At 42.3% G+C, this 114934-nt stretch overlaps 8 protein-coding genes and 1 long non-coding RNA gene across 15 annotated transcripts; 5 read left to right on the top strand and 4 right to left on the bottom strand.

Moving 5' to 3' along the window:
* The first annotated feature begins 2866 nt into the window (after positions 1-2866).
* On the top strand, positions 2867-11493 carry LOC121707702 (methyl-CpG-binding protein 2-like). The gene is made up of 3 exons (XM_042090433.1): positions 2867-2898; positions 5137-5508; positions 7036-11493. Exons 1-3 carry the CDS (start codon positions 2867-2869, stop codon positions 8240-8242), a joined length of 1611 nt encoding a protein of 536 aa, XP_041946367.1. The 3' UTR covers positions 8243-11493.
* Positions 11494-23811: 12318 nt separating this feature from the next.
* On the top strand, positions 23812-26897 carry LOC121706994. Its single transcript, XM_042089189.1, has 3 exons — positions 23812-24025; positions 24215-25461; positions 26196-26897. The coding sequence occupies exons 2-3, from the start codon at positions 24463-24465 to the stop codon at positions 26895-26897; spliced, it is 1701 nt and encodes a 566-aa protein (XP_041945123.1). The 5' UTR covers positions 23812-24025; positions 24215-24462.
* Positions 26898-42760: 15863 nt separating this feature from the next.
* Positions 42761-61843, top strand: hcfc1a (host cell factor C1a). 5 transcript variants are annotated; one of them, XM_042088539.1, is made up of 28 exons: positions 42761-43130; positions 44431-44631; positions 46188-46336; positions 46718-46878; positions 48293-48501; positions 48634-48718; positions 48840-48946; positions 49089-49268; positions 49498-49845; positions 49947-50098; positions 50289-50471; positions 51341-51565; positions 52396-52497; positions 53073-53283; positions 53508-53650; positions 53782-53920; positions 54221-54435; positions 54690-55695; positions 55899-56032; positions 56276-56449; positions 56768-57101; positions 57467-57739; positions 58170-58267; positions 58482-58619; positions 58844-59029; positions 59211-59508; positions 60609-60669; positions 60842-61843. In XM_042088539.1, exons 2-28 carry the CDS (start codon positions 44436-44438, stop codon positions 60876-60878), a joined length of 5544 nt encoding a protein of 1847 aa, XP_041944473.1. In that variant the 5' UTR covers positions 42761-43130; positions 44431-44435; the 3' UTR covers positions 60879-61843. The 5 variants fall into 5 exon arrangements, with proteins under 5 accessions (XP_041944473.1, XP_041944475.1, XP_041944471.1 ...); XM_042088541.1 differs by lacking the exon at positions 42761-43130 and adding an exon at positions 43206-43305; XM_042088537.1 differs by lacking the exon at positions 42761-43130 and adding an exon at positions 43351-43745.
* Positions 61844-63255: 1412 nt separating this feature from the next.
* Positions 63256-74083, bottom strand: si:dkey-13a21.4 (uncharacterized protein LOC494576 homolog). 2 transcript variants are annotated; one of them, XM_042088545.1, is made up of 5 exons: positions 73659-74074; positions 73134-73260; positions 64177-64398; positions 63959-64084; positions 63256-63370 (listed from the first exon to the last, which is right to left on the bottom strand). In XM_042088545.1, exons 1-5 carry the CDS (start codon positions 73712-73714, stop codon positions 63278-63280), a joined length of 624 nt encoding a protein of 207 aa, XP_041944479.1. In that variant the 5' UTR covers positions 73715-74074; the 3' UTR covers positions 63256-63277. The 2 variants fall into 2 exon arrangements, with proteins under 2 accessions (XP_041944479.1, XP_041944480.1); XM_042088546.1 differs by having other exon boundaries at positions 63281-63370; positions 63963-64084; positions 73659-74083.
* Positions 74084-77330: 3247 nt separating this feature from the next.
* On the bottom strand, positions 77331-79266 carry LOC121706638. The gene is made up of 3 exons (XR_006031089.1): positions 79186-79266; positions 77831-79087; positions 77331-77556 (listed from the first exon to the last, which is right to left on the bottom strand). It is a non-coding gene; the product is annotated as an uncharacterized LOC121706638 (long non-coding RNA).
* Positions 79267-79467: 201 nt separating this feature from the next.
* On the top strand, positions 79468-86711 carry gata1a (GATA binding protein 1a). Of its 2 annotated transcripts, XM_042088544.1 has the most exons (7): positions 79468-79543; positions 81378-81469; positions 83577-83822; positions 84241-84768; positions 85018-85163; positions 85470-85595; positions 85847-86711. In XM_042088544.1, exons 3-7 carry the CDS (start codon positions 83609-83611, stop codon positions 86132-86134), a joined length of 1302 nt encoding a protein of 433 aa, XP_041944478.1. In that variant the 5' UTR covers positions 79468-79543; positions 81378-81469; positions 83577-83608; the 3' UTR covers positions 86135-86711. The 2 variants fall into 2 exon arrangements, with proteins under 2 accessions (XP_041944478.1, XP_041944477.1); XM_042088543.1 differs by lacking the exon at positions 79468-79543 and having other exon boundaries at positions 81286-81469.
* Positions 86712-93081: 6370 nt separating this feature from the next.
* adnpa (activity-dependent neuroprotector homeobox a) lies at positions 93082-99591 on the bottom strand. The gene is made up of 4 exons (XM_042089506.1): positions 99045-99591; positions 97967-98085; positions 97643-97729; positions 93082-97401 (listed from the first exon to the last, which is right to left on the bottom strand). Exons 2-4 carry the CDS (start codon positions 98072-98074, stop codon positions 94768-94770), a joined length of 2829 nt encoding a protein of 942 aa, XP_041945440.1. The 5' UTR covers positions 98075-98085; positions 99045-99591; the 3' UTR covers positions 93082-94767.
* A 100-nt stretch (positions 99592-99691) lies between these two features.
* On the bottom strand, positions 99692-107219 carry si:dkeyp-97e7.9 (DEP domain-containing mTOR-interacting protein). Its single transcript, XM_042089507.1, has 9 exons — positions 107046-107219; positions 104717-104895; positions 104354-104477; positions 103590-103768; positions 102393-102599; positions 100692-100823; positions 100504-100574; positions 100271-100375; positions 99692-100192 (listed from the first exon to the last, which is right to left on the bottom strand). Exons 1-9 carry the CDS (start codon positions 107168-107170, stop codon positions 100067-100069), a joined length of 1248 nt encoding a protein of 415 aa, XP_041945441.1. The 5' UTR covers positions 107171-107219; the 3' UTR covers positions 99692-100066.
* A 3276-nt stretch (positions 107220-110495) lies between these two features.
* Positions 110496-112712, top strand: mafbb (v-maf avian musculoaponeurotic fibrosarcoma oncogene homolog Bb). Its single transcript, XM_042090365.1, has one exon. It carries the CDS (start codon positions 110770-110772, stop codon positions 111784-111786), a length of 1017 nt encoding a protein of 338 aa, XP_041946299.1. The 5' UTR covers positions 110496-110769; the 3' UTR covers positions 111787-112712.
* The last annotated feature ends 2222 nt before the right edge of the window (positions 112713-114934 follow it).

Raw genomic sequence — 114934 nt, 5'->3', positions numbered from 1 at the left:
CATGGACTTGACCTTTGACCTTCAACATCAACTCACTTAATCTTTGAGTCCATACAAACACTTGTACCAAATTTGAAGCATATGCGTCAAGCCGTTCTGGAGATATAATGCGCTAAGAATGAGATATGGCTGTGACTTTTATTTTGACAGACGGGAAACACTTGAACAGGATCTGTAGTTTTAGAGAGCGCCAGATTGTATGCATTAGAAGCTGATTCACAGGTGACACCTGCCAAACGCAGCTGGCTTTAGGCCATTATGACATCACAGCCATACAAGTCTATGGGGGGAAATTAGCTTTTTGTCATTTTTAATCCCCTATTTCTCAAAAAGTATAAACTTTTAAGAAAATCTGAAAAAATACCTCTCTTGTCCAGCTTCAGACCTACACAACGGTTATTTCAACATGTCTGTACGTTAAGCGGTTAGAGTCGCATTCATTCTTGAAAAGGTAAAAAGAAAAAAGGTTATAATAACTAGAAAAGCATTTCCTGAAGGAAATACAGTGCATGAAAATGCAAAAATATGATGTAAAATATCATAGAGTAAAAACAAACTATATTGGTTGCTAGGTAGATGAGGTTTAATCTAGTTGGAATGACTGAACAGGTAAATAGGTGGATAGTTTAAATGGTTAAATTATTTAGGTAGATAGTTGATGATAACTGACAGTTGGAATGGCTCTAATGTTTGCTAGCAGTTATGCTAACTATGTTAACAAAGATAATAATGCTAACCAAGTTACTTAGCTGACTTAGCTAATGTTTTTTAATAATGCTTATAATTATACTAACAATGCTAACTATATTAACCATGTGACTAATCATTTTTAGTAGTTATGCTAACAATGTTAATGGTGTTAACATGCTAACAATGTTAATTATGCTAACCATGTGACTTAGCTAACTTAGCTAATCATTTTTAGCAGTTATGCTAACGATGTTATCAATGCTAACATGCTAACTATGCTAACCATGTTACTTAGCTAACTTAGCTAATCATTTTTAGCAGTTTTATTAAAAATGCTAACATGCTAACATGCTAATTATGTTAACCATGTGACTCAGCTAACTAAGCTAATCATTTTTAGCAGTTATGCTAAAATGCTAACTATAATAATAATAATAATAATAATAACTTGGTTTTATATAGCGCCTTTCAAGTAACCCAAGGTCGCTTTACAAAAGGAGATAGGGCAGGGGAATAGAGGGGAGAAGAGAGGAGGGGGTAGAAGTGGGGTTGGGGGGCAGGGTGGTTAAGGACCATAGGCCTCAGTGAATAAATGTGATTTTAGGTGCTTTTTGAACGTAGCCAGTGTGGGGGCTTGGCCGATATGGATATGGATTTAACTATGTTAACAATGTGAACATGCTAACTATGCTAACCATGTTACTTAGCTAACTTAGCTAATCATTTTTAGCAGTTTTAACAATGTTAGCAATGCTAAATGCTAACTATGCTAACCATGCTAACTAGCTACAGTGGGTAGGAGTCATAGTTGATGACAAGTAACATTTACAATGGCTGAACAGTTAAAAAGTTCAGTAGTTTAATTGTTAAATTGTTTAACAGTGAAATATTGTAGTGAGGAGTTTTATTTTGAAACAGTTTTTGGCAGAGGAAGCAGTTGAACAGGATGTGTAGTCTTAATAGGGCCAGTTTGTATGCTTAAAGCCTGAGACTGGCAGTTGAGCCAGGTGGCCTGACCACCTGGCATAGGATTCTAATTGCTTAACGGCTCTATTGTGATGTCATCAGCCCAATGTTAAGTCTATGGGGACATTTTGAGTAGTTTTTAATTAATAGTTTAAAAAGTATAAAAGTATAAAAGATGAAAAATACAAAGCCCGGGTGTCACAAGTAAGACCTACGTAAACAAAGTTTGAATGAAGTTTCTACGTTAAACGGTTGAAGCTGCATTAACTGCGTTAGAAGGAAAAATAAGAAGCCTATAGGAAGAACAGTACCGTGCATTTTCATGCACTGTAATAATAATAAGAAGAAGCCAGGAGATTTCAAGATAGTGGATTCCATCTTGATGCAAACTATTCAGATCTATACACAGGGGCGCTGATAATTTGGGCCCTAATAACAGACAATAATTCTGGGCCCCACTCCCCCCCAGCGACACCCCTGTCTATACATGCAAAAATGGGAGAGCAGACACTAGCCTATACAAATGGTATAGCAAGTAGGCTATATTTTGTGATCAGCATGGTCAAATGGCTACAGTGGACAGAGACATTTCCCCATTTCCTTGTATAGCAACACGCTTAATAGATGACATGGCCCTGATTAAATTTCAATTGTAAAATGTGGCTTTGACCGACAGAGCTATAGCTATTTTAGGTATATTTCCCCCTTTTAGTTTTATGCACTTGATTAGTTTGCATGAGGCTAGCACTCAGTTGAAGCCACTTTGAGGTAAGCAAAGGCCATCAGGGCTTCACCGCCCCCTGGTGTGTGTCTTGCGATATACACCAGTTGCAGGGTCTTCATGTCATGAAGTGTCCTCATTTCTATCAATAATGAGAGATTTCCACAGCATGTGAGTGTATTTATTTCCTAGGATACATTTGCAAACATATCAGCTTGATGGCATAGTCAAGTGAAGGAGGATACAATAAATTATATAGGCTAAGGTAAGTGTGAACACAAACTATGCCACGGATAGACCTTTAGTGGTAAAGGCACATACTGCAATGATAAAGTCATCATCAGGCAAGATATTTGCTCTCAGATTTAAAATCCACATTTCTCGCGGGAATAACGTGCAAATCTCGTACAGCACCAAAAACACACAGTACAGGTGGGCGGGGCACACTGTGTGAATTCAATATTATTTATATAAATAGTGATTGAAAAAATGGCCGCCGCGGACAGCGGAGGGAGAAGGCTGTAAGTGTGTATTTAAAACATTGGCCTTGACATGTATCACTCTAATTTGACTGTCAGTGTGGAATTATGTCATGTACAAACTGTCTATTGCTGTTCTCTGAAAGGCGGATAGGATATAGGCTACGTCATAAGCAGTGTGTTTTGCGGTTCATTTGCAAGCGCGCTGGAAATGACTTGTGCGCTCAGCTGAGGAGAGAGGTGCGTGCGAGTTTGTGTGCATGTCAGTTTCACGAGGGTCGTATCAGTAGTCACATTAGTTGCTTTACTCAGTGCACGAAAGTAGCCTAAACGAGGTACAAATAACCTACTTCGGTTGACTTGACTGGAGGACGCTAACTCTGTTGGCGTCAAGGAAGCCCATCCTCTCGCCTTGCAGATACAACATTTGCTAACCCCATCAGTAAATGACCAACATATTTAGATACAAACATCTCGCTCTAAGGGTGTCCTAAGTATGCCCTAGCCTATGAGATACATATGCTTTCATTTGTGTGAAGGTTTAACCTGCTATTTTGAATAGCTGTTTTATTTCCAGGTGCGTTTTGTAAATTAGCTTATTAGAGCTGCATCTCATATTGTTGGAGACTAACGCAGTAATCGTTGGTCCCTGAGATGCAATGTTCACGTGATTTTATTTGCACCATTTGCATGGTGTTTATTATTTTGTCCTGAAAACTCAACTGTAGCCTATGGCGTTTACACTGTAAGGGCGCAAAGAACATGTGCTTTTCCAAAACGTGTTACGTTAAACAAAATTGTCCTTGAGTGAACATCACGAATATAGTGCATCGTCCGTGCAGTGAAGCAGCAGCTCCAAACAGTCCTTAGCAGTAAACACACTTTCGACAAGATGACTGCACCTCTGTATTGGTAAATTACCCCGCGCTATACGCTACCAACTCTGCCCAATCATGCCGTTCTTCAGGTACGCCACTGATAGAATAGCATGCTTTTGGTCGTAGGGGGCTAGGGCTATGCACGGTTAACTAAACTAATATAGGTGACTCTTAGATCTGGAATAAGCCTAACTCTGACTATCTGTAGGGGTACTGATCAGGCTATGGTAGAATCAATGTGACCTCATTTTGAAACTAAATTGATAGGCTACTGGTTTTGGTAAAGCTGCCATGCCAGACCAGGCAGCTAAATCAGGGATGTTTGTTTCTTATCAGACGTTTTGTCCGACTTACAATGACATCAACGACCTAAACCTAATTTTAAAGTAAAGTCCCATAGTCTAAATCAATACTACTATATTAGTAATTATTATTACAATTATAATAATAAAACACAAATATTAGTAATATACTAAATTCAATTTACCAGAATAATAACATACAGATAAAACCCAAAACTCTTTAAGAATTAGTTAGATACATAAATGAGTCTTTCAATGCTTGAGTTTGGGCTATAAGGGATATAAGAAACTAGTCGTTGTGTGTCTGAAGAGTGCCTATCCCTTTTTCAATCATACAATTACGTCTGTGTAGCCCATGCCCCTGACGTCATTAGAACAGCGACAATTTGACTCTGTAGTTTGAATAAATTGACTGAAGCCTAGGTTAAAACCTCTCTGCTTTACTAGGTTTGTTGTGTTAAATGTATTAAAAATGTATTAAAATAGTTCATTGCAAAATGTTGGATGTGGCCATGGCTTTATGATGTGTTTCTAGAAGATGGATGTTGTGGTCAGCATGTTCCATCCCTATTTCTTAAAAAAAAAGGTTGGGAAAAAAAACCCTTCTGTTTTCCCTGTAGAAGAACCCTTTTAGATTTCTTCCATTTGGTCTGTATACAAATATGTCCAATTCCAATCTATATTTCCCCCATGCTACACATCCAATTCAGTTCCTCTCAGAAGAGAAAAATAGCTTCTGGTCACAATTACCATATAAATGACCCAAATAAATGAGCACATTACAGAATATGTTGGAGGATATCTTATAAAACGAATCAATTGAAAAAAAATAAATGATTAAATAATTCTGTGAGAACATCAGCTGTTTTTTTACCTATTTGTATAGAATACATGCAAGTCAATGGACGAGTGTAGGGAGTGGATGGATATAATGATTTATTGAGACTCCTCAAACTCAAAGTACAAGGCATCAAAAACTGTTAATGCTTGTACAGAATCAACACTGATGCATACATGTTTATATCATCTGTGTTTTTATGAATCTGCAGATATACATCTAATTGTAATAACAGTCAACCTCATCTGTTGTGTCTTTACAGAGAGAAAAAGAGGCTATATCTGGATCAGCAGGGTCAAAAGATCAGTGTTCCTCCACTGAAGGAGAAACTCAGCTTGGACCATTGGGATGATGGGCAACTAAAGTCAGCCTTGTCCTCGCAGCGACCGCCACACATCACACAGTCATGGGCCGGCCAGGATGACCCCGGTGGGCCTTGGAGGGTCAAGGATTCAGAGGACGCTGAACACTCCTCTCAGGAGATCTGTTCAGTCTCCCCAAAGCAGAGTGAGAATGCCACAAGAGATCGGGGGCCCCTCTATGATGACCCAACACTTCCACTGGGCTGGACACGCAAACTGAAGCAGCGCAAGACAGGTAGATCAGCGGGCAAGTACGACGTCTACCTGATCAAGTGAGTTGATGAGATGCGTCTCATATGAACATGCCACGAGGAAATCAGAGAATAAACTCTAGCTGGTGGTTCTTGTTGTTAACTTTACTGTGTGTGCTTTGTTCAACAATCTAAAAATAGATCTGTCAATTTGTTGTCTCACTGGATGAAATTTAAAACTCATCAAACTGTTTTTATGTCCTTGTTGTATGATGATGTCAGATAAATTCTTTACAAATCCACAACCACATTATCGTAAACGTGCTAATTACCAACCATTTCGTTCGAAAATTCAAAACAACAATGTTTTTTAATACTTTAAAATAACATTTGCTAAATTAACCTTACATTTTTCAGTAGCCATAGGTGTGTAGATTTGAACAAAATCTAGTTTGGTTCTTACCGGGGCTTTTACTGCCTGAAATTTTTGTTTACCACGATTTTGTTTACCACGCTCGGAGTTTAGTGCTGGGCTGGTGGGTGCTTATTCCCAACCTTTCTCACAGCACATCAACGGTTAGCCCGAGAATTCTCGTCAGCAATTCAACATTCCGCTGGAGCTCCAAGCGGATTTGTACACGCAGCCTTACAACACTGTTTACAGCTCTTCGAGTCACGATAAAATGTGATTTTTGGTACATAGCTAATTTAGATAAACGTATGGTGTGGGTGCTTGTGTTTCTTTAGGAATCCGCCGTCTTGGTTTGTATAGAAAATGAATATTAAGTGACACATACACGTAAGAGGTTGGACATACGTGACGGTTGGTAATATGTCACGTTCCTATAATAATTTTTCATTATCTCTTCAAGATAGTAAATTTGATCCTATCGACACAGATCTTTGCATGTAATAGGAGGGTACCAGTAAAGTCAGTTAAGGCTGTATGCACTGACCATTTTCACGGATGTCAAACAGATATTTGGTGGAGAGGTCACCTGCTCTTTATTTTATAGGGGGAAAAAATCCTCTGTTTATTCTATTTTAAGCATCATTTTCTTATAGATTATGGCCTTGAAAAATACAGAATGCCTCCACAGGAGCTGTCAGGTTCCATAGTTCTCCATTTTACTAATTTGTGTATCTTTTGTGAACTATATTACTCCCATGGTTTGGTGTGATATAATTAGGCAGGAAAATAATTTGTTCTGTCATTCCATTAACATGGCAGATTATGTTGTACTCAGAGGCTATTAATTGTTCTCGCCTAATGACTTCTTTGTCTGTGACATTCAGACAATCACACTGCCCAGACAGAGGAAAAGTGAAGTCTTGGTCACACTGGCTGCCTGCCTTAAAATATATATGACACATAATAACTCAAGCTAACATTTCTTATCAGAAGTACATTGTTATTATGCTAAATTAGCACTATTAACACTATATGTAATAACTGCTGCAGCAACCAACATGCTGGGGTAATGTTTGTCTTATTTCCAGCATCTGGTTAGGCTGACATCACAAGTATGTGGTCACTTGGACTTATTCATGCATCCAAGAAGACTTGTGGTTTACAACCTAAAGTAGCCTCCCCTCTCTATTTTTCAGCTCGGAGGGAAAAGCATTTCGTTCCAAAGTTGAGCTCATTGCCTACTTCCAGAAGATTGGAGACACGAACACTGACCCAAATGACTTTGACTTCACCGTGACGGGCCGGGGTTGCCCCTCACGGAGAGAGAAAAGGCTTGTGAAAAAGCCCAAAGTGATGAAACCCGTTGGCAGGAGGCGAGGGCGTCCAAAAGGGAGCGGCAAGCGTAGGCACATCGATGGCGTGGCAGTGAAGCGTGTGGTAGAGCAAAGCCCTGGGAAGCTGTTAGTCAAAATGCCATTAAACGCTATGCGAGCTGAAGTAGATGGACCTGCTGAGCTCGCCAAAGTGCCCGTTGCCAAAAAGCGCCGTGGACGCAAAAGGAAGACGGAGCAAGACATGCACACGGCCCCAAAGAAAAGGGGACGAAAGCCCAAAGGAACCACACCGTCAGGGAAAATCACTAGTCCCAGTATCAATGTGACGCTCCCAGTGACTGTACACATTGCAGATGTAAGGCTGAAAGCAGTCAGGGGAAGTTCAGCCAAGTCCCTCCAGGAGACAGCTCTGCCCATTAAAAAGCGCAAAATTATGGAGGATCAGACAAACTCCTCAGGACCTGTGTTCTCAGAGAGCAAAAGGAGCGACCAGCTGGCTGTAGGCACAGAGGTCAATATGAATGTACTAACCGAGGAACAAAAGGTTTTACACACCGACACCCCAACGGAGAAACCAAAATCTTCCATGTCCATGGCAGGTAGGGGATACGCCGCTTCTGCTGATACTCCTTCCAATAAATTAAGTGAAAACCACCAAACAGCCCAGCTGCATAAACACCAATATCAACACTCTTCCCACAACCAACGCCACTGTCCTTCCACCACCATACCCCCTCTCTCTCTTCACCCAGCCCACGCTCAGCGGGCTGTCACCACCTGTGAACCCCAAGACTTGAGCAGGCAGAGGCCCTACCAGCCCCAGCTGCAGCCGCTGGCAAATAGGCAGGCGGTGATCAGACAGGCCCATACGGCCCACCGCTTGTTGAGTTTGAAGAGTGGTGCAGCGGCCGCGGTGGCCACAGAGCCCAAAACCAAGCACAGGAGTGGAGGGAGGGTTGAGGAAGAGGAGGAGGAGATGAAGAATGCAGTCGTCGCTTCGGCAGTGCCCCGTCCAAACCAGGAAGAGACAGTAGAGTCCAGGACCTCAGTCACTGAGCGACTGTGCTGACTTTGACAGTCAAGAAGAGAGAAGCATAGAGGACAATGCAGAGGCATTGGAGCAAATTGTACATGGTAGATACATGTGTGTATATGTGTATGTATATCTGTATAGATAGGATCAACAGGCAGCTTTCCCCCCGTGGTTTAGGCTGGTATAACCATGAGTTGTAAGACACTTTTTATGTTTATTATTATATTATTATATATCCCAATGTATTGGCTTTATTGATGTTTTGCGCTTTTAAATCAATAATATTCATAACCCTTGACCATTTTAAAGTGCTTTTAAACCCCCTCTCTTGATCACATTTTCATAGGGGCTGAAAACCTCAAGTGACTTAAGTATGAAATTATTCACTCGTCCTCAAAAGAAAATCGAGCATTTATTTATTTGGAGACTTCCTTGGAGCTCTTTTTCATAATTCTCCGTAAAAAAACAGCCAAACCCATGTGGCTGCCTCTAGCTTAGAAGATGGGTGTAGCTACTGATGTTACCAAAATATTGCTGGTCACAGATATATGCCATCAAACTTGCTTTTGATACAAGTGCCTGCTGTATGAAGGGAAACCTGCACAGAATACAAACATAATAATGTATTTATCAATGATTGCATGGATATACATTGCCATGGCCATGTCAGTTTTGACTAAACAGAGGGGCTATCTGGCATATTGGGGTGGGGGGTGGGGTCAGGTATCAATTAATTAGCACCATGTCAAATAGGCGTGTCATACCAACACTGACCATTTTCTTACCCTAGATGACACTCCAGTGTCTTTTACATGTGTTTCCAGATTCCAGAAAACAAAATAGCTGTTTATTGTATGATGTTTAACAAAGCAGGGTACTGAAATATTTGTGGATATCTTTGCAAATCATTATTTAATTCACAAAATACTTAGTTTGCAAAATACTAGAGACAGCAAGGGATGTAACGATATGAAAATTTAACCTCACGGTTATAGTGACCAAAATTATCACGGTTTTCGGTATTATCGCAATATTTTTAAAAGTGTGTTCAATATGTTCAGAAAGGACTAATAGGCTGAAATAGTTTCAAAAAGTGTGACAGCATTTACTATTACAAAATATAGGCAAAACCTTGTCAAAAGTGAACCATTTAACCAGGGACGCTGGAACTCATTTTCATCTGGGGGTGCTCATAGAGGGGGTGCTGAGGGAGGGTAAAAAATTGTTACTGAGTAGATTCTTTTATTCTGGTGCATTTTAAGGTGGCCTATTGCTACTAGAGAAGGGCATATTTTCATTCACATTCATAGGCCTACATCCTGACTGCACAAACAAACCTGGCTGAGCTGAGCATTCTTAATTCATAGCATAACGTTACCGTGACATTGTGTGTTGTCCCGTTCACTTTTTCCTTGGTCATGTATAATTGGCTTTGTGCCACAATTAAATCCATCAAGTAGATAACAGAATCAATAGGGTACCAGTTTTGTTTAATTGTACCAGGCCTACTGTATGTCAAAAGCAGGCTCGGATGAAGCTGGGAAGGATTAAACACACGGTTTCCACACCGTGGTAATCATCCGTGATAATCATGATATTTGAAATGAAAACGGTAATTGTTATCGTCAACATTTTTATTGCGTTTTACCATTATACCGGTAATCGTTACATCCCTAGAGACAGCACATCCATCTTCAAAACAAAAGTATACAAGCAAATATGATACACACGTCATTGAACGAAAAATACTGTTAACTGCAGCCTATGTTCTCTTGTCAGAAGCTGGATGTGGCCTAGCACTTTTGTGCAGTGTACTGAAAGGGGTTGAAGGATCTGTCAATACAATCTGTCCATTAAAACTGGTGAGATGAGGATATATCTAGAAAAATCATCTTGAAGAAAATAAAGTGCAGACAGACTGTCCCATGCAAATGCATGATGTGTTCTCAATATACAATCAGTGCAGTGACTGCAGACATAATGCATTATTGATTGAGTATAATGTGGCACTGAGAACAGAGCAATCCTAATAAAACACTATTATCAGTTAGTTTCCTATATCACCGTTTTTGGGAAAGAGAGGCTTTGGCTACACTGTCAGATGAGCAATACCCGCCACCTGACATTTCCTTTCTTGCAGCACAGTCTCTTACTGATTCTACAGCTGTCAGGAATTGTATTAATATTGAACTGCATAACAATATACATTAGAGGAATTTAGCCAAGCAGCCAAACTCTGGAAGATACAGGTGTGTATAACTGACCAGGTAAAATACCTGACTATGTTTGAAGGGAGTAGGGTGAGTGAAGCTGTTTGCTCAACCTTACACCTACTGTTGATGATAAACTTTTCATGATGGTATCCGTCACCACAGCACCCTCCTAAAATCCTTTAAATATTAAATCTATGTTGAGTGCAAAATCTCCAAACAAATTAATATAGTCCGTTGGCCTGGAGTACACATAAGTAATCAGTGAATGTAGCATGGTTTCTTGTGGAGGAATTAGCCTATACTTTAGGAGGATATTTTAGACAATAACAAACTGTTCAAGCCCAGCTTTCTATAATCATTGCCTAGACTATTATTGAAGCCACCTTTAAAACTTAAACAACCATAATTATACATGTTGTGCCTTGATGTTATGAACAATTCCTTTAATTGAAAAAATATATTTTCATTTATTTTAGACCTAAAATCATTGAACTGTCGTATTGTAGCCCTTAAAACATAAAGCAAATGCCAATGCACCGTGAAAGCTGATACATCTGGGGAAATTGAAGATCTGCATTAACTGCATGTTGGGCTTGCCTCCTTTACTATATGATATTACATATTATACACAGATAGACTTATTATTGCATACTGATTGCACCTTATCAAGTATTCAGTAACAGGAACCCATTATCTATTTTGTATATTTCTTTGTGTTTCTCTAGAGATGTGTTATTTTTATAGAGTCCATTTTGTAACCGTGTAAATAATGGGTTTGATTGTTCTGCTATTTGCTTTTTTTGACTATTTCATTTCAGTGGTGTTCTGTTGTTTCAAACGTGTCAATTTAAATATGGCCTATCTTATTAACCTGCTCACTTGGAAAGGGGGGTCCATTGTGATGTGATCAACAAAATAACATCACGTCTTGTTTACATAGAACAAATAAATGCATGCTGATGTTGTCAAGCTCATAATTAAGTGCACTGACCTAAGAATTGTAGCTCTTGACGATGTGTTATTACATGTGCATGTAACATAGGCTAGATTTGAATAGAAATCAGTATTTTTTAATCTGTCTTGAAGTCCTTCTTTCGCTGAATATCAAACATCAGTAACTGGTGCACACATTTAGGTCTGTGATGCAGGCTAGTAGGCCTAGCTGAATCATTAAAGTTTAGGCTACAAGATTCTGCTTTGCATGTTTTTTGGAGAAAGCAGACCTAGCCAGGGGGCAAAAGGATTTTTATAGATTATGTTGTAAAAGTTAGTGATCCAGAAATCATGTGGCTGTCAAGGATCGCACAACCTGGTCAACAAAACTACTGGAAACCAGAGGTGGACGAAGTACACAATTCCAGATTTTTACTTAAGTTGAAGTACAGAAGTACTTGCTTTTAAAAATACTTAAGTATTTAGAAGCAGCAATGCATGGGGTTAGTTTGTAATGCCAATATGGCAGTTGTCTACACATATCCCGCCCCTTCCACTGCAAAAAAGTCAACATGTGAATACATTGTGCCAATCATGTGATGTGTTGTGAATACATCGTACCAATCTTGTGTTGTGATTTCACCGCTGGAACAAGGTTGGTGTCATGAAGCCTTGCGCACGCGCATTTCTGCCGAAATAGATGGCCAATAAATGTCCAAAAAGCGTTACAATATGGCCGCTGAGTGGAGGGACTTGCCTAAAAGGACTTTGGTATAGCCTGACAGCACCCTCACAAAAGTAATTACCTCGCCATACCTCTAGGGTGCACTACAAAAGGGACATTTACATTTTGGGTCATATCTCAGGTTCTGTGTGGAATTTAAAAACAATTCTGTCTACAAGGAGGCGCTACATGTCAATAGGATCATATAATGTAAAAATGTCAGATTTGGTACACTTATGCCTGATCTTATTTGGCCACATTTGATCAATCAAATTTCAACAGTCATATGTGCAAGTATAAATGGTAGGTATTCATGAAACTTTACAGGCTAATTTATAACAGCACTTAAGCTAATTATCAAATACAGGGTTCCCATCCTTGACCATGACTTTTCAATGATCTTGAATGAAATTTCAATGACTTTTCACGGCCTACAAGTACAAATTCCTGGATGAACTGAAAGATTTCACTCGCTTATTTCTGTATGAAGATATGTGTATAGCCTAAACTATTTTGCACATTAGAATTTTAACCATGCACACACAGGTGGAATAGTTATGATGATACTGCAATAACTTTACAACCACAAAGCATGGTTGATGAGTTTCACATTCAGAAATGGTCAAACAAAGAGCACATATTTCAGCACTCCCTTAAAATTATGTCGAAGTGGTTCCCTGTGTTCAACTAGGTATTTGATAAATTCTGTGTAGATCAGGTCTACTCTAGACTCTATTTGCACTAACATAAGCCTATCTTTGAATTTGGACACGTGTGTCTCTGCTTAAATTTTGCATTGCTCCTTTGATTTCTGTTGACATTACGGATTTGACAACATTCCTTTCTTTTTCCGTTATTATCTAAATACAATGTTGCTGCTAAATACAGGAACTAGTTGAACTTGAGATTGTACTGGAGCACAGTAGTTCAGTACTGGGGCACGGTCCCCGGTAAAGGGGGTCTAGCGAAGCCTTTGCGTCCTAGGTATGACAAAATGAAATGTCATGATTTTTTCAAAACTTTCAATGAATTTACTAAATTCAATTTCTCCAGGCATGGAAAATATTTTACAATTCCATGACTTTTCCAGGCTTTCCATGGCCGTGGCAACCCTGCAAATATGACACAAATTGGCCATCTCTAGTATTGATTTACAATAATAATAGAGAATGTAATTCCAGGGAATTACCAGTGCATGAAAATGCAAAACATATGATGTAAAATATCATAGAGTAAACACAGATAATGCAGAGATAGTTACAATGGTGTTGCTAGGGTAATCATGTTGGTTGCTATGGTGTTTGCTAGGTTGACACTGTAGTGGTGGTTGCTAGGTTGTTAGGGTAAATCATATAGTTGCTAGGGTGTTGCTAAGGTACTTATGGTGGTTTCTATGCAAAATAAAGCGGTTGCTATGGTGGTTGCTAAGGTTATCATGTTGGTTGCTATGGTGGTTGCTAGGTTGACATAGTGGTGGTTGCTAGGTTGTTGCTAGGATAATTCAGATGGTTGCTAAGGTGGTTGCTAGGTAGACATTATAGTGGTTGTTGCAAGGTTGTTGCTAGGGTCCCCTCTCTAGGGTAACACTCCCCTCAATGTCAACACTTATTTCTTTGCATTGATGTGCGACTATAGAGTTGATGAATTCCGGTGATATGCAAATTCCTTGCCGCAGACATTCCAGAGGACTTTATTTTCCAACACTTTATTTTTTATCAACACCATCAGGCCGTTTTTCAAAAGTAAATGTTCCAATCAATGATCCAGGCAGCACGTTTTCTTCTCTCTCCTTCATTTTACAGTCTAATTTTTACTGACTTGAACGGCTCGGGGGCAAAGGTCATACGGAATCGATTAATCTGCACTAATTTTTTTAATCAGTTATTTTTTCTCAAATTAATTAATCGAAATTAATCAGTTATTTTGACAGCCCTAGTTTGAAACAATTATATTTTTCAAATGTTTAAAGTTGAAAAGGCACCGATTAAAGAAGAAGAAGAAGCACAGTACAGTGCATTTTCATGCACTGTAAATAATAATGTTCCTCTGATTGCCTTGAAGCTCCCAAGTCCAGCGCACCCGGCAGCCAGGCCCATTTCCGCATGCCAGAAATCTCTTCCACTTATCATTATTGACTTAATATCACTTGTCATTATTGACTAATATCTCGAATTTCGAAACTAATAAAATTCACTAAGTACTAGGCCTATCTACAACCCCAAAACAGAAAAAGTTGGGACATTGGGTAAAATCCAAATAAAAACAGAATGTCATAATATACATGAAAATGAAAATTTGGACTATTTCATGGAAAGTATATATTAATTTTGTATTTGATGCCAGCAACATGTTTCAAAAAAAGTTGGGACGGGAGCATGTTTACCACTGTGCTGCTTCACCTCTTCATAGAACTGAGGAGACCATTTGCTACAGTTTTGATAATGAAATGTTGTCCTATCACTCCCCGATAGAGGATTTCAGTTGCTCAACAGTATGGGAAGTCATGCTTTTCATTCCATTATGCACCTAATTTGCACAAATCTGGACTGCAGACAGGCCATCTTAGCACCTGGACTTCCTCTATGGAGAAATACTATTTAAATATGTGCAGAATTAATTTTTGCACTGTTTTCCTGAAATATTCAAGGTCGTCCCTGAAAAACATTGCCTGGATGGCAGTATATGTTGCTCAAAACCTGTATACATCATTCAGAATTGATTGTGCTTTGCCAAATGTGCAAGATGCCCATGCTGTAGGCATTAATGCTCCTCCACACCGTCATAGATGTTGGGTTTCGAACTGAGCACTAAAACAAGTTGGGTTGAATACTTAGATAGGCTTCTCCTCTTTAGCCCAGATGAGTCCATGATTTCCAAAAAGAATGGCAAACTTTGATTGGTCTTACCACAGGACCTTTTTCCACGTTACCTCAGTCAATTTTAAACAAGCTCAGGCCCAGATAAGAGGGTGGTATTTTCTGTATGTCTCAATACAATTTTAGCTGTTACAATTTTGGCTGTAGTTTTTGAATTGAGCATCAAACTGGGCACATAGACAATGGTTATCAGAGGTTTTCCTGAGCCACAATGACAGGTCTGGAGACAGGTCTGGTGTTGATGCAATGCCATCTGAGGTCCAAAAGACCACGGCCATCCAATTTGTTTTTCAGTTATTTCCCCTGTTTGCAAAGATTTCTCTGGATTCTCTGAATGTTTTAATAATATTAAGTCCTGTAGATGATGAACTCCCTACACAATTTCATGTTAAGAAGCATTAAAATGACATTGTTTCATCATTTGTGCACACAGGTTTACAGAGTGATGAATACCCCTACATCTTTACTTAAAGGACCAGTATGTAGGAAATAATGGAAAATAAACTGTAACCATTCCAAAAATGATCACCATATGTTGACAGAGTGTAAGGTTGTCACTGTGTGCTTATATGTTAGGCTAACAGGCTATCTCTTATTAGGCTATCAGGTGTGAGGTTCCAAATAGTCAGACCAATGTTGCGGTTCTCAAGTTTTGAGCTCAGCTTGGAGTGAGATTAAAAAAAAAAAAAAGTTTTACTATTTACTAAAAGGAGTGCACATATGGACGGATTCTATCGATTTAGTAAAACTTGCGCACTAGTAAAAGGAGTGCACATATGGACGGATTATAGGGAGTGTGTGCCTGGGCAAAGAAGTAAACATCTTCTTTGGGCATCCCCCAGAAGACAATTTTGAAAAAATAACCCCTTAAATAATGACTTCTGGCGAGTTTGAAAGAAACATTAATTACTCTGCGAGAGATCTGCCCCTGCCACGACCAAGGAACTGCTGCTGACCTGCGAGCTGTCATGCTAGCAGCCTGCCCTGCAGTATGGATTGAGTAGCCTAGCTAACGTTGAAGAACTCTCACGAAACAACAAACTGTCGCTGTCAAAGTCCACCGAGCTGCTGATCTGCAGGATCAAGAAACATTAATCCTTTGAGACCTAGGCAGTGTAATTTGTCATTATGAGGGCCATCCTATAACTTGTTTGTTGTATTTTTCAGGACAGTCATGGATTTTTCATGGATCCTATAACTTGTTATTGTATTTTTCAGGACAGTCATGGATTTTTACCCATCTGGGAAAGTTTAATGTAATAATACTTGCATAGCCTCTTATAACAGCCTTTTTATAATGTGTAATAATAAAAAAAATGATTTGTGTTTTTGCATTAGTGTCACAGGAAGCATGCTAGAATCGTGATGGTGGGATATTCATTAGCAATTTACAACAATATATGTAGGCTAGTGAGTGACATACCCAGACAGCATTTACATCTGTGCCAGATCCGTTTTTGAATCAGCAGATACGCGCAGCAGTCGCACTCACTATGCAGATCTGCACCAACTTTGCGCCAGACTTGTCTGTAGCTTCTAACTTTGACAGTCTATCCAGCGGGTGCGGCGCCTATCCGGGGCAGCTTCGCAGACCAGACGCGCCACAACTGAATTGAGTCCGCCCGGCGGGTGTGGGCCGGATCCGCAGGAGCTGCGCAGACCTGACGCGCCACAACTAACGGAACGCTTTTCCCCCACATAAACCTGAAACTACGTTATCTGATTATGCAGAGTGGAAGACTGCTGGCTGCACCGTCTTTGTGATTATTGGTAAGTGCATTATACAAGTATCATTTTAAAAGTAAACTGGTGTTGATGTCATCTTAGTCTGTTAAATATTTAGGCCTGTATTAAACATAAAAGTTTACAAACTTAGTTTACTCTGAAATTCTGACAACCTGAAACGTGCCAGACAAGCTAGGTAGCTACGGTTAGCTGGTAGTCTAGGTTCTTTTAAACATGCATCCACAACTAATGTGAACATACTTTTAGGCTGAATTGGTGTGATTATTCACCAAAATCGCTCAATATCGTGTCCATTGTGTGTTAGCTGCACATTCGTAACCATGTTAGCGCTACCCACTTTGTCTGTAGCCTTGCTGCTAGTAGCACTGCAGGTATTGCATAGCCGGCCGGGCAGCGTTTTTTTAAGCCTGTTTAAAATGGATTTAGAGTGGAAAACCTTGGCAGTAAACAATATAGGCTTTTTATCGAAGGTCCACAAGAATTGTCGCTGTCCTCCAGTTTATCCGGTTAAGTTGATGAGACCTGTTCAAGCAGGGGTTTTTTTTGCGATTGCCTACCAAAAGATGCAATGCTACCAAGGATGCAATGCGTTGGCATACTATTCTACTTTTATAAAATAAATAATCTTTGGATGTTGAATCTAATGTTTACTCTTTGTTTCTTTGCTTTTTGTACATCTCACAGGAGCAGTGAGGAAGAATCGCAGGTTGATGCCTAACGTTAACGTTAGTCCATTGGGCTAGTTTTTGCCCTGGTCCTCTGACATCCATCCGTGAACGGCGCTGCAATTCACCGTCTGCTCGAAAATATTTCTCAGGACAGCTACTAGCCTACTCTGCGAGAGATCTGCCCCTGCCACGACCAAGGAACTGCTGCTGACCTGCGAGCTGTCATGCTAGCAGCCTGCCCTGCAGTATGGATTGAGTAGCCTAGCTAACATTGAAGAACTCTCACGAAACAACAAACTGTCGCTGTCAAAGTCCACCGAGCTGCTGATCTGCAGGATCGCCCAACTGTTCTGTGCTTTCAGTGCTCCCCAGACTGCCAGTAATCTTACATCCTCCGACACAGCTGAGCGCCGTCGTCATCATCATCATTGGACATCAGCCGGTTACGGTGTGTTTCCACACACCGAAATTTCGCGTCACTCTCATTGAGGTTGAATGGAGACGAAATTCGCCCTGGTTGGGCGAAATGAAAGCGAATCGCCGAGGCAGGCAAAACAAAGTTGGCCAAAGTTTAACTTTATTTAAATGAGGACCATTCAAGAACCAATCAGGTCCGCGTCTTTGTGTTTGGAGGCGGGAGTTACAAGTCTCCACACAAACTTAGTCAGAGCACATACACCACTAAATAGACTACTATATATGTTAGTTTAAGCACTCGATCTTTTTAGCTAGCTGACAGGCGAAATGCTAGTATTTTAGGACATTGGATTGCATTGTAAACCTAGCTAGACAGTATGAAATATATTATGTCTTATTGACCTTGTTGTTTCTATGAACATGAATTGTTGTTTATAGGCAACATCAACTTAGTCGGTGCATAAAGACCCCTGGATATCTTCATTAAGTACTTAAACGTTTGAACTAGCTGATTAGCCTAATTAGCTCGCTTTCCACCACTGGCTAGACACTACAGTCAAAAGGTTAGCGTTTTCGCCGTCACGCCCCCGAGGCGAAATTTCGCTGGCCGAAAATCGCGAGGTGTTTCGCTGTGTGGAAACCCACCGTTAGATGCAACAGACTATGTTAACATGACATTTTCTTTCAGTGCGTTTGGCGGAGTTTGTTTATCAACATACGCCAATGAAAATGGTTGCAAAAATTCAAAAAGACACATTACGCTTACATTTCACATATTGGTTATGTTGTAGGCCTAAAGTTAGGCTAGCGGACACACTGTTCTCTTTTGCCTTTTTAAAATAAAAAACTATTTTGAAAATTAGGCTACAAATTGTGTGGGTCTTAATTGTCTGATAGCTTAAAGCAGTGTTTCTCAAAGTGTGGTCCGGGGACCACTGGTGGTCCGCAAGCTATCCCAAGTGGTCCGCGAGCAGACATGGTAAAATATAATATAGATGAGTTGTTTGCAATATTGAACCAACTTGTATGTAAATCCAAACAGTTCTGCACTATAAGATATGCCAGTTTAAAGGTTAACACAATAAGCAAAGTGCAAAGACAATAAGCAAGGTGGTTCAGTGAGTAGGCCTATTGTCTAATATACAGTTGAAGTAGGTCTAATCTTTTTTTTTAGCTAGGTGGTCCATGTGTTTCTTTTTTATTGGTTGAGTGGTCCTTCGTCTGAAAAAGTTTGAGAAACACTGGCTTAAAGGGACACCAGGCAAGCCTGATGCTTTTTCTCTACGAAACTCCCCCTCGCTCGGTCTGAAGCGCTTTTCCTTTTTTTTGCGTCTTCCGTCAAGGGTTTTCTCTGCTTTTTCGCCGGCTCTGCCATTATACACACGTTTGCAACAATCTCTAGCGTTTCGTTAGCCTGCCTCTGTGCTGTAAACTGATCCTGCTTCAGTCGGCGGGTAGGATACACCGAACTTGCAAGTGGTATATTCTTTCTACAGGCAGTAGGGGCGGGCGAGAGAGCCTTCATTCGCCCCGTAATGAGTCATTTAACCATATACCGACTTACGAAGATGATTAATTAACACGAAAACGTTGCCTGGTGTCCCTTTAAATATGAATCACAGGCCAGGGCCAGATGAGCCCCAGATGTAGAATATGAGTCTGGGCCAGATCCGCACCAAATGCCATTGCAACTGTACTGGGCCATTTCTGGCCCAGATCTGTCTCTGATCCATAATTCCAACCTGTTCCGGTATTGGCCCGTTGGAAGAAATGACCCCGGGGCAGGTCCGTTTAGTGGATCTGCGCCAAATGCTAATGCAGATCTGGACCAAATCTGGCCCAAATATATTTTGCTGTCTAGGTCTGCTGTTTATTGTGAACCATATTGTTATATGGTTTGTCATATGTTCAGCCAAGAGTTCGTGGGATATCCCACCGAGAAGAGTGTGGAGATGAACGCAGATATGGCCTATGCACGAATTTGGTTATGCCTATATTCCCTATCAGTCTCCCTATATATTCCCTATCAGTTCTCGTTTTCATTTTGATCAATATCGTTCAGAAAATATAACATCAAAAAATGAACAAACTGAAGAGGTTACCGCATTCATCCGATCTGGCCAGGGCCGTAGTCACCATAGACTTTGGGGGGGACTATTCAGATGTGACCAAAATGTCCCCCCCAATATTCGGACATAGAAAAATAAATAAAGAAAAAAACGCTATAGGCTACTACAGGAAACCAACAAGTCCCACCACCAGAAATGCAATCAAACGTAAATAATGCAAAAATTAGTGACCTATTGATGGTTTCAGAGAGAGTAGCCTACACTGTGAGTGGTTTTTCCTGGAGGTTTTGCGTTTATCGTTTGAGGCGTGCGCTATCAAAAGCTTCCTGCACGTACCCTACTGCGGTGCGGCCTGCCAACAATATCGCAAAAGATACCGGTACAATTCAGACTCAAAGGGAACTTTGAAGCATTTTCCATATTGTAGCCTATTTTCTCGCAATGATAGCGAAAGTGAAACATAGTGTCCTTTTATTTGAATTTGTGCGTGTCTGTGTCATTCATTTCTTTCACCTGTCTGACAACATAAATAATGCATTCATATGCTAGTAGTAATGTCAGAAATGAACCGGTTTATAAGCCTCAGAAATGGTTGTTGCATCTTGCATTTTACATTTAGAGGCAAAACGTACCACTCAATTGTGGCGACGGCACAAAAGTTGAAAAAAACTTTTACAATGGCGGTGATAGCCTACAGTTAATGTGAATCGCGGACAATAACCAAAGAAAGGAATTTCCACCTCCATTCACCAAATAAAGGCTGTGTTTCTACATGTTAACACAAAACATTTCTGTCAGAAACCAGCCTATAATGCATAGGGTAACTTGAGGTGAGTCAGACAGAAGAGGGACCTGTCTTAGTAGCCTATCTTGACTCCAATCCCTTTCAAACTAGGCTACCTTAAAATAGTGTGATTAGCCGCCAGAATAATAAAATCAAAATACAAAATATGATTGGGCTATAGGTCCAAACCTATGAGTAAGCATTCAGTGTAGTGTAATATAGAGGTTAGCAAAGATACTCTAGTTTGTATTTTCTTTTAAAATATACATTTTGGAGACAAATGGAGTCATACCACAAGTCTATATCCAGGGATGGATTATTGAATGGACCTACTGGGCCCAAGAGCTCAGGGGGCCCTGAAGCCTAAGGCTGTGTGAAGTTGCTTCTCCGCCCTTCTCTTCTATTTCCACAAAACTCACAAGTCGCCATAATATAAAGGGTCTTTTTTTTTTTTAAGTCTTCCGGGGAAGTATGCCCCTGGGCCTCCCTCAGGAGAGGGTTTTTTTGCTTCTATGCCCAGGGGTTCATAATCCATCCGTGCCTATGTCCGTCAAAAGTTTGGTATATCCTAATTGACTGACTTAACTAATGACTTGTTTGTGATTTTAATAATATTTTTGCATGGCAGGAAATGTATTGAAATTCACACCGCACCACAGATTTGGTGCCCCGCAATGTTGAAATCATGGCTACGGCCTTGGATCTGGCTATTTTACTTTCAACTTGACTGCACTCCTGGTGTTTGCGCATGGATAGGCTTGAATTTCCCCTGGGGATCAATAAAGTATCTATCTATCTACGCATAAGGTTGCAGGGGATCACCTATTTTGGAATTTTACCCGGATACAACGAATGCTATTTTTTGATTGGATGTCGCGTGACTATTTATTGTTTGATTGGCTGGTGAGTTACTTCTGAACCCTGCGAGAAATTCTCTCGTAGGCCTATGCCTGCGCCTCTTCCATTAATTATGCGGATACCTTGACATAGTATTTTTTCGGCGTGAGAAATGTAATGTGTGAGCGTGTGAACTTGTTGAATTTGCGTGTCTCTCACGCCGGGGAGGAAAAGTAATCTCATCGCCACCTAGTGGTTGCGTTCCTAGAGTTTAGCGGAGTGGATGGGATTTTTTTTTTAGAACAAATATATCTCGGTGCACATTGGGATCTTAATTTAAGTCTAATCTTAAGTTAGGCACTGGGGTCACCTCTATTGCTTCTAGTGGTCATACCGTATTTTTAGGATCAGTTGAATTGTTTTAAGTTTTGTCGTAACATGGTGATAACAAACTACAGTTGCGTGTGACGTCACATGTTTGGGTTCTTAATCTCTAACTGATCAATACGGCAATTTGCTTAACTGGCTTATGTTTTTGTAATAACGTGATGTAAACCGCGTGGTGATTACCTTTATGTCTGGATAACTGGTGTTGTGCTTCTACTCACATGAAGAGCTGGCAGTAAGTGTTAAGTGTCAATGCTAACCAGGCTAATAAACAAACCATACTACCGTGAGTAACGTCGAAGGGTAAAGTCATGTGACTTCTTTTGTAGTCCGGTTATAAAACAAAAGGAGCAATTTCGATTTTTTTAAATAAGGCAAAATAGGGTCTGACATTTTCACAGTTAGAAGAGTATCACTGTATAGACACTGAAAAATATTTTTGGTGGATAACATCGCTAATTTGGCTTCACAATATTTTTTTAAAAATAGGTCTATGGGACTTAACATGGAGCTGCTCTTCGATAGGAACGCAACCGCTTGGGGCGCTGGTTTTCACTTTTTATTTATTTATTTTTTTTATTAGAAGTATATCCAGGGTACAATCAGATAAAGACACATAAACACAGTGACGAGTAAGACAATACAAAAGAATAGTCAACATAAGTAAAAATGATTAAAAAAAAAAGGAATAATAATAAAAATTAAAATGAAAATAAATTAAGCAAAACTTAATCTAAAAGGTGGAAAGAGCCCAGGAGGAGTGCAGTCTTTATGGCTTTGGGGTTGGTTGTAAAAACTAAGGAGTTGTTGTATATTCTTAACTCATTCAGAAAAACGGATAGAAGAGGCTTGCCTTTGCTGTATTTACATTTGTGTATAAAGTATTTAGCAAGTAGAAAAATAAGATTTATGATGCAAAACATGCTACTGTCCTCTCTACTAAACTCATGGAAACCAAATAAAACATGTTTAAAAGAAAATTCAAGGTTTGTACAGATATTTGCATGTAATAATGACAACAGGTCTTTCCAGAATTTAGCAGAAAAATTACATAACCAAAATAAATGTGCATTTGTTTCTGGGGATCCTTCACAGAAAGTACATGTATCATCCAAGTCCTTTTTCATTCTCACAATAAAACTCTTAGAGGGATAATATCGATGAATAAGTTTGTATGAGATTTCACGCACTTTATTTGTGAGAAGATATTTTAGAGATAATGTCCAAACTTTTTTCCAAGGAATTTCCCCAAATAACCCAGCCCAGTAGGAAATGACATATGGTGTTGAAACAATATAATTTTGGAATAATGCTCGTATCTCTCTGTTATTTTTTTTTCTTTCGTGAAAAGCAAACCTGTCCCACAGCAGAGGTCACAGGGTCAAGATCTGCCTGACTTGGCAAAACAGCAGAGGTTTGCTGACTTCTTAATAACATTACTACTCCATCAGGTATGCCACCAATGACTGTAGTGAATTCCTTAGGGGGTGACAGGAAGGCTAAACTTAGAAAGAAATTCTGAATAATTGATGAGAAAACCATTGTTGTTTATTAGTTGAGACACCAGAAGAATGTCATGGCTTACCCAATTATCCAGATAGAGAGATTTGTTTTTAAAAAGTATGTCTTTGTTATTCCATATTAAGTATTTGTGAGGGGGAAAATTATGTTTGTAGGCCAACGACCAGGCAAGGAGAACTTGTTTATGGAAGTTAGCTATTTTAATGGGAATCTTCTCAACATTATAGTTGCACATTAAGAGGAATTTGAGGCCACCCACTTTAGAGAATATATGGTGTGGAATAAAGTTCCAAATAGAAGATGGATTATTCATGAATTGACGAAGCCAGTTTATCCTAAACGTATTGTTTAGAGACATAAAAACAAGAAAATTCATACCCCCACAAGAGTTGGTATTCATTCAGACAGTTTTCTTAACATAATTGTAATGTCTGCTCTTAGAGCTCCGCCTAGTGGTCACATTAGGTAGCAGTTAGAATAAGCTGTGTTGTTTTCGTAGTTAAGGTTACGGCATCCATTTTGTCTGCATGTTTAGTTTTCTCTTTCGACCACATTTTGTATCAGCAGTCTTTACCTCTCTCTCTGCGTGGCTACAGTCTATTCTCTGTATATTTGGCTTATGAGAGCTCAAGAAACCATCGTTTGTAAGTAAATGATGTACTTTATGTTAGATTAATGACTTAGCATTTGTATTAGCCTGCAGTTAATCAGGTGAATTTTGTGTTATGCTAAAGAACATTTCCTAGCCTCATAGCTAGCAGCAAACTGTATTATTTGTGATGTTTATGGACATTTTTCTAAGACACATTCTTTATTGTGTTTCTGTATTTCAGTTTCACAAAATATGTTTGAGTGCTGAATTCAAGTAAAACACTGGAGATTACACATCTTTGGTTCCGGCTTCTTCAGTAATCAGACTTCTGTTTAGCTATCTGTCGAGTTGTGAAGCTACATACAGCAGGGACAGAATAGTGAAAAAAAACGTATCATCTGTGGGCGCTCATCCGGCCATTCTACAGTGTGCAGAGGGCTCCAGTCACGTTCTTTGTATCTTTCAAGTAAGACCTACACAAATACAGTCATGGAGGATAAGGGAAACTCTGAAACAAGATCACAGGCAGCACAATCGGCTAAGCATTCAAACAGATCAACTGTAAGCTTGCAGGCAGCCAGGGCGCGAGCTAGAGCAGAGGCAGAGCGTGCACGCGCACACTATGCTAAGAAAGAACTTGAAGTTAGAATGGAACAAGTCCGTATGGAGGGCGCTCTCATTGCATTGAAGCACGAAAAGGAGGCAGCTGCCGCAATGGCTGAAGCCATAGTATTCCAAGAGGCTGCTGAGTCTATAGGCGAAGGAGCCTTAAGCGCTAGACAAAGTTTAGCTTCTGCTGAAGATCCCATACAGCGCACAAAAGATTTTGTGGAGCAGCATTCTAATGTAACACCTCCATGCGATCAATCACACACTGAAGGGAATCTTAATCACAGTGTGACACCTGTAGCTCCGAATAGCCATATTGATGATACTGCAGAACTGCCTCAGAGCACCCCACATCAGCACTTACCCCCTCCACGCTCTAATATCAGGAGGCAGCATGTTACCTTAATGCAAACCCCAGAGGATGTGAGAAGCGTGCATAATCCATGGGCTAACAGCCTGTCTGAATTCAAACCTTTGCCACAACACTTAGCTTCCCCTCTTCCACATCCACCTCTCAGTGGAGAGGAAGCCATGAGTGACATAGCTCGATTTCTGGCTAGGCTTGAGCTCATTCATGCTGGACTTACCAAATTCGATGATCGCCCAGAAAATTATTGGGCGTGGAAGTCTTCCTTTGTTAATGCCAAACAAGGACTGTATCTCACAGCGAGTGAAGAACTCGATCTCTTAATCAAGTGGCTAGGTCATACGTCCTCTGAATCTGTAAATAGAATAAGATCTGTGCACATAAGTTATCCAGACATTGGGCTCAAGACTTCATGGGACCGCCTCGAAGAGGTTTACGGCGCTCCAGAGGTAATCGAAAAGGCGCTCCTTGACAGGATAGAATCCTTTCCGAAAATAACTAAGCAAGATCCTTTGAAACTAGAGTTCTCAACGGGTCGGCCCGACAAACCCACCAGGACCCGCAGGTTCGGGCCGGGTTGAAAATATAAGCAAATGACTCGGGTCGGGTCGGACCTCGGGCTTAATCTTTTCCGCTCAGTGAAAAAAAAACATTTATTAATCATCGCTGCTGTTCACCGTAAAGAAAGTCTGGTTACTGCGTGCAACGTGCATTATGGAGAGGGACGGGGTAGACCTGACGCCGCTGCGTGCAGCCTTTAGCCTGGATAAGAAGATGGGAGTTGGTGAAAAGTAAACTTGCCGCAGGTGAATTCAACATCGCTACTACAGGAATGGGAAAATCAGAGGTCTGGAAAGTGTTTGGAGTGGTGCTGGATTCTGATGGAAATTCTACAGGTTATGTGCAGTGCTCAAAATGTAAGGTGCTGATGAAATATGTGACCCTGCAAGGCGAAACCAGTCGCTTTGGTAAAATTTACAAAATTAAGTTATTGTGCTCACATTAACGGCCATAAACTAAGCTTCCCAACGACATGTAGCCTATTTAAGTAAATTGTCACGCTAATGTGTTGAATCTTCACCTAAGTCAGGGTTTAACAGTCAAAACGTATGTTTTATGTCGGGCCGCGGGCTGGGTTCGGGCAGATAATTCATGTTGATGTGTCGGGTTACATCGGGTCCGGGCTTTAAAAGCTACGGGCCGGGTCGGGTCAGGTTGTAATTTTCAGGCCCGTTGAGAACTCTATTTGAAACTACGCGAGCTTGGTGATCTCTTACGAGAAGTCCTTTCAGCCAAAACAGAGGGCTTCTTGGCTGGTCTTTCTTACTTGGATACGTCAAGAGGTGTCAACCCAATCATTGAAAAGCTGCCATATCCCTTGCAGGAAAAATGGATAAATCAGGGTTCACAATATAAAAGAAAACATAATGTGTCATTCCCGCCGTTCTCATTCTTTACAGACTTCGTATGCACAGAAGCGCAGGCGAGGAACGACCCGAGCTTCAACTTCAGCTCTGGCATGAGCCAAGCAAAACCTGACGTTGGCTTCAAGAAACAGCCTCAAAGGAAGATAGCCATCGCTGCTCACAAAACTGAAGTAGCTTCAACAGTTGAATCCCCACCTGCTTGCAGTGCCTCTGACACACCTGTTGATCCTGGCAAGCACTGTCTCTTCCACAAGAACAAGCCCCACCCTCTCAAGCGATGTCGGGGATTTCGGGCAAAGCCCCTGGAAGAGCGTAAAGCCTTTCTTAAAGACAATGGGGTGTGCTATCGTTGCTGTTCTTCCACTACGCACCTAGCTAAAGACTGCAAGGCGGTTGTTAAATGTAATGAGTGTGAGAGTGTTAAGCACACAACTGCACTTCACCCAGGACCACCACCCTGGCAACGAGAGAACGCTGCAGGAGAGCATGGCGGGGAGGAAAACGCACAACCTGTGGTCTGAAATCTGTGGTGCAGGGGCGAGCCCCAAGACCTGCTCCAAGATTTGTTTAGTTAAAGTCTTTCTATGTGGCTACGAAGAGGATGCTGTCAAGATGTATGTAGTTCTTGATGAACAGAGCAACCGCTCACTAGCAAAGTCTGAGTTTTTCGACCTATTCAAGGTTAAGAGCGAAAGTCACCCTTACACCCTCCGCACTTGTGCTGGCATCACAGAAACAGCTGGGAGACGTGCGACGGGGTTCCAGGCACTGTCATTGGACGGCAAGACACAGGTGTTTCTTCCGACACTCATAGAATGCAACTACATACCTGACGATCGTTCAGAGATTCCTTCACCAGAGATTGCCCACTATTTCACTCATCTGAAACGGGTTGCGCATGAGATTCCAGCTATTGTCCCAGAGGCCAAAATCCTGCTGCTTTTGGGAAGAGATATCCTTTGCTCTCACAAAGTTAGGGAACAACGCAATGGCCCCTACAATGCCCCTTACGCGCAACGGCTTGACTTCGGGTGGGTAATAGTGGGAAATGTCTGCCTAGGCTCTGCACATAAGCCAGCTGAAATCAACACCTTTCGCACAAGCATTCTTATGAATGGACGTCCACGTCTGTGCACACCATGCCCCAACCGGATACAAGTCACAGAGAGATTCACTGCCAAGACCCACTCTGTCCCACCTGAACACAGGCAGAGACTCTTTCAATCTACAAGCACAGGGTGCAACTTTGGCAGCAACATCTTTGAGCGGACTCAACATGATGACAGCATTGCATTCATAGAGGATAGGATGTTCATGGAGTTAATGGATAAAGAAATGTTTGTGGACAGCTCCAATAGCTGGGTCGCACCTCTCCCGTTTCGTCCATCTCGCCAGCGGCTTCCTAATAACAGAGAGCAGGCACTGCAGCGCTTCAGATCTCTTAGTCGAACGCTGAAGAGAAAGCCACAGATGCGCGACCACTTCATCACATTCATGCAAAAGATATTCGACCGGAACCATGCAGAACTGGCCCCACCTGTGAAGGAAAATGAGGAAGTGTGGTACTTACCTATGTTTGGTGTTTACCACCCCCGCAAGCCCGGTCAAATACGGGTTGTTTTTGATTCCAGCGCTCAGCATGAAGGTATCTCTTTGAATCATGTGCTACTTACCGGGCCTGACTTGAACAACAGCCTACTAGGTGTGCTAATACGTTTCAGGCAGGAAGCAGTTGCTGTTACAGCTGACGTGGAACAAATGTTTCACAGTTTTCTGGTCAGAGAAGGCCATCGCAATTTTCTCAGATTTCTCTGGCATGCCGACAATGACCTGTCAAAACCCATGGTGGAATATAGGATGCGAGTCCATGTATTCGGAAACAGTCCGTCACCTGCAGTGGCGATATATGGACTCTGTCGAACAGCCCAGTGTGGGGAGACTGAATTTGGGAAAGATGCCAGAGACTTTGTGGACCACAATTTCTACGTGGATGATGGCCTAAAGTCTCTTCCAACAGTAGACTGTGCTGTGGACCTCTTGAGAAGAACACAAGACATGCTGGCAGACTTCAATCTGAGATTGCATAAAATTGCATCGAACAACCCAGCGGTAATGGATGCATTCCCGGCAACGGATCATGCAAAGAAACTTAAAGATCTGGACCTGGAAGTAGACACTCCCATGATTCAGAGAAGCCTGGGTCTGAGTTGGGATCTCACAAACGACACATTTACTTACCGTATAGCCTCTGAAGACAAGCCCTATACACGTAGGGGTGTGCTGTCAACCGTGAATAGTGTATTTGATCCACTTGGCATCATTGCTCCTGTCACTGTGTATGGCAAGTTTCTGCTTCGCGAACTGACTGCAGGTTTTACTGATTGGGATACTGCGCTCCCTATGGAAAGGAAAGGTGAATGGACAGCATGGAAGAACTCCTTGCAAGATCTTGCAGACTTTGAAATACCCCGAACATACTGTAGTGTCTCACTCACTTCAGTACAAAGGTTCGAAGTTCATGTCTTCTCAGATGCCTCCACCATGGCAATCGCAGCAGTGGCATACTTAAAGGTAGTAGACTGTCACAGAACCTGTCATGTCAGCTTCATCCTGGGCAAAGCTAAGCTCGCTCCCCTTACCGCCCATACAGTCCCTCGACTTGAGCTAGGGGCGGCAGTCCTAGCAGTTGAGCTATCAGAGTTCATAGTCAGTGAGATGGGCATAACTCTGCATGCCCTCGAGTTCTACACTGATAGCAGAGTCGTACTAGGCTACATACACAACCAAAAAAGGTGGTTCTACGTGTATGTTAGTAATCGTGTTCAGAGGATTCGGAAGTCAACCACGCCAGAGCAGTGGCATTATGTTCCAACCAGTCTCAACCCTGCTGACCACGCAACAAGATCACTCCATGTATCAGACTTGAAAGAGTCTACTTGGCTCACTGGTCCAGCCTTTCTCAAGAAGTTTACAGGAGAGCCTCCTGTCAGCATGGAGTCCTTCGTGTTAGTTGACCCAGACACGGATGTGGAAGTGCGTCCAAACTGCACAGCCTTGAGAACACACACAGAGTAGCCTCATCTCAGTTCTCAACGTTTTGAGAAGTTTTCAACATGGAGGTCTCTTGCTCGTGCCATTGGCCTTCTCATTCACATCGTGGATTCGTTCAAAGTTCCTAAGGAACAACGGGGTGAGTGTCATGGCTGGCACTACTGCACAAGACCTCAAACGCCCGAGCACCTCTCAAAGTCCAGAATGGTCATTATTAAGGCAGTACAGCAGGATGCCTACAAAGATGAAATTCAGGAATTGCCCTCTGGAAGAGAAGTTTCCCGTGCAAGCACACTGAGGAAGCTGAATCCAACACTGGACCAAGACGGCCTCTTGAGAGTAGGAGGGAGACTTATGCATGCAGCCATAGAGAATGATGAAAAGCATCCCATTATAATACCTGGGAAAAGTCATATCGCCATCCTTCTCGTGAGACATTTCCATGAACGCGTCAAGCACCAAGGTCGTCTATTCACAGAAGGCTCAATCAGGAGTGCCGGACACTGGATTGTTGGAGCAAAAAGGTGCATCAACAAGGTAATCCATAAATGCATCATCTGTCAGAAACTTTGTGAAAAGGCCCTTCATCAGAAGATGGCAGACCTTCCGGCAGATCGACTCAGTATGGAGCCACCGTTTACCTTTGTTGGCCTTGATGTTTTCGGGCCATGGATGGTCATCACACGCAAGACTCGTGGTGGTTCAGCAAACTCTAAACGGTGGGCTGTCATATTCACCTGTCTCAGCATACGAGCAGTACACTTTGAACTAATTGAAACACTTGAGAGCTCCAGCTTCATCAATTTGTGGATTGTGGAACAAATTTTGTGGGCGCTTGCAGGGAACTGAACATACTTTCTGAAGAGGAGAGCGTGAAAGGTTTCCTAACAGACGAAGGTTGTCAGTGGGTTTTCAACCCTCCACATGCGTCCCACATGGGAGGAGCGTGGAAGAGGCTTATCGGGGTAGCTAGGCGAATCTTGGATTCCATGCTCCTTCAAGCACCCTCTCAACTCACACTTGAAGCTCTGTCAACGTTCATTGCGGAAGTGTCGGCCATAATGAATGCCTGCATTCACCTGCTCTGTTGACTCCGGCGACGTTACTGACCCAGAAGGTCGGTAGTTTTCCTCCTCCTCCTGGAACGTTCGACAAGAACCCCAGTCGTCAGCACCTAGCCAACACATTTTGGGAATGGTGGAGGAAAGAATACCTGGCCACTCTTCAAAATCGTCGGATATGGCAAGTGAGCAAGCCTAACATCAAAGAAGGAGATGTCATTCTACTAAAGGACAGTCAGGTAAAGAGGAACCAGTGGCCAGTTGGAATCGTCACCAAGGCCTTCCCAAGTAGTGACGGGAAAGTCAGGAAGGTCGAGTTAAAGGTCACTAAAGAAGGAAGCATCAAGACCTTCTTACGCCCCATCTCTGAAGTTATTCTTCTGATACTTAAATAAGACTCTTGTCATAGTTAAATTGTTGACTTATGCAGTACAAATAGTGGCATTTAATAAATACCAGGCGGGGAGTGTAATGTCTGCTCTTAGAGCTCCGCCTAGTGGCCACATTAGGTAGCAGTTAGAATAAGCTGTGTTGTTTTCGTAGTTAAAGGGAAACTTGGCAGGATTTCCCCCTCTGCTGGATAAATTGTGCATTATGCTATTTCAAACTGTGCTAGCAAAACGGTTAGCATAAGTTCGGCAGACAATGTGGATGTTACAAGGTAAGAAACACGATTTAAAACGAGTTTCTTGTTTCTCACTTCTCTTTCCGGGACGGTAGTCTCAATGTTGCAAGGTTGGTTTTCCACCTGGGGACGCTAGGGGCAGCGGGAAAAGTCACCATTTTCACCGGAACAGGTCATTTAACCACCCAAATGATTTCTAAACAGGTTTATTACGTTGAAATAGTTGCCTAGTTGCCAAGTTCCCCTTTAAACTGCATGAGCAGGAATGCATTATTATATATTTGCAGGAATTAATGAACAGGCAAAATTGATGGGATTTATAACTTTAATATAAAATAATCAAAATACAAAAGGTCTAAAAATATATATAAACATCAGACTCCATGTTACCCAAATATACTAACACAAGGAATTTGACTTTGTTAGGTGCTCTATACATTCAACAAATAGACAGACATACTGTACAATAGAGACAACAATATACATTGTGGGAGATACCAACACAATAATATACAAAACAACTATAGAAATAAGACATAATACCAATATAAGTACACATGGAGTGTGATGTAGAGTGCAAAGTAAAAGTGCAAATGTAGTGTGCAAGACACATATTGGAATGATAAAGTATGTAATGTGCAGGTGAATGGTCAAAGTGGGGATGACCCCACTTATCTGCAGTTCAGGAGAGTGATGGCAGTGGGAAAAGAGTTGTTCTTGTGTCTGGTCGTTTTTGTGTGCAGGGATCTGTAGCGCCTGCCAAAGGGGAGGAAGTTAAAGAGTGTGTGTGCAGGATATGTGGAGTCTTTGGTGATGGTCTCTGCCCGCTTAGGTCCCAGAGTACAAGTCCTGGAGGGAGGGCATTTTGTTCCTCCTCTCCTGCAGCTCAGTGACTGTTGAGCAGGACGACAGCAATACGTCATCGACTGGAGCAAAGGGAGGTGACTGGGAGCTCCTTAAGAGCATGAGCAGCTCATCCATCTTCTCCTCAAATGCATCCATTCGCTGTGCCATGCGGTAATGGTTGTCCTTATTGCTATGGAAAAATGGATGGTGTTAGTTTTAGTTGTTAAATGCATTATATACTTGCATATGTGAACAAATTAAGTGAGTCTTCTTACCTCTTATTTCCGTCTCCATGGCCAAGCCACCTCCCTCTGTGTGATGAGTCACTTGTGCTGTTTACAACAAAAAAAAAGTTAGTTACTCTCAAGTTCCTTGTCATGAAATTGTATTTACTTGGAAATGGAAAATTCAAAGACACTGTACCTTCAACTGGGTCCCAAGATGAAGTGGCAGGCGTTATAATAGACCCATCCAGCTCTGGGCAATGAGCTGGTTGCCTGTGTGGTGTTGACTCATCTAAAAAGAAAGTAAATATGAATATTGGTCAGTTCATTTATGGTAGGTTTCTTGCACATGACATTTGCAAAAGATAAACCTATGCTGTTACATTAAACAATCGCTAAAAAGAAAAACTCACATGCAGGTGGTGGAGGCAGTGACATCTGCTGACCTAAAAAAAGGCAGGAAGAGACAAATACATCAGAACAGCCACATGATATGCACCAGGTTAATAAACATGAATGTCAGAAGTTCCATGGTAGGAAATATGACTCAACTGGTTTCTTAAATACATGTATAAATGTTAACTTACAGACAGGGCTTCCAGGCACACGCACCATCCTGGAATGCTTTCTTGCTTGCGGAACGGATTCATCTGAAATAAAAGACCATACAATCTGCACTGATTGCAAAAAGAATATTTGAATTGTGTAAATAATGTAGTCTGTATTTAAGAGGTCTTACCATTACGTGACCCTGCACTGCCTTTTGTGGACACTCGCATCTTCTTCCGCCTCAATGCAAGAAATGTCCATCAGCAGCTGACATTTTTCCATAGCTTTGGTGTATGAATCTACGTTAAGAGAACAAAGTTTTTGTGAGCCAGTAGTAGTAAAACTATTATTGATAGTATTGCAGCAATCAGTCACCTGTACACAACCAGATTTTCTTGACTGGATATTTGGCCCAGCTTTTGACTTGGTTTTTGTATTGTAGCCCAGAGAATTTCTAATGGGGAGACACAGCATCCATAGAAATGCATGGGCGTAGTTTGTAAAGCCAGTATGGCAGCTGTGTATAGCCAACTACACACATTCCGCCCCTTCCTGTATGCTTCCCAACAGACCTCTGAAGTTCGACTACAAAAAGGAACCAAAAACTGCCATCTTTGCCTATAAGGAGATCAGGGTGTTAATTTAACCTAACTACCTATGACAAGTTACATTGCAAGTTAGGTCTGGGGTAGCAAAAATCTAAGTTGCTGTCTTAACGTAGGCCTACCGAAGATCACAGTTAGCCTACCACTCGAAGGCAGAGGACAAAAGTGTTGAGCAAAATGTCTGCATTTCAGACTTCTTCGTCCCCAGGAGAGTGCAATAATTCTCTCCCCATGTTATTTTCCCATAGCAAAAATTGCAAGATAAGCTACCGGATCTCAGCTTTTTGAAGGCAAAATTCAGAGGTCTATTCACTTGAATCGTCTATCCGAAAAACTGTGTTACAAGATGGCCGCCGACAGTGTACATTATCTCTACAGCAATCTCTATGGCTCTAGTGTAGCCTACTATGCAGGACTGCAGGACTGTTCAGTAGGTTATACCCACTTAAAATCATCACCATCTCAGTATATCCACTTAAAATAGACTAGGATACATTTGGGGTTGATCACAGTATAGCCTACCCACTACAGCTAACTACTAGCCTACAACACAGTAGCCTAGATCCAGCTACATACGTATATCCACTAGCCTACTAGACTACACCACTGCTGCCGAGTGCCTTGCCTAAAAGGACTGACTGTACACTAAAACTAATTAAAAGAAACGGTAGCCTAGTGCTATTATTTGTAACATCAACGCGAGCAGGTTAACACGATGACACAAAACATAATGCTGCAAAACATAACACGTTGAGAACAGCAGCAAACAAAGACGAACGAGCAATGTGCTCTGGTAAATTACAAACTTGGCAGAATCGGAATATAACAAAGCCCTACAAGTGAAAGGACTTAAGGTTAAACCTCAAAACCTTGCATTACAACCACTAGGCCTACATCATGAAACTAACATATTTTACTTACTTTCGTGAGATCGAATTCAAGACGAATGTAATCCATTCCAAGACTTCTTCCAGCGGTGTTCACGGAATCACGGAATTCAAACAGAGCCCGTTTACGGAAGTCAGGACAAGACTTCAATCGATCACCTGAAAGCAGAGGCGCTGTCTTCTCCCTACTGGCGTGGGGGTAGGCCTACAGTACGTGTAAGGGAGAGCCTGTCTGATTGAACTGAAGTTAAATGTGAAATGAAAGAAGTGAATTTTCTTAGTTGTGAAAAGTGTTCTATTGATAGATTCTTGTTTAAAGTTCATTCACCTAATACGGTAAAAAAAGCACAAAAGTATATTTTTTTTATTTAGTAAAATTGATATTAGCCTAAAATAAATATTATCTTGATATGATGTTTACCTTACTTAGATTTCATAAGACCAATCATTTGAGTGGATCTAAATCAAGTGACTGCAAACATTTTGTATGTTAGGCTACTTCAAAAACTGAAATGGAGCTTGTTTAATTAAACATTTTAAAACCGCACTCAGAACAACCAAAGACAACCAAACGGGAACGTTGTGTGAAGGTACTGTGCAACCACAGGAGAACGTTTTAGTTGGTTGGTTCCCTTAACGTTTAGGGAACGTTAGAACCCTTAGGGAACGTTCCCTAACCGTTAGTTTTTGGTTTGGTTCGAACTAACCTTTAGGGAACCATACACTAACGTTCCCGAACGTTCCCTTAACGTTTTGTGTTAGTGGGGCAGTAGGCCTATGATTGAATGGAACATTGCGTTTTTAAGCGCCAGAACTGCTTATCACGTCGTGTGACAAAGTTTACACCAATCATCATCTTCTAATATCTCCTTATGTTGAGATGTCCATTCTCTTTGCCATCATTTGTGCGCGAAGCATGTTTCAATTAAGACAGTACACAAGCTATTTTTATTGTTGTAATATTGAATGATTTCATGAATAAATTGTACACACAGTGCGTACAGGATTACGGCTGGCGGCGCCACTGACCAAGGCCACAGTAGCCTGTGAACCTCTAATTTTCAAAGGGGAATCACAGCCAACGCAGGGGGCAACTCTTCTCTTCAATTTCCCTTCCAAATTACTTTTTATTGTCTGAAGACATCTATTGCAAGAATCTAACATTCTAAGCAACAGCAAAGCAAATGCAAGCTAACCAAAGTGCAGTCGGTTCTCCCGCCATGGTTTTGGAAATCACACACCTGCTGCATCTGAAGGCCCACGCATAATAAGGCCTACTACTATCACTCTACACGCCCCCTGTTGCACGTCACATTTTAATTTGCTAGCTGATCCTGCCTCCTGGCTCCCCAAAATGCCGCATCATGTGAACAGATCAGCAGGCCGGCAAATTTTCACCTCGTTTTCAGACACACGTTGCGGCAAAAAGACGTCTCCTCTTCCCGCAAATTTAGCGTGATCTCTGTGTGAAAAGGCATATAGTGTTGCTCGTAGGATAACCCTTTTCCTGGACCAGTCACCTGGTTTCCGGGCGAAATATCCGATTGACTGAGCATGACATCATGACCAAGAGGCCAGACTAGAGCAGAAGTAATTAAAGCTACAGCGCTGTAAATAGATCTAGTTCATGCTCTAATCAATGCGATGCCGTGTCAGTGTTGTGGTCAACAACTGCCCTTTTTTTTTTTACCCCCGAAAAGTGGGGGTGTGTTCGCACTCCCTGCACCGGTGCTTCCGGCGCGCTTGTCGCGACCCTACCCTCCCATGAAGACGCTTTGATGGGCGTTCCCTTTTCTAGATGGGTGGAAACGGCAGGTAGCCTAGTAAACAACCAAACAATGTTTCCCTCCACTATTTTGAAATTACTGAGGGAAAGTCACATCTAATTAGTTTGCAAGTTGGGCGGTCATTTCAATCATGAAGTTGTCCCTGTAGGATTCTAGCCACACATCATACAAACACGGAATTGTAGACACTGCTATGGTTAATTTTTCGTCTCCCATGTTTCTGTACGTTGGCGGTAACCACACTACCGGAAAATTAAGTTTTGTTTATGCTACGTGATGATGGACCTCCCCTGCGTATTGCTCTGCTTTGGATACTCACCTCTCGATGGATGGATTCATTTGCATAAAGTTGGGGATTGCTGAACTTTTTCACGCGCCGCAGCCACAGTACTCGTCGCACCGCATACCCAGAATCCTATGCGGGTACGGAATTTGCTTCTCATAGAAACGAATAGGGATACTGCGTCGCAGAGTTCGCATCGCATGCTAGTGGATCACCGGCGTGGCTTTCACACCGGTAACGTGGCGTGAACGTCGCTTTTTCTCACGTCATTTTTTGAATGGAAACGCTTCCAACAGGCGTGAAAAATAGGCGTGAGTCCTATTCCTAGAGCGGTTTTGAGAGCGATAAAAAGCTAATAACAGTTTGCATACCAGGAGAAAGTGGGCGTTGACGATGCCATCACTTATCTCCTACACAGGACACATTCTCACTTAGACAAGGGGAAAAGTGTGAGAATCATGTTCTTTGATTTCTCAAGTGCTTTTAACACCATCCAACCCCTCGGGCTGGGAGATAAGCTCTTGCAGAGGGGTGTGGACGCTCATCTGGTATCCTGGATTACAGATTACCTGACCAAGCGGCCACAGTTTGTTAGATTGAAGAACTGTCTCTCAGACACTGTCATCAGCAGCACCTGAGCTCCACAGGGAACTGTGCTCTCTCCAGTCCTGTTCACCCTGTACACATCTGACTTGTGCTACTATACTGAGTCATGCCAAATGCAGAAGTTCTCGGATGATACTGCAATTGTGGGGTGTGTCAGGGGTGGGCTGGAGGATGAATACAGAAGCCTGGTGGAGAACTTTGTGCAGTGGTGCAAACTCAACCACCTCCAACTCAACACTTCGAAGACCAAGGAGATGGTGGTGGATTTCCGCAGGTCTAAGCCCACTCTGCTACCAGTCTCCATTGATGGGGTCAATGTGGAGGTGGTAAATACCTACAAGTATCTGGGCTTACATCTGGACAATAAACTGGACTGGTCAGCAAATACTGAAGCACTCTACAAGAAAGGGCAGAGCAGGCTGTCTGCAGTAAGCTCCTCAGGATGTTTTACCAGTCCAGTGTTTCCCCTACAATGTATTCATCAGCGGCGCAGCGCCGCTCCTGGAATTCAAGCGGCACTGCAAAAAAAGTTGCCTAATTAAAAAAAATAAATAGACGCAAGTGAACTTAAGGAACAGCTGCCGTTCGTTCAGGTTTCATGTCAACAAATAATAGTAGGCTAACGTTGAAGGCGCAGTCAGGGATTCCACAGGAGATCACACTTGTTTATGTTTATTTTTAAGTTTATTAGCAGACGCAATTTTGTGCAAAAAAAAACGTAGGCTACAGTATGTTAACCAAGGAACCAAATTAAACATGCCAGCAAGGTAGCTCGCCCCTACCTTCAGTAGCCTATTCCCAGATAAATTCCATGCATTGTTTCGTTTTTGTTTGTGATACAGGCAATGCTTTCAAGTCCTGTGTTGCTAACATACCTAGGCTGTGAAACTAAGGTCTAGCTAGCCTATTGGTGGGTTTAATTGAATTTGAGTAATAGGATACGCAACCATTTACGAGATAGTTTCTAATTCCTGTAGAGCTCACCAAAATTATAGATATGATACAAGACACTTATCTGCTATAATCCAAGATAGAGATTTTCTTCGAGTTTTTGACCATTTATTTTACCAAATGACATGGGAAACATAATTCATTTCATCCACATATTCTTATGCACCATGCACAACAACGCTACTAAGTTAGCTTAAAACCGTGAGAATCAAGCAAGCGTCACGGGCCGTCACGGCATTAAAGTGACAGGCACTCAATTCGACTTGCACAGCACCAATACAGTGTAATGACATGAAAGAGAAGTTTATATAGTTTAAACAGTGCTGTGCAAAAGTTAAGACACCCATGCTGAAATTGACTAAAGGGAGGAACAAAACAAATATTTTGCCTTTTGTCTTAATGCCTTAATTTAAAAAAAATAGGACATCAATTATTTTTTAATGCATCATGTATCATAAATAAATAAATGTTATTATATATAAATGTCTTAACTTATGCACAGCACTGTTTATTCTAAATAGCAAGGGCGCGGGAAGGGGGGTGCCGAGGGTGCTGCAGCACCCCCTGCTGGCAGGAGATAGATTTTTAAAAATTTGTTATATATATTTTTAAATAATTACTAATTCGCTGTCTGACATTATTTATATTTGTGTATGTGAAATGATGAGTCAAATAGCAAAAAAGGGTTATGGATTGGTTGGAATATAGGCTACTAAAAATTAACAGTTATAGAGATCAACGTGAACGTGAGTCAGTTACTGTAAGAACCGTTGGTTTCAGCTATGTGATAACCAGAGAATGTCTAATCTGTAAACGGGCTCTGGTGATAGCGATCAAGTGTGTAGGCTAGGCCTACGATTGATATATGCCTACATATTCTATGCGATTTACACGTTCAAAAAAGCATGGATAAGCTAAAAGAAACTTTAATTGTGTTGTACAGTTTTGCAAAATTAATAAATTATAGCTAGTGAAATCATTTCACTAGTCGCTAAGATAGAAATTATTAGGACACATTCTTGCTGTGTAGACGACACACTTTAGGCTTTTCAGGAATTATTTGCGAAATCATTGCAGCCTGATTATTAGCCTATATTTAAAGCCAAACATCTCTGGTGTGGTTTTGACGATCAGAAAAGTAATTTTCCTTAGCTATACTGAAATAGGCTAATGATGTCAAGTGCGCTTCTGTGGGGTTAGGGTGGGTGCAGTGGAGTCGGAGTGCTGTCGCGGAACATTGGAATTTGTGGCTGCCCAGGACGTAGATAGATAGATAGATATACTTTATTGATCCCTAAAACTTCTCTCTATCATCCGCACACCGCACTAAAATGATGTATTTAGCAGTCAAAATCCAAAACATGTCCAGGAGGGGAGAAATCGTCGGACATCCATTATTTTTGTTATTCAGCACCCCTGGTCAAAAATAAGTTCCCGCGCGCCTGCTAAATAGTAATAGTTTGTACAGTGGCCTACAGTGTACAGTTGTACAGTGGCTAATACTAATAATGTAAATGAAAAAGGTGAAAGAAAAACATGAATAATCCTGTTCAAGTACTGCAATAATCATGCTTTGTAAATGCTTGCTTGTGTTGATGGTTATGTCATAATTTGTCACTCAATCTGTCTATTTCTTTCACAAAATCCACCAGAAGTCACCATTTAAGGAGTCATTTTTTCAAAATGTTCTTCTCTTTTCTTGGGGGGAGGGGGGGGGTATTCCTACCATCAATAGCACCGCTGCTGGAAAAAATTCTAGGGGAAACACTGCAGTCTGTTGTTGCCAGCGTCCTCTTCTATGCTGTGGTATGCTGGGGAGGAAGCACAAAGAAGAAGGATGCTGGGCGACTAGACAGTAAGGAAAGCTGGCTCTGTTGTGGGGGCTGAACTGGAGTGCATTACTTCAATATCAGATAAAAGGACCCTGAGCAAACTGATCAACATCTTGGACAATGAATGTCATCCACTCCACAGCACTATTAAGCAAAACAGCTTGATCAGCTGGAGACTTCGCTCACTGCCATGCACAACTGAAAGGCTGAGGAAGTAATTTGTCCCCAGGGCCATTGAACTGTCCAATGCTTCACTTAAGGGAAGAGGAGAGAGACTTCTCTGCATAGTCTGTCTGCCTCTCCACCCTCTCCATGTTTGAGTACCGACTGCCCACTACTGTTTTAAAGTGCCCATATTATGAAAAAAACACTTTCTGGGATTTGATGTGTTATTGTGTGTCTCTGGTGCTTCCACACGCATACAAACTTGGAAAAAAAACCCACCCATGCTGTTTTGAGTGAGATAAGGGTTTCTGGATGTATCCTGCCTTCAGCCTCCAGGGTGAGCTGGTGAAATCGGCAAGTCTTTTGACGTCACAAGCCGAAACATTTCAATATTCCCACCCACCACCTCCATTTAGGGCAATTACGTTACGTGAATATAATGGAAACCTATGGAGCTGCATCGAAGTGGGCAGGGAAAAGGATTTATACTTACTAAATTGTTGAACAAATGTGAATAAAAGGCACAAAATAAGGTTGGTGTAAGAGTTATCTGTTTGTTCATGGGATTCATTCTAATTCCATCACTTACATATTTCCTACAACTAGGTGAGATAGCTAAGCTTATGTTGTAGGCTACTGAAGTTCCACTGTTAGATAGCTAGCTAGCAAGCTAACCGTTTTACATGGAGATTATGGTAGGCTAAGTGTTAGCTACGGGCTATACTATGTAAAACGAAGGTGTGGTAGATATTAGGGGATTTTGAATTTGCGTGTTTCAGACGTTGCATAATCAACACCCCACCTATCCACACCAAGCCTAAGAGTTCAACTGTTTTTTAAGACTACATATCTCAGAAAATAATGTAGATACAAGCTTAAACCTTTGCACAGTAGTTGTTGGGTAATATTTAGCATTATTGACATAAAGTATGAAGCAAGGCCAAGATGGTCAGGCTAGGCTGGAGGCATTTGTTGATTTGGCACGAATGACCCTGGTAACAGTTAATGGAGTGGGACGTGGGTAAGTGAGCAGCAGCTCATTAATATGTAATGAGCAGCAGAAACAGCATACTTTGACAGGGACTGAAAAAGAGTGTAATAGAGGTAGGTAAGAATCTTTTCCTACAAGCTATTTCCAGCAAACAACTTCAGAAACATGTTTTCTGGAACTCATAGACCTATTTTAACTTGTTGAATAGTCATAATATGGGCACTTTAATACTGTTTTACTACTGTCCACAGCCATTTATTTCCCATAGACATTTGACGACCGGAAGTTACGGAGGCGGGACTTATTCTGGAGAGGTCTATGTCTTACTACTGTTCTACTGCTACACTGTTTTTCATGCTATATTAACACACATGACCAATGGCTTCTGCTACAATACTGAATGGCTGTAACCCTATTACCTCAACCTATTCTTGCACTGACAGTTTTTATATTACCTTGTCTACACTATACACATGGGTGGGCAGCCGTGGCCTACTGGTTAGCACTTTGGCCCTGTAACCGTAGGGTTGCCGGTTCGAACCCCGACCAGTAGGCACGACTGAAGTGCCCTTGAGCAAGGCACCTAACCCCTCACTGCTCCCCGAGCGCCGCTGTTGATGCAGGCAGCTCACTGCGCCGGGATTAGTGTGTGCTTCACCTCACTGTGTGCTGTGTGTGTTTCACTAATTCACGGATTGGGATAAATGCAGAGACCAAATTTCCCTCACGGGATCAAAAGAGTACTATACTATACATTACTCTCTTATCTGTCCATATTATTTATGCTGGTCTCTAGACTTTACTCTTGCACTGCTTTTTGCACCTTCACCATGACACTCACTCTCTTGAGCACCTTATCATGCACACAGGCCAGTCCCAGCCCTGTCACTGAAGCGTCTCATGCTTGATCATCCTCAAGCACACTGTGGATTTTTTTCAATTTAATTCATATAGTATATTTAGTATTTAGTTTTGTTTGTTTTTCTTATCTTCTACTGTCTCTATTGTACAGTGGAGTTTTGTTATATGTATATTCTTATATTTAGCGTTTCTCCTGTAAGTGTGGGATTTTCTCAATACAAAGTACTCTAAAGAACGGTCTCCCGTTCTTGAAAGTTCGAACTTGAAAAGTTAAGATCGTGAGTTCAGACTCTGGAGAACGCGAGGACACAGGACGCTCAATTTGCAGTTTGAGACAGCAGCGTGAGAACACAAGTATAGAAAAAAACGCATATTGAGAAAAGCCCTGTATGTTGTGTGTGATGTCTGTACTGAGACCTTGAATTTCAATAAACTATCAGTCTATCTATCAGCCAATCAGAACCCATCAAATTTTCGTCACATTCATTAACACATGGAGAGACTTTGTTCAGTGTGAACGGTTTTATCGTTATAGTTATCGTTATTGGTGTGAATGACCCTTAAGGCCTGTCTGACCTAGGACTCGCGCCTTTTTTTCACACCAAGCGTGTTGGAAGCGTTTCCAATCAAAACAGTGAAGGAAAAAAATTACAGCACTGCATCAGACACTTCTGGGGGGGGAAAGCAAAACGCCACACAGCCGCCACGCAACAGACACGCGACGTTCCCGGTGTGAAACGGAGAAACGGGCCTTGTCACTCTTGCTTGCTTGCAGTAGACGGGCTCTGATGCAGTAAATTCCCAGTAACCGGGACCCTGGGTTTTGCCCCCAGAGTGTAAGCTAGCTTCGGACCACTGATTGTTTTTGTTGAAACAGAAAACTCGATGTTCCATTATTCAAAATAATAATTATGATAATAATAATAATAATACTTAAACGTATTTGGAACATTTAGTTTACTGATGGAAAATTCCAGAATGACCTAGTTCTACATTGTCAGCGCAAACTTTACATGATTGCAGCTGCCTGAATAAAAACTTTCGCAGCCTCATGTCGCCATCTTTAGTGAGGGACAATACGGCACATCATTTATCTGTTTTTCCTCTCTTGGCAGATATTCCACAGAAATAAATGTATATCCGCGTATGTTGAAATTCACCAATGGAATACACCGCATTGGCAAAAAATGTTCACAAGCAATCTGTTAATCGTTAACCGTCATGTTTAAAAGAGTCGCCATATTTGTTAGGGATGAAGGCTCCTCGTTCGTAAATACCATAGGGTAAATACTCCCCGAAGGACTCAAAATATGGCGGCTTCCAGGCAAGCATGAGAGTGGATACTTCTGCGTTAATCGAATGATTCTGGAGTATCGTGTCTAAACTAAACCTGTAAAAAATATCTGCCTAAGAATAGTTACTCGAATACGGTAAGTGCATATTGATTTTGAGAAAACGGCTTCCTGTAAACTATGTTTTGTTTTGACAAACGGAGCGGCCATTTTTCTTGAGGGAGCTCGAAAAGTGGGCTGATTTGTCGACAAGATGGCTGCTTCCACTGGACAGCGTGAAAAATCATAACAATTGAAGTTACGCGCGTTAATTGTACGAGGGGTATTTCTATTGTGATTGTTAAATGACATGAATAAATCTGCTGCTCTTGTATGGCACTTACCTATCCGTGCAACCTTTTAACATTAGCCAGTGCTAACGTTACGTTGAGTAATTGAAGCTGGCGAGTTAGAATATGTTAGCTTCACCATTCATGTTATTGGAGAAAGTGATACAGTCGTGTAACTTATGCAAGACGTAGTAGTATACTTGCGCTTGGGTATTGCATACACTTAAATTATTACATACTTAGGTAGGAACAATTTTCCATTTCTTTATTGAATTGGTGACAAGATGGCGACTCCCAGGGAAGCATGAAAATAGATGCCTGCTATAAATGGAGAAACTATTTCATACATATTGGCTTTATGTTTCGATGCAATGTGTACTCTCTGTTCTTACATTTCTCGCGATTAATTTCTGAATGAAGCTAAGTAAGTTGTTTGCGTCACTATTTCACCAGATGTATGTTTGCTTCTTAATTCTCAATATATATATTTTTTTTTCGAGTCGCCATTTTTTAAACTGGCGGAGGAGGTTTATTTGGCTGTTACAAGATGGCGACTCCCATGGAGGGGTACTCTCTAGTTTCTGAGGGATATCGGTGCAAAATGCAATTGCTATATGCGACATTTTGAAAATTGACTATAATATAATTTTTTCTTATTGATGGTAGCAGTGTATGCACGCAAGTTTGCAAGTTGAAGGACCTGGTATTTTGTTGCAGACGGACCGGCTTTTTGTCTTCTTACGGAGCGTCTGTAAAATGGCGGCTTCCATGGATTTTAACGTTACATTTTCCTGAAATCATTTGAAATATTTGCAGTGGCTGTGGAAACCATCTCATTAGATAGATGTGAATAAACAACTTAGTTCTCTTCTTATTGTGCGACAGCAGACACTGAGTGATTGGATCCTCTGCTATTCTGCCAGCTAGCTAATTAGCCTGCTAAGTGGGATAGCTTAGCAGACGTTTTATTCATTTGGCGTAGCTGGTTAGCACTAGCATTTAGCAGGTTAGCCAGCCAGTTATTTTTGTCATTAACTATATTTTCCATCGGTTCTATCTAACGGTGGCTGAAAAGGACTGCGCGTAATATAGATATTTTCTATACCCAGAGGACATGACATCCCCTGGTTCCGCTTTGTCTGGAACCAGCGGTTCAACGCTTCAGCCGCGTTGGAAGCGAGTTCTTGGATGGTCTGGCCCCGTCCCTCGGCCAAGACATGGACACAGAGCAGTTGCTATCAAGGAGCTTATGGTGGTGTTCGGAGGTGGGAATGAAGGAATTGTTGATGAGCTCCACGTCTATAACACAGGTATGTATTTTCCTTGGACTGTATAAAAGCACAGGCTAAATCGCCTAGCTGAACCTCGTCACTTGGCATTTTCCTTACCACCTAACTAGCTGGGTATGCTCACTATGCTGGGTAGCTCATATGCTAACACAGCATTCTTAGCGGTTTTGTTGCAAGTGGCTAAATCGGCTAGCGTTAGCAGTGCTGCCTAGTATGCTTTCATCTAATGAGCAGATAGAGCTTAAATTAGCTGTGCATATAATGCTTTTTTATTTCTGTGTAAACTCGACAGTGTGTTTAATGTTACGGCTTAAAAAGTTAATTTAACGTTAATGGTTAGATATGCATCGGCAGTTTGATAGTAAGTGCTAGGTAAAAGCTTTCTTGTTAGCTGGCCATAAGTTAACCTACATTTACAGTTGCGAGCTGGTTAGCTATCTAGAATGCTACCTCAAGCTATCGGTAGTCTGCATGAGTGCTGGTTGCTCATAATATTTCCAATGTGGTGAATGAATAGTGAAGTAGTGCTGAATAACGTTAATTTATTGCCATTCCGTGTAAACACCTAGCTTTTGTTTCACCAATGTCATCTACATTGGGTCCATCGACTCTTGGTAACGCAGCGTTACCCCTCAGTACCCTATCTGTACACATCACAAAAACTGTCCAAAGTGGTCCAGTAATTGTAAACATCAGCCGTGTAGCTAACCTTCGGTAGCGTTAGCCAAGCTATACCCCAGCCGTAGAGAGAAATGGCGCCATGAAGCAGAAGAAAAATGGCGGATTTGGCGTCACACAAGTCTTTCGGTTGCCATCAACTTTACAAAACATGCATCTTTTGCAAATCCGGCTTAGCCTTAGTATTATCATATAATTCAAAATTGATACTATTATGAGTAGTATCTGTGCTACGAGTTTTGGAAATGCAACGTTTTGTTGTCTCTACTTTTTGTAATCAACGATCATAATGCGTGATCTTAATTTCAGTGGCAGTCATCAACACTAAAGGAAAACGAAAAAGTTTATCACTGACTGCTGTAAAGTTACTGTAAAACGGCTTAAACGGCAGATTGAGGGACTTGTATTGTGTGGGCGTGTCTGGTTAATGAAAGCTGTCGAAGATGGTTGTTCACCCTCTGCAGTCCATCACCAAATGTTGCACTGTACGATACACAACAGAGTTGATACTTTTCTGCACTGCATTCATCTTTTGTATTTTGTGATGTGTTTTTCTTAAGGTAGGTCGAAGGTCGTTGTTCACCCTTTACAGTCACCAAATATTATACTTTGGTACACTCACCTTAATTGATAGATGTTTTTGTCTGTTTGGATTTGTTTGCAACTGTAAATGTGACATCTGTTTGTCACAGCATGCCAGTAAATAAGCATTTATAATTTATCTAGCATTTAAGAAGTTAACTACCCAGTACCCATCAGCATTTTAGATTATTCCCAGCAATTTCCACGTCCCTTATCCCATGTGGATTCATCTCTGCACCACAGCATTTAGAGTGATCCGAATATGAATGCTTCCTTACGTGCAGAATAAACTGACGTTTTCATCCATCCACTTTCAGCTACCAATCAGTGGTTTATCCCAGCCGTCCGTGGGGACATTCCTCCAGGCTGTGCAGCATACGGTTTTGTGTGCGATGGTACTCGACTGCTGGTGTTTGGAGGGATGGTGGAGTATGGGAAGTACAGCAATGACCTTTACGAACTGCAGGTAAGATTACCTACTCAACACTCTTTAATTACCCCCTGTTCTCACAGTGCAGAGGTCATGGTTCCAACAAAGATGTTGGTTATTGATGGGACTGGCCTTTTGACTGCCTTCTAGAGGTGTCCTGAGAAACTGTTACTTACAGGAAATTGTAACAGCATCTAAGCAAGTGACTGTTGTGTTGCATTGGATGTTCTCTATTCTTTAAATATGCCCTCCTATTGCATCATATTTGTCTTTCAAAACAGCAGAGCAACGTGAGCGACAGAAAATAAATAGTAACACAGCATCTGACAAAACATTGTGTTGCATTGCGCTGCACATGTGGTTGTATGATGTTGATTTTTCAGATTTGTAACTGTATTTTACATGTTTCATTCACAGGCCAGTAGATGGGAGTGGAAGAAATTGAAGCCAAAAGCCCCGAAGAATGGGCCCCCACCTTGCCCCCGTTTGGGGCACAGCTTTTCTCTAGTGGGCAATAAGTGCTACCTGTTTGGAGGGTTGGCCAATGATAGTGAAGACCCTAAAAACAACATTCCCAGGTATGCCGCAGCTGCAGCATATATTACAGTATAGCAGAAAAGAGTTGTTGTGCCTATGAGTAATAATAGCAATACATTACAGTAATGTCTTGTGTATTAGCCACATTGTGTATAAACCGCAGGACTGTTTTATGCAAGATAAAAAAATAAATAAAAAAAAACTATATATTAACTGCCCCTGTTTATTAGATTAGATTCAACTTTATTGTCATTGTGCAGAGTTGTGGGGGGGGGGGGGTAGTTATCACCAGGATGCAGAGCTAGAGTTCAGAGTTCAGTAGGGTGACAGCCGCAGGGAAGAAGCTTCCTCTGAACCTACTGGTTTGGGTGCAGAGAGACCTGTAATGCCTCCCAGAGGGGAGTGAGGTAAACAGGCTGTGGTTGGGGTGAGAACAGTCTTTGATTACACAAGCATCGTCTGTCCTGGATGGTCTTGATGGAGGGGAGAGAGGAACAGGGTTTTCACCACCCTCTGTACTGCTTTCCGGTCGGAGGCAGAGCAGTTGCCTTACCATACTGTGACACAGTTGGTCTCGATGGTGCAGCGGTAGAAGTTCACCAGGACCTGAGGAGACAGGTGGACCATCTTTAGTCTTCTCTCGAAGGGAAGTGAGGAACAAGGTTTTCACCACCCTCTGCCATACTGTGATACAGTTGGTCTCGATGGTGTAGCGGTAGAAGTTCACCAGGATCTGAGGAGACAGGTGGACCATCTTTAGTCTCCTCAGGAAGAACAGATACTGGTGAGCCTTCTTGATCAGGGTAGAGGTGTTGAGGGTTCAAGAGAGGTCCTCAGAGTTATGGGCACCCAGAAACTTGAAGCTGTTGACGCGTTCCACCTCAGTCTCGTTGATGATAATGGTGGTGTGTGTGCTAGCTTTAGACTTCCTGAAGTCCACAATTAGCTCTTTGGTCGTCTTGGTGTTGAGAGCCAGGTTGTTGTCAGTGCAACACGATGTTAGGTGCTGGACCTTCTCCCTGTAGGCCGTCTCATCGCTGTTGCTGATGAGACCAATCACTGTAGTGTTGTCTGCAAACTTGACAATGCTGTTAGAGCCATGTACAGGTTTGCAGTCGTAGGTGAAGAGGGAGTAAAGGAGAGGGCTCAGCACACATCCCTGTGGTACACTGGTGTTCAGGGTGATGGTTGAGGAGGTGTGATTATCTAACCTAACAGACTGAAGTCTGTTGGTTAGGAAGTCCAGAATCCAGTTACAGAGGGAGGTATTGATGCCTCAGCTGAAGAAATTTTGTAAAATCAATGTCATAAACCTAAGCTAATAGTTGGAAAATTACAGCTTACATTTTTGGGCGTAACATTCTCTGCTTAAAAATACATTAAGAGGGCAGTGGTCTAATAATAATAAAACAAGTCACTCAGCTGTGTAAGTAATTAATTTGTATCTGCTGCAAGGTATCTAAATGACCTGTACACACTGGAGCTGCGTCCTGGCTCCTCTGTGGTGGGCTGGGACATCCCCATCACATATGGTGTGCTGCCTCCCCCACGCGAGAGCCATACTGCAGTGGTCTACACAGAGAAGGACACCAAGAAGTCACGGCTCGTCATCTACGGGGGCATGAGTGGCTGCCGCTTGGGAGACCTGTGGACCCTTGACATAGGTGGGTTAAAAAAAGAGAGTGGAAGTCAGCCATGATTGAGGGATTCTAGTGATTCAGTGATTGAGCTCAACAGCTGAAGTGGGTGGTTCATCAAACTAACAAGAGGGTCTAATCTCTTTTGCCCTCATGTAGACACTCTCACCTGGAACAAGCCCGCACTGAGTGGCACAGCTCCCCTTCCACGCAGTCTTCACTCGGCCACCACCATCACAAACAAGTAAGAGTCTTGTCCCCATGAACTTGGCATGATGTCCCCATGAACTTGGCTCTGTTAAAGATTCTTGGTTCTGGTCTTTGCCAAAGATTTGGTGTGACATTATGTTCTTATTTTTGTGCAGGATGTTTGTTTTTGGTGGCTGGGTGCCCCTGGTTATGGATGATGTGAAAGTGGCCACACACGAGAAAGAGTGGAAGTGTACAAATACACTGGCTTGTCTAAATTTGGGTATGAATTTTACTTTAAATTTATTTATTTCATGACCTCAGTTCTTCCAAGCCTGCCATATCAGCATTAAAATGGTTTATGGAACTTCTGTTTTAGAATTGCTTTTGTTGTTTATGTTGAAATGTTTTTTATTTTTCCAAAGATTCAATGAATTGGGAGAATGTGTTGATGGACACCCTGGAAGATAATGTACCCAGAGCCCGTGCAGGACACTGTTCAGTGTCCATTAACTCTAGACTGTATGTGTGGAGTGGACGTGATGGGTACCGCAAAGCCTGGAATAACCAGGTGTGCTGCAAAGACTTGTGGTATCTCGAGACAGGTGACTGCGCTTTTTTCTTTTTCGTTTGATTTGCCTCAATTTTTTATAACCCAAGGATAGTATGTATGGTTAGTGTAATGCTTAATCATCAGTTTGGGTTAATCTGTTTCTTGACTGAGGTGCTACACATTTAGTCGAACAATATCTTTTGTGCAACTAGCACCTTAACCTTTGGTGTTGGCCATCATGTCTAAATTTGAAGAAGCTGACCCAAACTGTCTCCCTGCAGAGAGGCCACATGCGCCCTCGCGTGTGCAGCTGGTCCGTGCCAACACCAACTCCCTGGAGGTGAGCTGGGGCGCGGTGCCTACGGCCGACACCTACCTGCTGCAGCTGCAGAAGTACGACATCCCCTCTGCCACGGCGGCCACCTCGCCCAACCTCAACGCCGCTACCTCTCTCCCCAGCAACTCCCCCAAGAGCCCCGCGCCAGCGTCCGCCGCACCCGCGGCCCAGAGCCTGCCCCACACTGGCATCAGCCTGATGGCCCAGGCCTCCTCCCCGACCGCATCAGGCCTACCCGTCCTGCCCAACATGCCAGGCAGCCCACTGGGGGCCTCCACTGCTCGTGGCCCAGGTGTGTGTGTGTGTGCATACATTTCCAGTAGAGGTTCACCATGTGACTGGCTGTCAGGTTAAAGTCAAATTAACTGGATTTTGTTTTTTGTTTTTCTGCAGCAATCCTGAAAGTGGCAGCTCCCCAGGGTGGCACTGGCACATCTATAGTAACTGTGCGTCAAGCCAACCAAGCTGGGAAGTCCCCGGTCACTGTGACGTCGCTTCCTGCAGGTGTTCGCATGGTTATACCAGCACAAACCACACAAGGAGCGGTAAGGACTACTGGCTTCCTAGATCATATGGGTCTATTTGGAATAATAAGAAATATTTTATTTGACATCATTACATCACTTTCTTTAAGTAATAAATGCTCATACTTTTTTTAACTGTCTGATGTTCTGCCCTCCACACCCTAATGCCAGGCTAATGCTTAAAGTTCTTTTATGCTTCTCTTTTTCACAGCCAATTGGAAACAGCCCTCAGATGAGTGGCATGGCAGCTCTGGCTGCTGCTGCAGCCGCAACACAGAAGATCCCGCCCTCATCCACTCCCACAATGCTAAGTGTTCCAGCTGGGGCTACCATTGTGAAGACTATGGCTGCTTCACCAGGCTCCACCACAGTCAAAATGGCCTCACCAGTCATGGTAAACTTGTTTACGTGCAGTGTTCTTATCATAGACAGATATGGACACAGCCATCTCATAGACCTCGAACATCACTTAATTGTTTTTTCCCCCTCGATGCTTTCCTGAATATCTTACCTGTGGACTTTCCCCAGACTGCCTTCAAGTTTCTTTTCCAGAGAATATGGTTACTTCGCTCCTATGCTCATAACGTCGTGATTGCACTGTTTTCGGAAAAAAGTTTATTACTCAGCCGTACACTGAGTTACGAGGTTATGGCGCCATCACAAAATGTTGTATTTCTCCGAAAATAGAAAATGTTCACATAAAGGTTTAAAAACATTAAAACGTGGTCGACTTCTAGCCTCAGAGCCTCCGAACGTTCGCCTAGGCTAGGGGTGGGCAAACTGCGGCCCGCTTTCATCCGGCCTGCCGAGCATTTCATTTGGTTATCAGGCTGCTTGCCATTTTTTTTTCCTGTGTTAGAGACGACGTTGGTTAGCTTTTACTGCAAACTGCTTTTCACTCTCCTTAGAGAACGTTTACAATGTCAATGTCAAAACATCATGTTAAATAGATATGATGGGCATCTTCGTTATCTCCTTTGCAGCAGATCTAACGTGAACGTTGTGCGGCCCACCGGCCAATTTTCAAAACCCGATGTGGCCCTTGAGCCAAAAAGTTTGCCCCCCCCTGGCCTAGGCCCTTGGTTATTATGGAATGTACTTGCAGTGGTTAAAAAAAAAAACGAAAATATTAAGGGTCTTACTGTTGCCGAATTTGCATCTCATTTGTGAATGTGCTTGTTATTTATTTGTTTGTTTGTTTGTTTGTTTGTTTGTTTGTTTATGATTAACTTTCTGCTCTCTGATTACTTAATTCCATTCCAGGTGAGCAACCCCGCCACCCGCATGCTGAAGACGGCCGCAGCTCAAGTCGGCACGGCAACTGTGTCCAGTCCCAACACTTCCACTCGCCCCATCATCACTGTGCACAAGTCCGGCACCGTTACAGTGGCTCAGCAAGCCCAGGTGGTCACCACAGTGGTCGGTGGGGTCACTAAGACCATCACTCTTGTGAAGAGCCCCATCTCAATGGCAGGAGGAGGAACACTGGTAGGACTCCAATTTGAAAGCCTTCAGCTGCATTGTCTTTTTTTTTTTTTTTTTTTTAAAGAGTTGCGAAATATAACAATAATAAGCTGAAATGGCTTAAAGGTGCAGTTGGATGATTTTTGGTGAAGGGAGGGGAATCGTTTCTGTGTCTTGTTTTAAATGGATGTGTTGGATGGTTGCACAGAAACAGAGAAACTGAACTGTGAAATGCATAGCATTGGGAAACACTGTTTGTGATATGTTGTTTGAGTAACATCATAATCTAAGTCTTGAGGTTGACAAGAAGAGACAAAATAGTTGCTGCACATTTAACACATCAGTGTGCTTGTCTGGTCCTGCTTTGTAGATGTTGTTTGTTTGTAGTTGTAATTATGTTTATGGCTAATCTTTGTGTTGAAAATGTGCAGTAGCTGTTTGCGTATCTTGTCTGCCATGCAGTCGTGCTTTAAGTGCCTGATAGCTCTTGTGCTGCAGGCTGTCTCATCAAGGGGATTTCTCCACATCATTATCTGTGTGTTACTGTAGCTAATATGGAAGAGCATGGCTACTAGCGATGCTGGTAGTGCTTCAGGTCAAGTGCATAGTGATTCATGTCCCTCAGAGCATGCATACTGCTACTAATGTCTGCCAACATTGCACTGCGCTGTACTGTCGCTTTGGATAAAAGCGTCTGCAGAATGAGTAGATGTCGTCTTTTTTTTAAATTTTTTTTTATTTTTTCTCCTCCCCCGTCTCTTGGTTGTTTGATTTTTTGTAATTCAGTTTTTTTTTCTCTGCACATATAACTAAGAAATACTTGCCTCCCTTGCTCTCCCCCTCTTAATGTGTAGTTCTCTAACCTGGGGAAGGTGATGTCCGTTGTGCAGACGAAGCCAGGGCAGTCTGCCTTGACCGGACAGGCCTCCACCAACCCACTCACTCAGATCATACAGGTGTGGGCCCGCTGTGTGCCTGTGTGTGCATGTGTGTGGTAGGGTGTGCATCCGTGGAGCTCACTACAGCTGCCATCATCGGAGTCTTTCCTACCACCCTTCTGATGTGTTTTCCTGTTTTGCATTTCTTCCATTCCTTTCATGATGCTCTTTTTTAATAAAAAAATAAATGCATATTATTTTATATAATAATATGCATTGCATATATATATATATATATATATATATTATTTATTATATTACTATTTTTATCCAAAGCGACTGAGAGATGTCCTAAGAAGCATTATGCATTCAGCTAGGATAAGTTTTAATACAACACAATGCTGTATATGCTTTTGTGAATAAATGCCATGTCGTTTTAAATGCAGTTTTTTTTTAAGTTACCGGTAATGAGTGCTTAGTTTGTTGTGTAGTTGTATGCATATCCATTTAACTCTAGGGTCTGCCAGTCTTCTTTGTTGGCCTTTCTTTGGATAAATCTAAGTCATATTGTCATCACAGGCCCTATCTCCAAGTGTTGTTGGATAGCCCAGTGCAAATAATGCCGACCTTAATTTATGTTCTCTGTCCTGCAGACAAAAGGGCCCCTCCCTGCAGGCACGATTCTGAAACTGGTGACCTCTGCGGATGGGAAGCCCACCACCATCATCACCACCAGCCAGGCAGGGGTGGCGGGCGGCAAACCCACCATCTTGGGCGTCAGCAGCATGTCGCCGACCTCCACCACCAAACCAGGCACCACCCATATTATCAAAACCATCCCCATGTCCGCCATTGGGGCCTCTGGTAAGAGCCACACATACCAGCCCTGTCAACAGAAACAAGTAATGTTGTTTTTGAGTAATACATGGAAAGTGAATATTTAGTTCTTACATTTTGCAAGAAAAGGCATTGTTCTACTGTGGAATTAGAGCAAATTGACAACCATAACTCCGGTATGCTCTCATAGTGTGCATTGTTCCCTGATGCTTTATTTTATTTTCATGGCGTTTTCTGTTCTTTAAATCCAGGTGTTACCAGTAGTGCTGGGATGAAGTCCCCCATCACCATTTTCACCACCAAGGCCTTCACCTCTGGCACGGGCACCCCTGGCAAGATAATCACTACTGTGCCAAAGCTGGGCGGTGCAGCAGGCCAGCAGGGCCTTACTCAGGTATCACCACCAAAACCATGCTTACTTCCAGTAGAGGATGTCTATGGGAACCGTCATTTAAAACAAGAGACAATGGAGTTGGAATTTTCTATTTTGTGTAATTGTTTTTGTTCTATTCTGTTTTCTTTTAGGTGGTTTTGAAGGGAGCACCAGGTCAACCTGGGACGATCCTACGAACAGTGCCCATGAGCGGAGTTCGACTGGTTTCCCCAGTGTCCGTATCTACTGTTAAGCCAACTGTGACCACCTTGGTTGTCAAAGGAACCACAGGTAATCATTATGACTCCGGTCACTATGGGATTATTTTCCAATTGTCTGTCCATGTGTGCATGGTTCCGTCAGTTACAGCAGAACCAATTAGGTATACAGGTCAAAGGACAAGGTCGTGGGTTCATATTTGAATTATTTTTGATTGACATTTACTTTTCATGTAAGTAAATGACATGATTAGGTCAGGGGGTCATGGTCAGGTTCTGTTTGACATCTGAAGTATGCTATCTAAAGCATTTAGCTTTTTTTACAGAAGCATGTTTTGTTGACCGTGCTACATCTCATTGTTTCATTATCCAGGGGTCACTACTCTGGGCACAGTCACGGGGACCGTCTCTAGCAGCCTGGCTGGTGGCAGCGTCACCAGTGCCAACGCCTCCCTGGCCACACCCATCACCACGCTGGGAAGTATCGCCACCCTGTCTAGTCAGGTGATTAACCCAGCAACCATCACGGTGTCTGCAGCGCAGACTAGCCTTACCACGGCAACAGCCCTCCCCACCACCTCCATACAGGTGAGTTGGCTAGTCTGTTCTTGCTTAATGACCCAGCCAACAATGTTCAGGTTTACTTCACAGATCCGATGTAAAAATAGGGTTGGGTATTTCTCACACTTTTGTTTTTTTCTTGCTTTAACTAATTATTATTTCTTTAGGTTTTTGTAATGTAGAAATCCATTTGCCTCTTACTCTGAACCCCCTTTTAAGAATACATAACCATATCAAATACCCAGACTGACCTTTTGCATCCCTCCCTTCTCTTTATGTAGTCGGCAGGACAGCCTACCCAGGTGACCCTAATCACGAGCCCCAGCAGTGCAGAGGCTCAGGCGGGTCAGGACCTGCCCGTGTCCATCCTGGCGTCGCCAACGTCCGAGCAGCCCAGCTCTTCCGAGACGGCCGCCAGCGACACCTCTGGCTCGGTCACACTGGTCTGCTCCAACCCTCCCTGTGAAACGCACGAGACGGGCACAACCAACACAGCCACCACAGCCACCGTCAACATGGGCGGGACGCAGCGAGTCTGCTCCAACCCGCCCTGCGAGACCCATGAAACGGGCACTACCAACACTGCCACCACGGCGTCCTTGAACATGGGTGGTGCCACTCAGGTTTGTTCCAACCCACCCTGCGAGACGCACGAGACGGGCACAACCAACACTGCCACCACAGCGTCCTCAAGCATGGGTGCTGGCAACCAGATGGCCACCGGTACTGCGCAGAGGGTTTGCTCCAACCCGCCCTGCGAGACGCACGAGACGGGCACAACCAACACTGCCACCACAGCGTCCTCAAGCATGGGTGCTGGCAACCAGATGGCCACCGGTACTGCGCAGAGGGTTTGCTCCAACCTGCCCTGCGAGACGCACGAGACGGGCACTACCAACACAGCCACCACAGCGTCCTCAAGCATGGGTGCTGGCAACCAGATGGCCACCGGTACTGCGCAGAGGGTTTGCTCCAACCCGCCCTGCGAAACCCACGAGACGGGCACTACTAATACATCCACCACAGCGTCCTCAAGCATGGGTGCTGGCACTCAGACGGGCACCAGTACCGCGCAGAGGGTTTGCTCCAACCCGCCCTGCGAGACGCATGAGACGGGCACTACCAACACTGCCACCACAGCGTCCTCAAGCATGGGTGCTGGCGACCAGACGGCCACCGGTACCGTGCAGAGGGTTTGCTCCAACCCGCCCTGCGAAACCCACGAGACGGGCACTACCAACACTGCGACCACAGCTACCTGCAACCTGGAGACTGGAGAAGGCGCAGGTAAGTGCTCAGGGCGTGGTCAGCAAAGCATCCTTGACGGGGACAAGTGCAGGGTTCTTCCTGTGTGGTTTAGTTATTTTTTTTGGTTGACCAAACTTACCATTCCAACTTATTTATCAGTTGGAATGCTTATCATGTTCTGCTTCAGATTGGCATTGAGTGTGTGACGTCAGTAGTCTGACCGTGTGTGTGTCTGTGTATAGCCCAGCAGAGTACAGAGTCTTCGGAAGCAACCAGCAGCACAGAGGTGCCCTCAACATCGTCCACGGCAGCTGGATCCAGTCGAGCGGTCACCACAGTTACTCAGGCCACACCCGCACCTGGACCCTCGGTTCCTGTAAGTGTTCACCTCGCTACAACTCCTTTCAATTTGACACCACTGTCTTCGCAAGCATCGAAGTAACGACAGTTTAAATGTTAGTAAAGGTTTAGATTAGTAAGGACTAATTAAATTGTCTCTGGTTGACTAGGAAAATAATGTACAGGTAAATATTGTTTGAAATAGGACTTTATTCTGCATCAGTTTGTGTGCACACGATGAACGGTTAATAATCTTTTCTCTCTTCGTCTGCCTCATTAGTCCATCTCGTCCATCGCTGAGTCGTCGGGTGCCGTACCAGCAGAGCTCACTCAGGATGAGTTGACTGCAGCGGGCAGCTCCGAGGCTGTGGCGTCTGAGGAGCCCATGCAGACAGACTGCCCACCAGAGGGTGCCATGCCCATGGAGGAAGGAGATGCTGCTCACACAACTCAGGTACTGCTGCTGCTACACACACACAGGGCAATTTTGAAATTGGCTTGTTGTGATCATAGATAGCAGTACAGACTGAATTTAAGAATAGTTTTGAGGGACATTTTTTAATGTTCTTAAAACAGAAGTGTAATGTAGGGAAAGTAGTGTATGTCAACTTGAAATGAGGGAATACATATCACACTTTCAAGCTAACAGTGTGTATTGGTTATGCTTTCTTCATAAGCTTTGTTGTCTGACTGAGTTCATGGTGTTTAACAGTTAACATTACACAAACTCATCCTTACTTCCACCCCCCCCCCCCCCCCCCAACCCTACTAGAGCTACATGTTGCTGGAAGCATCCTCTACCCAGCATTTCGGCATGTTGAGCTCCCCTCTTCTCACGCCTCTTTCTCTTCATGATGTCCAGATGGCGGAGTCCGCATCCCAGGAGGCCGAGGCCCTGGGCCTGCCCCCAGAGCTCATGTCTGAGGGCCAGACCACCACACTGATGGTGACTGGCCTGACCCCCGAAGAGCTGGCCGTGACCGCCGCGGCGGAGGCCGCAGCACAAGCTGCCGCTACGGAGGAAGCCCAGGCTCTGGCCGCCTCTGAGGAGGCCCAGGCCCTGGCCATCCAGGCAGTGCTGCAGGCCGCCCAGCAGGCTGTCATGAGTGAGTACTGGACTAATGGAGCTCCACAATGAGGGTCTCTGACTCAGACGTTTGAGAGTGATAAAATCCTTGAGGAGACGTAACTTTTCTGCCAGGCGGGTTGGGTTATGCCTGGGCAGTAAATTAAATATTCTGCCAAGGCGTGGATTTTGGTGTGAATAGTAATGCTGCTGTGCAGTGCTGTGAGCAATGTTTGGGTGCATCTGAAAGAAAAAGATAGGCCCACCAATGTAAAAAGTTTTGTAGCTCTGGCAATACTGTGTAGTTTCTCGGTGTCCGGTATGTGATCGATTGACAACTGCTGTAAAGTTGACTTGGTATTGGGCGTTGGCTTGATGCTCACGCTTTCTCTTGTTCCTCCCCAGGCGAGGGCAACACTGGCTCAGAGCAGCAGACCCACACCATCCCCATCGTGCTCACCCCGCAGGAGCTGGCGGCACTCGTTCAGCAGCAGCAGCAGCTCCAGGAGGCCCAGGCGGCCGCCCAGCAGCAGGCACAGGAGCAGGCTGCGCCCACCGAGGGCCTGGCCCCCGCCGACAGCCTCAACGACCCCGCCTCCGAGAGCAACGGCCACGGTGACATGGCCGCCGCCGTCTCCAGTGCTGTCGCCGGGTTGCTCCCCAGCACCGCTGCTGAGAGTAAGACCAGACGCTCAGAGCTGTGTTTAGAGTTCTCACACACAGTGCCGTAATTCAGGCATGGGCCAATAGATAATAAATAGTAGTAATAACACTTTTAATTAGTAAAGCCCTTTTCAAGACACTCGAAGATGCTTTACAGTTTTCATGTAGATGCATAACACACAAGATATGAGCAAGGCTACCTAAACACACACAAACACTCAGGTACATGGATAAAGCAGAAGACTAAACATAACCAAGACAAAGATATAATTCAATGCAATGGCTTTGAAAATGATTGGATCTTTTTCTGAAGATTTTTTCCTGAATCTTCAGGTCCTAGTATTCACATTCTGTTTTTGCTGTGCTATAAATTTCAGTGCTTTACTCTTGAATTGAAGTCTAGACATAATATGTAACCAGCCACTGTTTTTACCTGTCTTTGTAGCATTGGCGCCATCCAACACCTTTGCAACAGTAGCAGTAGCCAGCCCCGCCAAGATGCAGGCTGCAGCAACGCTGGCTGAAGTGGCCAATGGCATCGAGGTAATGGACAATTGTCTGAGCATGGTCAATCCAGCCATATAGTTATGTGACAGATATTTGATACTTCAAACTGCCATTACTATCATTATCCAATTCCAACTATCAACTATCCAATTAATTACTCAATACTAGAATTGTTTTGAATATTGTTGGGAGTCATTGGGACTATTGTTGGGAAGGAATAAAGAAATGTTCGTGCTTCCTGGTCTTGCAGAAGCAGAGTGCTCCTCCTGCCCCAGTCCGAGTCCCAGTAAAGAAAGAGAACCAGTGGTATGACGTGGGAATCGTCAAGGTGACCAACATGGTGGTGACTCATTATTATATACCGGGAGGTGACTCTGCCTACTCAGAGGTGAGAGACTGTTAAACCCAGCCTTTTGTTCATGTTTGCACAAATGCCTTGGATGTTTATGTGCCATGGCAAGTCAAATACAAGTTGTTCAAATACATATTGCTGAATAATTTTGTTAATGTCTTGTAGGATGAATAAAAGGATTGTATTTAAAGTTTGCAAAATATTTGTATTTTTTTGCTGAGCACTATAACACAAGCTTATGTATGTATGTGCGTTTTTAGGATGACTCGGGAGCCATGCCCGACTACACTGAAATGAAGAGGATGGAGTTGCAGCCAGGCACAGCATACAAGTTCCGAGTAGCGGGAATCAATGCCTGCGGCCGTGGCGCCTTCTCAGAAATATCCGCTTTCAAGACCTGCCTGCCAGGCTTCCCAGGGGCACCTTGTGCCATCAAAATCAGCAAGGTGAGGGAGAATTTACCGCTACTCGCTTACACCGGCTCTGGTCTCTACTGATCTTCTTTGTGACCATAACTAAACTCATATTCATAATCACATTTCTGTGACCATGCATTATCTCTTACCTCCCATACTTAGTTCTTTTTGAACTGAAGCGTCATTTCGTCCATCTTCCGTTTCTCTCCAGAGCCCAGACGGTGCCCACTTGACGTGGGAGCCGCCGTCGGTCACGTCGGGCAAGATCATCGAGTACTCCGTGTACCTGGCCATCCAGAGCTCGCAAACCACCGAGGCCAAGCCGTCGGCGCCGGCCCAGCTGGCCTTCATGCGGGTGTACTGCGGGCCCAGCCCGTCCTGCCTGGTGCAGTCCTCCAGCCTGTCCAACGCACACATCGACTACACCACCAAGCCTGCCATCATCTTCCGTATCGCCGCACGCAACGAGAAGGGCTATGGCCCTGCTACGCAAGTCCGATGGCTCCAAGGTGGGTCCCGTGCTCCATTTGTGAACATTTGAAGGGCTCGCTGTTGAGTCCAATAGATTCCTTGGCCGTCCCAACCATATGTGACCCTGCAAGGCGAAACCAGTCGTTTTGGTAAAATTTACACAATTAAGTTAATGTGCTCACATGAACGGCCATTGACTAAGCTTTCAAACGATATGTATATCCGAGGGTATTGCAAAAACTATCGCTAAGATAACCGCATTCAAAGTTGGCATGGTTCTCCTGTCACGATACGCCAGAAGAGGAGAAAATCACCTTTTTAAGTAAATTGTCACGTGCGACAGGACGTGACAATTTACTAGTGTAGTGTGAGGACACAGCTATCATTAGCCTTACGGTAGTGTGACTTTGAAGCGGGTGACTGACTATGTCCAGTTTCATCAACCGAGTGAGTGTCTTTTTCTGCCCCCTAGTTAATACCTGGGACGGTCATAAGGTGTCACTATAGTGTTAATGTATTTTGGGGGAAGTAAGGGGAGAAAAAGTTCTGTGTACACAGATTGTGTAGGCTAAAGGCCCACTTTTAAAATGTGCTACGTCAAAGGAATACTTCTCCTGGTCCATAAAATGACGCCAGGATATTTCTAAAAGTTCGTGCTTTTGACCGTTCGTGCACTGAAAGGCAAGTCTTTTCACATTCATATTCGGTTACATCTGCCAAGAACGATAGAGAGCTTACACATTGAGTAACGAGTAGCCTAATGAGTAAATTTTAGCTCTACCATAAAACCTTATAGCGGCGTGGACAAATGGAATGACTGCTAATGTGTTTAATCTTCACCTAAATAAAGTCAGGGTTTAACAGTCAAAACGTATGTTTATCCGTGAAATTTGTTCACAATATGAAAGTGTAGACTGTATATTGTCGAATTATGCGAAAACGTGAAATTCGCCATTTTAACCCGTACGTTTGTTTATCGTGGATTTTCTCAAAATAGCACTGTGTGCAAGACGACTGGTTTCGCCTTGCAGGGTCACATATCTGGTGTATCTCTGTCACTAATTGTCGGTTACATTGTTATTAATGGATGCTTTTTTTTTTAAAGCTTTTATGCTTATGATGCTTATTTGAATTTCAGAGTCAAGCAAAGATGCTGCAGCCAAGCCGGCTGCCAAGAGAGCAGTGTCCTCCCCAGACGTGTGAGTTTTCAAAAATCACATTTATCCATGTTTCCTACATCTGTACCCTGTAGTAACCTCCTATGCTTGGCACTGTAGTAGCACTGAAGCAGGTGTACGTGTGTGTGTGTGTGTGTGTGTGTGTGTGTTTGTTTTTTGTCAGCACTCATGTTGTGTGTTTTCTCTTTTCCAGGAAAACTGGTCCTAAGAAGGCGCGGATGGATCAATGAGGCAATGTTGAGGCCTGTGCCCCCTCCCTCCTACCCCCCCCTCTCTGCATCCCTCTGCCTCCTCCCCAACCCTTTAGCGACTTTAGAGACTACAGGCACAAACACCATGGAACATTTACTGTACCCAGCCAAGCAGTGTGTGTGTGTGTGTGTGTGTGTGTGTGTGTGTGTTTTTTTGTTTTTCTCTCTCTCAACATTTGGCATTGCATCATTTACCATTTACCTTTTTCAGCTGTGAACAAAAGAAATGATCAAGTACGTTTTACTTTTGTTTCCTCTTTTTTGGCGAAAACCCCACCCCCTTCACTCACACACACACACTTTTTTTAAGCGATAGGTGGCATTCCGGAAAAAAGAAAAACCAAAAAAAAAAAGCCTTTCTCTTCTGCCAAGTCTTCCTCTTTTTTTTTTGGCCTTCCTGCATAATTTCCTAAGTATGCCATTTGCTCCTGGCAGGATTTGATTAGGTGAGCTTTTTACAAACAGCATGCCAGGCTGCTGCCAGCTGGCTCAGGATAAGGAGGAAACTGAGCAACTCTGGCAAAACAGGCAGAGGACTGCAGGGGTGGACATTTCATCCAACAACTTGCAAACCTAAAGTAAAACAAAGCACTTGTCCATACACACACACACATGCGCGCACACACACACACACACATTGGACACTTCTCCCCCCCCCCCCCATTTTTTTTTTTTTTTTTCTTTTTTTCTGGTGGAAGGACCGCCAACCTCCCACTCAAAACAGAACACATGGAGACGTTAACACTGAACGCGTGCAGCTCTGGAATCCTGGTTAAGGCATCATTGTGCACCGGTGTGAGAGGAGACCCGTTTGGGATGTTGCCACCATGACGTGAACGGCGGAGTGGACAGGATCGAGTAGAGACAGACTTTGTTACAACCGAGACTTGCAGTATATATTCACATACACGCCACATGCAAACATGCACACCGAAACAGAAAAAGAAAAGAAAAAAAACTTCCCAAAAAATTAGAAAGCTATGATGCAGAATATCTTTGTGTAGTTTATTTTTGTATTTTTACGCTTTTCTCTTGTGTGTATGTGGATGTCAAGTGTGTTTTTGTTTTTGTTTTTTCATTTTTTTTTTTTTTTTTTTTTTTTAATAATCCCTGTAGTTATGTCAAACCTGGGCTCGGAAAGGACATCATTTTAAAATCTCAGTTGGACCTGTTCATTGTTATTGCAAGAAAAGAGAAGGGGCTTTTGTACTTTGATTCGGCACGTAGATGAAATAGGAACGAAGGGAACTTGGACCTGGACCCAGGGAAAAGGGGGGGTTTTACCCTTCTTGTGTTTTTCTTTCCCCCCCCCCTCTCCTGTTTACGACTTTTCAAATGCTCGTCATTAATTTAGTGGACATGTATGCCAAACATGGAATTGTAAAGTATATAATAAACTAAATCTGTAACTCATTTTTGACCACCCCCCCATCCCCCTAAGCATACCTTGATTTTGGTTTTCCCCAGACCTTGGTGTCCATTTAATGCTTTTTAAAATATATATGTATAAATATATATATTACAGGCTCTAAGACTTCATGAATCCTCCCTCAACTACGTTTTTAGAAATGTTATAAACAATTTTTAGATATCTTTTCTTTTCCCTTTCTGTCCCTTACCCTCGGCTTATTTTGTGAAGGAAAATTACCTGTGAAGCTCTGAAATAAATTTTTACCTTCATTCTTTTTGGGACTCCATATTTTACAGACTGCGTAAAAGCAAAGAGTTTACTGTGGGTCAAGATTCCAGAAGTTTCCCTGAAGGCAGTGTGTTAGGGAAAGGGGGGGGGGGGGGGGGGGGGGGAGTGTAGTGAGTTGCCAAGTCTCGGTACTGCATTGTGGATACAGTTGTAAAGGAGTCTATTCACACTATAAAAAAGTTATGAGACATTTGGGCCTTTTTATATAATTACCTGTAAGAGGAAGAAGTTGTTTTTACATGTTAGTCATCTCTTTTTGTGTTGGAAATATTTGAAACGAAAATATAAATACTGTCCTTCATTAAGCATCTGAATTCATATTGTTTTTATTAATTTTGTAACAGAAAATTAAAACAATTTAAACTTTTACATTTTGCATTATTCCATTTGAACACAGACAAATGGTTTGTGAATAGATGTAGTACGCCTTTTTTGCAGATACCCCCTTGTACATAGATTTGTCTTAAGAAGACATGCATGCAAACCACTGTTTGTGTTGTCATGCCTTAAACTCTGACCCAATCTGATGAGGATTGAAAAAAATAAAAAGATTCATTTTAAGTGCATGTTGTTGGTGCTGTTTGCTGTGGACATGCTGTTTTCTGGTGATGTGGCTCCGCTTGTCTTGATAGGGCCTGATGTTGGCAGAACTGGCTCTCAGGTCCAGTGGCGGAGTTGGTCAGCACTGGCACTTATCCCGACGGATCTCACTCGGATTTTCACTAATCTGGATCTTGCCATCAGTGGTGTCCACAGAGTCCTTCACCTCAAACTGCAGGGAGTGATATTAGATTATAATAGTATATAGGCCTACATGGGTTGTGTTCACCAATGTAGGCATGGACGGATTATGAGTCATTAGGCCCCTGGGCACAGACATGAAAAAGCCCCCCCCCCCAAGACAATCTCAAAAAAGGCCCATGGAATTCTGGAGGGACTGGTCAACAGATTTAACGTTTATGACAACGCTTCTGTTATTAAGTGACATGAAAAAGCCCCCCCTCCCCAAGACAATCTCAAAAAAGGCCTGCAGGATTCTGGAGGGACTGGTCAACAGATTTAAGGCATCTTGCTGTGAATAAAAGATGCTGATTACAAAGCATGATTATCACACAGTATGACCTGTGGGAGCCTATTCAGATATCAGGGGTGGAGAACATAATGTAGTAGTAACTTCACACAGAGCTTCAGGGCCCGGTAGGCCCGTTCAATAATCCATCCCTGCGTGTAGGCTACCACTGATTTTAGCTGAATGTAGCATGTGAATTACTTTTCACAATATCAATGACAAAGCCTTTAAGAGTACACAGCAAAGATTCTAGAACAGAGTTCCGCTCTAGAATCTTTGGTACACACTCACATACTGAAGTGCAGCACACGCAGCCTGATGGAATGATTTCTCCACGTTAACGTCCTCTTTTGCACTTCCCTCGATGTAATCCGCTCCTGCTACCCGACACCATCGTTGGGCCTCTTCTCTGGATACCTTAGGCACACCGTGGAGTAATTTAGGTGTGGCTGGATTAGTCACTGTATTTACATCACGAGACGGCTGGTCAGTATGGTGTGTACACAAACCTGCCTGTTCTTCAGGTCTGTCTTGTTGCCCACTACCACGAGTGGGAAGTTAGTGGGGCTTAGAGGCTTGACCTGCTGTGAGAGAAATTCGTGAAGCCAAGTGTCCAGGGCATAGAAGGAGGCTGTGGAGGTGACGTCAAACACAAGCAGGCAGCAGTGAGACGCTCTGAAGAAGGCCGTCCCTAAAGACTGGAACCTCTCAGTACCTGCGGTGTCCCAGATCTGAGGAGCAAGACATTTAAGATTACATTAAACAGCAAACCAGTCCAGAGAAGCATGGATTGCCAAGTGAATTAATCACTTCATTAATGCTTGCTATGAAGGCAGTACATTTAATTTAATAATATAACTAATCTATAAAGACTTATTTGCTATTTTCTCAGAATTTATGTATGAATCAGATGCTCTTAAAATGTGGAATTTTGATATATTAGTGGACTCTTCATGGTCCCTTATTTGAATCATGTTAAAGTAGTATGCCCACAGGTCACAGGGTTTACCTTGCAGGGCTGCCAACTTTTCAAAAAACCTTGGAGTGAGATTTGGTGGGGCCAACCAAAATTTTGCTGCGGAAATTTTTGTTTGGCTCATTCAGCATTATACCGTACAGTAAAAAAAACGTACATCAGTGGTTCTCAGGTGTAGGGACCAGGCATGGACGGATTAAGAACTTTCGGGCCCCTGGGCCCACATGTATTAAGGGCTCCCCACTAATTGTCGCATATGTGGAAGGGGGGTTTGGGGGTTTTTCATTTGTTTGATGTGATTTCCTGTATTCTGGTGCATTTTGGTAGCTTAGAAATCTAGACACACCCTAGCGGCAGCAAATTACATTTGCTTCCAGGGCTAGTCTAGCAACTCCATTGTGACACGAGTTAAGCTTGTTTTGAGATGGCAAAAGTTTGAACTAGCCAACTAGCTCCGCTGGTGGGAAAACGCATGGGACTCAGTGCTGTCCTATTGCGTGCAGAGGAATTTGAAAGACAACTGATTATCCCGCCCCTCGGACTGAGCACTGCGAACGGTGAATGCGGGTCTGGCTCGTCAGGCTAGCATTTTGGGGATGGCCAATACTAAATTCAATCAGATTCATAGCCTACATCCTGATGTGTTGATATTGAGGCAATGATTCCATGCAAAGGCTTGGGCTTCAGGGCCCCCTGACACCTTGGACCCCTGGGTCTGGGCCCGGAAGGGCCGTGCAGTAATCCATCCCTGGGACCAGGGAGTTCTCCCCCAGAAAATGTTTTTTGGACTAGATGCAATTTCCTGAATTCTGGTACATTTTAACAGGTTATTTAGATACTTCTATATAACAAAATAAAGCCAGCCTACGAAATTAATAAAAAGTAAATCATGCATAATTTAAAAATAACTCAATAGGCTACTTGGCTACGCAATAAGGTTTCCATTACAGCACCGCAGACGTTCAATGAACGCATCTTTCAACTACGGAACGTAATAGTGATCATCAAATACCTCCCCAGAGTTCAGTGCCCATCAGTCTCAACATTTAACAAAATAATCAAACAGTCCAAAAATAAATTAAATATCAAACTAAACCGAAAATGTCATGCTTTTGAAGCCCTACCAGTATGCCGCTCCAAGAAACGCATGTCTCAAAATAAAACTCGCATAAGAAATAAAGGGCTGTCTCGAATACAATCCTGCCCCTAAAGGCCTGTACTTTGTCTTAAGACCCCGGCCATAATTTGAGTATTTACAGTATCTAAGTAGACAAACTGGCTTCAGATATCCAACAGAGTGAATAGAGATTGTGCAGTCTTAGCTGTGGTTAGTGATGTGATGCTGTTAATGGGGAGCTTTACATAGCCTAGCGTAAACCTATAGGTTATTATTTATTTGGCGTACCTATAAGGCTTTTTACCTTATCAAAAGTGAGGGGGGTGGCTGATCTCTTCATCACTGCTCGTCACTGTGTGTGTGACAGAAGAGGAATGGGAGAATGCGTGTAACAAAAAAAAGATGCTGAAAACAGCACTGGTATTTCGCACGGCAAAAGTGGGGGGGGTCCAAACTAACAATTTTAAAAAGTGGGTGGGAGTTTTGTAAGAATTTAAGAAATGTTTGTATATTTTAACTTTTAAATGTATCAATCAGGTGCAGTTTCAAAATAAATTCAGAGGTCAGACTTGCTTATTTTTATGGAAATATTTGTGCTGTAGCCTAAGCTATTTTGCACTTTAGAATTATAACCATGCACACAAAGGTAGAATAGTTATGGTGATATTGCAATAAGTTCACAACCACAAAAACATATGCTACATTTCACAGTTCAGAAATGTTCAAAAATGTGTGTACATTTCAGCACTCCATGAAATTATGCAGAAGTGGTCACCTATGTTATTCAGCTAGTTTATTTAAGATAATATTGGTCATTGTAATGGCCATAGCCTATAGCCTATGCTATTCCTTTTTCAGGATGTACCCATATCTGCATAATGTGAATGTTTGCATATGGCTTATGTCAGGCTTTATATCAATATTTGTGTCTCGTTATTTGATTTTCTTCATATTTTTGCATTAATGTCACTAGGAAGCATGCCAATATAAATATATTCATTTATCTGTAATGGGATTGGCGGGAACCTGACAATATAAGAACCATGCAGTGGGATAATCTATGGCTGAGCAATTTACAAAAATGTATGTAGGCCTACTGACAAATAGTTAGAATACATTATAATTTCGCCCCAATGAGGCTATGTAGAAATGTGCTGTAATTTCAAAACCGGATTAGGCCATCTCAGAAACCACTTATTGCACAGAGGCATGCTTTATATCCTCGTATTCGGTACGGTTTGCTGTTTATTGTGATATTGGGTTTGCCACGTGTTGTGTGAAGGGTTAGTGAAATATTAAACCGAGAGTAATGGGTGTGCACTGTGTGCAAAATGCAAATATGATTAGCCTAAATTGCACGTCGGTTCAATGTTAATTTTCTCGCGAACCATTTATCACAGCAACTTGGCGCTAATATCATTGGAAAGCTTAGATTCCGCACGTTCACTTGATGTGTGATATCATATGTATAGGTTTAGTTTAGTTGAACCTCATCTGCCAGGTATTTGACCTACCAGGTTGACACTTCAGCGTGAAAAATACTCAAAACATACCTGAAGCCGGGGAAATGCGGGGGGAATGCGCCTGGGACGGCTTCTGAAGTAGCATCGCAAATGAGAGAAAATTTAGAAAATTCCACAGACAGGGGGTGCTCTTGAACCCTCTCACCCATGGGCGGATTATGAACTTTCGGGCCCCTGGACCCAGATGTATTAAGGGCCCCCACTTATTGTCGTATATGTGGGATTGGGGGGTTGGGGGTCCTCCCCCAGAAATCGTTTAATTTGTTTGATGCGATTTCCTGTATTTTGGTGCATTTTGGGGATGGCCAATACTAAATTCAATCAGGTTCATAGCCTACATCCTGATTTGTTGATATTGAGGCAATGATTCCATGCAAAGGCTTGGGCTTCAGAGCCCCCTGACCCCTTGGGCCCCTGGGCCTGGGCCCGGTAAGCCCGTGCAGTAATCCATCCCTGCTCTCACCGTCTCTGAAAGCATAACCCTCTCTGAAAGCTTGAACCCTCTCACCGTCTCTGAAAGCATATCTATAGATCTAACCGTAGATAACCTATAGATAGGCTAAACTCATTTTTCAGGCATCTGACCGACTGGGTTGACACTTCAGCGTGAGAAATCGGGGGTGTGGCGTGTGAGTGTGTGAAATTAATCAAATGCGTGTGTCTCACGGCCAATGCGTGAGAGTTGGCACCTATGCCTTGACAGTTTGGTTATACTTTACTTGACAGTATAGACGTAAGAGTGACATGACACTGTCATGAACGTTTATGACATAACGCTTCTGTTATTAAGTGACACTTGGTTTTTGTCATAACAAGTTAGGGTTAGGGTTAGGGATAGAGTTAGGGTTAGGATTAGGGTTAGAGTTAGGATTCATGTGTCATGACAGTGTCATGTCACTTTTATGTTGATACTGTCAAGTGAAGTGTTACTGACAGTTTTTTGTGACTACTGTTAGACATCTAATACTAATTTGGGAAAACAGAAGTGGAAGTTATCTGCACCTATAACAGCAAAAAAAAAACTTTCCACTGAGCTATACCTGCCCCTTTCCTAGCCTTACACTGTAGCCTTGACTTATGTGTTGTTTTTTGTTTGTGTTTGCCTGTGTGTTTGCAGTGTGTTCTGAATGAAGGCTCAAATCAGATATTCATCATGTGTGCTTTTACGATTGTTAACAAGCATTTACCTAACTTTAAAACAATTTTTCTAAACTCTTCACAGAAATACACCTACATCATACAGTTTCCCAAAATAGTTAATTTTCTGAAAAATAAATTTTGTTAGTTAAGTTTACATTTCAAAATACAAAAATAAAACTTTCTCTATACATGCACAAACTTAAACAAACCATAGGGAATCTGATTCAATAGTGGATATTTTTTGCAAAACACTACCACGTGTTTTCTATCTAAGAGATACTACAGTCAGTAATGTGCACCAGCTCTCAACATAGCATTTTAAAAACTGCATGCTTTTTATGTTTCAGTGCAGTTACCTACAATGCACAATACGAAATCCATAGTTTTTTTTTACTGTAGCCATCTATCTAGTAGGCCCTAGTGTCAAATGTGTGAATCTTAGCATCATGTTATCTAAAAATCATAGTCTTTTTTACAAGAAAGTTGAAAGAAAAGTAGAAAGTGACAGAATTGCTGTAAAAAATTCCTTCCTGATAACAAAATATGTGATAAATGAACCAACCTTTTTGAGATGCATTGCTGGCTGGCATCAAATTCAAAACGAGCATATATTTCCAATTAAATACACAATTTGTGAGTTCTGATGTTGTCTATGTTTTATTGCAACTATATAAGCTTTATGTGATTTGCAGATATTTGTTTTTATTTACATTTTACACAGAATCCCAACTTTCTCCCTTGAACGTTCTTTGGTCCAACTACTGATACTCTTCTGCCTGATTCAGCTTCACCTATTCTTCTTCCTCTATTTTTTCTCTCTGCTCCTCTGGCTTGTTTTCTAGATTGAACAGAATAAATCCAAAAATACCCCTTTTTACAGCATTGTTCCATTACAATAAAAGAACGTCAACACCTATGCCTCCATTGAGGGTGGAATTAGGTATGGTTGGTCTATTTTACACAATGTACAGTAAATCAGTAAATCTCAATCCTTCGATGATCTGTTCATTCAAAAATGCTCATCAACCGTTTCAGTATAGCTTTTGAGCATCTGTTATTGTAGCGGTAGAGTATTGTAGAGGTAGCTTTGTAAGACTTTGAACATTGGGTTCTCTATTGCATGCTGTGTGTAAGCATTTGAAAAGAAAGATTGATACTTTTGGTATCTGTAACCTTGTCTGTAAAGAAGACTGTTAATTGATTGCATATTATGTTAATGATCTACAACAGAAGGATGTTGTGGTAATTGTTTTTAGTTGACTACAGACTGGACAGAAGTATGTTAATGATTATAAAACATGTAATCATTTACATCATAGCTAAAGCTAAACACCTCCTTGGAATTAATTGTTACTCTAAATATGCTGAAAAACCTGGAGATTATAGATTACAAAAACTCTGTTCATTGAAATCTGACTCAACTTCCTCTACTTCTGTGTCCTGAGAGTCTGATGCTGCTGATGTAGGCCTACTTGCTCTGTGTGTGTGTGTGTGTGTGTGTGTGTGTGTGTGTGTGTAGGGATGTAACAGTATGAAAATTTAACCTCACGGTTATAGTGACCAAAATTATCATGGTTTTCGGTATTATCACGGTATTTCTAAAAGTGTGTTCAATATATTCAGAAAGCACTGATAGGCCTACACAAGCTGAAATAGTTTCAAAAAGTGTCCAGTTCACTTTTTTCTTCATGTTTAATTGGCTATGTGCTTATAGCTTAACTTACCCTACCATAACTTGGAGTTTGCTATTTCTGTTATTTGGATGCAATGAGTGAGACCAAAGTAAGCGTTCAAAATAAAACTTTAGGCTACTGTATTGTCCTGATAACTTGAGTGGAATGGATTTAATGTGGACGTGAACATAAAAAGAAGCAGAGTGGCTACATGATACAGTGCACATTTTGCGGTAAAAAAGTTCCGACTTTTAAAATCAGGTGTAGCCTAATACGAATTGTAGTTAAAACCATCAATTAAACAACAGAATCAGTAGGGTACCAGTTTTGTTCCATTGTACCAGGCCTACTGTATTTCAAAAGCAGGCTCGAATGAAGCTGGGAAGGATTAAACACACGGTTTCCACACCGCGGTAATCAACAGTGATAATCATGATGTTTGAAATGAAAACGGTAATTATTATCATCAACATTTTTATCGCGGTTTACCATTATACCAGTAATCGTTACATCCCTATGTGTGTGTGTGTGTGTGTGTGTGTGTGTGTGTGTGTGTGCGCGCATGTGAATGCATGTGCGTGTGCGTGCGCGTGTGCGTGCTGCTTTGACACAACAGACTGGGAAATGTTTAAGCAGGCAGCCACTTACAACAACCAGACAGACATAGAGGAGTATACAGACACTGTAACCTCTTACATCACCAAGTGCATTGATGATGTGACCCACACAAAAGACATCATCACTCGGGCTAACTGGAAGCCATGGCTGACAGGGGATGTCCTCAGGCTGCTGAGGGCCAGAGACAAAGCCTACAGAGCTGGGGATGAAGCTGGCATGAGAACAGCGAGAGCCAACCTGTCCCGTGGCATCAAGGAAGCAAAAAAGGAATACACTCACAAGATAACCACCCACTTCAAAGACAGCAGGAACGCACAAAGCCTATGACAGGGCATTCAGGCCATCACGGACTACAAGCCCGCGCCACAGAGCTGTGAGAGCAACATCCCTCTGCTCAACAATCTGAACCGCTTCTTTGCTCGCTTTGAAGCACAAAACAGCACTTGCCCACAGAAGACCCCTCCCCCTCCACACAAGCAGCCCCTGTGCCTCTCTGCCGACAGCGTGAAGAGGACACTTGCTGCTATCAACACCCGTAAGGCAGCAGGCCCAGACAACATCCCAGGTCGTGCGCTGAAGAACTGCGCTGAGGAGCTTAAGGATGTCTTCACAGACATCTTTAACACTTCCCTGAAGCAAGCCATCGTCCCATCATGTTTCAAAGCTGCCACCATCATACCTGTGCCGAAGAAAACTGCTCCATCCTGCTTCAATGACTACCGCCCCGTGTCACTGACACCCATCATCATGAAGTGCTTTGAGCGGCTTGTCATGTCACACATCAAATCCATTCCCCCCTCCCACCCTGGACCCCTTCCAGTTTGCATACCAAGCCAAACGGTCCACAGAGGATGCAATCTGCTCTGCCCTCCACCCAGCCCTCACCCACCTGGAAAAAAGAGACTCATATGTGAGATTGCTGTTTATAGACTTCAGTTCTGCATTCAACACCATAATACCACAACAACTCATCTGCAAACTTGACAAACTGGGACTCAGTACCTACCTCTGCAACTGCCTACTGGACTTCCTCTTTCAGAGGCCTCAAGTAGTACGTGTTGGCAACAATATCTCAAGCAGCATCACACTGAGCACGGGGGCCCCTCAAGGCTGCGTGCTCAGTCCGCTGCTCTTCACCCTGCTGACGCATGACTGCACTGCAACCTACAGCAACAACCACATAGTGAAATTTGCTGAAGACACAACTCTGGTGGGTCTCATCACCAAGGGCGACGAGACTCAATACAGGTTGGAGGTCGACCTTCTGACCACGTGGTGCAGGGACAACAACCTCCTGCTGAATGTCAGCAAGACCAAGGAGATTGTTGTTGACTTCCGGAGAGGTCACACCCAACACCTGCCACTGACCATCGACGGTGCTGTGGTGGAGAGAGTGAGCAGCACCAAATTCCTGGGGGTGCACATCAGTGAAGACCTCTCCTGGACCACCAACACTGCATCACTGGCGAAGAAAGCTCAGCGCCGCCTGTACTTCCTGCAGAAACTCAGGCGAGTAAGTGCTCCACCAGCCATCATGACCACATTCTACCGAGGCACCATTGAGAGCATCCTCTCCAGCTGTATCGCTGTGTGGGGCGGAAGCTGCACTGAATACAACAGGAAAAGCCTGCAGCGCATAGTGAACACAGCTGGAAGGATTATTGGTGCTTCACTCCCCTCCCTGAAGGACATTTACACCTCCCACCTCACCCGCAAGGCGACCACAATTGTGAGTGATGCAAGTCACCACTCACAATTTGTTTGATCAACTGCCCTCTGGGAAGAGGTACAGAAGCCTGCACTCCCGCACCACCAGACTCACCAACAGCTTCATACACCAGGCTGTTAGGATGTTGAACTCTCTCCCCCCTCTCCCCCCTCCACCCTCAGCTACATAACATCCTGGACTTTGGACCTACAATGGCTGCCTTGCACTACTCCACTTGCACTACTCACTTGTACACTTGCACACTTTGCAACTTGTTGTTGTCCTGTTGTCCTGAAAACACTTCTGAACACACTTCTGCTGCTCTTACATAACTTGCACCACTATGCCACTTGCATACTTAGGTCAAACAGAACTACCTCAGCCATTTATTGGCCTGCACTATTATATTGACTGTCTACTGTATGCACAATTGCAAAATTTCAACCCAAATTTTGCTGCTCTTATTTTCTTCATTGTATGTGCCTTCTTATTTTTTACTTTTTATATTGTTTACTTGAATGTTATGTTTGTCTGTGGACCTAATTGGTAAAATATGTCTTGTCTCCACCGTGGGATAGTGGGAAACGTAATTTCGATCTCTTTGTATGTCTTGACATGTGAAGAAATTGACAATAAAGCAGACTTTGACTTTTTGACTTGTGTGTGTGTGTGTGTGTGTGTGTGTGTGTGTGTGCACGTGCTGACGCTCACATGGAGAACCACAGATCGCCCATCCACAGAGATCTCCTTGGTGAGGAAGTCTGTGCCAATTGTGGCACGGAACAGATTGGTGAAGCGATGGTTGACAAAGCGGTTCATGAGGGAGGACTTTCCCACACTGAGCAGGACAGGAGAGAAGTCTTTAGTGCTGCTGTCAAAGGCTAAACGGTAGGCCTACTGCAGAAACTTCTAGATAGATAGATAGATAGATAGATAGATACTTTATTGATCCCTAGGGAAAATTCAAGGTCACAGTAGCATACAGACAACATACACACACACACATTCACTAACAACAGAAAAAGTAATTAAAAGTATATAATATAAAAAAAACACAACTAAGCAATAAGGACTGCACTTCTGCAGTCCTTCTGGGGGTAGTACTATTTATGCTCTTGGTTGTTTATCATTCAAATCAAAACAAAAACCCTGTATCTGCTAGACAACATTTAAATATCCTGTAAATATATCAACATGTACTACAACTGTTTCTATTTGACTTCTTAAATGCCTTACCCAGAATTGCCCATCATGATCACCTTTAGATGTGGTTTTCTCCATTCTGGCTTCATGTTTCAGGTGTGGTTAGCAAGTTTCAACCCAATTTTGGTCCTCAACATTTGTGGTATTGAGTAACATGCAGTCTTCTGGGTGCCTTAATCCATGTATGGTAACATATGTTGCTCATAATATATCTAAGATCAACCACATGGTCTAATTCCAGAACGGCTGTATGCTTCACACAGGTGTTCCAAATGTTACTGTACCAGCTGTTCAACAGGTATTTCGGGTTGGTAATGTTTAACAAGGTTATCATTTTAAATGACGGATCGATAGCTAAACAAACAGGTGTGGCTTCTGTAATATTTCTCTACTCAAGTCAGTGGTGCTTATTTGGTAATAGCCTCCACATATTATCTGCCATTTTGTTGTTGGGTAACACTCCAAAATAAGGTGCCATAATAAATAGCAAACTAGTAATTATACCTAACCCTTTGTTAATATATGTTAATTGTTACTAAAATATCTATTTGGCACAAGTTAATAGTTTTTTTCATCATTAATTAAATATTAGTTGTTTGCATAAAATCTGTATGTTAATGTTTTAACAGATCTATTAACTAATATTGTATTAATATATGTTAATAGTTAACTAAATATATTTTTGGCACTAATTAACAGTTATTTCTTACATCATTTAAATGTTAAATGTTTATTTACAAACTATATGCTAATATAAAAGTTAATGACATATTATTATTTATCTAGCTTTTCTGATTAGCTTTGTGGATAATTTATGGAATTTATGGTGTATGGCTTTATGGTCTTGTGGGGTGTATAAGGCACCCTACTGCCAGTGGTTGGTTGTGTGAGAGTTTGCGCTCCTCTTCTTCCACTTCATCCTTATTGGATACCTCTGTGGTTGGCTGTCCTGTAATTGGTGACTCTCTGTCTAGTGTTTGAAAGTAGTGTACTCTTTGCCTTTGGAAGTACTATTTGGTTGCTGCTTGAATTTGGTGAAATTCAGGGGAGGGGGTGTAACAGAGTTATACATGTAGTTTAGTGTTTGTATGTGTTTTTTGCCGTAATTAAGCATCTTTATTGAGATTGGTGTTTTATAGCCCCCTTTGGAGAAACGCTATACTGCATCTCTGCTGCGTTTTGTCCTTGTATTGTTGCCATAGCCGATCAGAAGCGGTATGCTTTGCATTGTAAAGGTTGACTGTATAAAGCTCTGCCCACTTTGTTTTAATTTTGTAACTGTAAAATGTTGTTTAAGTTGAAAACTTTGATATACCACCTGTATTATGTTACTTTACATGTATTGTTAAGATTTGGGTGCAATTCTAGCAACTTAGAGAACGTTTATTAATGTTTTCATTATGACCACGAGTTCATACCCTATGGTTCATACACACTGAGTCTAACGTGACTAGCTGTAAACTCCGCTAGCAACTTTCCATGCATTCAGTGTAGTTTAGCTTAGTGTGCATGGAAAGTGCAATTTAGTCTAGCAGGAAATTAATGTGCATTTAGTTTAGCATTATGTTTATGCATTACCTCCGTATGGTCTACGTCTGTGAGTGTTTAGTGAGTCTCAGAATATTAATAAACTCGTTCTGTGCACCTGAACATTCCATGTCGCATGTCTCCCTTGGGCTGACAGCGATGGTATAGGAATGATGCATGTAATATAGCCCATTCAACTACTTGTTGTTTTGTTTGAACTTTTCCTAAAGGAATAAATGTGATAAGCCAGTTTTGGTCTCAGTCCCTTCACCGTCTGACTAGTTATATATTACTAATATATTAATAAAGCTTAACCAACTTTATTATAAGGGTCCCCCATACTGATAGTTATATATTACTAATATATTAATTAAGCTTAACCAACTTTATTATAAGGTGCTCCACACTGATAGCTATATACTACTAATATATTAATTAAGCTTAACCAACTTTTATTATAAGGGTCCCCCATACTGATAGTTATATATTACAAATATATTAATTAAGCTTAACCAACTTATAAGGGGCCCCATGCTTATAGCTACTACTAATATATTAATTAAACTTAACCAAATTTATTGCAAGCGGTTCCGGCGCCGACAACAGTGGCAGCATGTCAAGGTAGCTCCGTGTTTTTTTCTTGAATTTCCCCTTGGGGATCAATAAAGTATCTATCTATTTATCTACTGTATCTATTGTAAGGGTCCTATGGAGAGCAGTTCACATTGGGATAGGCAGAAGCACAGTTTAATAACAATTAGTTAAATAATAAGTCATTAACTTTTCTATTGACATATAGTTTGCAAATAAACATTTAACATTTAAATGATGCAAGACATAACTGTTAATTAGTGCCAAAAAGACATTTAGTTAACTATTAACACATATTAATATAATATTAGTTAATAGATTTGCTAAAACATTAACATACAGATTTTATGCAAACAACTAATATTTAACTAATGATTAAAAAACTATTAACTTGTGCCAAATAGATATGTTAGTAACAATTAACAAATATTAACAAAGGGTTAGGTAATTACTAGTTTGCTATTTATTATGGCACCTTATTATGGAGTGTTACCTGTTGTTGAATTAAGAAAAGTTAATTTCTCTGTAAAATTAGGAGTTGTGTTTCTCTGGAAAGAAATTGCATACCAGTTTACCAAACAGAAGTGAATGCTTTCGGATCCACATTAAACTTAAGTATTGCTATTAAAATTAAACTTTGGAAATATAACACTATTTTGTTTATTTTTTTACCAGAAATTTGTCAGTCATAAAATATGATAACAAATGTGTGAACATTGAGATCCACTGAGTAAATACCAGCTCTCATAATGTCATATTATATATAAGCCATAGAATTGCCAGCACACATACACTCTAGTGAACACAACTCGTTGGAATCTTGGAGAGCTATAGACAGTTCCTGGGGATTACCAGCAGAGGATGCTATGTATTCAAATGGAGGCCATGTTGAGGTTTGGGCGTCTGAGCCATAAGGACCAAAGCACAAACCATCCACATGTAAGACACTAGAAGAACAGACTCTAGTCACATTCACATGTATTCTTTTCATTACCTCCATTTATTATTTTAGCGACGTACAGAACTTTTTCCCCCAAGATTAGATCTAGCAACAGGCCAGCAGGGCCAGTTCCATGAGGCCTCGGACTGCCAGGCTGTGCTCACTGTTTGGCCCAGGATGTTCAGATTACTGTTGGGTCTTTCTTCACACTGCAGGCCCTGCAGTACTAACAACATGAGTTCCCTCAGTACCAGCAGGGAGTAGCAGTAGGAAGTTTGTCAGTAGGGCCCCTGGGTCCTTACAGTGCAAGTTGACCACAAGGGCTCCTTGTGGTACTCACATGTGTGCAATGCATGCGTGCGCGTGTGCCTGTGTGTGTGTGCTTACTCAACTCTAAAGCCACAACAACCAGAAATTGAAAAAAAAAATGTCTTTAACCACCATATGGTTTACACACTAGACGTATCATTACGTCTCAAAGTATTGTTTAGACATTATTTTACTATTTGGGTGTACAATATTTGCTCCTTCATTTTCTTCAAGGAAAAAGCCGCTCGTAATTTGGTTGCTGGCCAGCTAGCTGTTGTGTAAAATCTGTACACAAACATAGCAGAGAAAAGCATTTACCAACTGATGCCCATTTTTTTGCCATACCTTTATTGTTATAGTTATTTAGTTGCTATAAGGACATATGATGCCTTTATAACTAGCAAAATTCAGGTACTTATCATTAAGCCTGTCTCCAGGGATGGATGCACACAATATTCCCTCATGCTTTGTAATTCTGCATTTTCTTCTGAAATTAGAAGACCCCGGAGAGAATAAGAGGGCGTGCCTGAAGTCCCTGTGGCAGTTAGGGTGTGGATCCATAAACTGTAAACCATAAAAGTGATGAGGATGAAAACCTACTCACACTAGCTCTCTGTTACGTCTTGGCATGTGTGTGTGTGTGTGTGTGTGTGTGTGTGTGGACTGATCTCTTCCTGTAGGTCATGGGGTTCATTCCTTGAGATCATGCATTTTGACTAAATATATTCTGTCACTGCATATTGAGATACTGGGGAAAACAAATGTCAGCAGGTGTTAGCTTGTGTTGGTGTGTGGAATTGTGTTGCTATAGTGAGCTGAGGGAGAGTCTAAACTTAACCTGATGGGTTTTGTTCCTCTGTATACAGTGATGGGAGCTGAGGTTTTGAAGTTGCAGACACATCCTCTTATTTCAAAGCTTTGAAACGTGGACATTCTCTCCCTTACCCACAATCTCCTTCCTCAGAGGTCGACCTTCCCTGTCCAACCGACAATGCAAATATTCTCATTCTTGGTATTGGTATGGCAACTGGTAACACTCAAATGCATGTGCACACGCACACACACACACACACAAGCACGCACACACACACACACACACACGCACGCACGCACGGGCACGCACATGCACACACACACCAGTGGCGGCCGGTGGTTAAAAAAATAACGGAGGAAGGAATGTCCGCTTGATTGGTGTTAGTGGCAAATGTGAGGTTGTGATGGTGTTGGTGGCATATGTGAACAATAGAGTATGTAGGCCGCCTACCCAGACACATTTATAGCAGCAGTATGTACTATGTAGCATTTTAACTGGCAATGTTGTGCAATAAATGCTGTTCTGACATTCTCAGGGGGGGTCTGACCTAAGGAGCTAGGCTAGCATACAGCAGCCAGAAACGTTGTGGGTTCAATTCTTGGCTTCCACCATTGTGCATTTGAACAAGGCACTTAACCCCAGATAACGTTCTTGCACCGTTGCCGCTAAAAACAGCACCCCCTATCGCCCTTGGCCATTGAAAACGACGTGATTCACGAGCCACTGGGGTCCTAAGCGTTTATAATGGACTTCAATGAGGGGCTTGAGGAGGAAGCTCCTCCATACAGTAATTTTCGATTGCGATAGGGGGTGCTGTTGGCATTTTGACCTAGGGGAACGATTTTGTTCATTCAAAGTGTTAAAAATAGTAATTTATCAGATTAGTAATTCACTTTATATATTTTTATTTTTCTCTGAAATTTTAGGAAGGGTGTTCCTCCCTTTCCTCAATGAAGGAGCCTCCTCTGACACACACACACACACACAGACACACCTCAGTGCTCTTCCATTCTTGTTTTTGATCCAGTCATTTAAGCACACAAGCCTCATATTACATATTATAGTAATGTTATATGTTCATATTTCAAGATTTCACATGAACTATCATATAATTTATGTGCCAATAATATGGAGCCTTAAGGAGGAGGTGAAGAGATGAAGGTGGTGATATTTTTGGCAGTATCACTCACAGAGATAAGAGATGTAATATGTGTGATCCCTGAAGTAATTTTTTCCGTAACATAGGGCCTTTTGGCTGAAGATATACACAGCCATACTTATCTGTTGGATAAGACAGAGAAGAATTGATTTGAAGGGGTTAACATAAACTACAGTTAAACACAGTAGTTTTCTGTTGCATTCACATCATACTGACATACCTGGGAAAGTACACTAGAACACAACAGCAGTACAGATACATTAGATCAGGGTAAACATGAAAAACTGAGGATGAGACACACATAGAGAGGGTGTGGGGGGGGGGGGGGCGAGACAGTCAGAAAGAGACTGTGTGAGGCTCTGATGACACAGAGTTGCTCAGCTGGCTGTGGTACAAAGATAAGAGACCTGCTTTCACAGAAAGCTGCTTCATAGGAATTGGAGGTTGGCCGTCATAACGCTCCTCCCCCATCACACAGAAAGAGAGGAGAGAGAAAGTGAGAGAGAGAGAGAGACAATAAGAAAGAGATAGAGAGCAGAGAACTTACAGAATGGATGTACTGATGAATATTGACAAAGGTAAACATACTAATCATTCAGGTTGAATATCTCCTATTATCATACATGAATAAGTGTGTGTGTGTGTGTGTGTGTGTGTGTGTGTGTGTGTGTGTGTGTGTGTGTGTGTGTGTGTGTGTGTGTGTGTGTGTGTGTGTGTGTGTATGTACAGTGGCCTGGCTTCTCCACTCATCTTGATAACGTCTTATCACGACCCAGCAGCCAGAGCCTACTGAGACACCCGCCACATCCCTGAACCACTCTTGCTGCTTACTCCAGACCAACTGTCCTCCCTGTGCCCCCCCTCTCTCTCCCTCCCTCCCACTCTGTCTTCCTCTCTCTCTCTCTCTCTCTCTCTCTCTCTCTCTCTCTCTCTCTCTCACACACACACTCAGACATATGCATACAGTATACACACACACACACACAAACACACACACACACACCCTCCCTTTCTGGGCAGGCTTGTGCAAAATTCCAGAATTGAATTGAAACTGGCTCTTAAATTCCAATTCAATTCTTGAATTTCACTTGCATTTCAATTGATGTAGCAAACAGGAAGCAGACTTGCAATTCGAATTTTGCACAACCCTGTTTCTGGGTATCAAGCAATTTTGAGAAATATTATCCAAAACATCTGCCTAATCATTATAAACTGTAAACACTGCCATACAGTCAACACTATATCTGTTCTCCGCTCTGTGGTGGCGCTACTGAAGGGCCAGGCCTTCTGAATTCATGAACTCCTCTATGGCAATATGAAAATGAGCCGTCACAATAGCCATGCACATACTGTGCCCAGGTTCTGCCTGACCAGACACAGTTAGTCCTAATTTCCCTGAGAATTGTAAATGAACAGTGGAGGTGGAAAGCTCCAGATGTTTTGACTACCAAATGTCTGAGGCCTCTGGTTAGCTGAAACCCATACCTGGCACAGAGAGAGAGAGAGAGAGTGAGAGAGAGAGAGAAAAGAAGGAGTGTGTTTAAGAACAGTATCTCCATGATTGCAGCGTTTGTCCGAATTTGCATCACAGCCCCCTACACTGTGTGGGACTGTGCCACAGAGAAACTTGTCATTTTGCATGTTTTATTTGCTTTGTTTTAAATGTCCCTCTTACTTTTCCATAGAGCTTATTGTTGTATTGCTGTCACAAATCACACGTGGTTGATTATACTCTCTGAATGATGTTTTCACACATATCTTAGCCCAAAACCACCTGTTACATTGCAAATGGGTTAGTACTCATTGGTATAAAAGTAAAGCCATGGCTTACAGTTCCACTGAATTGTTTTGCATACTTTGCCTGGGTTTGTCTGAGGTCAGGAGCAACTTATCTCACAACAGCAGCTCTCTGCTCCGCCAGACCTGCCTACAAAAGAGCTCCATGCACATCGCTCTAACTTCCCAATCCCATCCCTTTATGTACTGCATATGACGGCAACACTCATGCAGGCTTTACAAGTTGAACTAGAATCATACACTTTTGAAGCAAGTTCAGGGCCTTTTTATATATTCATTGAGGTTTGTTGTAGAAATATAGAAGGCCTAAAGTGTATCCATGAAAAGTGTCATAAACAGTGTGCAGGGCATCATTGTAAATAAAGACTCATGCACTGCAATAGAATGGACACCGTGTCCAATAGATATGCTGTAGCTCATGTTTGACAGCAAGGAACATTGCAGAAGGAGGTGTGTCTTTCTATACCGAATTAAAAAAAAAGAAAACTGTATCTCCACCCAACCCAAGCCTTCCCTCCAACTTTAAACCAAGTGTGTCATACAGAGAGCACAGGGGATAAACCATCCAGTGAAGAGACCCAGTCCTGCCACTCACTGTGCACTCCCCCCTTTTAGGCATTTCTGTAAGCGTGTTGGCCACAGAGCCTCTGCTCACCTGTGCGCACCTGAGTTCACCTGTAGGAGCCCACCCTGTGAAAGGAGACCAGGTAGGAGAATTCTACTGCAGCGCTGCTATGACTGAGACTCACTCTGCAAATGCAACTATAGGACAACCTTTAAATAACTACTTTACAAAATGGCATATAATCAGATTTTTATGCACTTTTAAAGGAGCAAGTATATCCATCTAGGACTTTTTAAAACATTGTGCATAGTGCAGCATGAGCATCATGACTAAGTTACAGTGTGGCTGCTTAAACAGAGCCATACTGTAACATAGTCATGGTGTGCATGGTGCACGGTACTCTTTATCTTGAGGAAGGAAAGATAGGGTAGCTCTTGGTGGCAAAGAGGACTGCTTTAATATCTCTTCGGATCTACAATAAGCTGAAATTTTACTCTATCTTACTGTGAAAGAAAAACAGTGATTTGGCAGCGCAGCTTAATGTTACTTCACATATTTTCATAGTTTGTCAGCACTAAGAGTGATCTCTCACACCGTGCGTGTAGCAGACTACATATGCAAAATAAAAGGTAAAGACATCAGGCAGCATTTAATGTATGATTTTACACATTTATTTTATAGCTTCAGGCAGATAAGTGACTATTATTAAATATGTATTACAAATATATTTGCTATATCATCTTTAAATAAATTATTTATCATCTCAATGTGCAGTTAAACTAAAGACTACATGTATACGTCATTTACGTGAAGTCCCATATGTGTGGACTATCAGTAAATTCAGAGCAACATCATGACAATACATTCCTATATTCACCCTTTATGTAGCAAAACACATTTTTAAATCATTCATTCACAGTCAAACAAATATAAGTTGAGATAACAGAAGGAAATACAGATAAATACCATGAATGGTTAACCGAAATGAATATCTCCTTATTCGTATTGTGACATTGCCCTTTGTCTGTTTTGTCATGGTATCACTTGGTTGAGGATGGGTGTTGAAGGGTTCCGGGATAAGAGCTAAATGTATTTGATAGTTTCTCTTGCTTCGCATTTAGATGTGGCAAATTGGTGTTGCTTCACACTCTTCTACTGAACTCTATGAAGTAAATGCATATTTATCACCAAGATTTTGTTCATTTGTGTGTATAAAAGTATTTAGAGAAAAGAGAGGAGTTTAGATATCAGAAGATGGATTATGACAGTCCGTTTTAATAATTAGATGGATAAAACAGTTAATGTGAGTCCAATAATAATTCGCCTATCTGATTTTCACACACCTATCTCTCTTCTCTTTTCCTTGTTATCATGAATGCGTACAGATATGACCGTTAATCTCGGTTTCGATGAATTCTCAGTCTAAAGTTCATTTTTTTGGTTTAGTTTTTGCCCTCTTAATTTTCTCTAAATTTGGCTCTAGATTTCAGATAGGCCTACTGCTGGCATTATTAATAGAAATAACGGCAAAAACAAATAAAACAGGATAACCATTACATTTAGTGATTCACTCTCAGTTATACTCAGTTAACAGATAAAATTAGTTTTAATGAGTTTTTGAATGAGTGATTATCTACCGTTACATTCAGGCATTTCCAGTTGGGGCTATCACCAACATTCCACGATCATACACAATAATTTTTCAGACTTGGGTGTACACCAGTGAGCATGGGACAGGTCACTGCTAGAGCATAGTATCAGCAGCTCACAAAAGATCAGGTATATTTAGGGCCGACTTTCGGCCACAAGCAAATGAGGATCTCTAAAGGGAAGTTTGAGAAACCCAGGCAGTCGGAATACCTTTTCTACAGTCTCTAGACTTCACAGGGCCACAAAAATAGCACCAACAGTTATTGTGGCCTCTGATAGACTTCCATGCAGCTCCTCTGATGCGGTAGTAGACTCCAGGGACTTAGCTAGCTTAAGGCAGCCATGTAGTTGAATAAACTACCATAGCTCTTTTGATTGGAATAAGAAGCACATCGATGTGGGTTCAAACTAGGTGTAGATACTTCTATTTCTCTCGACCACCAAGGTCAAGAAATATTTTATATACAGTAACCACCTTTACAACTGCCACAAATGAAATATGGTGATTATACATTTTTTGCAAGATCATATAAGAATTCTGTCAGTCTAGTAAATAGTCACAAATACAAGAAACCCATTGGGGTGCTATTTTCCCAAAGGTTTAGGAAATCACCCCCTTGTTGTCGAAGCGATGGAGAACTCGTCAGAGCAGTCCCGCTGGGTGTCCCCGTCACTGGTCAGCGGAGACCCATTGGGCCCCTTCTCGGCGGAGCAGAGCCTGCTGCCTCCAGGGGACGAGGCCGAGGCCTTCTACTCCACGTCTGAGGCCGACTTCACCAGCCTGCCCTCCTACTTCTCCAGCGGGGGCCAGAGCCGACCCTCCGCCGCCTACAGACACAGCCCAGGTAAGACGAATGCACACGTACACACACACACACACACACACACACACACACACACACACACACACACACACACACACACACACACACACACACACACACACAGAGTCTAAGGCAGATTTCCTCATACACCCAGCAGAGTAGCTTTACTCAGACTGTGACCTCAGACTCATACTGACTGAGACCTCAAGCTTTCACGGTTGGTTTGTGGATGTAGCAATATGCAGTCCTTTTCATTTTTCATTTTATTGTCTTGAGAGATTTTCTCTTCAGTGGTAGTTTCTGCGGTTTGTTTTCTATCATGGTCAATTATACACCACTCAAGTGGACCACTGTTGAGAGTGGACTGTTTCTTTCCCCTAATGCACTTTTTGTTTGCCCCCCCCCCCACACACACACACACACCCTCCTCATCCCCCAGTGCGGCAGGTGTACTCCTCCTCCTCTCTCCTGAGTAACATCCAGTGGCTGGACGGGCCAGGGGGCCACTCGCTGAGCTCCCCCTACAATCCCTCTTCGTCTGGCTGGGCCAGCGGGCCCTTCTCCAAGACCCCCCTGTACTCCCACCCCTCCGCCTCCCTCTACACCACCAGCGCCACCTCCTCCTTCGGCTCCCCCAAGGAGGACTTCCCCTCGCCGGGCCGCGACGGCAAGGAGAGCCCCAGGCTCCAGGAGGCCCTGAAGGCCGAGCGGCTAAGCCCCATGGGAGGAGGAGGAGGGGGTGGTGGCAGTGGTGCCGGCACCAGTACCGGGGGCAGCTTCTTCAACTTGACCTCCACGGCTGGGGGGATGTACACGCCCTCCCCCCACCTCCTGGGACCCTACAGCTCCTATATGAACTCTCAGCAGGACTACAGCTCCCCGGGCCTCTACTCCTCACCTGGGGCCTGGATGAGCCCTTCGGCCTACTCCCCCAAATTGCGCAATAAGATGCGACTGTCCCCACCAGGTAATCTGGTGCTCGCTTTACTGTCAGAGACTCCCTCTTATAACCTCATACTAGTACTGTCAGACACTGTCAAGTAAGATATATTTGTGAGTGTGTGTGTGTGTGTGTCACTTGTCTAGGTATGTATATATGTCAACACACACACAAACATGTGTATGCTATGAATACCTGTGTATGTGTGAGAGTGTGTGCGCGCATCTATGTTGTATACTCAGAGCACATGTGTCTATCTTTGCTGTTTTTCAACAGAAGCTCGAGAGTGTGTGAACTGTGGAGCAACTACCACCCCTCTCTGGCGGCGAGATGGTACCGGCCACTACCTCTGCAATGCTTGCGGACTGTACCACAAAATGAACGGCCAGAACAGGCCTCTCATCCGTCCAAAGAAGAGATTGGTATGGACATAGAATTAAAGCAGATTTCAGTTTATTTCAGTTCAAGCATCAAGAGCAGATGCAGAAGTGTACACTAAAGTGTAGCTAATGCTATATAAATCTAAATAGGGTAATACCAGTTGTCCTTTTCCAGAGCAAAATATATGCACTTGCATCATAACCTCTGAAAAGTGCAAAAAGGATATTAATGACTCATCCCTTCCCTGCATGACCATGCCATACCCTTTCCAAGGTACAGGTTTTAAATGTAAACAGCAAACGTGTTTTGAAAAGTAATGACCACATGCCTGTCCGCCCCTTGCTTAGATTGTCAGCAAGCGTGCAGGAACTCAATGTGCTAATTGCCACACCAGCACTACAACCCTGTGGAGACGCAACGCCAATGGCGAGCCTGTGTGTAATGCCTGTGGCCTCTACTTCAAGCTGCATAATGTAAGTGATAAAACACTATCACTTATCACTTAGAAGATAAAAGTGTCATATTTCTACTACTGCTTCAACTGTAATTACCACTGGCTGTGGCTAGACAAACCCTTATCACAACTTCAACCACTTCACATACAGTCAGTCTTAATACTGGGATTACTGTTATGGCATATCTAAAATTATTGCCAATAATCACTGTGGGTGTATTTACATTAAAATAACCACTAAAAGGCCTTTTTTGACCATATACATTATAGGTGAACAGACCCCTCACCATGAAGAAGGATGGCATTCAAACGCGGAACCGCAAAGTGTCAAACAAAAACAAGAAGGGCAAGAAGAACGCTCCCATGGATGCATATCCTGACCTGGTCAACGGACCCCAACATGATGACCTGGGGGGCCACTACTCCCTCCCCCAGGGGCCCCTCCTGTCTTACGGCCACCCCTCACACCTGCTCCCCCCAGGCGCCAGCCTGCACCCCTCAGCCAGCCTGCCGTACTCCCACCACCCAAATTCGGGCATGGTGCCCACCCTGGTGTGAAGGGCCGACACAGGAGGGCACAGCATCAGGACTGTGGACACAGACACAGATGAGAGCACACACCATCTGCTGCCTATGTACACAGATGAATGCATTAAGAGAACTATAGGCCCACTGAAGACCATACACTGAAACTGGATGGACATTCTTGGGCTTTCTGGAGGGGTGAATGTATGTTTATTCTACCTACTTTTTTCCACATTTGTTTTTCAAAGCATGTGAAGCTTAATATTTTATGGAGTTTGCCAGTTTGATATGATCTCATCTTGTCCTAAAGATTAATTTTTTTTAAAAAGGAAGACAAATATGTTTACTTCTACAATGTACAAATGAAGAAGTCATTCACTTAGAAATATGTATAAAAGCCTTTTCCCACTGTAGACTGTGAAATGCAGATATGAATATTGTTTTGTGAACGATTTGTTATGTTCTTGATGTAGGCCAGCATTTAATATTTAAAGTATATTGAAAGCATACAGGGATACATCACATTGATATATTTTTGTAAATATGAAGTGCTGATCTTTGAAAAAGCTGTGAATGTTGATTGAATTAATAACATATTGATATACCTTAACAGTTTTGTGCTTTTCATACAAAAGGATTAAGAGGCATAATTCCCAGTTATGCACCTCAGTTCTACATTTTTCAACAAGAAAAACATTAACCTCTGGTCAGTGTCAAACAGTTCATCAAACAATGAAGACCACAAAGGGTGTTTTGTTGAAATTTTAAACTACCGAAACATGATACACACACACAGAGATCAATGAGAATAGAAAACGGATCCACAGAAAATTGCCACAGTGCTTCAGTTAAGTTCTATACAAATGATTGGGGTGACCTCAAAGCTTGCCATTTTTTTCAATGTGTAAATGTCATTTACATTTTTCGCACTGTTTCAGGTGCGGTGCTCACAGGCTATCTGTATGCACATTGTCATGACTCCCACGAGCCCCATAATGGTGTCATTGTTTGAGTGTCTCCAGCGCCAGGCCTCTGCCAGGCGGTTAGGATGAGGGAGCACCGGACATGCAAATTCACCACTTTCCATAAAGCTGTCGGAAAGTGACTAAACATTTAACAAGCATCGCGCCAGTGCCAAGTGTGCTAAATTTAGATAGACACAGCTATGCGCATGATTCTGCTTTATTGACACTGTAGACACTTCACCACTTTAAAGTGATGTATAAAAGTCATAGAGGTCATAGAGTGTCACTACACAGAGGAATTAACTCTACTGTGACTCTTGACCTTTACGGTGTGACTAATTAGATTATAGACTACTTGGAATTAAAATGACGTGACAAAATGAAATAGTGATTAAAACAAGTCCTTGTTTGTTCCATCTGCACAGACATGTCACCAGACCAGTTCATGAACAAATGCACCCAGTAGGTGTTTTTCTTGTTCTCTATTGTCAGCTGGAGTTTCCAGTTGGAGGGGAGCCATGACCTTAAAATGTGCCGTGGGGTCCTGATGCGTTCCTGCCCTGTAGTGGAGCAGGGGTCTCCGAGTCCAGTGTCTGCAGAGACACAGATAGCTTATCATTGGAGTGTCACACTCTAAACGCCAACTAGCAGCCAAACAGGCACTCACTCACAAATGCTACATCACTCCTGGTGCACAGGTACACCCACCACAGCATAGGCCCCGTGCATCGGTTAGATGACCTCAAAAGACTTCAGGGGGAAAAAATACCATTCTCTACTACAACGAGCAATAAAATACAAAATGAGGTTCTCAAAATGTGAATTGTTGGAATGCCTCACTGCCATGTCACACCACGTTTAAATGAAATGAGTTTAACTAAACCCACTCCACTGATAATGTGACAATGTATATTTACAGAGTCTAATGAGGACTTTTTATTCAGTTGTTGGTGAGTGTTATTGAGGAATGTGACTTCATGTGGATTAGAACTTGAGGTTTTGTCTCTGAATCAAAACATCATAACCATGCAGTCATCAATCAGACAAAATGAAATAACTCAGTATCTCGCTCCAGAAACTTGCACTGCCAGACTGCACCAATGACGTGCTCAAGTTTTCCTGAATAGTAATTAATTAATAACTATGATGACCCTAATCACCACCTGTCTCTGCTTGAAAGCACACTTAAGAGGACGTGGCAAATCACAGATACACTCCATTATCACCCCAGCTGCCTTCTCCATAATCTCACCTCTCTCGGACTCGCAACAGATCTCATACTGAAAGAAACATTCCTACCATGTGAGGCAGGGGTCAGTTTTGAATATGATAATTTGCCCACTTGGTTTCGTTGTGTGGTGATTTGCACGAGGACAGTTCTTCTCGCTTTTTCTCTCGCTCTCATAGGGCCCAATAGTCCAGTCATTTTAAGCCAAAATAGGGGTCAAGGTTGAACAAATTGCAACACAAGCAAACTTAACTGATTTTGAATCCTCAATATGTCCTGAGTAAGGGAAAAAAAGCCCCGAAGAATCCCAATAGGGGAAAGTTTCGAAAAAGACCCAAATATACCCTATTCATGCGCCTATACAGTATTTTTCTCACGTGAATAGGGGAAAAAAATTAACCTTCACATATCACCATGAAAAGTTGATTACTTACATCAAGACAAACAAAAAATGTATTATAAGTTTTTTGAAATTGTTTGTTAACATGGGCAAACAGGGCATAATGTAATTACGTATAGTTAATTTATAAATATCACAACGGAGCTAATAGTCCAGGCAAAGGTCAGACCCAAAACTAATTGCAACAGAATTTATTTTCACATTTTTATATTTCAATTGGTGATCTTTACACCAAAGTAAAAGACCATGAAAATCCAGTTGGTGGAAATATGTTAAAATGAGGGTTGTTTTATGCATTACTCTTCAGCAAATACTGACAAAACTGTAATTAGAATGTTGTAGAATACACATTCTAAAGAATATCTGACCCCATCTAACTTAACATGGAATTTTAGAATCTTGCATTGTTGAGGAACATTCTTTTATTTTCAAAGAGTGAATTCCTTTGGCTTATTTCAGACTGGTTTGTTGCAAAATTGGTGTCTATTTTTACATTGTGGCCCTTTGAATCAATGGAAATGGTTATTGAATCTTTAAATAGAGCCAAGTGGGTTTTTGCATGTAAGTGTTCCACAATGTGTAATCTGTACAAACACATAGTTAGGCATTATTCAGCCTAGGAAAGTGGTTTTGGTGTTTACGTAATCTGATTTAGAGGTCACTGAAACATACAGTATATCACACTAAAGTATCAGTCCATCATTTTGCAAGTCTTATAGTAATTGACCTCTTGCCAGGGGTGACTGATATACTGTCTGTCCAATCAGAGGGGCCTGTATGATGCCCCTTTACTTTGCACAATTTTTGTCTAAAACAATAATCGGACAGCACAGTATGTTTATGTTAGTGAATGCAGGAAAATTGTGAAGGCAAAGTTGAAGATGGACATAATCATGTCCTAATTCGACAGAATGGTGCAGATGGGATAACTGCAGTTAGCCTCTAAGTGACTCTATTGTTGTGACATCTGGCAAAAATGCTATACTAATAAATATAGTTTAAGATTAATAATTAACAATGCATGCCTATGCATGGGTCATGGTTTTACCAAAGTCATAGAACAGTCAAAACTATACATATTCTAAAAGTATATGCACTGTACATGAAATATAGCATCAATCAACTTATGTCCCATCTTCCTCCATACCATGCATAACAGATACTCCTCTATTCTGTATAGGCGAATCAAGTGAACAGCTGATACATTTTGGCCTGCACTATTAAGGGAAACAAATTAAACACCCTAAACTATATATTTTCTATAAGCATATGCCCTCTAGAGGAGATATAACACCATTTAAGACATTTCCCATCTTCCTCTATGCCATGCACAATACATTGCCCTCTATTCTGTAAAGGCGAATCTAGTGTAAAGTGGATACATTTTGGCCTATACTGTCCAGGCAAAACAAATTAAACACCATAAACTACATATTTTCTATAAGCATATACCCTCTAGATGAGATATAATACCAGTTAAGACATGTATTATCTTCCTCCATGGCTTGGACAATTTGCTTGTCAAATGTTGCAATTAGTTTTGGGTCACTATACATTAGCTATACATAATTACATTATGCCCTGTTTGCCCATGTTAACAAACAATTTCAAAAAACTTATAATACATTTTTTGTTTATCTTGATGTAAGTAATCAACTCAGTAATTTTCATGGTGATATGTGAAGGTTAATTTTTTCCCCCTATTTGCGTGAGAAAAATACTGTATCAGTTAAGTTTGCTTGTGTTGCAATTTGTTCAACCCTTTCTCCTAAAATGACTGGACTACAAGGGTGGTCACTGGGGTTTATTGGTCAGGCCGACTTGCTTTCACACGTCGCTGTGTTTGAACAGGCTGGCGCTGTGTGGCTGCAGGCTCTGCATCGCCCTGAGTGTGGTTGCAAAACTGGGGAAATAGCTCCGAATGACAGAGAGAGATTAGAAAACCACAGGTTCTGTCTGTCTTGGGTTCAAGGGCATCCGTTACAGCCAAGTACCTCAGTTTATGTTCCTCCTCAGTCTGGCACTCCCTGTCCCAGTGTGTTTCTGAAATGCCAATTTAAACTCCTCATCATAATATTACAGATTTATAAACTGTGACTCAATAGCCAGTCTGACATGCCCTTGACAAGGTCATGGATTCCGTTTCTAGTCCACATGATCTTGCATGGAAGTTGTCTGTTTAGCATGGCCTTGGTTTGTTCAGTTTAGTCAACTCATGAATAATACCTCATGAAAGTTAATTACCGGAAAAAGATGCTTCTGAATCTTTTTTTTTTCTCCATAGACCAAAATAAAAGATTACAAAGATGAAAAATTCTCTTTGTGCATGCATATGCCATGTTTTGAAACTACAGAATCCAAAATGTACATGCCTAAAGGATTGTCTTCCATTTGGTTTCTTGTCCTGCAGTGTCTGATCTTACATGTATGACTTATTCAGAACCTCAGCAATTGTGGGTACAGGTCACTATAGCACAGGTAAGGTATACACTTTTCAAGAGTGTGCACCGTTTGGGAGTTGCACTCCTGTCTTTGATATTAGAGGTGCCGAGGAGATCAGTGTATATTCTACCTTTCAACTGAACACTGACTGTCCAGTAGCCTACTTAAATTAAACAAATGAACCTATCAAAAAGCATGATAGGTCACACACAGTGAAGACGGTTACAGGAAACCAGAGAAAAGTAACATCAAACATTTTCCCACACACACAGTCAATTTCATTCTTTGGAAATTCAGCTTCTTCAAAAATGTGCTTGATTTTGGTCCTACTACATATGGCCATTGTTGTATTTTGCTTTCTTTTTTTCCTACGTGCTGTGCAATACTCAACAGCAACTCAATATTCACAACAGCAAATTATTTGCAAATATAAATATTTTTGGTTTCAATATTGCTTATGTTTACTGTGTATGTTTTGACTTCTCTCTGCAGATTACCGGTACTTCCTCTTGAATGGAAATATACATAGAAGCTCATGAAAGACATGACAGCTTTAGGTTTAGAGTGAGTGCATGATATATCCAAAAATTATATGACAAAAGTGTTTGCAATGTGAGGCAAATGCTTGCTTTTGAGATGTGTTTATAATATTTTGAATGCAGTGTTTCATTTACAGAAGATATGACATATTTTGTATTTTGTTTGAGCAATAGTTGGATTTGTGTGTAGAGCTTTGAGAAAAAGACAGAGCTTTGAAAATGTGTGTAAGCAGTTGTAAAACTGGAACATCTTTCATTACGACAGTGACGGGCCAGTGGTACATCACTGTTATCAGTATATCAGCCCATATGATGGACAAGACATCCCTCATAAGATACCACCTAGATAACACCTCATGGCCAGCCAAAGCTATTAAGATGTCATTACAAATGATCAAGAGCTATCTGAAAATCACCAGCAATAACTAATGATATCCTCCCCAGAGAAAGTGTATCCAAGTTAAAAGCGACTCATTCCAACACAGGTTGAGAGCACAGGATGGCTGTGGCTGAGAGGTATTGCCTACTATTTTTTATTTTTAAATAGTTTATTTGCAGACTTTATATTATCCAGTAAGTCTGTGTGATACAAATCTACCTTAGAGCAAAGCCCTGTCCAAGCCTTGTGATCTTTGGCGCCCCCCTAAGGGTGGCCCAGACCTTGGGTTGGGAACCAGAGGGTAAGGATTTATTATTGAGTTAGCTTCATCCTCACTTCCGGTCACATTTTCACAAGCAAGTCAATTGGCTGCCATATTACTGGTGTGCACAAGAGTATGTTGTTTGTTTCCAAGCAGCCAATCCACATGGATGACATAATTTGTGGACATCTGTAAGGTGGCACCTAATTGACTTGTTTGTGAAAATGTGGTCAGAAGCAAGAACGTCAAGCAAGAACGTTTTTTTTTTTTTATTTTTTTTTAAATGTTGCAGTCAATTAAGGATATTTTTGGCTGAGTTAGCTAGCCTAGCATCGGCCATTGAAATTAATTGAAGCAGTACTTGATCACTCTCTCCAGGTCTATAATACCTCCAGTCTATGCCAGCAACTGCCATGGCATATTTAATTGTTAGTCTTATGCCTCAAGAGATATATTATCTTCTGTTCTCAATCTTAGATTATCCGTCTCTTCCTGCTTTCAGAGTTTATCCACAGATTATCCATCTCTTCCTACTTTCTCCTCAAAGATGTGCATAGGAAACAGTCCAAAACAAAGACCATGTGAAGTGATTGCCCCCTTCTGGTGAACTGCATCATCACACAAAAAATATTTCAGCATGAGGCATCTCAAGCAGAAGCAAACTGAGGGCAGGATGTTTGTTAATGTCCACGCTGTTGTTCAGAGAATCACATTAGAGAATAGTTAAGAACTGCCTGCATTTAAATTTTACACCGACCAGCTTTCTATGTGGTGTCTCAACAAAAGTTCACTTTTTATTATTTTTTTTCAAAAGGAGTTTGTTCAAAATAACTACATAATTTAACAAAAAAGATGCTACACATTAGTCACACAGAGGACAAATACCTAGCATTCAGACAGTGAATAATAATCATGACTGCCAACATAAACATTTCTGAGATCCTTACACAAACCCTCACATTCCAAAAAAAAAGGGAAAAAAAGAAAAAATAATAAAGAAATAACGTGGGCATCTGTCTCTGAATGATAACAGAATAATCGTATTTCTCCCCCCCATCATATATAAAAATACAAAAACACTTGTCGGGTTTCATAGCACAATAAGACGGTAATTAATAAACACTGTATTAATTTAATTCATTTCAGGCAAATCCCAACATATGAAAAAAGCTGACAAATGTAGTAGAGTCTCAAGAATTACATGAGTGTTTGAAGCTTTCAATCAATCGTATGGGGTACAAATCTGATTAGATTAGATAAACAACATCTGCACAGCTCTTCAATGATTCAAAAGATCATTTCCAATACTGGAAATAGGAATTCACCAGTACTGCCATGGCTAAAAGAGAAATAAAGTCCTCAGAATAGCTAAATCTACAGTGTCCACATCATGCAAGTTATTAAGACCACCAGAATAGTGTCATCCTCCCAGGGACAATAGTCTACACGAAACCTTGTATTTGTGCCCTTTTTAGAAAACAACATATTCAAGCTTGTACAGGTAGATTTAGCTCAAAAGAAAAAACAATGTTTTTTCCCCATCTGATTATTATCCTAAGCATCTTAATGATCAAAGCACTTGAAACCACAAAGCAGGAGCTGAGAGAGGACACATACTCACTCAACACACACACACACACACACACACCAACTTTTACTCCAACATCTGGTCTGATCTCCCAACCTGCACCCTTGGGACTAGCTGAGGTCTTTAAGTCTACAAGAGCCATTCACATTCAGAGCTTCAACATCTGAGGGATGTGAGAATGTTCTCTGTGTGAGGGAATGGTCTGAAGCCAGGAAGAATGGCAAAAGAAAAATAAATAGGAAATAAACAGAAAAGTTATGCATGAGATCATCTTCTATAAGTTGAAAAGTTACTATCTGTATGACACAATTTCGATTACTTTTGTGAAATTAGGCTACGCTTGCCTTTTTTATTGACAAAAAAGAAAAACAAAAGAGAAAACCCATTTTTTCCATGATTTTTAGCAACTACTTGTTAAGAATGATTAAATAGAGGGAAATGCATATAAAATATACACAAGAGACACTTAAATTATACAATTTGGGAAAATAGAGGTCCATATTCATCTCAGTCAAATCCAAACAGTACTTCCAGCAGGCAATTTTTCATCACTGCCGTTGACACCCTTCAACATCACTGAAGTGATGGAATCTATCATCAAAATGCATATTTTTTTCCACAGTCAGCACAATGTATATTTTTCAGCACAACGGTTTTACCAGAGTGAATCAAATTAAATGTTTTTTTTTTTTAATTGTTGTTACTTTGAATTAGCAATGTCTTCTCTGTGTAACCATTTCCTCTGTTATAGCCATAAACAAAATGGTAGGGAGGTCAATATTCTCATAAAGTCAGTCAAGTCTTCTCCTGTGGAGAGATACAGAGATTGGCAGCAAATTGGAGGGTGATCAAGGTCCTGTTGCTCACCTACCCACCAACCCCACTTCCTTCCCCTGTCCTTCAAAAATACCAGCTGGTCTATAACTGCTATCGTCGAGGGTCACTGAGCCACGGGCCCATGACTCCTCCTCGGGGCTGGATACAGACAGAGAGCTGTCCAGGTTCTTGGCTGCATCTCTGGCCGAGTGGCCCATGGAGGGTCCATCTATGAGTCCAGTTAAACTACGTGAGGAGTTCTCTTGGGGCCTAGGCCGTCTCTCCTGAGAGAGGAACACCGGCTGCTGGCCCAAGTGGGCACCGGTTCCCCTTGCCAACACGGTATGAGGTCGCTCGTAGGGCTTAGCGTAACTGGTCGTCTCTTCTACATCAGAATCACTATCAGAGTCAATGGATATGGGTTCTTGATAAGAGCCGGGTTTCGGCGTGAAGGCACTGTTGCTCGGCTTGTTTAGACTACCCTGTCCTGCGATCACAGGCTGCCTGATGACAAAGTGTTGGACTGCTTTGGCATTCTCACTGTGATGAAAGCCTCCAGCATCCTTCAATCTGGATTTAGTAATCTTTGAGAGCCTGCTGTCGTCATCATCCGTGCCCTCGAAATACCACTGCGGGTCAAAGTCCAAGTCATGCTTGACTTGGTTGACAGCACGCATGTTGAAGCCGAGCAACACAACAGCCTTCCTCGTGACGAAGTCTCGCTCACATGAGCGGCGCCGGTTGGCAAAGTGGCTGGAGACATCGGACTTCCATAGCCAGAGGCTGGCCGCGAGCTTCTCCACCTCACGCTGCGACGGGTAAGGGTGGCAGTTGAAGTAGGCAGTGAGGAAAGCTTTACGAGCCTCGTAGGTCTTCTCCGCATGGCCTTTGGGATCCAAAGCCAACACAACCGGTTCCTCGGGCTTCTCCACAAATATAGTGGGGTAGCATCTGGTGTGGTCCACCATTTTCCTCTTTTTCGCATCCAGACTATCGGGCGGAGGCAGCTCACGTTTCAGAGTCCCTATGCCTGGGGGACGCAAGGTGGCCACAGGCTTGGTGACCTGACCAGCCCTAGCAGTGCTAGGCCTGGCTGTACCTCCCTGAGACTGAGCCACGCCTCGACAGTGCACCAGGTGCAGCGTGATGGTGGAGGCAGTCATGGTGCTTGTGTATACACCGAGGCAATGGATGCACTTGTAGGTCATCTTCTTCTCCACAGGGTGCATTGTCTGGATCACCTGGTGACGCTCCCGCAGATGGAGAGACAGAGCCTCAGATATGGGCCCTTTCAGGATGGAAAAGCAGAGGGGGCACAGGGTCTTGCCGACCTCCGTCTTGGGTGTCAGACTCGCAGGAGGCACCTTTGGAGCCGGTGACTCGTGCTGACTGTCTGGTATCTTTACATGCACTTTCTTGGGTAGGTCAGACATGTGGGCCTGTGCCTTAGTGGAGGACTGTTCAGAGGCGTCCTTCATGTTATAGGTAGTAACGATCAGCTGGATGTTCTTGGGCTTGCCAAGAGCAACAGTGAGGTCAAAGGTTAGTGGAGACTCGCCAGGAGCAGTCTTCGTGTCCTCGGGGCAACACTGGCGTTTGTGTGCTACAATTTTCTCCACTTCGTTGAATGTGGTGTAGCACAGCGGGCACGAAAGCCCATGGACCAGCAGGTGGCTCAGTAGTGTGTCGGTGGGCAGGTAGCGGTTGCAGTACAGACACTTGCTAGTAAAGTTATGGATCTTCATGATGTACTTGGCCATCACTCTCACCTTCTCTGCCTGGTGCTCCTTCTCAAAGTGGGCACTGTATGCACTCTCTGGGAAGAGCTGACTGCACACTGTGCAGATCTTCCACTTCTGTGTTTGAGCAGTGGACACATTATGCGGCTTCTTGACCGGGATGGGATCACACGCGCCCAACAGTTTTGCACTGTCAGCGGGGCCCATGCGGATAGGCTGCCCCATAGGAAGCTTATACCCTATAGTATTTTGCTTCAAGTGATCCAAGACTGGTATCCCCTGCATTTTGGGGGGGGCCATGCGGTTCATCTGCTGGGGTGTCTGAGGTCGCCAACCTCCAGAAGTCAAGACGGCTCCTCTTGACAAACCTGCCTGATATGTGGGTCTGGACACGGGGATGTTTGTGTGGCCAATCAGTGCAGTAACTTGGTATCCAATCTTCTCATGGAACTCGACCACATGCTGTACCAGTGCCTCGTAGGAGCGTGGTGCAAACTGACAGATCTTGCACTGGATGCCATTTATGCCAGCGCCAGAGCCATTACCACCTGATTTGTTCTCAGAGTCCATGTCCACATAGGCCTTAGCCACATGCTGGAAGTGCTCGCGATAAATGTGCCGACGCACTACGTTGTACAGGGGGTCCTGGTAGGTGCACGTCTTGCAAAAGTACACAGCCTGGAGCGAGCCGTCCTTCATCGCCATCATGTTGGCCTGGTTGGACGTCATGTTCTGACGGTAAGCGTTGTTGGCCGCATGGAAGAGCCGCACATGAGTCTCCAAGGACCTCTTATTGCCGCTGTACATGCAGTAGGGGCAGTTGAGTAGAATGTGCTTCTCGTAGTCCTGCCTGTGCACATTGCGAAAGTGGTTCTTGTATCCCGAGAAGTATTTGGAAGAGAAGGGGCACTCTGAACAGCAAAACTGCTTTGATCTGTAGTCCTGTAGGACATTGCAATCACAAGAGGGAAAAAAACAATCAATCAAAAGAAAGATCTGCACACTGTTAGATGCTCCTATAAACTTTATTCAGTAAAGTTTTGATCCTTTAGATTTTCGTCAGGAATTAAAAAAAATAAACAATCAACTAAGCAATGTTATAAAAATGGTTTGATTAATTTCGCCAACATACCATATACCACTTAGTCTCTGAAAATTAATGAATTTTGACTTTGATTCATACCTGTGGTTTTTGTGGATACCACAGACAGACATCCTCCCAACCAAGACTCTTCACATAATGATCATCAGGACCAAACTCCTTGAAATCCTGTGCATAACAAGGAAATATTTAACATAATAAGTCATTTAATTATATAAAATTGCATTAGTGGTTACATATTTTACAGCTTTCACGTGGATATGACAGGCAAGGGTTGCATTTTACATTTTCAATGTTAAGTCATATCCTAAATGCCAGAACCCTGTACTGTAGGACTATGAACCTGGACCTTTGCATTTCAAACTTAAATAAAGGACCAAAAATAACACAATCGTATTATTTTACCTCAACATGGTCCTTGCAGTACTCCAATCCAATGTCAACAAGCACTTTTTTCACCGACTTCCTGGCCTTTCGTATCCTGGTGAGGTTGTTCACCGGTAGCTGAAACATCTTTGCTGCTGCTGTTGGAGAGCAAAACAACTCACAATTTAACACTCGCAGCTTAATTTATTAATGCTACACGACATACACGAGAGATGATAGTCCTAATCAAGGTTTTGCCCCCCCGCAGTCAACAGGGAGCATAACAAACTCGGCAATTGTGCTGTGACATACAGGCAACAAGGGGCCATTATGAAACCGATTTTCTTTTAACCAGCGGTGTGCATGCTCCCGCCAGAAAGTCATGAACTCAAAACTCAGAATAATAGAGTTATGTACTTAGATAATTAACTCTGGTAGGGCACATGTAGCCTAATAACGGACTAGTTTGAAGGAAAACGCAACAAAGCAGTGCATTTCAAATAATAATCACGAACTGTTACTTCGCTTATCCGGCGCTGCTTAGTTATCTGATAGCAAACGCTAACGTTACTTCAGCTAGCTTACTACATTATTGAACATCCAAAAAATGGGGAGATGCAATCAACGACAGGCCAACTGGCTAAGGAAATGGCTAGTCAACACACTTGCGCTAACGTTATTTCTCTGCAACAAAAGGGGAAAACAGCTATCGCTGGCTAGCGAACACCAGCTAACTGACTAGCTATATGTCTTGAATAGCAATGGGTATGTCACTGCGTATAACATTAGAGTTGCTATTGTAGCTAAAGCAGGCCAAACCTACGCTAGCTGCCTGGCTAGGTCTCAATCTATACATCCGATCTAATTGTTCTAACTCGTAGCTGGCAGCAGACGCTAACGAGAGAATCCAAATGACGAGAACACTTTCAGTTTGATGGACAGTTAACTAATCGCACATTAAACTTTCACCTCGTGCTCCTGATTGCCAACAATTGTATCTCGCGGGCTATCTTAGTTTAGATGGTGTTTACAGTAACGTTAGTCAAGCGATTCAACCCCGAAAACTGGCAGACAATGCTTTATGTTAGGTACTGAAAATAGCTTCACTATTATCTACCTCTCTTTCTTTCGGGACAGCAAATATTTCACCCCTCAGGGACTGTACGTTACTCCATCCAAACCGCAGGACAGAGGAGACCGACTCCAGTTTATTGTGTCCAACCCGGTGCTGCAGTTGTCCTTCGTCTAAACTCGGCTGCCGGTGGGGCTGAGCAACTCATCCTGATCATCTGTGCCATGTGTTTCAGTAAATTAAATATGCCCAGTTGCTGAGGTGTACGCTGGCCAGTGCGATACAGTGTGTTGTTCTACAGTGGTCAGATTATCCTCAAATCAAATATACAACGAAGAAGCATCATTAACGGCAAGTTTTCCTATATCGAGACCATTCCTCATCATGGCTCGGGCCAAGCCTGTCCAAAATGGCGAATCGAGTACAGCGGAAGTGACATATATTTGTGTAGAACTTAAAAGAAAAAATCTCGTATCCAGATGCAGCGAGCGCGAACTTGTTCTAAACACAGAGACGTGGATGGACACCGCAGTAAATATCAACCTCGTTATCGGCTACATTGGCATCAAACAATGTAGCGTGTCCCCGGCTGAGAAGTAGGCCTATAGGAAAAACACGGCTGGCCAACAAACATTGCCGACTTGCCAACACCGCCAGTAGGGGGGTAGGCTATGGTTTACACAGACATCAGCATTATTTCATACATTTATTTATTTATCATAAATCCACATCCTCTGTGAAGCACCATAAACAATCAGAGTAGGCCTGCTGTTTATTAACGTAATTAAACAATGATTTCCTCTGTCTTTAAGTCCAAACAAATATGATGTAGGCTAGGTTTGGGCATTAATAAGTTGACATTTAGCCTATATTGGCTAGACTTAGGCCTACTGGTCTATCCATAGGTTACACCTATCTGCATGTGGTCAATTACCAGATTAGTTAATAACTATAGGCCTAAACAGTGTGTTGATAGCTATGGCAAAAAGTGAAACCAAAATCTTAGAAACACAAGAGCTGTCATAAATGTATGCTCCATGGAAGATGCTCTGGCTGATTGCCAAAGGTTAATCAATTGGCTCCATCACTTCTAGCACCACAGTACGAGGCCCAGTCATCACAAGCTTTCTCAGTGTACGGTAATCCAGATGGAGAACACTGCGCCCATTCACTTGACAGACAAACTGACGCACCTGCAGGGGTGAGACAACAGAATGAGAAAAAAGTTTATGCATTTGTTTGGGGTGTGAGTGTGTGGAGGTAGGCTATACCTTAACCCCAGCAGTTGCTGCAGGACTGCTGGGATCCACAGCTTGCACATAACACGGGGATCTTCCCCTAACCACAAAACCCCAACCCAAAGCATCTCCCAACACCTGTGAACACACATACACACATTCATTGAAGGGAACATAATGATCAGTGGAGATATATAACACTGTTGTTTTTCTGTCGTTGGAAGGATCAGGGGGAAAAACACAGGCCTAATCTTACTAAATCTTACCGTTAAAACCCTCCTGATGAAAGGAGCACCAGGGGACAGCAGTTCTTCACAGGTGACATTTCTCCTCAGCACTGTCAACATTAGCACACAAAGTGGTCAGTGAAAGAACCTATGTTGCAGGTAAGTGTCTATCTCTGTGTTCTGCACTGTATCTCTACTGTGGTGTGTCATGTAAACTGATAAAGCACCTGATTTGGGGTTGCACCTCACCACAGGCCCTGAGGTGAGGGAGTTGGCATGACTGTAACTGCCAGTGACTTGTTGATTTGTCAGACTGCCCCGACGTGCTCCTGATGCCGCCTTCAGTTCAGAGGGCTGAACTAGAAGTATCAACAACAGAATAATAACCAGTTTTTTCATGAAAGCATTTGAACGCTTGGTCCTCTCTTATCTCAAAACATCCATTGACCACCTCATGGACCCCCTTCAATTTGCATACAGACCCAACCGCTCAGTTGACGATGCAATCAACATTGCACTTTACTTCATTCTACAACACCTGGACAGTCGGAATACCTACGCAAGACTTCTGTTTGTGGATTACAGCTCTGCCTTTAACACCATCATCCCTGACCTCCTCCACAGCAAACTGACCCATCTGAACATTCACCCCCTCCTCTGCTCATGGATTACAGACTTCCTCACCAACAGGACTCAGTATGTCAGGCTGGGCCCACATCTCTCACAGCCCTGCACAGTTAACACCGGTGCCCCCCAGGGCTGTGTGCTCTCCCCCCTGCTCTTCTCCCTGTACACCAATGACTGCACCTCTGGAGAGCCTTCTGTCAAAACCATCAAATATGCGGACGACACCACCATAATAGGCCTCATCTCCAACAACGACGAGTCAGCCTACCGCAGAGAGGTCAGTCTCCTGGAGTGTGCAGTCAGTAACCTGGACCTTAACATCAACAAAACAGTGGAGATGATAGTGGACTTCCGCAAAAAGCCCCCGACGACTCCTCCTCTGGTCATTAACAACTCATCTGTTACTGTGAGGACTTTAAGTTCCTGGGCACAACCATCACCAACACACTCAAATGGGACAATAACATCTCCCAACTAGTGAAGAAAGGCCAGCAGTGCCTGTTTTTTCTCTGCCGCCTGAAAGGACTACAGGTCAGTCCCCCCATCTTGGTACAGTTCTACAGAGCGGTCATTGAGAGTGTGCTAACATCCTCCCTCAAGGTCTGGTTTGCCTCTGCGTTAGCCCGTGCAAAGGCCAGGCTACAAAGAGTCGTCCGGGCAGCAGAGCGCATCATCGGCTGCCCCCTGCCCCCCATCATGGACCTGTACAGCTCCAGGTCCATTAACAGATCTGTGAAGATTGTGGCCGACCCCTCTCATCCTGCCAATAGTCTGTTTAATCTTCTCCCCTCTGGAAAGCGGTACAGGGCTTTTCTGCCCAAAACATCACGCCACCGCCACAGTTTTTTTCCCCCAGGCAATAGCCCTCCTAAATAACTCTTAAACTTAGACTTCATTGCACTTTATTTTTTTTTAACACAGCACTATTTACATTCCTATTAATTTATTGCTCATAATAGTCCTGTCTGTCCTTGTATTGTGTTTTTTTGTCTTTATTTTTGTCTTTCTGTTGCACTTTGTGTTGCCTGCATGGAGAAGACCAAATCAAATTCTTAGTATCTCTGTATACATGGCGAAAAGTTTAATTGAATTGAATTGAAGCTTTTTAAGGAAAGGTTAATCGCCTTCTCCCAGCAGCTATAATCTCTCCCATAATCTAGCAATTATTTCTGCCAAGCTTTACGAGTTTTACAGCTACTTAATTATTGAAGTCAAGAAGCCAGGTGTAGTTACCAACTGCATCACTCTTCGTGATCTCCAGTGTTTGGTACTAATAATTGGTGATGCTACACTATACACACTTGACAAGAAGGTGGTGTTTCCATGTGCGGAGGGGTTCTTGCGTAGAACGAAGGGGCTTTCGGCCCCTTCCTCCTGCCTTGATGGAGCCACACCCTCCTCGTCATGCTCGTTCTCATTCAGCAGCTCCGAGAGTCGGCGGCGGCGGCGGAAGTTGATGCAGAATTTGTACAGGAGCCCGCTGTCGAAGAAGTTATGCTTCAGAGAGACTATAGGGAAGACAGTGAGGAATAGAGATGAAAACAGCAAGAAAGAAAGTGGAGGTGTGATGGAAATGAGAGAAGAGAGAATGGTAAAGGGTGTGGAAAGAATTAGATTAGATTAGATTCAACTTTATTGTCTTTTAGCAGAGTACGTAGAGCCAATGAAATGCAGTTGACCAGAAGTCCAACCAGAAGTGCAAAGAAGCATTAAATACCAAGTGCAGGTATTCTGTGCAGTTGTGTAGACAATATAGATTAATAATGTGCAGTGTATAGTTGGATAAATACAGGTTTTCCAGTCTGCAGAGATAAGTATATATGTAGAGTATATAAAATGGAAGAAACATGAAAGGAGAAATGTGGAGTCTGTGTAGGCAATATCAAGTGAGGCGACTGTTGTATCGGCTGTTTGTGATGGTGACTACCACAGATATGAGATGGAAGGGAAAAAAATCTTCCTAATGTTCTCTGAAGGTGTGAAATAAATATGATGCTGACAGGTTACAGGACCTTTTCCATATGAGACAAAGATAGTAGGAACTTTTCTGTGATTTTGTAGTTCTCAAAAAAACCTCAGAAACCTTTCACCGTTCTGCTCTGTTCATAGCTACCCTGGAAATCCAGAGTTCTCGCAAGAGCACAATGGAATTGTCTCTGCGAGACACTCTGGCAAAGAGCAATGATGCACGTTACTTTTTCCCCTTGCATTCCGGGGAACCATCTAAACTGATGAAGACAGCGCTGCAACGTTGGAGGACAGTACACATTGGTCATAGTGTTATCCGATTGCGTCGAAGTCCGAAATCATTCATAGTAAACATGATCTAGTGTTATCCAATTGCGAGATTTTTAAATGCATGCTTGTTGCCGCCCCTCGAATTGGGCCATTACATTGCTCTTTGCCAGACCCTTAATCTTTCTAGATTATCAGGGTCTGGATTTTCCAGGCTAGTTCATAGCCGCGTTGACCTAAGTCAGGCATTGTGTCCCACTAACCGTGCTGAATGATGCCATGCTCCAGCAGCGCCCTGCACAGTTCCAGCCCCTGCCGACGGCTGGGCACCTCTCCATTCTGCAGCAGCCAGTCGATGAACTGGCAGCCGGGGAAAGAGCGCTCATACATCACCCCTTTCTCCTCCCGCAGCTGGAGGATGGTGTCCCTGCCGCCGATGAGACTGAGAAGAGTAAGCATTGTTGGTGTTGTCACATAGAATTTTCCATCTTTTAATGTGACGATACATGGGGCAACTTTTGGAGCAATGCTGCCAAGTAGGCCTAATAAAAGGATAGATTGTTAATGTTCTGGTTGCATGATCACAAGTTGCCTTCTGATGATTTACATTATCCAAATACAAATGAGTTGCAAATATTGGAATAAAAAGTGGAAAAGAGCCAGAATATCATCAGTAACATCTTTGCTCAAAAAGTTGCATGTGTATCAAGACGGGAGTCTTTCTCTTTTCTGTCTGTCTTTCTTTCTTTTGTTCACTCATTTGTTCCCTCTGTCACTCCATTCCCTTTTTTCATTTCCCTGAGTGTCACGTTTATCTGACTCCACACTTTTAATCTTTTGTAAGAGGTTCTTAAATTCAGTATTACTGTGTGACATCTCATAAGTAGGCCTCGGTAATCCACACCAAACCTCTCAACTTTATAATGTTTAACTCGTGCAGATGGATTTGTTGCTGTCCAATAACATGACGGAAACATTCTGTATCATCAAAGGGTATTTTACTAAATTAATTTAAACAAACTCTTACTGCTCATAAAGACTCTGCCCACGCATGAAGACCTTCACTTCAATGTTGAAGGGAAATGTTCCATCATCCTTCCTAAAGCGGTACAACATCTTGGCATCCTTGAAGATGGGGCTCTTGTCACACACTGTAGAAACAAACACAAAAAAACATTTTCCCAAGCTTAGGAAATAAATCACTCAGAATTTATTTGGACGCAATCATGCACACTTCCAACCTTTCTCTCATCTACTCCTATGTCAGTAAAGTAAGTTAATTTACTTTAAATTTGCATATGTGTAGTGTTTTATTATAAGAAAACTATTATAAGAAAACTAACTATCTATTTTCACATCCCTTGTATTCCATAAGAGATAAGATGTGTACCATGATGAACGATGTCATGGTCTATCAAGTGTTGCATGAGCTGAAGAGCCACTTGGCGATTTGGTACCTCTTTGTGGCTTACCAACCAATCAATGACCTCATGTGCTACAAAGCAGTTTGGGTAGTTACGCAGGTGGTATCTGTGCTCCTTTATGAGTTTTCCGTCATGCAATCGTAGTCTGCAGTAGAAGAAAACAGGGTTTCACATTTTTAATTATAATATACAACCGCAAATCAGTAAAAGTTGGGATGTTGTGTAAAATGCAAATAAAAAAAGAATATGATAATCTCCAAATCTCATAATCCCATACTTATCTGCAAAAAGGACATACAATTGTGCTCATTAGTTTACACACCCATGCTAAAGTTGACTAAAAAAGGAATAAAAAAATTGATCTTAATGCCTTAATTTAACAAATGAAGAAAAATCAAACCTTTACAGACACTAATAAAAGTATTTGGGGATTTCATCATGTAGTACATAATATCATTAAAATATTCAGAGAATCTAGAGGAATCTTTGCAAACAATGGACAGAACTGAAAAACAAGAAAAACAATACTGGATGGGCGTGATCTTTTGGACCTCAGATGGCACTGCATTAAAACCAGACCTGTTTCCGTAAAGAAAATCATTGTATGGTCTCAGGGAAATGTCCGATGGCCATTGTCTAAGAGCACAGTTTGATACTCAATTCATAAATGCTAGCGTTAACTTTACCATGCAAAAGACGGAATTGTATTTAGACATGATACAAAAATACCATCGTCTTACTTGGGCCTGAGCTCACCTAAAATAGAGGTAAAGTGGAAAAAGGTCCTGTGGTTAGACCAATCAAAATGTGCAATTTTTTTTGGAAATCATGGACTCCTCTGGGCTAAAGAGGAGAGGGACTATGCATATCCAACTTATCCAATTACTTAGTGCTCAGTTCAAAACCCAGCATATGACGGTGTGGAGGTGCGTCAGTGCTTACAGCATCGGCATTTTGCACATCTGGCAAGGCCATCAATTATGAATGATGTACACAGGTTTTGAGCAACATATATTGCCATCGCAGCAACGTATACTGCTATCGCAAAGTTTAAGGTGTGTCCAGTCCACATTCTCTAATTTAACAGTGTGATTTTGTGAGGCAAGGCGCATTGACTTCTGACTTTGACAGTCAGTGCATTTGAAGGAATCTGCTTGCATGCGAGACTGTGTATGCTAAACCTGCTTTACTACAACCTGTATGTGACTAGCAGAGTATAGCCTTTTATTTGAACTCATAGGCAAAGTGAAACTAACTAACCGTTTTACTTACACTGTTGACTGACAAGGGGTTATAATCGAAAACATAGCCTGAAAAAAAGCAACACTTACCCCAATAATGTTCAAATGACAGTTTTCTTGTGACAGTCTTCAGCTGTGCTTTATATGCGTCATTTGCTTTAGACGAGGTTTCTCTCTGTCAATGGCGTAATGATTTTTAGAGGGTGTAAGATAGCGATATTTGGATCATGCGCCAGACCACACCTGTTTCGTTAATTTGCACACCCCTGGGTGCAATGTTTAATTAAAGCGGAGCACATGCCGAAAAATTCATCACTAAATTAATAAGATAAGAACAAGCCTTGCAGCGCGATTTGCACCGGGTGTACGATAGGGCCCAATGCTTTTTTCAGGGAAGACCTTGAATATTTCAGGAAAACAATGCCAGAATTAATTCTTAAACAGTATTCCTCCATTAGAAGAAGAGTCCAGGTGCTAAAATGACCTGTCATAAGTCCAGACAAATTGGGTGCATCATGGAATAAAAAAAAAAATAGGAAGAGCCCAGACTGTTGAGCAGCTGAAATCCTATATCGGGCAGGAATAGGACAACATTTGATTCTCAAAACTATAGCAACTGGTCTCCTTAGTTCCTAAACATTTAAAGAATGTTGCTAAATGAAGTGAAGCAACACGGTGATAAACATGCCTCTGCCCCTTTTTTTGAAACATGTTGCTGGCAACAAATTCAAAATGAACATTATATTTTCTATGAAATAGTCAAATTTGTCTTTTTTTTAACATTTGATATGTTATATGTCCTTTTTGCAGCTCTGTCCCATCTTTTTCTGATTTGGGGTTGTAGTCTGCACTCCTGTGACGGAAAAGTAAATCAGCTATATATTATGGTGCTCTAGCTGAGAGGCATGAGCTCTATACTCTAGGCAACTTATATTACTGATACACAGATCTCCAGCCAGTTTATATATACACCAGTTATACCACAGTTCAATATATGACTTTTGCATTGATTTGCATCTCTCTCTCTCTCTCTCTCTCTCTCTCTCTCTCTCACCTGAGTTGTTCCCCAGCAATCATAACTTCAGCCTTGTGTTGTCTTGACTTCACTTTCCTGTGAATGCTTCCCGTTCTTTTAATTTTTGTTCCATTCCTATTTTTGTTCCTTTCTGTTCTTTCCATTTATGCTGTTTTGCTGTTCTTTATTTTACATATTTGGCCTTCTCACTCAAAGTGCACTCAACTATCAACTATCTTATTGGTGGATTCTTTGTTTACCAAATACCAAAGAAAGGACTAGAAGTACCCACTCACCACAATGTCGAATGATATTATGTACACAAATACAGGGGTCTGTACCTCACACACAGTTACATTCTTTCTTTTTCATTCTCGTTTATCCAGATTTTTGGGTGAGGCACATTTAGTAAGATAAAGTATTTCTATAGGAAAATACTTTTTTGAATGAAAGTAAAGTTTGAAATAAAAAACAGTTCACTCCAAGTGTCCTTGAAAGGTTGCAAGTATTACAGTTTTTTTTTTCAGTCACTTTGGTGCATTTCTCATCATTGTTAATTATCAATAATAAGTGCAATGTGAAAACAATGTGTGCAAACTACTACACACACTGTCACATTGTCACACATGTGTAAAAAACAAATATTTATGCCAGTTAAAATGCCAGTGCCATCAGAATGACAAGCCCTTGAGCCATTGTTTATGAACTAGTCAAAATTGTTAGCTATGTTCTATAACAGTTTACTCCTCAAGTATGTCCTATTGAAAATTGTGACTACGATTTTAGTAGCACTGACTGAACATACAAGGTGGCACATGTTTTCCTGTGTGGCATAGCAACTTCAATACTACAAAGTTACACATTATTGTGGGTGCATTATTTATGGAGAAAAAAAGATTTTTACAGCACTGCATTGCACAAAGAGAAAATTACAAATTACAAATTTACAGAAAAAAAACATAGGAAACACACCTTTGGCAGGGCCATGTGCACCTTTGTATGGGAAATTACAGCACAGTCTTTCTACACATACTGTCGTTCCTATCAGTGAGAGGACAGAGCTCTTTCACTCAGTCACAATCTCCTTCATCATCTTGTAGATCTGTTTCATGCTCATCTGGTGTCTTTTCAGCACGCTGTCGGGGCACTCACAGATTGGATGTTCTCAAAGACGTTATTGTCGACCCTCTGTATCTCCCTCAATCGAATGGCATTATCTGCTCACCATGGCTCAAATGGGGCCCTTTGCCACCTCTGTGAGGTAGTAGTAGTAGTAGTAGTAGTAGTAGTAGTAGTATACTTCTCACTGCGCAAAGACACGTCTTTTGCACGTCCAATTTTGGTCCCCTGAAGGTTTAGACTGTGACGCCAGACGACGTCATAATACATCCAGTACTGACATCCACAGGACCTCTGTATAATGTCCAAAAAAGGTTACCTAATCCTATTGACGTCCAAATGGGGTCATGGTTAGACGTCCAAATAGCTGACCTAGTTTGCACGTCGTGTAGTCTTCCAGAATTGGTCTTGGACCGACGGACGCAATAAAGACATGATCTGCACGTCCATCAAACGTCTAATGTTTAGTGGGCTTTATTTAATTCTCTGAAAGCTCATTGAGAGAAGCCCTCATTTACAATGAAGCTGAGATTACATGGTCACAAAATAAGTTGGGCTTAAGGGGCCATCTCAACCCATCCCATAACCACTCATTTACGGTATAGCGCCACATAGTTAAAAATGAAAAAGCAAAAAAAGGCATGCACACACAAGCACACACACACAGGTACATAAACATACACACACACACACACACATAAACACATAAACACACATAAACACACACACACACACACACACACACCAAAAAAAAGTTGCAAGAGTAGGGGATGGAGTAGGAGATGGAGACAAATTGACAAGCGTGATTTATTTTTGTGGAGAGAATGTGCAGGACTTGGCGGCGGTCATATTTTGTACCGCTCTGTGGTACATCTAGTTTACAATGAAGCATAGTAGAGAAAGAGGAAGGTAGTCTTACAGTATTTATTACAATACTCCAATGTTGCACCCATTCACCAATCTCAGCCATTTTAATACCATGCTTAAGAACAAGGTCAACAATTAATTCAAGGTCATACACGCCTTGGCCTCTTGTTCCTCCTCTGTTTTGTCTCCTTATCCTTCCACCCCACATCCACACTGCTCCTCTTGCAGGCTGTTGACCATGTTCATTTTCTTTGTTGTCTTTCCATGACAGTGTCAGAAATTGCTCTGCGTAGGCTATACAATATAGTATATGCTTGCCAATTGAGTGTTCACCTCTGAGCCATTGCAGAGAACAGATTGATCATTGATCTAATGCTTCACACATTACCCCTTGTAAGTGAAAGTTAAGATTGGCATGAGACCACTTAATCAATTTAGGACACATTTACCAAAAACTGTGGTAACAAAGGTGGGCCTAATAGAAGCGTATAGATTATAGAAAGAACTTATAGATTATGTCAACTGTTTTGCATGTAATGACTTAAGCAATTAAAAAAAAAACGTGTAAATGTTTTTGGGGTAGGACTATTAAACAGAGAACCAGTATAATAATTGTTTGGTCTACATGACATGAGCAATTGATGTAAAATAAGCAGACAATGAACACATTGGTATAGGTGTAGCCTACCAAGGCATTTTGTTTCAAGCTGTTTGTTCAAAACAATGAGAAATTGTTTTTTTATGCAAAATGACTATAGCCTACCTTGTGGGGTTTGAACAAGCAGTTTTCAGAATCTGTATTCTGATCTGAGAAATGCACCTCAGCGACAGGGAAACACTGTAACCCTATTGAGCCACAAGGGTTTCGCGATTCACGGGCACTTCAAAATGTTATCCACGAGGTGTCAGCAGGTCGCCTCCTTATTTCACCAGGGCAAAAAAACAATCTTTCGTATTGTGAGCAGCTCAAGTAAATAAACTGATTAAAGCGGCTAGGTATTTTATCAATCCTGTTCCTGGACTCAAGTACTAATAATTGCATTACCCCGCTGTTCTGCTTGTTTTGTCAAAGTATTTACTGTTTTGAAGCGTTTCATTTTTTTAACAGACTTCGTTTTTAAAAAAAATAGGTTACAACATATTAATTTAAAAAATAAACGTATGGCCTATCAGAAACTAGCCTAGGCCTATACTACGACCAACACACCAATATTTTCAGTGGGGTCATCATAAACTGTAGGCCTAATGCCATAAATAGACCTACATCGTGATTGTATAGTCTTATGATGTTACAAACCCTTTGCTTTTAGCAACCTACCGTAATACTTTAAACCATAATAGCCTACCTTTATGATTTAAAAATCAGTTTTTTACCATAGACAATAAAATGTTTGTTACTCATCCATAAATCTTATCGCTCTTTGATTGGACGAAAGAGAGGAGGTAGTCCTCTTATACGCATGACATCACGAAACGCTGCTTCAATAAGAAGGCGTGCTGCTTTGACAGCTTTAACACGCCGGAGTTTGTATCCGCTGAGGCCGTGCGCTCGAACGCTCTTTACTGCTGACGTGCAGTTTTTGTAGGACGGTTTGATTGTCTCTTACGACAAAATCTCGAGAGTTTCAGTTGCAAGTCTGACTCCTACAGTGGTATTTAAGGATTTTCATCGGACTTAATGAGATCCTGCAGCCGGGTTCTCGGCGGACATCGCATGCGTAAAAGGCAAGTGTTGACGAGAGCTCTTGACCACGTCTCCTATTGAAATAAAAAGAGCATGGCTGCTGAACTGCACCACTTGAGTGTTGCAAAAAATCAAACTGGACTGGAATTCGGAAACGACTTTGACTTCATGAAATTTGACGTGAAAAAGGAACATATACTGGGACTTGACCGCACCTTTATTCAGCAGTGTAGCCAGGTCCAAACTCCAGGCTCATTGTCTACAACACCAATGAGCACCCCTTGCAACTCCGAGCCCTCGTCGCCTGGCTTTAGTCCAACCGGGCAAAGGAACAACCAAGAAGAGTTTTACTGGACCATGTCAAGTGGCGCGTATCCCTCTCATCTGGAGCCGCACAATTTGGGGTTGACACCAGAAGATGCAGTGGAGGCCCTTGTTGGAAACTCAGTTCACGGTCATCCGTCGTCACCTCAGATGCACTCGTCTTATCAGCCGACGGAGTTTGACGCGTACAGAGCAGCGCATTATCCAACGCAGCATCCCGTCCCACTCCATCAGCAGCAGTACCCGGGACTTCCACATAATTCCGGCGCACTTCAGAGTCACCCTGGGGCGCAAAATCCAGGAAAAAGCGAATACCTTCATAGGCAAGACCTCAGCGATCTGTCTCCATCAGTGTCCGATGAGCAACTCGGTCTACAGCAAGCACAGCATCAACAGTACCACCAGTCCCGACACGGCCGGAACCAGGGCATTGAGAGCCGCTTTTCAGACGACCAGCTCGTGTCCATGTCTGTGCGGGAGCTCAACCGTCACCTCCGGGGCCTGACCAAAGATGACGTGATCCGCCTGAAGCAGAAACGCCGGACCCTCAAGAACCGGGGTTACGCACAGTCCTGTCGCCACAAGCGTGTGCAACAGAAGCACAATTTGGAGCATGAGAAGACCAGTCTTGTGTCTCAGGTCGAGCACCTAAAGCACGAGCTGAACCGCTTAGTTCGAGAGAGAGACGCTTACAAACTCAAGTGTGAGAGTCTGGCTGGTGGCAGCGGTTACCGTGAAACTGGGTCTACCAGTGACAGCCCGTCCTCGCCCGAGTTTTTAATGTGAGTTTGTTACAGTACGGGACTGTTTACTGTGATGTTCAGGGCGAAGGTAATTGCTCTACAGACTGCAATAAAACTGGCTACTGTTTGACCAGGCTTTTTATGGAAAGGGAATTCCTTTCTTCAGGGGAACACTGAAGTGAACAGTTCCAAAGCCCAAAAGCCTCTATCTCATTTGCCTTTTCTTCATAAACATATTTATTCATAGTTTATTGCGCTATGATTCAGTGATTATCATGCAAAATGACTGTGAAGCAGCGGGAGAAACGAGTTGTGCTGGTCACCGATATGATTTCTCGCACTATTTCTTCCGTTTCATGTGCTAGGGCCTATGTTATGCAATGCGATTGTTTTATCCTCTCTTCAAAGTTTCTATGATAAGTCAGGGACTACAACTTTGTATTCTGTTTGACTTTGGTACAGTTATTGAGACGTTCTTCTGATTTTGTACAGTTTATTCTCAAAACGAAAATGACACCAAATTGTATTAGTCTATTCAAGTCACCCTGTCTCAGTTGAATGGTGCATATTTGTGTATAAAAGTTTGACTTCTGAAAGCAATTATATTATGTTTATGTTCAGTAATTAGGTCTGCTAGAAGACAGATCAGAACATATATTATCACTTCACTGGAAACATTGAATATTTTTTACAAGTGATATATTTCAGTGTAACCTGTCATGTAGGCTGTCTGGTGTATTTTGGAGATTGTTTGCTGGCCTTATACAAATTGATGGACTGTGTGTCCACCTCTGATTGTGATTGTAAATCCATTTAATGAAATGCTCAGCGCAGTCCGTTTAATTTTTACCTTTAGATATAATGAAGAATTTTTGTTGATTTGTTTTAAATGGAATTCATTATTCTCTTGCTGTCCATCTTATAGGGAATGGGGTGTTTTGCAAGTTGTTCATTAAAAATCATACTGTACATTGTTGAATTGTTGCTTTTTAATTATCACTTTCAGTGTTTTAGATTGCAGATAAACATAGTATTAATATTACATTCTTAATAGCTACTTTAATTTACAAGTTGCTAATTAGTCTTGTTAGCTAATAGCTAGTTACTTTAATTCCCTAATTGCTATAATGTGCTCAAATTTTAAATTCAGGGCCATTTAGTTCCCGTGGGCACCCAAACTCAGTTAAAATGACAAGCAGTTGTATATTTGTTTTCATTTATTACTAAGAATTATTATGACCTGATGAGAGAGCACTTCTCTCTTGTTATTATCTAAATCTATGCCCTTGTTAAATGTCCCCTCAGATTTGATGTGATGGTTTCTTGACGGTTTGAATTTCTTGTAGCTGGACCTTTGTGTGGTGTGTGTGTGTGTGTGTGTGTGCGCACGTGTACTGCGTCTGTGGTGTGTGCACATTTTCAAGGACAGGCAATACAACAAGAGATGGTCAAAACAATGCCACCGTTGTGCTTTTCCTTCATCTCAGACTCACTGTCAGTGTGGACTGTCAGCTGAAATCTTGTCTGGAGTCACAGAATATATTGCTCCACTGAAACCGAGCGTGCTAAAAGTCTCCGTATGCAGTGGCATATAGTATGCGTATATGTCAACAATGCAGTCCATTGCATACAGTATAAGGCCATGTTGAAAGACACCATTGTAGTTTTGACGAAATGTCCAAAAACACACAAAAATAAGGATTGAGGTCTCTGTGTTTCTTTCATCACAGGGTAAAATTGAAACAGTGTGGGCATAACATAATATTATTTTGGTTGTTTGATGTTCTTTAAGATTCTGGCATTTAAGGAAATAGTAAATAAAATATTAAATTGGAATGTCTTGGACTGACGCTTCACTGAGAGATTGAGGAACTCTCATTTTAATTTTTCTGAGAAGGGGAAATAGCGTCCGTGTTTCAAACGCTGCTAAAACTCAATCTGAATAAGATCACACTAAGAGGCCTGTCCTCGTCATGTTCTTGTCATTGTATCATCTGCCTGGTACTGTCAGTAGTGTCCGTGTGTGTATGACCTTAGTCCAGAGGGGTTTGGCCGATATATACAGGTACAGGTCCAGTGGAATGAGTTTTAGACAGAGTACTGACTTAAATTTTACCATTTATATTATAATCTTTATTTTCTTTCTTTCAATTGTTTCTTTGTCAACCATCTCTATTCTCTTTCTTTCTCCTTCCATACTCCCTCTCTCTCTCTCTCTCTTTCTCTCTCTCTCTCTCTCGCTGCCTTTCTAATGGAGCTCAGAGCAGCCTGTGCCACCACCATTTCCCCCGCCTAGCTGCCATTTGACCCCCATAGCTGGTCTGCTTCCTCCAGGACCCGTGGTTGCTGGGCGGTGGGGAAGGCACGGGGGGTATTTTTCTGGCCGGCCTGAGAAGGCTGCGTGAGGGAGAGAGATAACGGCCGAGATGGAAATCAGCCCCTGTCACCTCTGCTCTCTGGCCCAGAGGAAAGGCTCGGAGCTCGGCTCCACTCTCCACATAGAGGAAACGGCAAATAGCAGAAGGGGGAAAAGAAGAAAACAAGAGGGGGGGGGGGGGGGGGCACTGTGTTTATGCCTACATTTCAGTACCTTTTAGTTTGAAAACGACTCAAAAAACAAAAGAGCGTTTGGCAGAATACTTAATGGTTCTGCTTCAAAACTCTTTGGTAAGGGAGTGGTTTTTGGAATCATTTTGTAGAAGTTGTTAGTATCGAAGGATGTTGGTCAACCATTGAAGGAGCAATCTTTGGGGAAAATGTCCCACTTTTTGTATTGTTACCGTTATTCAGATGACCCTGGGTTACTTTGGTATGACCTTTAATCACATAACTTAGTTTCACTTTTATTTTATTTTTTTCTCTAGGATGTTTGTTAAGAACTGACATGCAAAATTGAGTGAAAAGAAGGATGTGAAAGTATGATTGTGTTTGTATTTATGAATGAGTATGTGTGTGCATGGGTTTTGCACAGGTTTGTAGATGTACTCATTGAGCGTTTTTTTGTTGTGGCTTTTGTTACATGTTGAGAAACGATATTTCTGTGGTATATCTTCACTTCTGTGTGTTGGCACGACTTAGCTTGTGTATCTGTTTGCATGCCCATCACAGCTTGCACAGCTTAGCAGAAAAAGATATCTGTAAAAAAGAGATTATAAACTACGCTCTTTGCGTCCAAACTATTTGTTCATGTA

Source organism: Alosa sapidissima, chromosome 4 (assembly GCF_018492685.1).
Source record: "Alosa sapidissima isolate fAloSap1 chromosome 4, fAloSap1.pri, whole genome shotgun sequence".
NCBI classification, from domain to species: Eukaryota; Metazoa; Chordata; class Actinopteri; order Clupeiformes; family Clupeidae; genus Alosa; species Alosa sapidissima.
The sequence above is the reverse complement of the archived record's forward strand: the minus strand, read 5'-3'. Positions and strand labels throughout refer to the sequence as shown.

Coding starts and splice junctions, on each gene's coding strand:
- adnpa (XM_042089506.1), bottom strand. CDS start 98,074: ATGTTTCAGCTACCGGTGAACAACCTCACCAGGATACGAAAGGCCAGG. Junction 97,730..97,966: donor ACTGCAAGGACCATGTTGAG/GTAAAATAATAC, acceptor TGTTATGCACAG/GATTTCAAGGAGTTTGGTCC. Junction 97,402..97,642: donor GGTATCCACAAAAACCACAG/GTATGAATCAAA, acceptor AATGTCCTACAG/GACTACAGATCAAAGCAGTT.
- mafbb (XM_042090365.1), top strand. CDS start 110,770: ATGGCTGCTGAACTGCACCACTTGAGTGTTGCAAAAAATCAAACTGGA.
- LOC121707702 (XM_042090433.1), top strand. CDS start 2,867: ATGGCCGCCGCGGACAGCGGAGGGAGAAGGCT. Junction 2,899..5,136: donor GACAGCGGAGGGAGAAGGCT/GTAAGTGTGTAT, acceptor GTGTCTTTACAG/AGAGAAAAAGAGGCTATATC. Junction 5,509..7,035: donor TACGACGTCTACCTGATCAA/GTGAGTTGATGA, acceptor TCTATTTTTCAG/CTCGGAGGGAAAAGCATTTC.
- si:dkey-13a21.4 (XM_042088545.1), bottom strand. CDS start 73,714: ATGAAGCCAGAATGGAGAAAACCACATCTAAAGGTGATCATGATGGGC. Junction 73,261..73,658: donor ATCATGATGGGCAATTCTGG/GTAAGGCATTTA, acceptor TGTCCTGCTCAG/TGTGGGAAAGTCCTCCCTCA. Junction 63,371..63,958: donor CGTGTGCTGCACTTCAGTAT/GTGAGTGTGTAC, acceptor CACTCCCTGCAG/TTTGAGGTGAAGGACTCTGT.
- si:dkeyp-97e7.9 (XM_042089507.1), bottom strand. CDS start 107,170: ATGGAAAGAACAGAAAGGAACAAAAATAGGAATGGAACAAAAATTAAA. Junction 104,896..107,045: donor ATTGCTGGGGAACAACTCAG/GTGAGAGAGAGA, acceptor CTTCTACTGCAG/ACTACGATTGCATGACGGAA. Junction 104,478..104,716: donor CCATGACATCGTTCATCATG/GTACACATCTTA, acceptor TTGTTTCTACAG/TGTGTGACAAGAGCCCCATC.
- LOC121706994 (XM_042089189.1), top strand. CDS start 24,463: ATGGAGGATAAGGGAAACTCTGAAACAAGATCACAGGCAGCACAATCG. Junction 25,462..26,195: donor AAATAACTAAGCAAGATCCT/TTGAAACTAGAG, acceptor TGAGAACTCTAT/TTGAAACTACGCGAGCTTGG.
- hcfc1a (XM_042088537.1), top strand. Junction 48,947..49,088: donor ACTGGCTTGTCTAAATTTGG/GTATGAATTTTA, acceptor ATTTTTCCAAAG/ATTCAATGAATTGGGAGAAT. Junction 58,620..58,843: donor GTGACTCTGCCTACTCAGAG/GTGAGAGACTGT, acceptor GTGCGTTTTTAG/GATGACTCGGGAGCCATGCC.
- gata1a (XM_042088544.1), top strand. CDS start 83,609: ATGGAGAACTCGTCAGAGCAGTCCCGCTGGGTGTCCCCGTCACTGGTC. Junction 84,769..85,017: donor GATGCGACTGTCCCCACCAG/GTAATCTGGTGC, acceptor GTTTTTCAACAG/AAGCTCGAGAGTGTGTGAAC. Junction 85,164..85,469: donor TCCGTCCAAAGAAGAGATTG/GTATGGACATAG, acceptor CCCCTTGCTTAG/ATTGTCAGCAAGCGTGCAGG.